Source organism: Eurosta solidaginis, chromosome 3 (assembly GCF_040869045.1).
Source record: "Eurosta solidaginis isolate ZX-2024a chromosome 3, ASM4086904v1, whole genome shotgun sequence".
NCBI classification, from domain to species: domain Eukaryota; kingdom Metazoa; phylum Arthropoda; class Insecta; order Diptera; family Tephritidae; genus Eurosta; species Eurosta solidaginis.
Window position 1 is genome coordinate 167,362,004 of NC_090321.1, and position 121,896 is coordinate 167,483,899.

General features: G+C 39.0%; 2 protein-coding genes across 12 annotated transcripts; both read left to right on the forward strand.

The window, feature by feature from the left end:
* Window positions 1–15,380: 15,380 nt before the first annotated feature.
* Window positions 15,381–20,422, forward strand: LOC137244583 (ATP-dependent DNA helicase DDX11). Of its 2 annotated transcripts, none has more exons than XM_067773782.1 (5): window positions 15,381–15,699; window positions 16,386–16,757; window positions 17,156–18,301; window positions 18,369–18,566; window positions 19,167–20,422. In XM_067773782.1, exons 1-5 carry the CDS (start codon window positions 15,499–15,501, stop codon window positions 19,809–19,811), a joined length of 2,562 nt encoding a protein of 853 aa, XP_067629883.1. In that variant the 5' UTR covers window positions 15,381–15,498; the 3' UTR covers window positions 19,812–20,422. The 2 variants fall into 2 exon arrangements, with proteins under 2 accessions (XP_067629883.1, XP_067629884.1); XM_067773783.1 differs by lacking the exon at window positions 15,381–15,699 and adding an exon at window positions 15,757–15,879.
* Window positions 20,423–25,661: 5,239 nt separating this feature from the next.
* On the forward strand, window positions 25,662–105,811 carry LOC137244589 (leucine-rich repeat-containing protein 15). Of its 10 annotated transcripts, none has more exons than XM_067773802.1 (10): window positions 25,662–27,993; window positions 30,759–30,924; window positions 65,220–65,298; window positions 65,351–65,768; window positions 65,828–66,050; window positions 68,937–69,073; window positions 69,130–69,282; window positions 69,352–69,532; window positions 69,594–69,733; window positions 103,337–105,811. In XM_067773802.1, the coding sequence occupies exons 4-10, from the start codon at window positions 65,372–65,374 to the stop codon at window positions 103,600–103,602; spliced, it is 1,497 nt and encodes a 498-aa protein (XP_067629903.1). In that variant the 5' UTR covers window positions 25,662–27,993; window positions 30,759–30,924; window positions 65,220–65,298; window positions 65,351–65,371; the 3' UTR covers window positions 103,603–105,811. The 10 variants fall into 10 exon arrangements, with proteins under 10 accessions (XP_067629903.1, XP_067629904.1, XP_067629905.1 ...); XM_067773803.1 differs by having other exon boundaries at window positions 65,368–65,768; XM_067773804.1 differs by having other exon boundaries at window positions 65,371–65,768.
* Window positions 105,812–121,896: the final 16,085 nt, after the last annotated feature.

Below are 121,896 nucleotides of genomic sequence, written 5' to 3' on the forward strand. Positions count from 1 at the left end.
TGTTTAGCTTAACCCCGGAAAGTCATCGTTATTTTTATAACGTAGAGGTCATCCCTCGTCGATTCGACGACGGCATTACTCAAAGTCCTTATTATATTATCCTACCTATCAAAACCTACGAAAATCAATATATTCACATTACCTTATTTATATATCTTCTAAATAAAAAAATATCAAATTGTTTTTCTTAAATCTTTTTATTATAAATAAAATTTTCACAGCTCTGATTCATTTGGCTTTTGTACAAAATACAAACTAAGAAACATAAAAAAACTAAACAATTTAATAACATATTATTCACTGAATGGTATTTTTTCATAAATATAATACTATTAACTGAAAAAATAAAATATTTTCAGGAATGAAAGTTCTAATTTTGTACAAGAGGCACAAAGCTCAAGTTTATGCTCCCCACAAAGACTTTTCTTACATTTTACACAACATGATTTCGTTATCCGTCGCTTAGCAGGGGGACAAATTACGCAAATTTTTCTCCTTTTTGTTACATTTTTTTGGCGATTAGTATCTGCGGTATTTTCATCAAAAGAAATAAAATTTTCAATATTTGATCCCAACGACGTAGACAATGCTGGTACTTCAAGTCTGTTTCTCAAATGACTTTGAACAAGGGCAGAATGTAATTTTTTCATAAAAGCTGGACGACTGAGAGGTATTTTATTTGTCTGAAATATGTTGTGTGAATAAATAATGTAGCTGTTTATAAAAGCCATGTTCAATATGCCAAAAAATTTACACATTGGCCATCGGTTTGTTTTGCGTGAACAGCTGATGACGCTACACATTAGGTCAAAAGTGTCAACGCCTCCTTTCGTTTTGTTGTAAAATTCGATCATGTAGGGTTTTTTTGATTTAGGGTTTACTGATCCTTCCTCATTACAGGATGATAATAAATATATTACTTTACTCGGCTTCGGTTTATATGATAGAAGCGTCAGCTCATTATCATAGCAAAACATTGACGTATTACACTTACGACCTTTTATATTTTTCATTTCACTCGGAATTTCTCGTTTATTAGAACGGAGAGTTCCAACCATTGTCAGCTTATATGATTCGCATAACAGTGATTTAGCAAGAGGAATCGAACTAAACCAGTTGTCCATTGTAACGTTTCTATTTGAACCATGTACAATTTTAGTCAGCTCTTTTACGTAGTACTCACCAAGTGGAAATGTGGTTTTGTTTGATCCTTTTCCCAAATACGGCATAGCATCAACCATGTTGTTTGTACCACTATCACATATCATTATCATTTTGAGTCCATATTTTGCTGGCTTGTTTGGAATGTACATCCGGAAGCTACATTTTCCCCTGAACGCCAGTAGTTGCTCGTCAATCGTAAGGTATTCTCCAGGCGTATAGTTTTCACGGCATTTTTGAATGAACATTCCTCAAATTTTTCTAATGGGGGCAAATTTGTCTTCAACTATTTGAAGGCGTGCAGATCTATCGTCAAATCGAAGACACGACATAAGAAATTTGAATCTAGCTTTTGCCATTATCGAACTATATGATATTCCACCATCAGATCTATCGAACAATTCATCTGCCGACAGATGCTGATCTTTCTTGACTGCTGTTAGTACCAAGAGTCCAATTAAGGCAGAAACTTCATTTCAGGAAGTTGCTTTCCTTGAGCTTCATCTGTAGTTACAAGTAAGATGGACTGCCGATTAACAATCTCAATGTTTGTCCACTGAACAATTTCCTCCACGATCTCTGGTGTAATGAACATCTGGAAGCATTGCAGTGGGTGTGTTATATTTTTGCAATGGCGTGTTGGTCCTCGAGCTTTATGTACTACATTTAGACCATAACGATAAGATTTGCCCTTTTGTGTTGACCACTTATGTTTATTTTTGCCCCGCAAAATAGATTTATTAAAATAAATTATATTTGACTTGGCTCTCAATAAAGGTATGTTATCTTCATCTGTGTCGGTTGATTCTTCTGAAAAACTTGCATCACCTAAGCTTTCGTTTTGTTCGATTTCTGCATCTGATTCTAGTTCGCTGTTGTCTAACTCATAGTCTAATCCATTCTCGTCGTCGCACATTGCAAGAAATTTTTCAATTTCTTTGTCAGTATAAGTTTTTCTACCACTCATCTTGTATTACAACTGTACAAACCAAACAGATAAATAAGCAAGAAAAATAACTTCGGAACGAAAAACTCACACAAAGTTCATCGCTCGTCTTTTCGACTTCGCATATTTAAAAAATAAATACTTACAAAGATCGTACGAAGCCAATCAACTGCAAACGTCAACAGCTCAACAGCGACTAACGCTGTAAACAAACAAGGCACTTTACAAACAAAGGAACAGTGTGATAACGGTAAAGTAAAAACTCGCGTCGTCGAAACGACGACGCATGACTTTCCAGGGTTAAAAAGAAAATCTGCCACGCTTCCAGTACCGTCGAACGATATTTTCCACTCCTGGGGTTTTATTGCTATGTTGCTCGGAGCAGGGTTGATTAGGGTTACAGCCGCTGGAAGTGGGTTACGTTCCGTCCTATTCGCGTTCCGGTTCAAATTTATAGAATGCTGCGCCGATTCGAGGGCGGCGTTGAGCTGGTCCATATTGGTTCGGATCGACCCCATCTCTCTCCGCATTTCCTCCTGTGAAGCCTGGAACAGTTGGTGTAATACTTCCTCCCATGAGTCTCCACGATTAGCTTCTGCCCGAATCCCTGGGGTATTCGCCCTATCGCTTGCAGCGCCTCCAAAAGTTCCGTGATTTAGTGGTAAGGCACTAGCTCCATCCAGTGCGTAAGTCGACACGGTCATTAGCCCCGAGATCATTTATCAGGGACGCATTTAAATTACTGGTACTTCCAGATCTATCCAATTTTTCGCGGTGGTCGTTCAGGTCCGAGCCTGTATGAGTCCCCGCGGGATTTCCGTATTGCCCACCAATAGGCGCTTGGCCTTGGGAAAAGCCCCCCTATTATTACCACCCCGGTGCTGGTTACCTCGAAATTTTCCCGCACTCCCGAACGGAGTATTCCGGCCCGGTTGCCCGAAGGACTGCTCACGCGACATTATAATCAGGTAAAAAATTGTAAGTTGTTAAGTAGTATTGTTATTAGAAAACAACTTCTACTTACTGCAAAACGTATATTCCAGACGATGGTTTGTTTACTGATAAAAAAAAGGATATATATATATGTAAAAAAAATTTAGCGCGAGGGAACAAAAATTTCGCGAAAAGCTGCAAAAGAAATTGTTAGTCAAATGTAATGGGAATGCTGACATCCCATCCCCTTATCAGAAGACACCAGGCTACAGAAAAAAAAACACAGATCCATTCATACTTGTCCCTAGTGCTCCCAACCGCAATGCGAGGGGGTCTTAAGGCCCCCCTCCGAGACTGGTTGGGGCCACTAGGGTCAGTTCCAGACACACACGTGTTGGTCTCAAAACGCCGAGCCGCAACGCAGGGGCAGTCTCCAGGGGATCGCCCCTGGGACTGGTTGGGGGGTTGAGGCCTCCCGTTCATTCTCGCTGGACACCCCTCCTGCCTCCGCCGCAGTGGGTGAAGCGGTTTCGTAGCCGCTCCCCAGGCTGGTGGGACAGGAAGGAGTGCCACTTTGAATCCCAGCTCAACCCATCACAATCCAGGTGGTATTCTACATTACCACCTGGGACGTGGGATGAGCTGGGGTCCTTACCACACGCACACACACACTCACTCCAGACAACACAAATTCGGCTGAAAAAAAATTGTTTTAACATTAAAAGAAAACCCAATTTAGCGGACAAAATGCTTCCAAAGCCAACTACGGACCACATCCGGCAAACTAAAACCCCAACTACAAAAAAACTAAGTGCGTTCAGCACTGCCTCATCGGGTGAAATAAAAAAATTCGGAGACTGACGTTAAGCCACATGGCGCCTTCGACTACTGCCCCCGATGACCAGTCCGGACAACCTGACCCGTCAACCATTCCACCGCAACGCAGGTGGCTGCTCCTGCGGCTGCTCACCTCGGAATGGTGGAATGGTCAACTTCACACGTTGCCCGAACTGACCACTGAGACCAGCGCCTCAGGTGCCACATTGGGCGCCATCTGTTATGGCGCCCTCAGCAACTGTCATCGCGACAGTGCCTCGGACACCAAAACGTTGGGCGTCATCTGTTATGGATTCGCATTTTCTAAGGGAGCAGCGAGGAAGGCATGATGGTATGGTGCACAGTGGCTAGTCATGTCGGCTGGGTTCTTGCCAACCTTGCTGTCCTGCGCCATAACAAAAAAAGTTCGTATCATGCCTTTAAAAAAAACTGACAAAAAGCGCAGAACGCATTCAAAACGCTTAAAATTCAAACTAAAACGACATCCGGTCGAACCGGATGCCACGGACAGACCGTTAACCATTCAAAATTTAAAATTCAAAAAGAAATTAAAAAAAAAAAATCTAGCGCAAAAAAAAGACGAAACTAACCGAACCGGAAATGACCGGTTACTAACTGTTAAAAATTTAAATAAAAAAAAAAACGCTGAAAATTAAAATAAAAAAAAGCTGAAAATAGAAATGAAAGTAAAGGGGAAAACAGAAAGGCCAGAATATATATAGGGGGCACCGCCGGTGTTGTTGCAACGCCCGGTGCTTAGCCCACCCTCAAAACCATGGCCACCGACGCACCTAGATTTTCGGTGGCCCCTTATCTGTATGCCTAAGTGCCTTCTAAATAAAAGAGGACGCCAGCATTCCCATCGTTACAAGAAGTTATTTATAATTCATTTGGTTTTCGTTTATTTAAAACCTAAAAAAAAACTTGAATAACGAAAACGGATTTTAAAAAAATTCGCAGTTTTTAAAAGTTTTCATGTAAACTTACAAATGTTTAGTCAATAATTTTGAACTACAAACTTATTCTAGTTGGTGTAAAATAAAAAAAAACTGAAGTCTTTTGAAAATTCGCATTGGTTTTATTTTTTTTAGAACTCTTCCATACAATGTGTAAAACGGTGCAAAATTAATAAAAACGTATATTGGAACTAAATAATACCAATACTTTTAAAAACTATCCTTATTTTTAAATTTTTTCGAAATTTTGTTCGGGTAAACCCCAACAGCTTTCATTGTACAATTCATTAACAGTTTTTGTATAATTTGTTTTCCTGCTATTTTTTTTTTTTTTCCGCAGCTATACATATGTAGTAGATTAAGGTGGGTCTTTTTCACGCATTTAAAAGGCAATTCCAATATCTAAACATGACATTGGAAACGTCTTCTGAAGTATTGTGCTTTTTTTTCAAATTCTCGATACCAAAAATGGCACCCCTATATGTAAATAGTGATATAAATGGGGTATTCCATCCCATTTCGACCAATTTTGAACCCGACCCCTTTAGAATGGGCTGAAAGTTTTTCTTCTTTTTCTAGCTTACAAAAGACGTTTTTCAGAATTTTTTCAAATTTTTTCATCCAATTAAAAAAAGTTATGAATTTAAAAAAAACACCGTTTTTGTTTTCAAAATGTTATAACTTTTTCAAAAATTGACCGTTTGGGATCTTTTTTTTAAATTGGTTTTTAAATGTACTTTTCGGAAAAAATACAAAAAAATTTATACATTTTTTTTTTTTAATTTTTCAGTTTTTCGAGATTTTTCGAATTTCGCCACTTTTTTTTTCTCATAAAAAACTTCAATCAATTCTGCAATCATCCCCACTAATCCCGGAGTGGGCCGATTTTAAAAAAAGAAAAAATTTTCAAAAATAAAATTTTTTTTTATCAATTTTATTTATATAACAAAAAAAATGCAAGCAAATGATTTTTAAGTATTCTTTTCTTTATATATTATAGTAAACTTATATGTTTACTGTGTCAGTCATTAATCCTGGTTATTTTAATCGTAGATTACCATAATATATAAAGAAAAGAATACTTAAAAATCATTTTCTTACATTTTGTTGTTATATAAATAAAACTGAATTTTATTTTTGAAAATTTTTTTTCAATTAAATAAAACAAATATATAAAAAATCGGCTCGAAAAATCTCGAAAAACTGAAAAATTAAAAAAAAACTTTAAAAATTGTTTGTATCTTTTCCGAAAAGTACATTTAAAAACAAATTTAAAAAAAAAAAGATCCCAAACGGTCAATTTTTGAAAAAGTTATAGCATTTTGAAAACAAAAGCGGTGTTTTTTTTTTAAATTCATAACATTTTTTGAGTTGGATGAAAAAATTTGAAAAAATTCTGAAAAACGTCTTTCGTAAGCTAGAAAAAGAAGAAAAACTTTCAGCCAGTTCTAAAGGGGTCGGGTTCAAAATTGGCCGAAATGGGATGGAATACCCCATATATAAAACTTGGAAATCATGTCAGTTAAATTTTAGCCCTGCGTACTGCAACTGGGGTAGAAAAATATATAAGAAATAACCATTTTCTTTCACGTTCATAATTAATAACTGCTAGCAAAAGCGGTAAATTTCTCAGATTTTACAAACGGAATGCTGCATTTATGCTGAAAACGCTTCACACATCACCTCTCTGGTAGTTCAGCCTTTACAGCTTCAGCAGCCGTTATACTAAAATAAAGACTTTTAAAAAACTGTGGCCATCAGCTTGCATACTATATTATTTGAAGCACAGGTTTTACTGAACAATTGGACCCACCCTAATTCAGCAGTAATAAATATCCAATTTGATATATTCCGTTTTTTTTTTTGTTGTTGGTTTAAACAATTGATTGAATGTATACAGAAAATGTGTAGGCCGATTTTGAAAACGTTTAAAAAAAAAAAAAATTTTAAACTGCAGGTTTTCAAAAATATTCAGAAAATTTACAAATTTTCATTTAAAATTCTAAGCTATTTTTTTGAGTATGCTTTCGGCAATTTTTTCCTCCTAAGAACATTTTAGATTTTCTTGCATTATAAAACAATTTTCTTATTTACATGAAAGAAAATCTAAAATACCCATATATGTAATAATGTTCAGGTATTTACACGCACTTATCTTGTTTGGTTGATTTTCCGACAGGGTGGATAAATGAGGTATATTGGAACGATTTTCCGTCATCCCTTGTCAAATTTGGTTTTGAGACAAACCGGTTTCGGCGTTGTGCCATCATCAGTGTCGATTTTCGTTCTGATCTGTTGTTTTCATTTGCCCTTATTTATAGTTCGTAGGTATATGAGCAGGTATTGTCAAATTGATGCTTGTGTATATTTAGTTATGTGTATGTGCCGTGTGTTCGTTCAGAACCGAGGGTGGTTTACTAATCGATTTGTGTGGCTGACTGGGGTAGGTAGAAATCTGTGATTTTAGTCGTTTGACCTTCTTTGTCGGTTTTTTGTTTTGGTGTGTTAATTGTTTTGTGTTTATTTGTTGTTGTGCGTTTGTCTGTTGTACCTGTGTGATTAAGTTGTTTCCTGTAAACAAGTTTTAAAGGCTCGAATATTGTGTCAGAAATGGTGTTTATCTGTTCGTTTATTATTCTACCGTCGAATGTTTTCTGTTTGTAGATTTCCATGTTTTCGAGTACGTTGAGACGTCGGCCCTTTTCTTGTATGTGAAGAACCCTAACTGTTTTATTGATGTTTGCTGGGGAACATTCATTCTCGACCATGTGATTCGCGAAGTTAGACTCGGGTATAATGTTTGGATTCCGTATTTTTTTGTTGTAATCTCTAATATGTTCTCTGAACCTCGTTCTTATTTGCCGTCCTGTTTGTCCTATGTAACTATGCTGGCATCCGCAGGTAAGCTTGTATACGCCGTGGCTGCTAAACGGATCCTCTGAGTTAATGTTAGTTCTTAGTTTTCGCCCTAGATTGTTCGATGTTTTGAATGCTGTGTTAATGTTGTATTTTTTAAAGAAATTTGCCAATTTATATGTTGCTTTTCCAGTATATGTCATAGTCGTCCAGCTATTATTTTCTTTTTCATTATTTCTTTTTGGTTCTCCATTTGTCCTTCTGAGCTTATCTACTAGTGCTTTTTTATATCCGTTGTTTGCAGCGATATTATATATGACCCCAAGTTCTCTCTTATATGCCTCTTGTGTAAGAGGTGTTCTTTCAAGTCTATGTACCAAGTGCCTTAATGCTGCATTTTTATGATGTTGAGGGTGATTTGAGGTATTGTGTATTATTGTGTCGGTGGCCGTTGACTTTCTATATATGTCATAGTTAAATCTTTTGGCTTCTTTATCAATATTTATCGTGAGGTCTAGATAGTTGATTCCTCCGTCTTTTTCGGTTTCCATTGTAAATTTTATATTGCCGTGCTGTTTGTTGAGGTACTCCAGTACGAGCTCTTCGTTATTAGTAGTTAAAACGCATATTATGTCATCCACGTATCTAGCATAAAATGACACGCCTAATTTGGACTTCAGCTCCTGTATGTACTTTTCTTCCAGATTTTGCATGAACACTTCCATAAGAATTGCTGATGTGGGGCTTCCCATTCCAAGACCGTTTGTTTGTCTATATATTTTATTGTTGAATTTAAAATAGTTTTGACGTAAAGTGGTTCTTAGCGTATTTGTGATTTGCATACTTTTTACTTTGTTTTTTGTGTTATGAACTATTGTTGAGCTAACTATGTCCAAAGTCTCCGATAGTGGTATAGATGGGTATAGATCTTTTATGTCAAAAGATACCAATTTGCTGTTTCTTGTTAGCTCTACGGTCTCGAGTCTCTCTATTAGTTCTGTTGTGTTAGCTATTGCATATTCGTTCCTTAGCTCCAGAGTGTCTATCAATATCGTTTTTAAATATTTGGACAGTTTGTAACATGGTGCCGTTTTAAAATTAATGATGGGCCTCATTGGCGTGTCCGGCTTGTGGATTTTTGGTAGCGCAACCAGTGGAGGAGCCGAAGGGTTCATTTGGACCAATCTATGTGCCATGTTAGAATCTACTATATTTGTTGCATTTTTTATAGCAACTTTGATTTGTTTTTGGTATTCATCTGTGGGATCCTCTCTCATTCTACGACATTTCATTTCCTCTATGAGATCCTCGGTTTTGGATATATATTTCTCTTTTTCGATTAGCACAGTGGTGTTTCCTTTGTCCGCTTTCGTTGTGACAATATTGTTTTTCCTTAGTTTATGCCGTAGATTCTTTATTGTTTTCTCCTCTGTATTCGGTTTTTGTCCTTCCTGTGCTTTCACCTCCTTTCTTATGATTTCTCTGCACATGTGTCTTGCGTGCTCCTGTTCTTCCTGTGGTATCAATGATATTGCGATCTCCGCATCTACAATCGCTTGCTCCGTTTTTCTTACTGTATTCTGGTCCATGATATTGTGCTTCAGGCCCTTTTCGAGAAGTTGTGCCTCTTCCTTAGTAATGGCCACTGTTGTGAGGTTAACGAACTTGTCATGAAACTGGTGAGTGTTTGAAATTCCGAAATCTTTCTTCAGAACATTATTAAAATTTTGAGTATGCAGCTTTTCGTAACTTAACTATTTTTAGGCTGTCATTACAAATTTATAGTCCAACTCAATTCCCAAAGTTTTTTACAGTTATTCTCTTACTTCCAAACCCAACTAGTAATTGGTTAAATTATAATAAAAAAAATGTGGTTTCTGTATTACAGAACGAACTCACCCAGTTTTAAAGGCAGTCATTGTTGTAGTTGGTGGTTGTATCAGCAGGCCTATACGAGGCGGCCGGGCTGGTTGTTGTTAATCAAGTGGAGGTTGCAGCAGGCCTATCTGAGGCGGCCCTGCTGATTGTTGTTGCTAAAGCTGAGGGTGGTGGTACGTCCGGTGGTTTCGTTGGCGCTATAGCTGGTGGTAGCGCGTTTGGTTGGCTAGCGCTATCGCTGGTGTTTGCGCGCGGTTTATAGTGGCCGTACACGGTTTTTGCACGCAAGGGCACGACTGGTGCTGGTTGGCTACAGCGTTTGGGTAGGCGCTGTTGATGATATAACGCGCCTTGGTGGCACTGGCGATGGTGGTTGTCGCAGTTGGAGGTGGTTGCGCTAAGCTGGTGGTTGCGCGCGGTGTAATGGTAGTGCGCCGCCGGCGGTGGTTGTGCTGTCTAGGTGGTTGTGGTGCTTCTGGTGCTTATGGTATAGACTCATCTAGGGCGCCCACATGCAGCGGCCTCTCGTTGTGGTGCCGGCTGCTGCTGCTGCTGCTGCTGTCGTGTCCGCTATTACAAGGACGACAGGCGGAAGCGAATTTCTTTACTATCTGCTGATTTTGCTTATACTTCTTACTCTTCTTCTTCTAATTTTCGAATGCCAAGGATGCGTGCACAACTAAGCGCTTTTTCCAATGAAGTGATAAGCGGTGATTTTATTTTTGTTGATATATTTTGTGGGGCGTGTGAGTGAGCAGGTACAATAAGGTTGGGTGCCAACGCGCACACGCCTCGCTACTCGTAGTGTTATTTCTCACTAAGGAATCGTTTCGTGAATATGTTTGCGTTCTATGCTCAACTTCGCTGTCGCTTCTGCAAAAAATTATACGACAATGAGAAATCGGTACGTTTTTTGTTTTGGATGCTGCTCTAGTGTCAAAACAACAGCTACAGCGACCGACTTCGCAACATGTACCACAAGTAAGCTTGGTCGTTATTATTACAATTCTTGATGCCAGAATGTGATTTCGCTTTTGTTTAATAGCTGATAATAACGATTTTACTGCACCAAGCCAATGTTAAATGCCTCCGTAGGAGCTAGCACATGATTTACTATGGGAATTGAACCAAATTTACTCTTTACATTTAACCAATTCCACACAACACCAGCTGACGAATTTTGCCTTCTAAACTTTTCTATTTCTTTCCTATTAATCTCCTCCGAAAACAGCGTGTTTCCCTCCTAGAATCATTTTCGCGGCCGTGGCGACCTCTAGTGTCCATTTTCGATTAAAATTGCCATGACACCTTTTCTTTGCCATCACTAGCCACTAGGTGCGTTCCAAAGGTGACCCTCCCAAGTGGACAATATATATTTACTCTAAAACAGGATTCCCGGGAATAGTGATTAGTATCAGTGGGACTCACGTTCGCATAATTTCACCCATTTTCGCTGCATCCGAACTGCGGCCAGCCTCGTCCAACTTCGGAATGTCGCTCCATAAAGTCAAAAAGTTATTCAATGTAATCCTTCGTTTAAACGTTGTTTTTTCTATAAATGTCTACAAAATTGTTGATTATCCTGCGAAAATCGTTGGATCATGTGGTCCACTTGTATCATACTGGAGTACTCCATTGATTACACTGACGTAATGCTGAACTGAAGTATATGGTCCAGACCTAGGACATCGCAATATTAATTGTGTCATACTGGGTACTCCATGGATTACGCTGAAGTAATGCTGAGCTGGAGTATATGGTCCAGTCCTAGGACATCGCAATGTTAATTGGACGATATTTTTTGTATGAACTGTGGTTACTTTTGGAGCACTTGCTTGGTCCATAGCTAGTACTCCACACATGCATCCATGTAGTACTCGCGATTTTTGCAGGGTGTTTGATTAAAAAGGTTTAACTACCGGCTTTAAATGTGTTTGTTTTTTTTTTGTGTCTTTTTATGAGCCCGTGTGCCATCTAACCTTGTTAAAGATGGTATCAAAAGACGTGTTTCGATCTCCGTTTTTAGGATTGGAAAGTGGAAATTAAAAATTTTATTTCTGTCGAAAAATATTTACAAAAACCCACAAAATGGTCCGGGGGTCCGAAATATGGGGCCCGATCCAAAGTTTTTTTGCACAGAACATCTTTCTGCGCTGGGTGCCTTCGGCCGCGATGAGTAAAAACAACCTTTCTGCATTGGTATGTAAAAAAAATCTGGCAAAATACAACAACCACATGAAAATTTGTACCGAAATGATATGACAGAAATTAAATTTTTAATTTTTGTTTTCCGATTCTTAAATCGGAGGTCGAAACGTGTCTTTTGATACCAACTTTGAAAATTTTTGTTAAAAATTAGGTGGTGAGCCGTCTTCTAAAACGTAACATTTTTTCAAAACAACTGCAAAATTGTATGAGACAACTGCTGGTAATCATTTGTAAGATTTTGACGTCTTTGACAACTGCATCAACACTAGGTTGTAAACGATAATGCCACAAAAAGTTGTTAGACTAGACAACTCAACCGACATATTTTTTGACAGGTTAAGTTGTAATCTGTAATACCAAATTGCGAAATTTCAACCCAACCAGAGTTGAGTTGTAAACGGCAATAGAGGCAAACGTTTACATGCGCAATGCGCCACCATCTATAATTCCATCATGCATGCGCACAGTACTTTTATGATAGTAAATTTTACCAAGTAGCGCAACTAACAGCTGATCGGTGAAATTCGCACATTCACACGCACAGTTCTCGACTCAGTTTCAAAAAAAACTTTAGATTATTTAGCGTAAATTTTAAAGTGAGATAATCCTTACCAATTGATATATATTTAGAATATATAAGGCGTTTTTGTTGTTATTAAAAGAATCTTTTTATTTATATTAAAGTTTTTATCATTTATTTTTGAACTTTATTTTAACAATTTCATGCGATTTTAAAGCATTTTCGTGCATATAAATACAACCATGTGCATATACGTTTTGACATTACATTTTATACACGTTCGTATTTGCCATTCTCATTGTTTCTAAATTCGTAAACAATGACTGAGGATATTCTGTTTGATTTTTCAAAAAAATGTATTATTTTTGTGAAATTTTATACTTAATCCGTGGGAAACAAATATTCAAAACACTGCTAAAAAAATTGCCGCAAATCTATTACCCACATATAATTTTCAATTTACTCCAATGGAATTCTTATCACGAAAATTGCTCTATCAATAAAATGTAGCAGAACAATGTCATTTCACTTGGGATATAATTTAGGCGAGGCATTAAAAATGAAGTGTTGAATGTTCGGACAAACACATTGTCATTAATTTTTGATGAAACAGCGCACTTATCAGAAAAAGACTTGTTTTAGTGTTTAGATATTTCGATCGGTATTCAATTATTATGCAGTTGAAACTTTTAAGACGCTTCATTTTTCGTCTGAGTTCAAAACTCACACTTACTGAATCTAGGCTCTGGTATGAAGTTTACACTGTGAATGAAAATGAAAGCATCTATAAAAATAGAATTAACACAATTGCTTAGTTTCATTTACGATTTATCGAGTTTGCCACAACGCAAATTTTCTAACCGTTCCTTACTAAAACCTAACTGCGCTATACATTTTATTTCATTGCAATCAAGCAAAACTAGGTTCACAACGTTAGATTGGTGAAAGAGATAGTCTTATCCTAAAAATTTGAAAATGTGATACCTAATGTGATACCAAGTGTCTCCTTTATTAAAATTTTATATAGGACACCCCTGAAATATCCTACAATTTTCGCTTTTTACAACAAATACGATACTCTAGTAACTTGCCGAATTGTTTGTATACCAATAAAATAAAACTAATTTGGTCCTTTTTTCTGAGGTATGGTTTCGATAAATTTTGGTCCCAAATGACAACAAGGTGTTGCAACCGTGTTAGAGAACGCACGTGGTAATGTTGCATTTTTCCGATCTTAATTTTTTTTAATTAATGAAATAGTAGTATGCAAGCGATTGCCATAGTAGTAGACATGTACATGAATATTATGAACAAAGTTTAAAGCTAAAAAAAATTTCTTTGAAATATAATCTAAGAGAAGATGGACACGACGCGTAGCTTCATGGACACGTATTAGGCACTGCATAAGCAATCTTGAGGTGTAGATAGATCTTAGCTGCATGCCATATTTTGCAGGCGCCTACGAAGCTACGCCTCTTGTGTATGTTGTCTAAGTTCAATTTTTTAGGAGATCTAACATTTTTAATTAATATTGATAAATAACACCTAAAGCAAATACGCTAAGGGTGATTTTTGCGTCGTTTTGGCACTTGCGTTGCGTCTACATGTGACTTTGAACACACGTGCTTTAATTGCTTCAATCCATAAGCAACGCAACGCCAATGTCAAAGCAACACACAAATAATTAAAAACTTACGTTCTTCTTGAAGCTTCTTGCATTTTAGAAAAAAAAAACTATTTTGTATTCATGTCGATTTCGTGATCGAACATATCCTCCTGGAACGCGACGCAATCTGATGAGGGCACAATATATCAACGGTCGCATTGCAATCCCCAATACATTTTCTATCTATCTTCATCTTATAAAAATAGTTGTATTTCATTTTTCCTCATGTGACAGGGGAACTTTTAACGTCCGTTATTTTAAAGTAACTCTTATTTGACGAATCACTGAACGATTTCTTTCAAATAAAGTGTTTGTTAGAGTTCACCGAAGATGGTGAAAACGGCCCCTGGAATTGTTAGCTTATATAGCCAAAGAAAGTTATGCATAAGCCAAATTAAGTCAGCACAAAACGAATAGTTAGAGAAAATTAAAAATATAATGCATATGTATAAAATGCATGCAATTTATGAAATCATTTTTATTATATAAAATTAGTTTGACATATCAGATTTGTCAATATTATTTTAGTCCTGCTACTTTTAACACATCTATAATATTTAAGAAGAACATTTAAGAAGTAAGAAACATGATTAATGCTTACATTAATACGTGTTTCATTTATTTTCATTGAGGGATAAGTTCGTACAAATAAAAAGCACGTTTTTATAAAGTGTATGTGAAGGTCCATAGATAAAATGAGTAATAGAAGGAACATTGGTTTATATATTACATTTTTAAAATGAAAATATCCTGCTAAAAAGTAATAGAATTAACATTGGTTTGTACATTACATTTTTAAAATGAAAATCTCCTGCCAAAAAAGGAGCAAAACCTAACTACATTTTTTTATTTTCGTACTTAACTACACTCCCTTTTGTGGTTCAGGATTTCGGACAAATTTTGAAAAAACTCCGAACATCAATTCCTTCATTATATGACATTCGACTGCCTAGTCCACTGCCTTCCACACTATTCGCAACATAAGCTCTATTTAAGCTGCCAAACTATATATAGTAAACAATGACTTTTAGATTGTTTACTATATAGTTTGGCAGCTTAAGTAGAGGTTATGTTGCGAATAGAGTGGAAGGCAGTGGACTAGGCAGTCGAATGTCATATAATGAAGGAATGGTGTTCGGAGTTTTTTCAAAGTTAAAAAAAAAACTGATAAAAGCTTTAATATAAATAAAACTATTGTTTTAATAACAACAAAAACGCCTTATATATTCCATATACATAAATTCGTAATGATTATCTCACTTTAAAATTTGAGTTAAATAATCTAGTTTTTTTTTGAAACTGAGTCGAGAACTGTGCGTGTGAATGTGCGAATTTTCACCGAACAGCTGTTAGCTGCGCTACTTGGTAAAATTTACAATGGACTTTTATTTTGAACTAGGACATGTAAAAGAAGAAGAATCTTTGGCGGGTTTGCTGTAAACCATGCTGTAATGTTTCTATTTACATATGGATAAATATTTGTGTTCGCCCGTCTTTCAATTTAATTAACAACGTAACATAAGACAAAAATATAGAAATGTTTTCGCCAACCAAAGTATTGGATTTACCGATAGACTATGGGTTTCCATTTACACCTTATCAAATCCAGCAACAGCTGATGGACGCCGTGTACACTAGTTTGACGCAAAAATCTATTAGTATATTTGAAAGCCCTACGGGAACAGGAAAGTCACTGACTCTCACTTGTTCTGTGCTTCGATGGATTGAGGATCGGGAGGTATATTTGCAAAATTTCTTTTATTATCATTGGTTAATTAATTTGGGTAATAGTCTAGTTGAGGGATCGACTACTAATACGCTACCAAAAATATTGAGAGGTGTCAAAAGACGCGAATTAATCTCGAAAACAATAATCCGAAGGCGGAAAAGAAAAATTGTATCTCTGTCCGGAGATATGGTAATAGTCTAGTTGAGGGGTCGACTACTAATACGCTACCAAAAATATCGAGAGAGGTGTCAAACGACGCGTATTAATCTCGAGAACAATAATCCGATGGCGGAAAAGAAAAATTGTATCTCTGTCCGGAGATATTTGCATTTGAAGTTGGCGAATTCCATGTGGTTGTTGTTGTGTTTGTACCCCCAAATAAAATTGTGCATCACCGTGGCGGTAGCATGGCGTAGCCCAGGGTTATTTGTTATAAGCGCGGCCGAAGGCCGCCAACGCTGGAAGGTGTTCTGCGCAAAAATACTATGGATCCCACTCCCGGTTTCGGAGGTACCCGATGGTCTGTTTTCGGTTTTTCGTTAATATCTTTTGAACGAGTTAAAATTTTTATTTTCCGCCTTCGGATTATTAATACTGATGTCAAGAGGCGTCGTTTGACACCTCTCTCTCGATATTTTTGGTAGCGTATTAGCCGTCGGCCCCTCAACTAGACTATTACCTTAATTTGTACTTAGCGTTTGGAACGTGAGGAATTGAATGAAAGAATTTCAAAATTGAAACTGGAAGTTGAACGTGCGACGAAAAGCATTGATGCAGCAAAGGACTGGATTATGGCTAGCTATGCGGCAACAGAGGCAAGGAAAGATCTACACGAACTGCGGCACTTAGAAAAATTGATGAAACGGTATGATGAGGGATTGCTTGAAATGCGCGAGCAAGAAGTAGAAATACACAAAAATCGGAAAAAATATTATAACCAGAGAACGAAAATTGACGAAGAAGAAAACGAGGAGCAACCAAACCAATCAGATTGGGATGAGAAAGTTGGTGATGTTCAAATTGAATTGGAGCAAGAAAATATAGAAGACAAATATCGTCCGATTCAGGTAAATTTTTCGTATTTTTAACCTTACTTAATTGGCGCTTAACCGTCTAAACGGTTATGGCCGTCCAAAAAGGCGCGCCAGTCGCTCCTTCGCTCCGCCAACCGGCGCCAATTGGTCACAACACGGGAGTTTAAATCGTTTTCCACCTGGTCCTTCCAATGGAGTAGGGGCCGCCCTCAGCCTCTGCTTTCATAGGCGGCTTCCGATAAAAACACCATATTTTTAACCATAAAGTGGTTTATACTGAGCCATCCTCCTTATTACTTATTTACACGTGAAAACACTCCTCGCAGTTTATGTATATGTAACTTAGGGTCCGATTTTACGCTTCTACTTGTTATTTTATAAAAATTGAAATTTTGTGGAGGATGAAATCACAAAAAAGCTTTTATTTTTAGGTATTTTTCTGTAGCAGAACCCATTCACAGCTGGCACAAGTGGTACGAGAAATAAAACGCACTCCCTACGGTAAACGTATACGCTGTATTTCGTTAGCGTCGCGTCAGCAGCTCTGCATAAATGCTCAAGTAAGGAAACTGCCTAATGTGAGTGTCATGAATGAGCGGTGCTTAGATATGGCGCCAAAAAGTAAAGAGACTAAAGAAAATAGCAATTCCAAATGCTGTACATTCCGCAAAGCAAATATTATGCAAGAACTTAGTGCAACTGCCCTGTTCAATATGATGGACATTGAAGAGTTAGTTGGGGAAGGGGAGGTGTTGAATGCATGTCCCTACTATGCTGCAAGAGAAGCTTCGAAATCAGCGCAACTCGTAATGCTTACTTATCAAATGCTGTTACATCGTCGTACGCGCCTCCAAACAGGTATTGATTTGCGTGGTGCTATTGTGATAATAGATGAAGCCCATAATCTACTGGACACTATCGCACGTCTTCATAGTAACGAGTTATCCCTACAGCAACTCTTATTAGTTCAACAAAAAATTGGGGCATATAAATTGCGATACTTGAAAAGATTCAGTGCAGCTAGCTTACTCAATATCAATCAATTGATATTCATTGTAAAGCGCCTGATCAAAATGCTTCAATCAAATGTAACCGAGGAAAATAAACTGAATTCAAGAGTATTACGCACCTATGAACTCACAGATGAGGGAGATTTTTTTAACATTAATTTACATATTTTGCTGGAGTTCTGCGAAAAATCCCGATTAGCTCAAAAATTGCAAGGTTTGAACGAAAAAGCAAACATAAGTTCTGATACAAAAGACGAAGTTTCGGCTACGAAACAACTTCTCAAACAAATTGAGACTTTGCAGAAAAAGGATATAAAAACAGAGGCTGGTGTTGTGGACAAGAATGACATAAAAGCAAATGCATACGATGGGTCCAATAAAACAATGTCAAGTAGCGGAGCATTTAGATCGCTTATATCTTTTTTGGAATCACTAACTGAAAATGCAGAGGATGGGCGTATCATAATGAGCATTGGTGGAATCGGCAATGAAGCAGATAGCATGTATAAGTATATTTTACTGAATCCAGGTGACCATTTTGCGGACGTTATTCGAGAAGCTCGATCTGTAAGTATTTGCTTCAATTAAAAAAGCAGGCAGCTTTTCGTACTAATAAATTTTCTTACTCATACAGATTATAATCGCTGGAGGAACCATGCAGCCAACTATAGAATTGACTCAACAGCTATTTCGTGCATGTCCGACAAGAGTTAAAGAGCATTTTTATGGTCATGTGGTTCCATCTGATGCAGTACTCCCCCTTGTTGTAGCACAAGGGCCAACAGCTCGGCGTCTTTGTTTTAATTATACTGAACGAAATGCTGCAGATATGGTAAGCAACATGGCGTTTTCCAAAAAGAAAAAAAATGTATGAACCCTCCAAAAACCGCCAAAGTGTATTCTCAATTTTGTTGTGTAGATATGTAATCTTTTGCTAACTTTTAAATCTAAAGCGAAAAATTGTTAGTCAAAGTTCAACAAATTACGTCACAGAAAGATAGTGAATTCCACTAGAGGTATATTGGTATACATTATAAAACGCATGTCTTGGATAAAGACAGTTCTTTACCGACGTCAGCACCTTCTAAATCTAGCCCGACTTACGGATTAACTCAGCCATCTTTGTTGTTGTTGTTGTAGCGTTAAGGACCCTTCCCTAAGTTTTGGGGAGTGTTATTGTCCTTAGCCGGTTATAGATCCGACACGTTCAAGCGTAACAAGTACTAATAAAATACTAGCGCGACCATCTGGGAACGATTTAATATGACCACATTGAACACTTTACAGACCCCTTCTGCCGTGTAGATACAAAAACAACAACCAACCATATAGTTTTGTATTGCCATCAATAACCTCCTGAGTCCCACAGCACCATTATGTACATATATACATATAAAACAAAAAGTTCAATATTACTTTATATCATTTTTAGATCACAGAATTGGGAATGATTATTCAAAACGTTTGTAACGTGGTACCAGCTGGGATAGTTTGTTTTCTACCATCCTACGAATATCTTGATACTGTGTATGATCATCTACGAAAAAATGGCATACTGGAAAGAATCTCTATGAAGAAGCACGTATTTTCTGAAACGCGTACGGGTACCGGATCATCAGTTGAGAAGCTATTAGATGACTACAGTGCGGCGATAAAGCGTGCAAGTTGTGGCGGGGCTTTGCTTTTCAGTGTTGTCGGCGGTAAATTGAGCGAGGGGCTGAATTTCGCAGATGATCTTGGGAGGTGCGTTATTGTCGTTGGAATGCCATATCCCAACCGACTATCAGTTGAATTACAGGAACGTATGCGCTACCTAGATAATACTTTAGGTTCAGGCGCTGGCAATGAATATTATGAGAATCTTTGTTTGAAAGCTGTAAATCAATGCATTGGGCGGTCTGTGCGTCATATCAACGACTATGCTTGCGTATTACTTGTTGATGAGCGCTATAGCAAGGAGGCTATACAAGCGAAACTGCCTCAGTGGATAACTCGTAGTCTACAAATCCCCAAAACGTACGGCGCGATACAGGCATTGACGGCCAGATTTTTTAAGCAGATAAAAATGAGGAAATAAAACTTCCATCTAGTTTATAAGGGTGTGTTTCTTCTAAGTACAGCATAACACTACGTATCTACATAACCCAAACTATGTGCTTATTTGTTTTGATCTATCGCTCAAACACGTCCAAAAAGAACGGGAAAGGTATCTAAATTTGCTGGTTTACCTCAGTATCACTAGTCCGAAAGCGAAAATTAAAAATTGTATATCTGTCAAGAGATACCAAGCATAAAACTGGTGGTAAACACAGAGATTGGGTTTGGTAGAAATGTAGCATAAGATTAATTTTAGATACAATTTGTATTTACAAGTATTTGCTTATTTTTGTGTATTTTGAATTAAGTTTTTATGTTTGTCTCAAAAGCTTTTTTTTATTTCATTTATTAGTTTAAACTTGTAAAGGTCCATAGCAAGACGTAACGTTCCTAAACTTAAAAAAAATCGTATTTTAAATGCTGCTGTAATCACGAACGAACTCGGAGATAATTATTACGTTTCGGAATGGACGTCCACATTGAAATTTTGACTGAATAGTATTTAATTCATTTTTGTAGGTTATTTAATAGTGTTTTGTGTCTCCACACCTAGTTTTAACTGAAAGGACAATAATAATGCTAGAAATGGCATATTTTAGAGTTTTCTGTGCATCTGGTTCGGAACTGTGAGATATCATGAATTGCCGGCTGCAGACGTCCACGTATTTCTGGAATGTTGGGTCGGTCTTTACTGGTTCTTACCACCAACCACAGCTCATACGGCCGCTCCCACTCATAACTACAATCTCCGTAGTAGAGTCGGTAGCAATGCCTCCTGAGCATCAGCCCCCGCCCCCGTCTTCTTCTCCCCTCTTTTCCAGCAGCAATCGTGTAGGTCAGGGAAACAGACTTAGTCCCTACCACTTTTTGCACCGTTTGTTAGCACAGAATATATGTTTGCGTCATCCGCCCAATGCATTCCTGCCTTGGACGGTGCCACTTTCCTAGATGTTCGGGTCTCCGCGACGACAACTTCTTGGTGGGCTTCATTGCACCATGTTGCCAGGCCGCAAACCCAACTACACCGGGTACCCCAATGCTTACCCAGGGCCACAACAGCAATTGCGTCCTGGGCTCCTTCGACTCAGACGTAGTCACCCGTCACCCCTAGAGTGTCGACGTCTCCCCCGCTACACTTCAGAATTCTGCAGTTAAACTGTAATGGATGAAATGGGAAGATCACGGAGATAGTCGATTTCATGAAGCGGTATAACATCCGATCGCTGCGATTCAAGAGACTATACTCACAGCAAGATCTGCTCTGCAGACCTGTTCTGGGTAGAATGTCAACAGAAAAGATCGCGAGAGAGGAAATAGGGGCGGTCTCGCATTTATCATACACTACTCAGTGCAGTATAATATTGTGACGAATATAAGCATCACTAAGCGATACTATCATCACTAAGCCGATACTAAGCAGCCACTCGTATGTAGGTAAACAAATCAATCATCATTTACACACATGCATACAAGGCAGCGGAGAGATACTCACAAACGCATGTCATCATCAGCCGACGTGGTACTCACATATACACACGCATATAGCTACAAACTACAAATATACATGTACATATATGGTTGGTAAACAAGCATTAGGTTAGGTTAGGTTGAACTGGCCGGTCCATGCGGACCTCACATAGACTGATTGAGTCCGCAGTGTTACCAGAAGTTTGTTTTAACGAACTGAAAAAGCCTATCAAAAACCAGGACCTCTGTTATAAAATAACTCCGTCCTCTTGGCAAATACTAGAAGCTTCCTAGGACTTAAGGCACTTGCTGCTTCTAGATCTGACAGCTGTATCACTCCTAATAGCTGGAGTCTTAGCCTGGCAAGTTCAAGGCACGAGCACAGAACGTGCTCGATCGTTTCCTCCTCCAACCCGCATTTCCTACATCTGCTATCACTGACCAAGCCTAATTTAAAGGCAGCTGACGCCAGAAGGCAGTGTCCAGTCAGAATACCCGTCATGAGTCTACAGTCCTCTCTTTTTAATGATAGAAGCAACTTTGTTAGTCTAAGGTTGTAAGACCTACACATAATCTTCGACACTTTACAGCCCCGCGCTTGAACCCACGACTCCCGCTTGGTCGATTATGTGCACCTCTCGCCTTCGCTTAATCCCGCCCAGTCTAATTGGGACGTCTACGGCGCAAGCTTCAAGGGATGCACCCTTTTTAGCTAGTTCGTCCGCTTTTTCATTCCCATCTATTCCCATATGCCCTGGGACCCAATATAGATGTATGCTTCTCCCTGTCCCGATTCTCTCCAGAGACTGCTTACACTCTAAAACGCATTTAGATGCTGTGCTATGCGAGATTATTGCCTTAATTGCTGCTTGACTGTTAATATAAAAGTTAACACGGTTGCAGCTTAAGCTATTCTCTTCCAGGGTTTCTACTGCTTTGGTTACGGCTAATATTTCCGCTTGGAAAACGCTACAGTAATCCGGCAGCTTGTAGGAGCTGCTTATTTCCGAATCAGCACAGTATACCACAGACCCTACTCCTTCCACTACTTTGGAACCATCTGTGTACAAATGTATCGCCTCGTCCGCCATTTGCGTACCCTTGCGCCAACCGTCCAACTTTATTGTGGCCTTAACATCTCCCTCGAAGCGCAGATAGGGAATCAGGGAGTCTGATCGTCTTGTAATTGATGACGCTATACTACTATGGCCATATGGTCGGCGCTCAAGCTGCCCCGAGGCACAGAGCCTGGTTGCAGTTGTTAATGCTATGTTCTTTGCTACCAGGTCTACAGGTGGAATGTGCAGAATGGCATACAGTGCAGCCGTCGGGGTTGTTTTCAGGGCTCCCGTAATGCTAAGCATCGATAGTCTGCATACCCCCTCTAATTTTTTGAGTTATGTTGTTTTTGTGTGGCTTTCCACCAAACAATAACTCCATAGTATAGAATAGAGCTTACAATCGCTGTAAAAACCCAATAAGAAAGAGAGGGCGATAAGCCCCACGTACACCCCAGCATTCTTTTACATGCATAGAGTGCCGTTAAGGCGTTCTTCACCCTCTCCTCCACGTTGAGCTTCCATGACAGCTTACTGTCTAGGATGATTCCTAGATATTTTGTGCTTCTCCGGTAAGGTCACCCCTCCTAACTTAGGTCTGGGCCAATTTGGGACCTTGTACCTCTTTGTAAACAAGACCATATCCGTCCCGGTATTGTCCAAGGAGACTCCCAGAGCATACTCCTTATATTCCAGGAATTTCTCTATGCTAATTTTGGGTGCCTTTCATGGGGGTATTGCGCCTTGCACTCACCGGCGTCACACCAAATCGTCGACTCGTAGGTGTTTTTACACTCTCCCTCCTTCATGTAGGGGCAGAGCCTCCTCGTGGTGGCACCTGGTAACACTTCGGCGGCTAATTGGAGCGGCGACCCTTTTTCTCACCCCCCCTTAACCCTATCTTCCTTTCTTTTTTCTCTCCCCTTTTCTCTCCCTTCCTCCTTAATGCACTGGATCAAGGTGTTATACGACCTGTGCCGAGGATCAGCCTGGCTGGGGGCCCATAAATAGCCCAGTCGCTAACGGGCGATCTTCGATGCTATTAAGCATTACCCGGACATCGCGGATCTCTGTCCGGGTGGACCTTTCCCCTTCTCCGCTACTCGTGGTATGTAATTTAGTATGGAGGAAATATAGGCTACGGCTCAGCCGGGCCTCAAGTTAGCTGAGAGAACTCCTCAGGGGTTCGCTGCTGCAGCGGCAGACAGACAGAAAAGGGCCGAGAAATTATCCGGTTCGAGTAGTCCGGGGGCCAGTACCTCGCATGGAGGGGTACTGACCGGGAGGCCATCAGTGCTACACCCGTCCTCCCTTGGTCCCACCAGCAGGCCCTCCACCCAGCGACAAGCGTCTGGTGAGTCGACTGCTGGGCGCCTCAGGGAGAGGGGGGGGGGGGGCGTCGGCTATAGGACCAAGGGCAAATCTAGGCAGGAAAGCGCTGAGGGAAAATCCAGCCCGGGTATTCCAAAGGCCGGTACCTCTCGGGGAGGGGCCACCAACCGGGAAACCTTTGGGGCGGCTGCCACCCATCTCGTAGCCACCAACACGGCTGCCACTCAGCGTCAAGCGTCTGGCGGTTTGGCTGCTGGGGGCGCCAGGGGTGTAGGGGTGGCCGGCTCTAGGGACAAGGGAGTTAAAAAACCCAGTCACCAGGACAAGCGCTGGGCTGCCCGGATCCTGCGTAGGAATGCCTCCTCGCCGATAAGGGAGGGGGAAGTTTCCGCGGAGGACTGGGCGAAGGCGCAGCGTGACCTTGCTTGGGCGAAACAGATGTTTCAGGAGTTCAGGCTGCACTGGGTCGAGAGCGATGAAGCCTCGAAGCGCCTGCGGTCTATGGATGAATCCAACCCTACGGCACCGAAAAGGGCCAAGACGCAGGGAGGCTGGACGCAGTCTTTCGCCGAAATAGCCAAGTATCGGCAGATCATTGGTGTTATGGACGAGAGCAGCGAAGATGGCAGGTTCCCGAAACAGCAGTGGAAGTGGATTGAGGCAGCGCTCGCTACTATGGCCGTTAAGGTCAAAAAAGGCAACAAGCCGCCTTCTTATACCGATGCGGTGTGGTTCCAGGGCAATATTAAACTAACTGCATTTGACGACGCCAGGTCGGCGAAGCTTTACAAAGCCGCCGTATCGCTGATAGGGGAGGTGTATCCGGACGCGCGCCTCAAGGTAGTGGAGGCGTGTGATATCCCCTCACGACCAAAGGCGAGAGCCTGGGTTCCAGTGACGCCAACGGACCCCGCTGATATCCTGGAGCTGCTCCAGGAGTACAACCCGGGTCTACCGACCCAAAACTGGAAGGTGGTTAACGTGAAGAAGACTGAACGGGCCACAATGCAGATAGTCCTGCTGCTCGACAGCGCAAGCGTCGAAGCGTTGAAAAAGCAGGATTTCAGGGTAAGCTACGGCTTCAGGAATATAAGCCTTAAGGTTTATATTATAAGGCTGACCTTGAAGACTTGTTAAACCTTGCGTCTCGTACGGCGCAGGCCCACAGCTCGATGAGCTTTGCAAGAAAATAAACGGCTACCTCCGTGATCTCTCTAGGTTTTTCGCCTCGCGAAACCTACCGACTAAATCATCGGCGACCTTATTCACAACATGGACGTCCCAAATGTCGACCATTTTGAACATCCACGTCAATGGCACTACGCTATCGACTATCTTACACCCCAAAATCTTGGGTGTGACTGACGTTTGATCAGGATCTATATTTTGGTGAGCATGCAGCCACAATTGTACCGAAAATCCACAGCCGCAATAAAATCCTTGAATCTTTTGCTGGCAGTACTTGGGGTAAAGGTAGCGAAACGCTCATTACCACTTACAAAGCAATTGGCTAACCGATGGCATGCTACGCGTCCCTGATATGGTCGCCAAGCCTAAAGACTACACCCTGGAAGAAGCTACAGGCCTGCCAAAATACCGCCCTCAGAACCGCCACGGGTTGCCTTCTTATGTGCCCAGAACACCATCTATCTAATTAGGCGAGAATACTCCCCATTAGGGAGAGAAATGAAATGCTAACCAAACAGTTCCTGTTGAATATCCAGAAACCTGAGCAGCCCAACAGACATCTGATTGATGACCCTAGACCGCCCAGGGGCTTAAGGAGTCATATCCGTAAGCATTATGAGGAAATACGGCACCTGTGAACACAGCCGTATGAAGCTAAAAAACACAACAAGCAGGTCCTCATTGAACTTCACAAACAGCCGTCGGACCTCTATGCCAGGAGTTGCCCGGTGATTCCTGTACTCAAAGAACAATACCCAGAACTAGCATAGGAGGAACGCACCCTCCCTAGAGAAACGCCAGTCACTCTAGCTCAACTTCGATCTGGATACTGTTACAGGTTAAACTCTTACCTATCCAGAATCAACCCCGACGTACAAAACATATGTTTTGCTTATAATGTGTCCCCACATGACACCAACCATCTCTTTAACTATATTGTGGAACCAACGCCTCTAACACCCCTCTCATTATGGTCCACCCCTGTTGAAATAGCAAATTTGCTTGGACTCCGGTTAGAGCATATTTGAAAATTTGTGATCGGTCGCACCTATTGAATGGGGCGAAGCACTGCTGCAACAACAACAACAACCGACCACAGGCTGTGATATCAGTGACTATACGGAAAATAGAGGCAATGCGTCTCGTCATAGGGAAGGTGCTTCTGCAAGATCATTGACTCTGTGTCGGCTTGTTTTATTCCCGCTGGAAGAATTCTGGAAATCCATCCAAATTTTGTAACGGAGATCGCAACCGTAGTAGGAGAGGGTGATTTCGTGAGGCGGCCCCCAAATCAGGAACATAAATCTTACCCTCACCGCCAGAAAGGTTGAAAACTTTGCCGATGAAGGCTTTAGTACCCGACGCTTATCTTCAATATATCTTTCCGCTTTCGTCATCCTTGAAAAATTGAAAATGGCGAAGGTGATACCACTACTAAAGCCTGGGGAGCCGCAAATCTGCGACTTGCCAGCCACCAGCATGGTTTCCAAGAATACATAGCACCTATACCGTGGTAAACGCCATTAACACACAATTAAATTGCCGATTGAACCAAAAACCCACCACAGAACAGTATGTATATTGGTATTGAAAATGGTCGAAATCAGATTATATCCACGCCTACTTTCAAAAATGGGGAAAAAGAACAATACTTTAACAAATTTTGCTGAAGTGGCGAAACTTGATGAGTGGATAAAAAAAAGTTACGATGTACAATATAATTTTATTAAATTTTTGTAAAATCGGCGTGGCGCCGCCCACATTAGGCACGTTATTGTAAGACTTGTAAGGTCTCCTCTTCCTCCTAGTCTCAAAAGGTGGACCGCAAATTATCTGTCTGGTGGGCAGACATCGGTGCAATTCAGGAGCGTAGCATTTAAGCATTAAAGAATTAAAGAACGTGGGGTTCTATAGCCGCTTTTGTTTAACTTCTACATATCGAAGCTCCCTTCGCCATCAGAAGGAGTTACCATTGTTTCCTACGCCGATGACAGCACGGTAATGGCTACAGGTTAACGTTAACGTTAATTTGACGTTCTTAACGTTAATAAACGAAACGAAATCATATCGTTTCGTTCGTTAAGCATGCCTGATAGACACATATTTCAGTTACATCTGCGTATAATGTTATTGAAATTTAGTAGTACACATTTTATGCGCAGCAATTTCAGAGGTGTATTTAAAGTTTGACGCTTAACAGTCCATATAAAAAAACACGGCTATTATCTCCAAATAACTATACCTGCAATTGAATCAAACCCAACTGATAATCAATTGACAATTTCGAACACATAATTCAAATGAAAACCAGTTTTTGCTGACAAGGTACTAGTTTCACCTAAAGAATCAACCATGCACGATATTTTCTATCTGACAAGGGTATAAAAGATAAATTATCAAATACATTTTGCTGAAAAGCAGATCGTTTTTTATACTGCATAATTACGGAAGTTGCATTTGTGTGTACTCTTTTTACAATCAACAAATTCACGACATTCACATTAAAACAACAGAACAAAAAACATTGCATCATAACAACTCTTATTATAAAGGAAAAGACCTCCAATAGCAAACCGCTACACGTGGTTCTGGCCTCCGGTATTGCCATTGTGTACTGGTGGAGCTCAACGTTCTTTAACACAATACTGGAAATTTAAACCACTAATTAAACACCATTTTCGCGGGACAATAACCTGGACTTGAGACTATTATATATAGTCCACGAAACCAAATCCCAAAAAAAAAAACATGATTAGGTCGAGATCAATAAGGGCTATGACGTAGAAAACCTGACAAAATACTCAATTAGGTGTTGTTTGAAACTGGTAATAAATAAAATTAATTTGAAGTTAAAAGGTAAGTTAAACTACTTAAAAATTTTATTATCATTAAGTGCTGAGTAGTGAGATGTAAATTCAGTTTCGAGTTGCACCCTGCTGAACGTACCCCATTTGTTTCGAGCTCCGAACGAATGTAAAAATATTTTTTTACTCAAATCTCTTTTCAGTCTTCAGTGGTCGGTGCTACAGTAAAAACGTGCGCGCTAGAATTTCACTTTATGCCCGTTAAGCGTTGAGCGAGAGCAGCGATTTTTTTTATTGGAACGCTGTGGCAAACGTAATGCAAATTAAATTATATAATTTTTATTTTCCTCTTCAATATTGAAATGTGTTTGAAAGTGTAGGGAAATAAAAAAGTAGGGCCATTTAAACTTGTGCAAAGGTCTTGTGAAATATTTTATACACTTTGGAAGATACAACTGAAAAAAGTTAAACACCTATACATATTCTATCTGTATATGTGCGGGAATTTTGTTAATTCTTGAAGTGTGCTAGTATACGAGTAAATATTTTTAAAATAAAAAAAAAAAAAAATATTTTCAGAAGTTTTGCTCGAGAAGCAACAATTATCATTCACAAAGGGGTTGTCACATAGGCAGCTTTATAACTGTGTTTGTGTGTAAAAATGTGGTTGGAGTAGGGTGTAGCGCTATATACACTAAAGTGGGTGGTTGTCAGGCCCACAATTATACAATATTGTATGCCTATGTACATTTTGATTGTGTGCGTGTGCAATTCGCCTAGTTTCAGTCGGTGTTGTCAGGATATTGATTTTCTTAAGGCACTGTTATACATACACAAACAAACATTCGAAAGTATTTAAGTAGAAGTGTAAATATATTGCATATGACCGTGTGATAGATAGTTATACACATACATACATACATGTGTAAAAAACGTTTAAATGTGTAAGTGTATACTTTTATGGAGCAGTAAAAATTCTAATAAAAAACATGAAATATATTTTTTTGGAATACTTTTGAGGTATTTGAGTGGTACAATGCTACACATTTTACAACTTCCTCCCACTCCTGCATATTGATTTGCTTCTGACAAATTGATATTTGAGCTTATTTCGAATAGGGTTCAATTTGGCGCGTTAACGAGCATAAACATGAAAGTCTGTTCAATTCTGTAATCCCAACAAACATTTAGGTTAAAGAGCGATTAGAAAACAAATTGAATTCTAATGTATTTCTCTAAGGTAGAAGGTTAGAGGACGATTTGAGAAAATTTCGAGAATTATAGCAGGTTTCTAATGTGACTTTTAAATTGAACCGCAATTAAATTCATTTATTTAAAATCAAATAAATTGTTTTATTATATCAGATACTTTTATAAAGATAACCTGTCTTTCTTAGTAGGTTAGTATAGTTACAACCCAAAGGTGTGATTGGGCTCCGAGTAGTGATCTCAGCTGTCACTCCCCACTGATGTCTCATAGCGTGGAGTAGCTGTTTCGTGACAAAATAAGCTTTGACTGGGAATTATCCGTTTCAGAAGCCCGATGAAGGTTTCAAAAAGATTCAAGACTTTTTTCTGGGTCAACGAATAAAATACTATATAAGCCCGTTGATTTCTAGATGGTGATTTATTAGTTTTGAGTAATATTAAGGGTCATTGTTGAACTAAACAGTGGTAGGGCCATCATGAAACCAAGAGTCGAAAAAGGAAAAAACTTTTACTCGGAAACATGGCCTTGTTTTATTTTAAATAATGCGCTGGTGTTAGAATCGACGGTATTGAGACAAATATTTTCATAATATGATAGTGTGCAAAATAATTATTTCCTCCGGGGGTAACAAAATTTTGATACGAACTAGTTCTTCTGACTGTAAGAGACCTTCTACAAGAAAAATATTATATCACTCCCCAATTTTTATAAAAAAATATGTTTAAAAAAGAAGAGAAAATTGCAGGCGCAGTTGAATATGCGCCATACGATGACTCGTTATATTACTCAAAACTAGTAAACTGTCATCTAGAAATAAACGGTCTGATCTCTTATTCGTTGACTCAGAAAAAATCATTGAATCCCTTTGAGACTCTCATCGGGATTTTAAAACGCAATATTCCCAATTAAAGCTTATTTTGGAACGAAACAGGTACTCCCTGCAATGAAACATCAATGGGGAGTGACAGCTGAGATCACTACTCGAAGTCCAATCACACCTTTGGGTTAAAACTATACTAACCCACTAAGAAAGAAAATATTGGTTTGTTGCTTTAGTTTTGCATAGCTTCATGCCAGGAAAAATACAAATTTTTGTTGTTGTGCGAACTTGTAGCTGCTTCGAGTTAGTGAATATTTTAAAAATAGTTGAACTGTCAATGACTATTACATGTTTTGATAAAACGGTTGCTTTAAATTTATTAGCGTGAAAAATACAGCCCATTATATATTTGCTTTGCATTTGTTGCTTTTGTTTTCAACAAGACTGTACATTCACATACTAATTTGAACTATCATAAATGGAGAACCGATCATGTCGTACAAATGATCGTTAACTATGGCAACATCGTATTTCCAGTGTTTCTCAAATCGTTCTCTAATCGAATTCTAACCTAGTTTTCAATATGAGATGCACAAGAAAACTACTTTAGAATTCATTGTAAAATCACAATATTTCTCTAACGTTAGAAGCAGTGTTTGCTGGGATATGGGTCTGTATGTGTTATGTAGAAAGTTGACTAGTATATCATAAATTGGAGCAATCGACAAGCCTCTGCAGAAAAACGCACTGGTTCCAAACTTGCGCCGAACTATCGCTTTAAGAGACTGTACGAGTTCTAATTTTGTCTCTCAATGGCAATTGCTCCCTTTGCAGACCTTTTGAACGACTTCTTAACTTGTTTAGTCGTGGGTGGTTCTGAAATAGCCAATCAATTTAAAACCATTTAGCTCAGATGTCAGCGCTGTTGCTACAAGTGTGTCTACCAACTGTCCTGCTTTAAATCTGATTAGCACCAGTTCGTAGGTAGTCATTAAAGCTGTAGTGCGAAAATGTCGCTTTGCGTGAACGTCTCAAATTTTTTCTGCAGGCATTTGATTACAAACTTAAAAACGCACCATTCATGAGCCAGGCGTTTCAGGAGTTGCGGACTACTTTCGTATGTATGCTCTTAAATGACTATGACCATAGAGCAACGGTACCAGAAGGCATGATCAAGTCGGTACAGCTGCAAGGGAGAACGACTTTAAATTTTGGTAAGTTAATTGAAGGAAGTTTCTCAAGATTACTTAAGTGTAAAGCATGTACAGCTGTGATCACTGAAATAGGAGTGAATAATTGTCAAATACTACACACTACTCAAAAAGCTTCTTATGTATAAACTATCGTATCTATTGTATGTTTAAGGCAATTTCGAAAAATTAAATGATACGCTGTTATTTTTGCAGCAGTGAGCTATAATTTATGTAACATATTGTGTGATCGATCATTGAAATCGCAGTGCTGAATAATTTAATTAGCAAAATTTTCCAAACGAAACCAATATGTCAATTTTTTGGAACAGTTACCGTTGTAAACTACTACGTAAGTGCATATGACCATTCAATAATAAGAGAAAAAATATTTATATGAACTCCAGTAACATTGCATTTGCCAAGGACGTAAAATTGTGCAAGTGTCACTTTAAGTGGTAAAATTTACTAACGATTGGGAGGAATCGCCATTTGATATACCACCAGGATTTGTGAAGGGTAACACAAACAAATAAGCGTGAAAAAAGTTTTTTTAGTCGAATTTCCTAGCTGAGAAGCCAGCGGCGGTTCTGATTGTTTTCAGAGATTTGGCCAGCAAAGTGAACTGTTGAACATTTTAATAGCTTGATCATAATGAATGGTGTTGGGAAAGGATGCAGACGATTTTAAAAGCATATCATGAATGCCCAAAGAGGAAAACAAGAAGATAATAACGTAGGCCCGGTTTCATCTAAAATCATAGTGAAGATGGAACCTTCAGAGTATTTGTTTGATGTTGTCCATACGGAAAATACAATACAGGATGTATCTTAACTACTTTAAATAATGCAAAACTAGGAACCATAATGTGAAGTAGTTTTTCATTCCATTTGGCGAAACCAGTATATGGGCCTAATACTATAACGGAACTGAACAAAATCGAGAAAATCTTTCGAGATGCTACCCAGCCCTTCACTGAAAATGAAATGCTTTTAAAATTGGTTTTGCAACAACACCATAACTCGCAAGATGTAAATCTCTTGCCAAAGTTCTGATTTCTGGATAATGGTGTTAAGTTAATAGATAGTTAGTTCAATTTGCTGACTTTTTGAAAATGTTGCGTCGGAAGCAAACTGTACAAATCAATTTCCATTATGAGCTCCGGTCTAGCACATATAATTGTTGACCCTGCCCCTGACGAAAAGTTGAAAGCATCTAGAGAACTCAAATATGGATCCAGTGGCGTAGGGGTGGGGCGGAAGGGGGGACATCTTGCTCCGGGCGCTATTCACAGGGGGCGCCAAATGTAACTGTATGGATCGGTGCGAAGCAGTTTACAAAAATAATAACCCCCTACAGTAAAACAAGCTGAGTTATGCTGCCCAAAAAAATTATGGCCCGTAATTATAGTGGCTTACTAAAATAATGTTTAGTTAAAATCTTGCCTAAATTAAAGATGGGATTTAAAATTTTGCCAGGCTTTTCAAGATTAAAACTTTGCACTGGAGGCTGTTACAGATGACCAAAGCGCACCCGTTGTTCCTGAAAGGTTAGACGATATTATTTCATCGCAAAATATTATAATGAACACAGAGAGCACCATAGGTGATTCTACGCCATGCGCCACACCAGAATCTGTCAGGCCTATATCGCGACTTCATGCGTCCAAGAAACGCCGCTTCTCGAATCCTAATGTGTTCAGCTGAAAAACGAAGGATTGAGCAGGTCACTATGAAGAAAACTTTTCATAATGCCAAACGCACTCTTAAGTTTTCACAGAAAAAAAAAAAAAAAAATAACAGCGCAGGTCAAACAAATCAACCGAAAAGAAAACGCCAAATTAAAGTGGAATCATCTGACGAAAGTATGATGTTAGCTACGCTGACACAATTGATTCTAATGGATTTGCTGCTGACCATGAAGGTTTTCTTGAATCTCGGGCAAATGATATAGAAATACACAAAATAACTGATGATGAAAAGTTGGTTGTGGGAGATTATGTTCTAGTTAAATTTCAAGAAAACATCAAAAAGACCGTGTTCTATGTGAGCCAAATAATGGAAGCATTTGGCAACTGTACTTTTAACATAACTTTTTTTCGAAAGACATTTCCTCCGAGTTTGGTCTTTGTTAAACCAGAAATAGAAGATTTGGCTGTAATTATGCACAGTGAAGTAGAGCTAAAGCTGCCGATTCCTGCAAATCTTGCTTCTACTTCACGTTGTCGTTAAAATATATTTTTAAGAAGGATTTATCCAACCATTATATTAAATAAGTTTCAATACCTTGGTTTCTTGATATTTATATTTTCTAATTTCAGACATGTAAGTGAAATATTTGAATTTTGTTTTTGCATATAAATAATGAAAATAAAAAGACTGAATTACAAAATACTATTTTATTTTATATAAAATACAACACAAACGTTTTTCTTTTTCAAATGCATATAGGTGTCAAATCTTCCCCTCCTAAAGTCAAATGTGCCCCGCGACAGGGGTATATTTGACAAAATGGCTTTTCTCCAAAAATTTTAAATTAAAATGCACTACGGTGTTCCATGAAAGAAATTCGGCCAAAATGGTTTAAAAAAAAAAAAAAAGTGTCAAATGTACCCCAGTTTCCCCTAACTCCGATTTCGAGTTCCCTACGTTTGCAAAATAGATATTTTGCCATATGAAGCTACACTTTGGCCAAAAAATCTTCATAGCTTCTGATAGAATTATAGAAAAATATCATATTGGGCTTACTTTCTGTATTAATATCTATAGTGTTTGTAGTAGAGATATCAGGCTTAAATTATGAGAAATTAGCCTAAAATGAACTTTTAGCTACTATATTATAATTTCTTATTGATTTTTTTTTCTTTACAGCTAAAATGAGTTCAGAAAATTTTCACCAACTTTCATTTAGACAGTTTTTTTTCGAATTCGTTTTAGTAGAGACAAATTTTCAAAAAAAAACCTATATTTTCAAGTAATAAGCAAAAACACACAATTCTTATAATTTTAATGTAATTCATTTAAAACAAGTAAGGAAGGCTAAGTTCGGGTGTAACCGAAGATTAAATACTCAGTTGAGAGCTATGGAGACGAAATAAGGGAAACTCACCATGTAGGAAAATGAACCTAGGGTAACCATGGAATGTGTTTGTATGACATATGTATAAAATGGAAGGTATTAAAGAGCATTTTAAGATGGAGTGGGTAATAGTTCTATAGGTGAACGCCATTTAGGGATATCGCCATAAAGGTGGACCAGGGCTGGCCCAGAATTTGTTTGTACGATATGGGTATCAAATGAAAGGTTTTAATGAGTATTTTAAAAGGGAGGGGGCCTTAGTTCTATAAGTGGACGCCTTTTTGAGATATCGCCATAAAAGTTGACCAGGGGTGACTATAATGTGTTTGTAGGATATGGGTATCAAATTAAAGGTATTAATGAGGTTTTTAAAAGGGAGTGGTGGTAGTTGTATATGTGAAGGCATTTTCGAGATATCGACCAAAATGTGGACCAGGGTGACCCAGAACATCATCTGTCGGGTACCGCTAATTTATTTATATATGTAATACCACGAACGGTATTCCTGCCAAGATTCAAAGCCCTTGGTGTCGCCCTGCAGAACTTTTTCATTTCATTCTACTTAATATGGTAGGTGTCACACCCATTTTACAAATTCTTTTTCTAAAGTTATATTTTGCGTCAATAAACCAATCCAATTACCATGTTTCATCCCTTTTTTCGTATTTGGTATAGAATTATGGCATTTTTTTAATTTTTCGTTACTTTCGATATCGAAAAAGTGGACGTGGTCATAGTCGGATTTCGTCTATTTTTTACACCAATACAAAGTGAGTTCAGATAAGTACGAGAACTGAGTTTAGTAAAGATGTATCGATTTTTGCTCAAGTTATCGTATTAACGGCCGAGTGGAAGGACAGACGGAAGACTGTGTAAAAAAACTGGGCGTGGCTTCAACCGATTTCGCCATTTTTCACAGAAAACAGTTATCGTTCTAGAATATAAGCCCCTACCAAATTTCACAAGGAGTGGTCAATTTTTCTTCGACTTATGGCATTAAAAGTATCCTAGACAAATTAAATGAAAAAGGGCGGAGCCACGCCCATTTTGAAATTTTCTTTTATTTTTGTATTTTATTGCACAATATCACTACTGGAGTCGAATGTTGACATAATTTATTTATATACTGTAAAGATATTGAATTTTTTGTTAAAATTTGACTTAAAAAATTTTTTTTTAAAGTGGGCGTGGGCGTGGTCGTACTCCGATTTTACTAATTTTTATTAAGCATACATATAGTAGTAGGAGTAACGTTCCTACCAAATTTAATCATGCTATCTTCAACGACTGCAAAATTACAGCTTGCAAGACTTTTAAATTACCTTCTTTTAAAAGTGGGCGGTGCCACGCCCATTGTCCAAAATTTTACTAATTTTCTATTCTGCGTCATAAGGTCAACACACCTACCAAGTTTCATCGCCTTGTCTGTCTTTGGCAATGAATTATCGCATTTTTTCTGGTTTTCGAAATTTTCGATATCGAAAAAGTGGGCGTGGTTATAGTCCGATATAGTTCATTTTAAATAGCGTGCCCAGGAACCTACATACCAAATTTCATCAAGATACCTCAAAATTTACTCAAGTTATCGTGTTAACGGACAGACGGACGGACGGACATGGCTCAATAAAATTTTTTTTCGATACTGATGATTTTGATATATGGAAGTCTATATCTATCTCGATTCCTTTATACCTGTACAACCAACCATTATCCAATCAAGATTAATATACTCTGTGAGCTCTGCTCAACTGAGTATAAAAATGCTCAATAAAATTTTTTTTCGATCCTGATGATTTTGATATATGGAAGTCTATATCTAACTCGACTCCTTTATACCTGTACAACCAACCGTTATCCAATCAAAGTTAATATACTCTGTGAGCTCTGCTCAACTGTGTATAAAAATAATTTTTAGAAATCGAGATAGATATAGACTTCCATATATCAAAATCATCAGGATCGAAAAAAAATTTGATTGAGCCATGTCCGTCCGTCCGTCCGTTAACACGATAACTTGAGTTAATTTTGAGGTATCTTGATGAAATTTGGTATGTAGGTTCCTGAGCACTCATCTCAGATATAAACACGCCCATTTTTTCGATATCGAAAATTTCGAAAAACCGTAAAAGTGCGATAATTCATTACCAAAGACGAATAAAGCGATGAAACTTGGTAGGTGAGTTGAACTTATGACGCAGAATAGAAAACTTGTTAAATTTTGGACAATGGGCGTGGCACCGCCCACTTTTAACAGATGGTAATTTAAAACTTTTGCAAGCTGAAATTTGGCAGTCGTTGAAGATATCATGATTAAATTTGGTATGAACGTTACTCCTACTACTATATGTATGCTTAATAAAAATTAGTAAAATCGGAGTACGACCACGCCCACTTTAAAAAAAATTTTTTAAGTCAAATTTTAACAAAAAATTCAATATCTTTACAGTATATAAGTAAATTATGTCAACATTCAACTCAAGTAATGATATTGTGCAACAAAATGCAAAAATAAAATAAAATTTCAAAATGGGCGTGGCTCCGCCCTTTTCCATTTAATTTGTCTCGGATACTTTTTTTTGTGAAATTTGGGAAAAAGGGCGAAATCGGTTGAAGCCACGCCCAGTTTTTATACACAGTCGACCGTCTGTCCTTCCGCTCGGCCGTTAACACGATAACTTGAGCAAAAAAATTCACGTACTTATATGAAATCACTTTGTATTGGTATAAAAAATGGCCGAAATCGGACTATGACCACGCCCACTTTTTCGATATCGAAAATTACGAAAAACGAAAAAAATGCCATAATTCTATACCAAATATGAAAAAAGGGATGAAACATGATATTTGGATTAGTTTATTGACGCAAAATATAACTTAAGAAAAAACTTTGTAAAATGGGTGTGACACCTACCATATTAAGTAGAATGAAATGAAAAAGTTCTGCAGGGCGAAATAAAAAACCCTTGAAATCTTGGCAGGAATACTGTTCGTGGTATTATATATATAAATAAATTAGCGGTATCCAACAGATGATGTTCTGGGTCACCCTGGTCCACATTTTGGTCGATATCTGGAAAACGCCTTCACATATACAACTACCACCACTCCCTTTTAAAAGCCTCATTAATACCTTTAATTTGATACCGATATCGTACATACACATTCTAAAGTCACCCCTGGTCCACCTTTATGGCGATATCTCGAAAAGGCGTCCACCTATAGAAATAAGCCCCACGCCGTTTTGAAATACCCATTAATACCTTTCGTTTGATACCCATATTGTACAAACGCATTGTAGAGTCACCCCTGGTCCACCTTTATGCCGATATCTCGAAAAGGCGACCACCTATACAACTACCACCACTCCCTTTTAAAACCCTCATTAATACCTTTAATTTGATACCGATATCGTATAAACACATTCGAGAAGGCGTCCACCTATAGAACTAAGACCCAGTTCCTTTTAAAATACTCATTAATACCTTTCGTTTGATACCTATATTGTACAAACGCATTCTAGAGTCACTCCTGGTCCACCTTTATGCCGATATCTCGAAAAGGCGACCACCTATACAACTACCACCACTCCCTTTTAAAACCCTCATTAATACCTTTAATTTGATACCGATATCGTACAAACACATTCTAGAGTCACCCCTGGTCCACCTTTATGGCGATATCTCGAAAAGGCGTCCACCTATAGAACTAAACCCCACGCCCTTTTGAAATACTCATTAATACCTTTAGTTTGATACCCATATTGTACAAACGCATTCTAGAGTCACCCATGGTCCACCTTTAAGGCGAAAGCTCGAAAAGGCGTTCAACTATAGAACTAAGGCCCACTTCCTCTTAAAATGCTCATTAACCCCTCTCATTTGATACCCATATCGTATAAACAAGTTCTAGGGTCACCCCTGGTCCACCTTTATGGCGATATCTCGAAACGGCGTCCACCTATGGAACTAAGGAACACTCCCTTTTAAAATACTCATTGACACCTTTCATTTGATACCCATATCGTACAAACAAATTCTAGAGTCACACCTGGTCCACCTTCATGCCGATATCTCGAAAAGGCGACCACCTATACAACTACCACCACTCCCTTTTAAAACCCTCATTAATACGTTTAATATGATACCCATATCGTACAAACACATTCTAGAGTCACCCCTGGACCACCTTTATGGCGATATCTCGAAAAGGCGTCCACCTGTAGAACTAAACCCCACGCCCTTTTAAAATGTTCATTAACCCCTTTCATTTGATACCCATATCGTACAAACAAATTCTAGGGTCACCCCTGGTCCACCTTTATGATGATATCTCGAAACGGCGTCCACCTATGGAAATAAGGATCACTCCCTTTTAAAATACTCATTAACACCTTTCATTTGATGTCCATACCGTACAAACACATTCTAGATTCAACCCTGATCCACCTTTATAGCGATATCCCTAAATGGCGTCCACCTATAGAACTATGGCCCACTCACTCTTAAAATACTCTTTAATACCTTTCATTTGATACACATGTCATACAAACACATTCCAGGGTTACCCTCGGTTCATTTTCCTACATGGTTATTTTCCCTTATGTTGCCACCATAGCACTCAAATGAGTATGTAGTGTTCGGTTACACCCGAACTTAACCTTCCTTACTTGTTTTACTTAGAATTGACCATTTTAACGTATCTTTTAAAATAAAAGTAATGTTATGTTATTATTTTTTAAAATCTTTTTTGCTCTCCATTCGTGGTTGTTTTTCACGACTTTCTGCTGTAACAACCGTAACACCTTCACGTTTTTTTCTATAAAACGTTTGGAAACAGATGCTAACAACTGTACATATCTTTCTGTTCCTTGTATATGCATTGGAATATTAGGATCATCTAGTGTTGGCTCATCATAATCTAGGAATTGTACCAAGTGATCGTATGGAATATTTCTGGTGAATGCCGGTTCAGATAGTAAATTATCGTGATTAAGATCAATCATATCGGTATAATCTGAAGCATTAAAGTTGATATTATATATTTTATAAACTCTGAGTTTAGTTGGATCAATTATTTTTTCTCGATAGTATAAAATTTTTTTGATAGCTCTATCACGTATGGCTTTTCTATCATCAAATAACATTGTTAATAAAATATTTTCTGGATGAGCGTAATATGGATTATTTTGGACTACACCATCTATAATATTAAGTAAATTACGTGGCAGATATCGTGTCCAACGAAGAAACTTTGATAAAAGTACACTGCCGTATACAACAGAATTAACTATTTTACATTGAAATACATTGGCACATAAATTCTAATAATATAAACTGCTAGAGTTTTCAAATTTTCCGATGGTGTATTAGTTGTTGTATATAGACGTAATACCCTGCTTGCTTTGGTTAGCCATCGAGAATGTACAACTGGTCCTGGTTTTATGTTAGCTAAATCAACTGAAACAGGACCATTTGGAATTGCTTTGGCCATGTGATATAAATGTTTAACATCTGTAGATAAATCTCGTTCTTCTTCATCACTGATCATACAATTAATATTTTCCAATGCTATTTGTTCAAAATCACTTCCAACCTGAAAAATAAATTTTTTAGATCAATTAAAATTAGTAAAATTTTCCTATTTTAATTTGATTGAAAAAATATTATAGAATAATTTTAACAAATGCATACCTGAAAATTTTCACAGTCTTGAATGTCTTTGTATATTTTTCCACTTGTTTTATCTAATGCTATGAATAAATGACCAAATGGTAATTCATTGAAATGAAGCAAACATATAAACCAGTGCAGTGGCCTATTTAAATGCTTTTCAAAAAGTCTTATAACACCATTTTCTATTCCAGTATTAGCTGGTTCTCCATCGATGCATATGCCAATTAATTGATCTATTGACAGTTTTGCTATTGTATATCTCTTTATTTCAGCGCAGATGCAAATAAGTTAATAAAACACACTTTCCTTGTTCGCAATTCCGGGACTCGAATTCGAACTTACTGCTATGGTGTCTTCAACAATTTTTCATAGAATCATCTGTAGATTACGCTTTTGCTATACTCCTGATGGAAAAAAAATTTGACCTGCTCTATTATATATATATAAATATAAAGTTAATAAATTCGCCAACTCAAATATTTATAGGTTATGGATACCGCGAAAAACGAAAAACCAATTGGTTGACTATGGTATGATTATGGCTAGGGTGTTATGCTATGGCATCATTGACCAATTACCTTAATTTTCATCACGTGGGTTGGGTCAGCTGTTTTATATGGATATGGATACGTCAACTTTGCCAGGGCCCTTAGGTATAACACCCAGTGCTTTTGTTAGTAAATATTTTTAATTTAGGCTTACACACAGCTTATTGGTATTTTGACAAATATAAATATAAATTTAAAGTAATATTAAAATAAGCAAATTGATTGCAAGCACTACTATTTCAATGAACACAACTCTATGTACATGAACCAATGACTAAAGATCCCGTAAAATGCCACAACCGTGTATTTGTAATTTAATTTAGGAAAACAGTTAATGTCAAATGACGTAACGCTTTTCAAGTTTTTAGGTATCTTCAATTTATTATTTTTCTTTAAATTGTCATTGACGATTTTTCTTAACGAACAAAAATTCTAATTTCGTAAACGTTGATTTTTTCCTTGCGATTGTTTATTATTTTCAATCAAATTCTAAGCCAAAGGACTTTTAATCGTTTGTGGTGATGCATAGTATTCGGTCCAGTTCAGGAAACTAATATCAAAACCAAGAAACATTAATTAAGGGATGCCGCAGGGCGTGTTCCATCCCCACTATTGTGTAATTTTTACATATCGAAGATGGTTTTCCCGCCCGAAGCTCTTACCATTGTTTTTTACGCCAATGATTACACGATACTTGAATCGACGGAGACTCCTGCCCTTTCATCTATTAACTTTGCTGTAAAATAAACAACTATCTTCCTAGTCTTTCGTATTTTTTCGCCTTATGAAATTTGGCATTATCATCGGCCAATTCTTCAGCGGCCATATTCACCACGTGAACCAAAAAAAGCGTCGAAAATGTCCTAGCCGATAAACTTCCACCTGAATACCGTATAGGTAAAACTCTTCTCTATCCAGAATCAACCCCTATATACATAATGTATGTCCTGCATGAACGACACCAACCACCTTTTCAGTTCCAATGTGGAACCAACGCCTTTGGTACAAAATTGTTGAAACGCCAAATTTCCGAGGATATGGCAATTTCTGAGTGATAGCACTATTGGATGGGGCAAAGCACTGCTACAACAACAACCAAACGGAAATGCACGACATTTAAGGCGTTCTATCTTGATATCAGACATCGGGATATCTCCGCATCCGCCCCCTTTTGTCACGATATCAAAAATATATTTTGAAGCAGTTTGAATTATGGAGCTCACAGTGGGTGAATAACACAAGGACACTGTATGGATTAGGCTCTTCGTGTTTTTTCTTTCACATGAGTGTAGAACTGCGTAAATCATTGTGTGTTATTTGCAGGGATGGCTTGCTTTTTCGCAATTTAATACATTGTTTGGCAGTGGGCACTTTTAGCGTCACTATGTGAATGATGTTAAGGACATAAGCAGACATTCCTCCGCAGGTATGATCGCAGTATTCTAACAGGCCTGCAACCTTCTCCGTTGAGTTTCATTTAAAACAGGCGGCTGGCCAGTTGCTTTGAAAACAATGCTTCTTAATTATTCCCCCAAGCGCTGGCAGCAAGTAACTTAAGGAGTTTTTTGCGCCTTAGAGATGTAAAAGAAAGAACACTAACCAATGACAATTTTTCGGCGGGGTTTCTAAAATCCATGGCTAATGTCTTAAAATAAAGTTTTGTGTAGTTTTTATTTAAGTTTTCACATAAACTAATTATGTTTTTCCTATAGAAATTTCAAAAAATATCAATAAAAGTTCAATTCAAACTATTTTCTTTGTTTTTTTTTTGCCTTTCCCTTTTATTACATTTCACTTCATTTGAAACATATTTCAAAAGCGTGACGTCACAGCAGAAGTTTTACCTTTTGTTGTTGTCTTTAATGCGAGATCTGTTGCTTGGTTCTTGCTCTATGTATGCATGTTTGTTTCTAAACATCACTTTTATAAGCTTTTATTTACTTTCACTTTTGTTGTCTGTAATGGAATCTTGCAAGTTAAATTTGATACACTTCCCGGTGTCCGATTGAGCTGAAATTTTGCACACATGTATAACTCCGATGACAATGCAATATTACTTTGTTAGAATTCGATAAATTAATCGATAACACAGTTATCGGTAAAGATGTGTATTTACTTTGGCATAACAGCCTAAGTCCCATACAAACACGCCGGTAACTATCCGTGGATTGTGATATTTGGACGTGGTGAATCACGTGTCACGCGTGGTGAATCTCATCGCTTGCGAAAAGCGGAGACACAACCCTCTGTTGTATTTCTGTGTATAACCAACATAGCTGAATTTTTAAGGCTGTTTAACCCTGTAATCTTTTCTGTAATTTATTTTGCTTTTGGAAAAATTACCTATTTGAAAAAAGCTGGCTGAAAAATATTGGCATAACAGCTTAAGTTAAATCAAGAATGGAAAATCTTTGGAAAATTTGAGCAGATGTGGCAATTTCGCGCGTCCGTTGAACGAAATATTGACAATCTGCTGATCATCGCTAAGAAATTAGCGACATTCCATCAACTAAGCAGCACTTTAGCAATACTACTGTTATTATTTGGCCGCTCAAACACACAAATATTAATTGTGCATTAAATCTAAAATATACAAATACACCATAATAATTTACACGGCCAAAGCCATAATAATTCACACGGGTCATCAATTCTTTCTCTGATTCAAAATCTGAACTACCAGCGCTACCGTCAACAGCTCAGTGTCATCACTGCCAGTAGCGCCAATAACACCAAACTCGTGCCTGACACACAAAAGTCGTTTCACTCAATAGCGCAAGTAAAATGTACTACGCACTCACTACTAAGAAGCGTCAAAAATTCGCTTGGAGTAATTTCGTCAATGAGCTACCATTGAGCTGGCACCGCATTGGCGCTGGCGCTATGCAATTTACATCACTAAAATTGCGCGAATGCCCAGGCTCATGACTTCAATACTTATATTTACAATGCTTTAAACTTTAAATACACCTCTGAAATTGCTGCGCATAAAATGTGTACTAATAAATTCCAATACGCATTTTACGCAGATGTAACTGATATATGTGTTTTTGTTTCACCCCCTATACTTATATTTAAAGCTTTTATAAGAACAAGCTTCTATTACTTGTTAATAAAACGAACTAAAAAGTAAAAAATAAAATTAAAGAAAAAAAAACTTTTTTAAAAATAAGCTTTTATTATTTTGGTTAATAAAATTAACTAAAAAGTAAACAATAAATTGACTCTAAAGAAATATAACACTTTATAAGTTCATTGTAAGCTTAAATGATAATTAGGCTTTTTCGTCTGCGACAAAAAAATTCTATATTGTACATAATTATATATTTTTAACATTAAAACTTTACACCTAAATTATTAAATCTTACAGTTTATATCACAGTCCTAATTGTTCTAATAAAAGCGTGTTACATTGCGATAGCAAGAAAAGGAGATCCTAAATGTTCTTAATTATACCATCAAAATTTAACACGTTTTTTATTAGAACAATTAGGACTGTGATATAAACTGTAAGATTTAATAATTTAGGTGTAAAGTTTTAATGTTAAAAATATATAATTATGTACAATATAGAATTTTTTTGTCGCAGACGAAAAAGCCTAATTATCGTTTAAGCTTACAATGAACTTATAAAGTGTTATATTTCTTTAGAGTCAATTTATTGTTTACTTTTAGTTAATTTTATTAACCAAAATAATAAAAGCTTATTTTTAAAAAAGTTTTTTTTTCTTTAATTTTATTTTTATTGTGACATAATAAATCTTATAAATACATGAAATTCATAAAAAATCGGCCTATTGCGCCATCTAGCGTTAAGATAATAAACAAGGAACCTAAACATTGGTTGATTGTACCAACAAAACTCGTATGTATGTAAGTATAGAAAGAAGTTTCTCATTTAAGCAGCATTACCTAAACAATACGCGAGCCCTCCCTCGTTTCGCTGAAGCTTTGTCTAATATAAAAATACTTTCAAAATTTGTTATTACATAACATGTCTCGCTCCACATTTCTCTCCATCTGCCTCTTCCTTTTCTTTGTACATTACTTTTCCTCTTACTATCACTATTTCTTTTTATTCTTCTTCCTCTCCTTGTCCTTAGCCCTGTGCCTCGTCAATATTTTGCCACTTTTTAATGTCTTCCATTTTCCCTCTTTTTATATTACTAACTACGCCCTTCATTTTCCACTTTCCTTCTGCCCTTTATTCCTTTTACTTTTTCTTTCCCTCTCCCATCCTCTTCCCCTCTGTCTGCTCTCGGCTTTTGCCTTTTCCTCAACGTCTCTTTCGATTTTTGTGTTTAGGTTTCGTACATATTTCGATAAAAAGTTCTGTTCCATCGAAATCTGCAGATATTATAAAATTCACCCAAGTTCTTAAAATTTCTTTCTAAGTCGTTACCATCCTTGTTTAATAAATTTCCAATGTCTAGGAGAAGTCCAAATTTAAAATTAAAGTCATTTAGTCGGGTAAATCTTGTACGTATTTCTTGTTGGATACGATCGAGAACACTTTTCAAACACGATAAATTTCACATTCTGCGGAAAGGCCAACAGCTCTAGCCGATTATCTGGGCATTTTGTGGTGCACTTTCACGTTTTACTATATCAATATCCAATTTTTCACAATGAGACTTCGGCTTTTTCTATTGCTTCTTCGCAGGGAGTGCCTCGAATTTCGGATAGTTCAGTCGCTAATGGTTTAAGATCATGACACGTTTCTCTAAAATTCATCCTCGGATCTTGTAATCTAAGCTGCACACATTCAATCCTTAAGATTTCATACCATAAATAAACTAATGTAATGAAATTAAAATTTAGTACATTTTTCAACACAATTGTAGCTGCGCTTCTGGTGTCACTTGTGGTGTTAGTGTCCTCTGCTAATTGTTCTAATTGTTCTACTACATTCTCTAGCCCAACGATGATATAGCTAACCGCTTATATTCTTGCGGTCCATCGTGTTTCAGATTCACGTTTGACAGTTTTTATTAAAGCATTTTTTAATAATTCCCATCGTAACGTTGAACATGAGAAAAAAGATATATCCTTTCAATTATTCCACAACCTGTCGCAAGTGTTCCGGATACATGCATGAATTTTTATACTCAGCGTATATTAATTTTGTTCGAATAACGGTAATTCGTAACGGCATAAACTAATCGCGATAGATATAGACTTCTATATATCAAAATGATCTGGGCGAAAAAAGAAATTCATTTCGCCATGTCGGTCCGTCCACCCGTAAACCCGATAACTAGAGTAAATTTTGAGGTATCTTAATGAAATTTGGTACGTGGATTCCTGGGCACTTATCTCAGATCGCTATTTAAAATGAACGAAATCGGACTATAACCACGCCCACATTTTCGATATCGAAAATTTCGAAAAACCGAAAAAGTGCGATAAAGCGATGAAACTTGATAGGTGGGTTGTCCTTATGACGTAGATTAGTAAAATGTTGGACAATGGGCATGGCACTGCCGCTGGGCCTTTCAGTCGTATTTTGCACAATTCACAAAAGCATACATTTTCTTAGTACTATACAAATTTTGCCGCTTTCTTCAGAAGATAAAATTTGGAATGTTTCATCACATTCTTATTTTATCTGCAAAGAAAAAGCCTTGCCAAGGAATTACTTACGAGGATTAGGAGTTCAGTGGCTGGTTGGAATCTGTGCCGGACGATCCGTTCAAACCCTTTTGTAAGGCGTGCAATACATAATTTCAACTCTGACTGAAACCTATTTGATAACTTGGACTCCTTTTTAAACGGTTTTATTTAGCTTGACCCAGTGTAGCGATCCTTGTTTACGAATTTTGTAATTGATATTTAAGTAACTTCCCGATAAGCTAGAAGCTTGAAACTTGGAATATAGTTCAGAGCCCGATGATAAAGCAATAAAAACAAGAAAACACTCCGATAGGTGGAAAAAAATCGTAATTATGGTACAATTTGGCTCATATTTGGAATACATATTACATACAGATATAAAAATCGCTTTATGAAAAAAACCCAAAAGCCCCATTCAATGGGCACGACCACTCACAAATTTTCATCAAAGTCTTCTAACGGGAGTCCACGGAAACTGGCAGTTTCAACAGGGGAGGACCATAGGGAGATTGGTGTTAGAGGCGTATGTTCCCCATTACAATTGAAAAGATGGTTAGTGTCATGTGGGGACACATAGGATGCAGGGCATATATTACGTATGTCGGGGTGTATTCTGGACAAGTAAGAGTTTAGCCTTTTACAGTATCCAGAACGAAATTGGACTAGGGTGACTCGTGTCTCCCATGGTAGTGTGCTTTCTTCTTCTGTAAGAGTAGGAATTGTATGTTGATAACAGGGTTCACCGGGCGCGTCCTAACAAAGGCGTTTACCGATAATTTGTGGATTTTGCCTAGAACCCCTTTATGCTTGTCTGGATCAAACGGCTGTGTTAATAGATGCCAGATCTCATCATAGTGCTTATGGAGATGTTTCCTAAACCACCGTGGAGGCGAGGCTAGTTCAAGCAGTTTTTTGCTAGGGTGTCCTGGTTTGTAACAGTTTAGCAAAAACTGCCTATTCAGAATTTTGTTGTGCTCTTTAATGTTGAGCTCTTTGGCCTCATGTGGTGTTTAGAGGTCATGAGGACGCATTCCGTGGCCGTTCTGATTGCACCGTAGTTACAGGTCTGCAGTTTCTGTCTTTCACATATACGCTAGATGGTACCTATATCGCTCGTTTTATTATAAAAAGAAGTAATCCAAGATTTTAATTCTTTGGGAATGACGTTTTATTTTTTCAGACATTTTTACTATAAAAATTTGATCCTAAGATAGCTAAAGCGGTCAATTCAAGCCCTTTAAGTATTCTATATATATTGTCACGGATATTACCACCCCTAAGTTATCCCATCACTAAGGCGATGCTAAGGCCATGCCAAGCAGTATTTACGTTAATAATCAAATCAAGTATACACATATATAAGGCAGCCCAGAGAGATGTCACACACAGATGCATTTACTTATACGGCTATGTGCGCGCGAGAGACTGTTAACTACAAACATTCACATCAATAATTCAATCTTTATGTATCTACATAAACGAATAAATAATTGCATCTACACATATGTACGTATACGAGCAGCGGAGCGGCAATGCACAAACACATGCATATATCTTATCTCAGTGGTCACAAGAGAGGGCAATAATTTGTGCACGTAGTTGTGGCTGGCGATTTTGTAGCCGAAACAACTAGTAACTTCTGGAAATCGAAGAGCCTAGAAGTATGCAGCGTAAACTATAAAAGCAGTGCAGGCGAGTAAGAAGTAATTCAGTTTGATTTGAGTTGATCAGCGATTACGACTAAGAAGATATCTAGCGAGCAATACCAGTATTATTTTGATTAGTGGAGTTTCATTTGAGCTATCAGTTTGGTTATTAAGCTATTCGTTGCACAGTTTGAGTGTTATTGTGAAGCATTTTAATAAAGGCCATTTTTCCATTATTCAATATTGGAGTTATTTATTCAACAGTTTAGCGATACGAACCTAGCAAAAGGGGCAAATAAGAGGATTTGCAGCAAATTCGTTACAATTGGTGTCAGAAGAGGAATTGTTGAATAAATTCCGGAGGACAACAAGGACATGGCAAAGTTAAGTGAATTGAAGATCCCGCAACTGAAGAAGGAGTTGGAGAGCCGTGGATTGAATACAAGCGGCGTTAAACTCGAACTTCAGGCACGGCTACGAGAAGCAATGGAAGCAGAAGGAATTGATGTGGAAGAGCATGTCTTTCATCTTGATGGCGAGGAGACAACAAAAATTGAAGAGAAGAACGAAACACCGCAGACGGTTACCAGTACAGATTTGAACATGATTTTAGCTGCAATATCTGCTCAAACATCGACAGTGTCATCTCAACTGGCAGAACAGAAGACATATATGGCATCACAACTAGAATCGCAGGAGACACTTTTAACATCCAAGATGGAAGCACAAGAGGCACGTATAACAGAAATATCATCACAAATATCCACAAATATGTCATCACAGCTGGAAGAACAAAAGACATATATGGCAACCCAACTGAAAGAACAAGAGGCACGCATAACAGTACAACTAGAAGCACAAGAGGCGCGTATATCATCAAAACTCGAAGCGCGCATGGACGAAAAAATAATGCAGTTTGAAGAAAAATTCGAGGCAGAGGTGGATGCGTTGAGAGGTCGTATACAGGAATTGCAACTTAATCGGCCGGCTGCTTCAGCGAGTAATACAAAGGTAAAAACTCCATCTTTTGACGGTTCTGTTCCTTTTCAGGTCTTTAAGCTACAGTTTGAGAAGACCGCAGCAGTGAACCAATGGAATGCTGAAGATAAAGTTGCTGCACTGTTCGTGGCATTGAAGGGGCCAGCAGCCGAAATCCTACAGACGATTCCCGAAGGAGAGCGGAACAACTATGAAGCATTGATGGCCGCTGTCGAGAGACGTTACGGAAGCGAGCATAGGAAACAGATATTCCAAATTGAGTTGCAAAACCGTCACCAAAGAGCGAATGAGACTTTGCAGGAGTTTGCCTCGGATGTTGAAAGGTTGGCTCATCTCGCAAATGCGGACGCACCCGTGGAATACACCGAGAGGGTAAAAATCCAGAGTTTTATAAATGGCATACGGGACGTGGAAACGAAGCGAGCTACATACGCAAACCCAAAGCTCACATTTGCTGAAACGGTATCACATGCATTGACTCAGGAAACTGCCTCCCTATTAAGTAAACCAGCATATAAGGCTCATCGTGTAGAAGTAGAAAGGCCAGAATGGGTAGACACAATTTTGGAAGCACTGAAGGGATCACAACAGAAAAATGCCGGAGTTATTAAGTGTTTCAAGTGCGGCAACCCAGGTCATATTGCACGACATTGCAGCACCGGTCCGAATAGCTCCAACAATGTGGGTGGCCGTAAACGCAGAGCTGAAGGAGATGAGCAAATCTCCAAGTCCACTCAATCGTTAAACTAAAGCGAGTCAGCCGCAAGGGGCGACAGCTGGCTCCCTCAATTGAATGCCCCATAATCTCTATCTCACAAATTGGAAGAAGGTCAAACAATCTTACTGTCGGAGGACATGTGGATGGAAAGGAACGTTTACTGACTGTAGATACGGGTGCATCTCATTCCATCATTCGAGCGGATTTAGTCAACAAGAAGATAACACCATTGCATGGAGCAAGATTGCGTACAGCCACTGGAGAAGACAGCACGGTTCTAGGAGAAGTATCATGTGAAGTCGCAATTGGGAACGTCACGGTAGTACACAATTTTATAGTGGCAGAGATTGTTGATGAAATCATAATTGGAGTGGACTTCTTAATCGACCAGGGCATCAAGATCGACATGCAAAGCAAGACGATGCGATATAAGAACATGGATGTACCACTTAATTTCGGCTACGAGAGAGGCTACAGCAGTAAACGAGTGCTGGTGGAAGAGAGTCAGCGAATACCACCAAAATCCGAAGCAGTCATCTGGGCAAAGGTTGATGGAGATTGTGGGACAAACAAATTGTGGGTTGTCGAAGCAGCAAACAGATCAACACTGAACATACTTGTAGGAAAAACCCTGGCTATGACAAAACAAGATGGACGTGTTCCGGTAAGAGTACTCAATGAGTTCAATTCACCACTCAAACTGACTAAAGGAGCTATTTTGGGAAAATGCCAAGAGGCTGAAGTAATTATTAACTGTGAACAGCTCCAGGAACACGTTTCAGCCAGTAATACTAATCTTTCAAATGACATCACGGCATGGACGCAGGGGCTAGAGGAAGCATATCAGAGTAAGGCAAAACAACTGCTCCTAAAGTACGCGAACATATTTGACCAGGATGGTTCTAAACCAGGCCGCACCAACGTTGTGAAACATCAAATTGACACTGGAGATGCGAGGCCGATCCGTCAAGCTCCACGTAGTGTTCCACTGGCGAAGCGGCAAGTTGTGAGTCAAATTATACAAGAAATGAGCGACAGCGGCGTCATCGAACCATCAGCTAGTCCCTGGAGCTCACCGGTAGTACTTGTAAAGAAGAAGGATGGAAAAATGAGGTTTTGCGTGGACTACCGGAAGTTGAATGACGTTACGAAAAAGGATAGCTACCCATTGCCAAGAATTGACGACACTCTGGACTCGCTCTCTGGTACGAAATGGTTTTCCACACTGGACTTGAAAAGCGGCTACTGGCAAGTGGAGGTAAATGAGGAAGACAAAGAGAAAACAGCCTTCAGCGTCGGAGATGGTCTTTGGCAATTTACAGTAATGCCCTTTGGACTATGTAATGCACCAGCTACTTTCGAGAGACTCATGGATCAGGTATTGAAAGGACTACATTGGAAAACATGCTTGGTGTACCTGGACGACATCATCGTATTGGGCAAGAATTTCGATGAGCATCTTAAGAACTTGGAGGAAGTTTTCCAAAGAATAGCTGGCGCTGGTCTGAAGTTAAGTCCCAAAAAGTGTGCGCTGTTTAAAAAGGAAGTAAATTATTTGGGTCACAAGGTAACGACAGAGGGCATCTGCACTGCGAACGAAAAGATAGAGGCTGTAAAGGATTGGCCAAGACCACAGAACCTACATGAATTAAGAAGTTTCCTTGGGCTGTGCACATATTACCGCCGATTTGTACAAAATTTTTCCAGCGTAGCCCATAGCCTCCATGAGCTTACAAGAAAAAATAAAGCTTTTGAATGGAAGAAGGAGCAAGAAGTGGCTTTCCAAACATTGAAGGAGCGTTTGTGCACTGCCCCAATGTTAGCATATCCGATTCCAGGAGCAACATTTATTCTAGATACAGATGCGAGTGGATATGCTATAGGAGGCGTTTTATCACAACTGGTCGATGGACAGGAGAAGGTAGTTGCATATTACAGCCGTTCGATTGGAAAACCAGAGAGGAACTACTGCGTTACGCGGAGAGAGCTGTTGGCATTGGTAGAGTGCGTCAAACATTTTCACAAATACCTCTACGGCCAGCGATTCCGTGTCAGGACAGATCACGCAGCGTTGAAATGGCTTCTGCAGTTCCGTAATCCGGAAGGACAATTGGCACGGTGGATCGAGCGACTACAAAGCTACGACTTTTCCATTGAGCATCGAAAAGGTAGTACCCATGGAAATGCTGATGCAATGTCACGAAGACCATGTAGTTTGGAATGCAAGCACTGTTCAAAAGCCGAGGCTAAAGAAGACATTATAGATGTCCGGCTAATGAATATAACATGTACAGATGAATGGGACAAGGAACAGCTAAGAAAGTGCCAGCTAGAAGATGCAGATCTGTCACGTGTTATGCAAGGGCTCGAACGAAATGAAAGACCAAACAGAGAAGAGATGTCAGCAGAGAGTCCCATTGCGAAGTCATATTGGGCACAGTGGAACAGTCTAGAATTGATATCCGGTTGCCTTCATCGAGTATGGGAGAGTGAGGATGGTAAATACAAGAATAAACTGATAGTTGTTCCCAGAAAGAGGATTCCTGATGTGCTCAGCGAGCTGCATAATGGTCCAAGCGGAGGTCATCTTGGAATCACGAAGACGCTCGAGAAGATTAAACAGAGATTCTATTGGGTTGGTTGCCGTCAGTCGGTCACTGATTGGATTGCGAACTGCGAGGTTTGCAGCAGAGCGAAAGGGCCCAGAACATGAAGTCATGGCCAGATGAAGCAATATAACTCAGGTGCGCCATTTGAAAGGATCGCTATGGATGTCGCCGGTCCATTTCCTACTAGCAACGGCGGAAACAAATATGTACTGGTAGTTATGGATTATTTCAGCAAATGGCCAGAGGTATACCCAATCCCAAATCAAGAAGCGGAAACGGTAGCAGAAGTTTTTATAAACAATTGGGTTGCAAGGTATGGTGTACCAATGGAGTTACATTCTGACCAAGGCAGGAATTTCGAATCAGCTGTGTTCCAGGAAATGTGTAAGTCATTGGGCATTCGAAAAACACGGACAACTGCATTGCATCCTCAATCCGATGGTATGGTAGAACGATTCAATAGAACATTGGAGGAGCACTTAAGGAAAGTAGTGGACAAGTACCATAAAGAATGGGATACCCGCATACCATTATTCTTGATGGCTTACCGATCAGCAGTGCATGAGACAACGGGCCAAACCCCTGCAAAAGTAATTTTTGGCAATGACCTTAGACTGCCAGCTGATTTGAAGTTTGGGATAGATGCCAATGCGGAGAGAAATGTCAGGAAATCCACTAGTGATTTGGAAGAAGAGCTAAGAGAAATACATGATCTGATAAGGCAACGAACAAAGATTATGAGTGACAAGATGAAAGCCAGATACGATAAAGCAATTAATTCCGAAGGTTTTCAGGAAGGAGATTTGGTGCTGTTATACAACCCACAACGTAAAAAAGGTTTGTCCCCGAAATTGCAGTGTAATTGGGAAGGCCCATACAAAGTTGTAAAACGGATCAACGATGTAGTGTACCGCATACAAACCATCGGTAAACCACGAACCAAAATGAAAGTGGTCCATTTAGAAAGGCTGGCAACGTTTAGATCGAGAGATTTGTCTGATCGGGACGATCAGACTTAGGTGGAGGGCAGTGTCACGGATATTACCACCCCTAAGTTATCCCATCACTAAGGCGATGCTAAGGCCATGCCAAGCAGTATTTACGTTAATAATCAAATCAAGTATACACATATATAAGGCAGCCCAGAGAGATGTCACACACAGATGCATTTACTTATACGGCTATGTGCGCGCGAGAGACTGTTAACTACAAACATTCACATCAATAATTCAATCTTTATGTATCTACATAAACGAATAAATAATTGCATCAAGCGGCAATGCACAAACACATGCATATATCTTATCTCAGTGGTCACAAGAGAGGGCAATAATTTGTGCACGTAGTTGTGGCTGGCGATTTTGTAGCCGAAACAACTAGTAACTTCTGGAAATCGAAGAGCCTAGAAGTATGCAGCGTAAACTATAAAAGCAGTGCAGGCGAGTAAGAAGTAATTCAGTTTGATTTGAGTTGATCAGCGATTACGACTAAGAAGATATCTAGCGAGCAATACCAGTATTATTTTGATTAGTGGAGTTTCATTTGAGCTATCAGTTTGGTTATTAAGCTATTCGTTGCACAGTTTGAGTGTTATTGTGAAGCATTTTAATAAAGGCCATTTTTCCATTATTCAATATTGGAGTTATTTATTCAACAGTTTAGCGATACGAACCTAGCAAAAGGGGCAAATAAGAGGATTTGCAGCAAATTCGTTACAATATGATCATAATCTTATTAGACGTCTACTTTAGGGTATCATATAATTTAAAAATATTGAAATTTTGATTTGCATCTGCTTACAATATAAAGTGAATAAAAAAATTTTAAGTTAAACGGGTTTATTGAAAAGAATACTAAAGTTAAGTAATAATAATACTAAGAGCTAGAAAATAATTAAGTAGGTTCTAGGTACTAGTCCTCACACTCCTCATCAATCTAGGGCGTTGGACAGACAAATAAATAAAAGCGTGGGTCGCGTAAAATTTCTATTGATAGTCATCCGCTTACATCTTTACAAGTGATATTTTCATATATGTATAAGTAAGACCTTTGAGGTTATGCTACGCCTCACGTTTTTAGAAATTTCACGCGCCCAACGCTTTTATTTATTTGTCTGATCAACGCCCTAGATTGATGAGGAGTGTGAGGACTAGTACTAGAACCTACCTAATTATTTTCTAGCTTTTAGTATTATTATTACTTAATGTAAGTATTATTTTCAATAAAACCGTTTAACTTAAAAATTTGTATACCTTTATGAAAATAAAATGGTATATTAACTTCGTCACGAATCTCAAAATTGTAAGGCCTTAAAGGAAAATAGATAGACCCACCAATAAGTATACCGAAATGATCAGAATGAAGAGCTGAGTTGATTTAGCCATGTCCGTCTATCCGTCTGTCTGTTTGTATGCAAACTAGTTCCTAAATTTATGAGATATCTTGATAAAATTTGGTGAGCGGGTATACTTAAGTGCCCGATTAGACATTTACCGGAGCCGGATTGTTCAGATTAGAAAGTTTTCGTAATTTCTGCCCCATTGTAACAGCTAGAAGATTCAAATTTCACCGAATGCTTACGTATAGGGCATTCATTGTGGTCTGAAAAAATTGTATAGGCCGGTGGTATATATAGTATATACCCCATCATTGGCGGATCCGACGGGGGGAGGGCGCACGGGGGGCACGACCGGACTTTTTTTTGTACTGTTGAGATTTTATCAGAGTACATATTTTGTGGAAATGCACTCGAAAAAATTTCCACGGCGACACGTGCCTCCCCTCAGACTGTAGTTTTAGTGTTGCTGAGATTTCATTAGAATACAGATTTCCCTATACGCTAAGACGACACGTGCCCCCCTCGTTGGCTGGGAAAACATTTCGCGTTCGTATTCACCAAGATCAGTATCAAAATTTAATTTTTTTTAAGCATTTGGTACAGGACATAAATAATTGATTAAATTGCAAACATTTTTCACAATAGATATTGCTAAAATTTAAAATAAAACTCCACACTATTGGAAATTTTGGGTAAGCTTTTATCTAAATCAACTTCCTCAGAAACGGTAATAGCTAGAGCTGTAAAATTTTCAACAAATAATAAGTGTTAAAAAAATGGTTCCAAAGACTATAATTTTTCAAACCTTAGCTTAAGAAATCTTAAAGCTTTTACCAGTTCAAGAGGTTGAGATCTTGAATTTTAAAGTGTTAAAAAAGCAGATTCAGTGGTATTTAGGGCAATATGACCGAATTTATATTTCTTTACAAATTGTTTATTGGTTTCAAGGAATTTTTGGAAAGTGATTTAAAATTCATATATTTTCCAGTAACAAAAGAATCTAGTTAATTAAAAGTTTTAAAACTATGTAGGAAAAAAACGGTTTAAGTGGCCTAATTTTGCGGGTTTTACCCGTTTTTTTTAATTGTAAACAATAACTCAGTTAAATCAAAATCATAATTCTTATAGATTTTGAAATTCTACAGAAATATCTATGTTTAATGAAAATTTCTCTTGTGAACTGTATATTTATATACATATGTACATAATATTCGAATTTGATTTTAAGGAAATGTACTTTTTAAATTTACTTTCACACTTCTCCATAATTTTAAAACGGAAAATTCGAGTTATAAACAACACTTCGAAAATTACAAACCAAAGATATTGGTATGGTTTCTGCAGTTAAGTTATCGCGAATGAGATTGGTGCAGAAATCACGGTCCCCAGAATCACCGGGCGTCAAAATAATCGACCTAACATTCAGACTCAGTCGGTTGAGGATTATTACCGAGTTGAAGTATATATTCCTTTTCAAGACTATATTATAAACGAAATGTCATCCAGGGTTCCTAACGCCTCCATGCAAAGAATTGGGCAATTGCAAAAGTTGCTGTCAAAAAACTTCAGCGATGAAGATTTGGACAATGTTTTACAATGCGCAGATTCTGCAGCAGATGCCTACAAACGAGCAACGGCGTTGCTAAATATTAGAACTCTTTGTCAATTGCTGCGTACGTTTCCAGTGACTACCAGCACTGCCGAGCGATTTTTTTCCACCTTACGCCGATTAAAGTCGTATCTTCGCAACAGGATGACAGGAGAGCGTTTGAATGGATTGGCTTTAATGCATATCCATGAAGATATTGCGGAAAAATGGACCCTGATGAAGTACTGGCTATTTTCAGCAGGAAATATAAAAGAAAAATGTCTTTACTGTACACATATTTTTTTTATTATTTTGACACTTTTATATTTTGACACTATATATGTATGTATATTATTAAACCTCTATAAATAAATTTGAAGTAGGTATGCTACTTCTAAATATTTATATAAGTTGTTGTTACCTTTTTTGCGGGTTCGTTCTGTTCAAAATCATCAGTATCGAAAAAAAATTTGATTGAACCATGTCCGTCCGTCCGTCTGTCCGTTAACACGATAACTTGAGTAAATATTGAGATATCTTCACCAAATTTGGTACACGAGCTTATCTGGACAGAATAGATTGGTATTGAAAATGAGCGAAATCGGATGATAACCACGCCCACTTTTTATACATATAATATTTTGGAAAACATAAAAAACCTGATTATGATAAAAAAATTTTTAAAATGGACGTGGCACCGCCCACTTGTGCTACAATCAATTTTACAAATATTATTATTTATTTATTACACAAATTTTCCCAATAGCAGGAAATATTTCTAGAAAAAATGGACGAGATCGGTTAAAGACCACGCCCACTTTTATATAAAAGATTTTTAAAAGGATCGTAGAGATAAGCTATATCTTAACGAAAAAGAGCTTTGTATAAATAGAATTTTACTTTCTAAATTGAATTATAACATTAAATTGGAAGACACCGCCCCTTTTTTGTCTAAGCAATTTCCAATGTTTCGGGAGCCATAACTCGAAGAAAAATTAACATATCGTAACAAAATTGGGTACACATATTTTCCTTACAGCAGGAAATATTTCTAGTAAAAATGGATAAGATTGGTTAGGGACCACGCCCACTTTTATATAAATGACTTTAAAAAGGGTGGTAGGCAAAAATAGTAAGTTAAATCTTAGCGAAAAATAGTTTTGTACCAATCGTATTTTGTGCCATTATAACAAGAAATGGGAAAAAATTCAAATCTTGAAAAATGGGCGTGGCACTGCCCCTTTCTTACAATGCATTTCCCAACGTTTCTGGAGCCATAACTCGACGAAAAATTTGGTGTTTAACAGGAAATATTTTCAGTAAAAATGGACTAAATCGGTTAAATCGCCTTCTTTTATATAAAAGATTTTGTAAGTGCGTAGATGCAGGTAATAAGATATTTCTAGTAAAAGTTGGAAAATTTCGTTAATAACCCTGCCCTTTTTTTAATAACGCTTTTTAGTACAATGGCACTTGTGTGCTTATGTTTATTGTTCTGTTATATCTTTATTTTAAAATAAACAGTAGAGAAATCGCCATATCATTATATGTTATCTTTATCTTAAAAATCGGTTAGATATGTACATCTGTTCACTATATACTTCATATCTTATACAGCCGATTATTTGGATATTACGAATGGGATAAGATTATCGTTCAGTCCCATTCATGAAAGGTATGAAGTCTTCCGTATAGCCGAAGGCAGTCCCGTCCCTACTTGTTTATTTATTTATTTTATTTTCAAGTTTTTGGTTTTTATTTAATTGCTTATTATTTCTGTTGTTGTTGTTGTAGCAATAAGGACACTCGCCGAGGGCCTTGGGGAGTGTATTCGATGTTGATGATCCTTTGCCGGATGCACCTTCTAGGTCATAACGCCCTCCCACGCCCTATATCCAACAGGAGCTCGTGGTCGACAGAGCCCCGGCTATTAATGAAACAGGATTCGCCACGGGTAGGTGAGGTTGATAATTGGATTTGAGAAGCTATATATTGCGCTGGCAACCCCTTGAATCAATTTGGTATTTGAGTCGCCTCTTACAACAAGCATACCTACCGCGGGTATATTCTAAGCCCCCTAACCCGCTGGGGTGTCTATTATTTCTCATTATAAACGATTTTTGTTGTTATATCGTCCTACTGATTTATAAGATCGCGGGTTCGAATCGAGCTTAAGGCCTAACAATTATTTTATTATTGTTATGAAAATTTTTTTCTTAAATGAAAAAAATTTTAAATTAGAATAGAAGAAAGAAAAAATTTAGACAATGCCAAATCTCCTTGTAAAGATCCATTTCGGGAATTGCTAAACTCCTTCATTGGCAACGTTTAGGCGCCGCTGCTATAACCATTCAGCTATCACAGCGGTTTTGTGTTTGTCTTCATTATTTCCGCTTCTATCCTTGTTTCACCGCTGCGACATCTGTTGCAGAAACGATGTGAAAATTGGACTTGTTTCATCATTTTGTAATACCAAAAAAGCACTTTTAATTTTGGAGACACGTATACTTTTCAAGCTAAATGTTTAGGTAGCCCTGGTCAAAGTCGTTTTTAACAGATGCAGTGTTGTAAATATTAAAATTCATTAAAGACAATGCCATTTTGAAACTGCTATAATACCCAAATTTCAATCGGTATCGATTCGAGTGACCACCTGTAAAAATTTACGGGTTACAAATGAATCTGCCCAACCATCAAACTAACTGAAGTTTACATTACGTTACGTAAGTGACGCAAAAACATGGAAAAATTAGTTATTCAAATCAATCCATGTTCTATAAATTATTTAAGTTATTATTATTTACCAGATTTGCATTATATATAAATCATTTAAAGCTTGGTTCAGTTAAGAGAATATAGCAGGTTTAAAGCTGAAACGTAAGTGACACAAATAAAAAACTTGCTATTTTTTTAAAGTTTAGAAAAAATCGCGGGTTCGAATCGAGTTCAAGGCCTAACAATAATTGAGGGGATGTGTGGAATAACGGTATAACTCAAGAATCAACCTTTTGAGAAAAATGAAAAAAACTTAACAATGCAGGTAAAAATAAATTTATAATAATAATTTATAATAACAGATAGTATGATTCATTGATAAGAAAAAGTAACAAATTTTATATATACATAATTTTATTAGAAAATGCATGATTTCTTTTTTTTTTAGTTATACCGTTATTCCACAGATCGAATATCAAATATTTTGATTGAGATACTTTATTAAACAAAATAGTAGATACATTAATAACCTTTGTTAAATACATTATATTCTATTATTTAGATGTGCTTTTAACTATTTGTTATTTCCGTTTGTTATTTTTAGCAATTTTTTTTACTACTTTTATCATTTTTAGACTTTTTCTATTTTTATCAATGGAGTTCTCTGTCTGCTTAGTCGTTTTTGAAACCAATTCAATTCTTTTATTTGTCAGTTCTTTCTGGTCTAAGATATTGAATATATTTTTATACCATTTCGATGCTTCACTACTGCAAAATTGTATTAGAGAGTTATACCGTTTTTCCATAAATGAAGCTAATATCTTTGTTAAATGTCACTATTATTTTCTAAGATTAAATCAATCAACCATAAATCAACTAAATAAAAAGAGCACGATTACATACACATACCATGTATGTAATCGTGCTCTTTTTATTTAGTTGATTTATGGAAAAACGGTGTAACTCGACTTATACCATTATTCCACACATCCCTTCAATTATTTTATCATTATTATTGTTATGATAAATTTTTTCTTAATTGAAAAAATTATTAAATTAGAATAGAAGAAAGAAAAAACAAGTTTAATTTTCACATTCATTCTGCAACAGATGTCGCAGTGTTGTGAATATAAATTGGCAAGAACCAGAATAGAAGTAGGATTAAAGAAGACAAACAAAAAACCGCTGTGATGGCTGAATGGTTATAGCAGCGGCGCCTAAACGTTGCCGATGAAGGAATTTAGCAGTTCCCGAAATGGATCTATACAACGAGCTTTGGCAGTTGTCTAGATTTTTTCTTTCTTCTATTCTAATTTAATAATTTTTTCAATTAAGAAAAAATTTATCATAACAATAATAATGATAAAATAATTATTGTTAGGCCTTGAGCTCGATTGGAACCCGCGATCTTATATAACAACGAAAATTGTTTAGAAAAAATTGTTTACAGTATCACTCATTGTGGATTTTATTTAAAAAAGCCTCCAGTATTCATTATTTTAATTTTATTTTAAAACCCTTAAATCAATATGAAAAACTTACGAAGTCTAGCGTAAAGCACCATTTCTAGAAGTATGTTAATACAAAGAATGGGCTCTCCCTGAGTAATAAACTTCAAACTTAAACTTAATCAATTAACAAAAAATTAAGCTTCAGCGCCATCTAACGAGTATACAAAACTCGAAACAAAATTAAGAATTTCTATGCAGAACAGCTAAATGCATTCCATAGCAGAATTGAGCACTCATTGCGTATGCGAAAGGTCAATCACTTTCAATGTTTGATGATGTAAATACACTAGGTTCCTTATATATAAATAGACAAGATGAAAAAATGTGGAACGGTTTTCGGCTAAACTATAATTCTAAGGTATACAAATTATATATGTATTGATAGGAAATTTTGAGGTGAAGTGTTATCCATAAATAAAAAAAATTGAAACATCATTTTAATATAAAATATTTAACATAAAAGTCACACCACTACACATGCACTTATTCATACTATAGACACGCTGTGTGTGTGTGTACTTGCTTTTTGTGTACTTATTGAGAATGAGTGAAGCGAAATCATTTCCAAGAGAATAACGCCGTACGAATGTAGTCTTTGTTTTTGGTTTTGTATGTTTTCTGGATATTCGAAAAATTACTGTATTTTTGTTGCTATTTTTTCACAACTTTATACTGTTAGCACCAAAATGGGGTTTTGGCGTTCTTTCACTTTAGATGAACTGATTTAATTAGTTTACCGATACGTGTGCCAAAGTGAAAACCTCTTTTATCTCTCTATAAATAGTAAATTAAATAAAACGTGGATTTACATAAGCTATAAGTCTTATTAGTAAAATTTAACTTAAAAAAAACTGTCATAATTTTGTTTACAGAAGGTAAGAAAAAAAATTTCTTAACTAATATGTTAAAATTAGTGATTTTAATTATTGCAGTTGCATTAAGTCCAAATATCCGTTCCTTTCCTGTCCTTCGCTTCTTTTCCTTTCCTTTCCTTTCCTTTCCTTTCCTTTCCTTTCCTTTCCTTTCCTTTCCTTCTATTTCTTTTCTTTTCTTTGCTTTCCTTTCTTTTCCATTCTATTATTTTATTTTCGTTTCCTTTGTTTACTTTCCTTTGCTTTCCTTTCCTTTCTTTTCTTTCCTTTCCTTTCTTTTCCTTTTCTCTCCATTCCTTTCCTTTCCTGTCCTTTCATTTCCTTTCCTTTCCTTTCCTTTCCTTTCCTTTCCTTTCATTTCCTTTCCTTTCCTTTTCTTTCATTTCCCTTCCTTTCCTTTCCTTTTCTTTATTTTCCTTTCCTTTCTTTTATATTTCTTTTCATTTCCCTTCTTTTACTTTCATTTCTCTTCCATTCATATTCCTTCCTTTCTTTTCCTTTCCTTTCCTTTCCTTTCCATTCCTCTACTTTTATTTTCTTTCATTTCTTTTATTTTCATTTCTCTTCCATTGATTTTCCTTCCTTTCCTTTCCTTTCCTTTCCTTTCCTTTCCTTTCCTTTCCTTTCCTTTCCTTTCCTTTTCTTTTCTTTTCTTTTCTTTTATTTTCTTTTCTTTTCTTTTCTTTTCTTTTCTTTTCTTTTCTTTTCTTTTCTTTTCTTTTCTTTTCTTTTCTTTTCTTTTCTTTTCTTTTCTTTTCTTTTCTTTTCTTTTCTTTTCTTTCCTTTCCTTTCCTTTCTTTACCTTTCCTTTTCCTACCTTTTGTTTACGAGAAGCAGATTGATTAAATCATACCCTTCCTGCCAGAGCAATATAAAATTTCCCTATTTTGAGCTTACTTGTTCATTATATTCCCCATCGAATGTTCCTATTATTATATTAAAATTAGAATAAATAAATAAATATAAATTAAAATTTTAGTTAGTTTTGAACTATGTAATAGTTTTTTAAGTTTTGTTCAGTATTGAAATTGTTAAATTTAGCAATATATTAATATTAATAAAAATTATAACGTTTTTAAATAACTCTTTTTCTTACTAAGGTAAATATCGTTAAGTATGAACAATAAAAATTGTATATATTATTTTAAATGCTTATGTGGTTGAACTTCAACCACTGGGCGAACTCTAGTATTCTTAATTTAACTGGATAATTTTTTGTTTTATTTACATAACAGAAATTTTTATATGACTTTTTGCAATTATTTTAGGGATTTTGAAGGTGTTTTCGCAAAATTGAATAAAAACTCGGAATCAGCGCCCCCAAAATACATATGGGTACATGGGTATAGTCTCATTTATGTACATATGTACATATCACATATTTGTGTAAGTGGGATTCACATTATAAATAGTCGGTTTATACATTTTTTTTATTGGAATGTTGTTGTATGATATGTGAACTTATTCCATTTAATTTAGTTAAATTTGGAATAGTACGACTTTTGATTTTAAATTGATTTCTGACATTAGGATGTGTATAAAGGGGTTTCCATTACTAAATTATTCTTCTTTACTTGCCCATGTAAAATATTTGAATGAACGGGCCGTTACTAAACCCTACACACCATTTCCATCAGGCTCACTTGAAGGACTTTTTGACACAGAGTTAATTTAAAATATATCTAAACTGTATCAGTTTAAAAGATAATTTGCCATTCCGTAAGTGGGCCTTTGAGTATTTCTTTTGCGTTTATCTAAGCTCCTTCCTACGGCCACCGTAAGCTACCAATAGCCACAATATTCGAAGCACAGTCCCAATTGCTGGCAGTTACCAAGTTAAACAATCTCCTCTCCTATGCCTCTCGCCGCTCCACACAATTGCCACTTTCTTGCTACGTCGCCCAGGTTCAATTCTGCGCGACAGCCGTCCCTCACATTCCCTGCTACGAATGCAGCTTTCTTATGTGCTCTGAGATAGGCAACGCAAACCTTAAACTGACTCTTTAATTCAATTACGAAATTATTCTGGATATAACAATAAATATGGTAAACAAAAAAAAAAAAAAAAAAAACGGCGCGATAAACCTAAGATTTAGTGTGTGCCGTTATAATACCTTAGAACTCCAACGTATAGTTTTCCATAGGGCGTACAGTCCCCAAATATCAAATATATTGTAACGAATTTATGATATTTCTGCTTATTTGCAACCTTCTGCTAACGTTCGAATCACTAAACTGTTGAATAAATAACTCCAATATTCAATAATGCAAAATGGTCCTTATTAGACTACTTTCACAATAACACTTCTACTTCTCAACAGATAGCGTGCTTAAATCAAACTGATTCTCAGCTTTACCTCCTTTTATACTCTTTCCTTTTATACTATTTCCTCGTTTGCATACTTCTAGGCGTTTATAGAATTTAACTTAGTTACCAGCTATAAAATGACCAGCTATATCTACAGATGCACGTTATAGCTTCTCATATGCGCCATACGTATATGTGAGTGATACTTGCACAAATTATTGCCTACTTTTGTGAGCATCTCAGATAAGATATATGCATGTGTTTGTGCGTTTCTCTGAGCTGCGTGTACGTACATATGTGTAGACATAATGATTGATTCGTTTATGTAGATACAAGTGACTGCTTGCTTTATTGTTGTTGTGGCTTTATTTCCTTAGTATCAGATTAGTGATGTGAGTATCACTTAGTGTCACTAATATTCGTCACAATATTCATACACATTGCTACCTGTTACGCGTCAAAGAAGCGCCTCAATTATAGTGCGGAGATCTCAGGACCTTTGTCATTCCAAACGAAGGTCCAAAATAAATAGTTCAGTAAAAATGGGACGACTCATTAAAATCTTATATAAAAATTGCATGTAGTTATGGCCCATACAAGTTTAAATCGTGTATATATCGCCTTAATCTAATGGCTTTAAATGTTATTTAATCTTAATAATTTTGATTACTGATATAAAATAATATGGTCTTTTTAAATCAAATTTCTGATTTTTTCCAGTCCCATCACTTTAATCGCTGTGCGACACCTCTTTATTCTCTCCAATGGGGACCAAAATGTATATGTGATATTTTTGATCTTGGTATTACCGTTTTAATTGGTGAGACTGTAGAAAATTGGAAATTTTATGTATGATGACCACCCTAACATACATACACTCACATATACCTATGTGAGTACCTTTATGTATTGTATGTATATGGGGTATTCCATCCCATTTCGACCAATTTTGAACCCGACCCCTTTAGAATTGGCGGAAAGTTTTTCTTCTTTTTTTAGCTTACGAAAAACGTTTTTCAGAATTTTTTCAAATTTTTTCATCCAACTCAAAAAAAGTTATGAATTTAAAAAAAAAAAAACCGTTTTTGTTTTCAAAATGCTATAACTTTTTCAAAAATTGACCGTTTGGGATCTTTTTTTTTAATTTGTTTTTAAATTTACTTTTCGCAAAAAATACAAAAAAATTTTTAAAGTTTTTTTTTTAATTTTTCAGTTTTTCGAGATTTTTCGAATTGCGCCATTTTTATTTTTTTTTTTATAAAAAACTTCAATCAATTGAAAAAAAACTTTAAAAATTTTTTTGTATTTTTTCCGAAAAGTACATTTAAAAACAAATTTAAAAAAAAAGATCCCAAACGGTCAATTTTTGAAAAAATTATAGCATTTTGAAAAAACACCGTTTTTTTTTTTTTTTTAATTCATAACTTATTTTGAGTTGGACACCGTTTTTGTTTTCAAAATGCTACAACTTTTTCAAAAATTGACCGTTTCGGATCTTTTTTTTTAAATTTGTTTTTAAATGTACTTTTCGGAAAAAATACAAAAAAATGTTTAAAGTTTTTTTTTTTCAATTAAATAAAAAAAAAAAAAAAATCGGCCCATTTCGGGATTAGTGGGGATGATTACAGAATTGATTGAGGTTTTTTATGAGAAAAAAGAAAAAAATGGCGAAATTCGAAAAATCTCGAAAAACTGAAAAATTACAAAAAAAACTTTAAAAATTTTTTTGTAGTTTTTCCGAAAAGTACATTTAAAAATAATTTTTTAAAAAAAAAAAAGGTACCAAACGGTAACTTTTTGAAAAAGTTATAGCATTTTGAAAACAAAAACGGTGTTTTTTTTTAAATTCATAACTTTTTTTGAGTTGGATGAAAAAATTTGAAAAAATTCTGAAAAACGTCTTTCGTAAGCTAGAAAAAGAAGAAAAACTTTCAGCCAATTCTAAAGGGGTCGGATTCAAAATTGGTCGAAATGGGATGGAATACCCCATATACATAATTCGCACCCATCTTCTCACTGATTGATGCTTTTTTTCATTTATATTAAATACAGTTCATGCATTTGTTTGTTTGCTGTTGACATAAACTTTTGCTTTAACTTGCAGGCGTACAATAAAAGTAAATAGATTTGTTGCTGGCACTGGGTACGACTGACACAGAAGCACCATCCGATTAGATATTCAAGTACGTACGCGATTGAGATATTACTTAGTAAAAACTCAAACATCGGTAATAGGTGACTGTGAAATTTAGCAGGATGGCAACAGAGGCGACAGGAAAAATGCATATTCCTAGCAGATCTGTCTACGGCATCAGTTTTGTACTTTTGGCATTTGCTTATGGTGTACAACAAATTGTCGCTCAAAACCCGCCGCAGCAACAAGTATGTCCAGAGCAAGGTATTATTGCGCCTTGTATTTGTACGGTAAAGAAAAATGGATTGGATATTTTATGTGAATCGACCGATTTGACGCATATAACTAAATCGATGGGTACTTTAAAAGGACACAGTCCCATCATATTCTATTTAAAATTGCGCCACAATAATTTACCCAAGCTAGGGGGTTTCGTTTTCCTAGCACTGGACATTCGTCACTTAACGATTCACAATAGCAGTTTGGCATTAATAGAAGAGAATGCGCTCAGCTCATTGGGTATGTTATTTTCTTTCTTTTCTGAAAATTATCCCGGAAAATTACATTTAAAAATTTAGGCAACGGACTTACGCAGTTAGATGTTTCACTGAATCAAATGAAATCGGTACCATCGGCAGCCTTAAAGCACCTCTTCCGTTTATTGATCTTAAATTTGAATCATAACAAAATCACCGCTATACACAATAATGCATTTGATGGCTTGGAAACATTGGAAATACTGACATTGTATGAAAACAAAATTACCACAATTGAACCGGAAGCATTCAGAGGCATCGAAAAGTAAGTATCATTGAGTTAAAAGTTATTCACTGTGAAATAGTTTTTTTTTCTAAGCCAGAGTTTCGCTTCGAAATATTCTTATATATAAAATTCTCGTGTCACAATGTTTGTGGTTGAACTTCTTCGAAACGGCTCGACCAATTCCTATGAAATTTTGTGAGCGTATTGAGTAAAAAAGAGGGTGGTCCATGGTGGTTATTTTTTTATGAAACAGCATTCAAGAAAACATACAACCCTCTGGGACTGGGACAAGGGATGGAGAAGAATAAAAAGAACTACAGAAAAGAAAAAAGAGGGAAGGAGAAAGAGATAGGTGAAGGATAGATGAATCGGGGAGGTAGAGGGAAATGGAGCGAAAGAAAAAAGGGATGGAAAAGACGGAGAGGGAGAAAGAGACGCAGAGAGAGGAGCGAATAAAAGGAAAAAGAAACGGTGGAGGGAGGGGGAGGGGGTGAATAAGTTAAAACTTCTTTAAAGTTACACATATAGACCAAAGTAAGTGCAGATCAACGTCGCCGGGTGTGCTAGTTTTAATATAAAATCGAATTTATTTATGTATCCATACATCTTTAATTTTAAAACCTTAAACCTTAAACCCAAACAGACATGTATCCGATGATATCGAAAAGTGTACAAGCATATTTACAGCAGGATCGCAGCTATACCGATCTTTTTTGTGACTGATAACCGTTAGATCTCGCACCTAAATATTTTTGTCCCCAATCTTTGCTATTATTATCGGAAATGTCAATTGGAATGTCAATCGTCCACCCAAGTCGTCCTTTATCCTGTGTCTCTCTCCCATTGAGTGGAGGCCTCTGCTTTATTATGACATCAAATACTAGTGTCACCATCAGGGCTGCTCAAAATTTTGTATATGGAAGTGCGAATCACAATACATGTACAAATTTGTATGTGCACTGAAGCTTTTTTTGTATTTAAAAAAAATATATTTAAAAAATTTTACTTGTTTGAGGTCGGAATGAATATTTGGTTTCGTTGTACAAAATATTTGCTTAAAATATTACGTCAATAGTTATATCACCAACATACAAGAGCCAATAAATTTAATTCTGAAAGTAGCGAAAAATTACATTGACCTCTAGCCTCAAGTTTTGTGGGAACATATTCTATATACATATATCGTCCGAATTTGGGTTTCAATAATCATACTAAAAGTTAAGTTAGAGATTTCCGCGAATGTTGCATTGGAAATTAAATTTTAAAACTTTTGAAATGCTTAATTAGAGGGCTCCGCTTGGTTTGTTTTAAATTTGTGTTCAAATTTACATACATATTGTAACGAATTTTGTGAAATTCTGCTTATTTCAACCCTTCTGCAAATGTTCGAATCGCCAAACTGTTAAATAAATCACTCCAATATTCAGAATTGCAAACTGATCGTTATTTAGATTACTTTGGGAGTAGTACAATTACACTTCAATATCACGTACTTTACAATAGCGTGTGTTAATCAAACTGAATTACTGATTACCCAGATTGCGCTGCTTTTATACTCTCCGTTGCTTCGTTCGCATATTTCTCCTATGGTCTAGACATTTCACCTTCTAGAACTTTTGTATCTCCTGCTTGGTGAGTTACCAGCTATATAAGTACATGTGTATTTGTAGTTTATATCCATATGCGTGTGTATGTGTGAGTAACTACTTCGGCTGATGACTACATATGTGAGATATATGTGAGATAGCTCTTTGACGCCTTCTACACAAGTGTTGCTAGCTTTAATGTGTACACTTTCATAAGAGTTGCTGGTTCATGTTTTTGTTGTTGCGTGATTATTTACTAACAGCTTAGTGATGCTAATATTCGCCACAATACATTAGCAACATAGACTACTGAGGTGCTGAAATACCATTTGAATTTAATAAAATGTTTAACAAGTAAATGATATACATGGTTACTTTACTAATAGTTCGCCATCTATCTCTTTTACATGTTTTCAACTGGCGAATTTTATATGGCGATGTCCTGGGCGGTGGAAATTGTCCCCGCTGTTTTAACTTTTCACTAGTTCCGAACTATATACAAATTTCTTTTTGGTAATAGTGTTGAGAAAGAGGCATACTCATATGTAGCCACAGCTCGTTAAAGCTTGTATCAGTTTTTTTGTCGACTTTATAACTAAAAATCTAGTTATTAACGAACTAATAGTTATTTGACACTCTAGGTCTAGTTCTGAATCAGAATTCTGACTTCCCTTGAGGGTAATTAACTAATATCATATAGTTAGAATAGGCTCCTCTTGTTTTGGTACAGTTTTGCTTACATTCTTTGGTCATATGCCCCATATACATATTTCAGCTCCGTGGTCAATTATCTATTTTAATTTTATTTATGAGTCCATTTTGATTACAAATTTTTTTCAGTGCTATAATGTTTTTGAATAATTTTTAGTTGTCAAATTGTTAGTGTAAATTTTTTTATCATTCACAAGTGCCTAAGCTTCTTACTACGATTAGAGTAATCGTAATCGACCGAACTACGATCACGATTACAGTAATCTTAATTTAAAAAAAGTTTAAATTACGATTACTGTAATCGTAATCCTTATGGCCCAGCTCTGATCTTGAGTATAATCTAAAACTCTTTTAACCTTAGCGAGGCCCGATTGCTTATTTCCAGGGTTTTCTGAATGTTGACCTCGATGATAAGTTAAGCCTGGATATGGTGGAAGAGAAAAGCGTGAAGAAAAGCTAGTACTTTATTGATCTAACTTAGCATCGAGGGCTTCCTGAATCACTGTTATATAAAGCTTTTTAAGAGTTCTATGATTTCAAAGCAAAAACTTTGAACCCTACGCTCTTTAAATTTGTACTTTAAAATTCTAATAATTCAAGTAATCCAATACTTTGTTTAATTTTTAAGGAAACTTAAAAGATTAAATCTAGGTGGTAATGAGCTCACGGCGATCCCACAACAGGCTCTCTCGATACTTGAAACTGTGAAGAAATTGGAAATTCAAGAGAACAAAATTAGAGCTATACGTGAAGGCGACTTTGCAGGTGAGCGTTCCTTTTGTTGAAAGTGAAACTTTGTAAAAAAAACTCTATAATTTAAGGAATGGAAAGCTTGGACTCATTGATTTTGGCGCATAACATAATCACCACTGTTCCCCCTAATGTATTTTCTCAGCTAGGTTTATTGAACTCTTTGGAACTGGAGGGAAACAAAATAAGCACAATTGACAAGGATGCATTTAAGGGATTGGAAGGTTTAAGTCCACATTTAATAATGAATGAATAAACTTAAGCACCAACTAATTAAACTTTTAATATTTCAGAAAATCTTCAATATCTTCGGCTGGGCGACAACAACATCCAATCTATACCGAACGACGCCTTACGTCCATTGCATCGCTTGCGTCACTTAGATTTAAGGAACAACAATATAAGTTTTATTCAAGACGATGCTTTCACCGGTTATGGGGACTCGTTAACATTTCTCAATATCCAGAAGAACAAGTATAAAAATTACATTTAACAATCAAATAAAATTATTTTACTAATATAATTTTCTTCACAGCATAAAAGTGTTGCCGAGTATGATTTTTGAAAATCTCAACTCTCTTGAGACCCTCAATATGCAAAATAACAAATTGACGCGTATTCCACAAGATATTATGGAACCAATCACCGATACGTTGCGTATAATTGATATCACAGGTAAACTAAAATTACAACAATTCTTTACTTGTTAAGTTCGGGTAAATCTAAGCATTTCTACTCAGAGGTGCGTTTTTATACCCATACCGCCGTTGAATACTTTAAAATTTCGAGATCTAGCTTGACTTTGTTAGCTATACAACTTGGTTTTTAATGGAGTAAACATGTGCATTTTTATTATTTAAAATAGCTGACCCGGCAAGCATTGTTTTGCCAAAAACAGTATTTCTATTTAATGTTTTTTTAGTTCAATAGAAATAAAATAATTTAAACAAATTTTTAAGTTAAACGGTCTTATTGAAAACAATACTTACGTTAAATAATAATAATACTGTAACGAATTTTAGTGCAATTCCGCTTATTTGCAACCTTCTACTAACGTTCGAATCACTAAACTGTTGAATAAATAACTCCACTATTCAATAATGCAAACTGGCCTTTATTATACTCAGTTGAGCAGAGCTCACAGATTGTATTAACTTTGATTGGATAACGGTTGGTTGTACAGGTATAAAGGAATCGAGATAGATATAGACTTCCATATATCAAAATCATCAGTATCGAAAAAAAAATCGATTGAGCCATGTCCGTCCGTCCCTTAACACGATAACTTGAGTAAATTTTGAGGTATCTTGATGAAATTTGGTATGTAGGTTCCTGGGCACTCATCTCAGATCGCTATTTAACCCAGATAGTACCAATGTACTAAATATAGTACACCTAGATCATGTCGCGTCATGCTCGCATTTGAACTTTCTCGTTAGCGCGCAATGCAACAAAATGTTCACTGTGCTTGCAGCAGTCGTTAGACATACATCGCACGTTGGTGGCAGAGTTAAGATTTCGTGTTTTTTCTTGTCGAAGTTTGACAAAATTGCAAAATGCAAAATTTCCATATACGGTTCTAAAGGTAAGGCAATATAAAATATTGTAACGATTTTACTGCAAATCCTCTTATTTGCCCTTCTGCTAAGTTCGAATCACTAAACTGTTGAATAAATTACTCCAATATTGAATAATGGAAAAATGGCCTTTATTAAAGTACTTCACAATAACACTTATACTTTGCAACTAGCTTGCTTAACAACCAAACTGATTGATAGCTCAAATGAAATTCTACTATTGCCCGACAGATTGCGTGCTTAATCATTAACTGCTTTATAGCTCAAATCAAATTGAATTCCAGCGCCTCTACATTTGCTGCCTTTTATACTCTCTGATTTCAACTTTCGCATCTTCTAGGCGCTTCCATTTCCAGAATTTACTAGATGCCATCTGCTCTCAAACTTCTTAGCTGTAACTACAATTGCACGATTTTATAGCTTCTCTCATTGCACACTTTCAGGAGTATCTCAGATATATGCATGTGTTTGTGCATTGATTCTCCTCTGCTAGAATACGTACATGGTACATATGTGTAGACGCAATTCTTGTTTCGTTTATGTAGATACATAATGATTGATCTATGGATGTGCATGATATCACTGTTTAGCATCGGCTTAGAGATAGCAGCACCCCTTAGTTTTGCTAATATTCGTAACACTGCCCTCCACCTAAGTCAGATCGTCCCGATTAGACAAATCTGCCGATCTAAACGTTGCCAGCCTTTCCAAATGTACCACTTTCATTTTGTTTCGTGGTTTACCGATGGTTTGTATGCGGTACACTACATCGTTGATCCGTTTTACAACTTTGTATGGGCCTTCCCAATTACACTGCAATTTCGGGGACAAACCTTTTTTACGTTGTGGGTTGTATAATAGCACCAAATCTCCTTCTTGAAAACCTTCCGAATTAATTGCTTTATCGTATCTGGCTTTCATCTTGTCACTCATAATCTTTGTTCTTTGCCTTATCAGATCATGTATTTCTCTTAGCTTTTCTTCCAAATCACTAGTGGATTTCTTGACATTTCTCTCCGCATTGGCATCTATCCCAAACTTCAAATCAGCTGGCAGTCTAAGGTCATTGCCAAAAATTACTTTTGCAGGGGTTTGGCCCGTTGTCTCATGCACTGCTGATCGGTAAGCCATCAAGAATAATGGTATGCGGGTATCCCACTCTTTATGGTACTTGTCTGCTACTTTCCTTAAGTGCTCCTCCAATGTTCTATTGAATCGTTCTACCATACCATCGGATTGAGGATGCAATGCAGTTGTCCGTGTTTTTCGAATGCCCAATGATTTAAACATTTTCTGGAACACAGCTGATTCGAAATTCCTCCCTTGGTCAGAATTTAACTCCATTGGTACACCATACCTTGCAACCCAATTGTTTATAAACACTTCTGCTACTGTTTCTGCTTCTTGGTTTGGGATTGGGTATACCTCTGGGCATCTACTGAAATAATCCATAACCACCAGTACATATTTGTTTCCGTGGTTGCTAGTAGGAAATGGACCTGCGACATCCATGGCGATCCTTTCAAATGGTGCACCTGAAATATACTGCTTCATCTGGCCATGACTTCGTGTTTTGAGCCCCTTCGCTCTGTTGCAAACATCGCAGTGGGCAATCCACTCGGTGACCGACTGACGGCAACCAACCCAATAGAATCTCTGCTTAATTTTCTCGAGCGTGTTCGTGATTCCAAGATGACCTCCACTTGGACAATTATGCAGCTCGTTGAGCACGTCAGGAATCCTCTTTCTGGGAACAACTATCAGTTTCTTCTTGCATTTACCATCCTCACCTTCCCATACTCGACGAAGGCAACCGGATATCAATTCTAAACTGTTCCACTGTGCCCAATATGACTTCGCAATGGGATTCTCTGCTGACATGTCTTCTCTGTTTGGTCTTTCGTTTCGTTCGAGCCCTTGCATAACACGTGACAGATCTGTATCTTCTAGCTGACACTTTCCTAGCTGTTCCTTGTCCCATTCATCTGTGCCTGTTATAGTCATTAGCCGGACATCTATAATGTCTTCTTTAGCCTCGGCCTTTGAACAGTGCTTGCATTCCAAACTACATGGTCTTCGTGACATTGCATCAGCATTTCCATAACCTCATTTTTCCATCCTTATTCTTTACAAGTTGTGAGGACCAAATAAATCCTCATTAATTTGGCCCACACAAAACGACCCCACAACATATTTGACACGACATTAACACAACAAGTGGCCACAAAAGGCTCTAGCAACACGATCAACCAACAAGTCTCAGCAACACAACGAGCTGTGGCAACATTTAACAGCAACACGGCCAACCAACAAATCTCAGCAACACAACGAGCGCACGCAACCATTTGAGCTAGCAACACCAAACACAACCGCCATAAAAGGAGCGACACAGCAGCAAAGCAGTCAGTCAGCACGGAGCTGTGGTCGTGACCAGAGCTACTAGCGAAGTATATCCCTATTGCAGTTGACCTTCTCTATGCAATAGGAATCCACTTCATAGGAGCGAGTCGTGGAATGGTGATTGCGGTTGATCTTCTCTACGCATCACCCCCGAAGACCAAAGGCCCCGCCACAGTAACGCGCAACCGCGACAGGTGACGCCCGCTCACCTCCGCCAGTAGAAGTACGCCAGCAGAGGTCCGCCGACGCACAACGTAACCAAAGGCAGTCAGCACGCGGTTGTGGTTGCGACCGGAGCTACTATTGGAGCGCTCTGGAAGGCATATCGGTTTTGACCATTGCAAGCCAGTGCGTTTCATAGGAGAAAGTCGTGGACTGAAGATTGTGGGTAAGCAGGTTTTGACCGCTCTACAACGCTTTAGATCACGCTTGCTCCCTCGCAAGCAAACGCCCTCCACAGCATCGTGATCCCGCGCTCAGCCAAACGTCATCCGCGGCAGAAGTACGTCGGCAACCGCAGTAGGAGTGAGTCGAGGTGAAACGCAACAACGTGACTGTACCGAGGCTAACGGATCTCACCTAACGGGGCGCAAAGTTGCGACTGTCGCCTGAGCAGCAATTGAAGGGCATCTGAAAGGCGTATCGGTTTTGACCATCGCAAGACAGTTCCCGTCATAGGAGAGAGCCGTGGGTTGAGGATTGTGGGTAAGCTGGTTTTGACCGCTCTACAACGCCTTAAACTACGCTCGCTCTCCGCTAAGCGAAGGCCCACAAAGTCACGAGCCCGCGCGCCATCGCCATAAGCCTCGGCGGCAGAGTCACGCATACACACGGCGCCAGCAGAGTTACGCATACACACGACGCTGGCCACAGCAGAGTCACGCATACATACGACGTTGGCCGCAGCAGAGCTACGCAGATATACGACGTTGGCCACAGCAGAGTCGCGCATACACACGACGTTGTCAGCAGAGCCACCCATAAATACGACGCTGGAAGAGCCACGAATACGCGCGATGTTGACAGCAGTCAGTCAGCACGGAGCTGTGGTCGTGACCAGAGCTACTAGCGAAGTATATCCCTATTGCAGTTGATCTTCTCTATGCAATAGGAATCCACTTCATAGGAGCGAGTCGTGGAGCGGTGATTGCGGTTGATCTTCTCTACGCATCACCCCCAAAGGCCAAGGGCCCCGCCACAGTAACGCGCAACTGCGACAGGTGACACCCGCTCACCTCCGTCAGTAGAAGTACGCCGGCAGAGGCCGCAACAGAGCGGAAACGCACGTAAACCAGCGCAGAGCGCGGCAGCAAAGCGCAGCAGGGGTCCGCCGACGCACAACGTAACCAGGGTAAGCCAGCGCGAACCGCGGCAGCAGAGGTACGCCGACAGAGACCACGTCAACGCGGCGACGCATAGCGCAGCCAGGCTAAGCCAGCGCCAAGCGCGGCGGCAGAGCGCAGCAGAGGTACACCGACAGAGCATCGCCTCAGCAATACAAGTAAACGCCGACGTAAGGCGCGACAGAGTATCGCCCAGCAAATACGAGTAGACGCCGACGCAACGCGTGGCAGAGAATCACCCAGCAACCAGCAATACAAATAGACGCCGACGCAAGGCGCAGCAGAGTAGTACAAGTAAACGCCGACGTAAGGCGCGTCAAGGCACCGACGCCACATACTAACGGGATCCGTCTAACGGAACACGGCGACAGAGCATCGCCTCAGCAATACAAGTAGACGCCGACGTAAGGCGCGACAGAGCACCGCAGCAGAGAGAGACGCCGTCATAAGGCGCGTCAAGGCACCGACGCCACATACTAACGGGACCCAGCTAACGGAATACGGCCGGACCGCTAAGGCCCGCCACCGTAATCAAGGATACCGCAAGATAATCCAAGTAAAATTGAAGATTAAGTATACAAACACGTTTTATTTTATATTATAGAATTTAGAACCAATAAAGAGAGTGAAGTTTTTATATTAAATCGATTTTCAAGGTGCCCCTTTAATACAAATTTATTGTAAACGAACCCTGGGCACGGCGAGTATACCCCAGCAAATATCAAAGAAGCAACGGGGCACGAAAAAGCTTCGTTACAATTGGCGCCCGAGCAGGGACCCTGCAAATCGTACAACGTCAGAAGGAACATTCCTGACTAGAAACCTAACCGTAAAATGGCCGACCAGATTGATACCACGTGGTTAGACACAATTCCAAAGGAACAGCTGATATCCATCACACAGGAATTGGGTATTGAGCACACAGGCACCACCCGGGGGATCCGAAAGCGCATATCAGCTCTGGCTTCGAAAGCAAATGTTGACGCGGAAATCCACGAAAAATTTTTATCCCTACAAGCCACCTACAAGGAAACTACGCACATGAGCGACGTAAGTGAGGTTAAGACACCGACTCCGTCGAACGGAGGAGGCACACCGAAGGTCGCCGTTACAACAAACTCAATTCGCGTTTCCTCCCAGGAGTACAGTACGCACACAACAGTACTTACCATCAGGAATAGCGGTACCACCCAACGGTACATCTCAGGCACCTCCCAGGAGTACAGTACCCACACGACAGCACCTACCATCAGAAATTACGGCATCATCAACCGGCACATCTCAACCCACGCAACCGTACTTACCAGCGGGAATGACGGCACCAGCCATGAACTATACAGGCCAGGTAACTCAAGCACCGACCGTGGTGTTCGCGCCCATCATCGACCAGGTAAGAAAGTGGTCCGTAAAGTATGAAGGTGGACGGGACCCGTTAGCGTTCATGGAACTGTTAGAGGAGTTAGCCGAAGTATACGCGCTAAACGTGGCCTCCTGCCAAAAACCATGCCCGAGCTACTAGGGGGCGCCGCGCTACAATGGTACCGCAATAACAATGCGCACTGGGGAGAGTGGACAAGCTTCAATAAGGATTTTTTACGTTTCTTCCTACCAGTCAGGTACTTCGAGCGGCTCGACGACGACATACGCCAACGAAGGCAGCACAACAAGGAGAGGTATAAGGACTACGTACTAGGAATCCAGAGCTTGATGAGACACGCAGGGTACACCAGCGAACAGCAGCTGGAACGAATCTTCCGTAACAGCCACCCCGATTACCAACTTTACATCCGTCGGAGGGACTTCACTAATCTCGCAGAGCTCCTGACACTCGCCGAAGAATACGAGAACATACGCGAGGACTATCGAAGATCATCAGGCGGACATCACCGCGAAGTTACGCGATACATCGCCAGTGACACAACCCGGGTGTCACCATCAAAACCTGAAACACAACCACCACCACCACCGAACCTAACGAACCGCACGCCTCCAAGCAATCAGAGATACGACCCCAACGGCGTAGGCAGGAGATGCGGCGAACGAGGACATGACACCAATAGGTGCCGAAACCCACAGAAAATTTTTTGCTGGGAATGTGGCCGCAACGACATACGAACCATCGAATGCTGCCGCCGACGTCAGGGAAACGACAGAGGGCTCCACGAAGAAGAAGGCGCCGTGAGCCCAAGGGACATAGCGCCGAAACGGCAGTAACGATACCCAAGGAACCCAGCGCTGAAACGGCAGTAACAATGTACCAAGAGCATGATCGCCTCTACGCCGTAGCCAAGCTCGGCGCGGAATCAGCCGAGGCAGTCATCGACACAGGGGCATCAAGGAGTTTCGTCTCAAGCAGCTTAGCAGAACGTGTGGTGAACTCGGGAAGCGGAGAAATGGTGAGAGTGGCCACCAAAATAACGATGGCAAACGGGACTAGCACTACCATCTTCGACGCCATAAGGACTGAGGTACGCCTCGGAGAAGTGTCACTCCACACAGTTTTACACGTCATGCTCGGAGCGATCGACGACATCATACTGGGCCTAGATACGCTAGGAAGCATGGGAGCCACCATATCATGTGGAGAAGGCCACCTCGTGCTAACCAGACCCCTTGCCCAGCACACACCGAATCCGGGAGCCGCGCCAGAAACTATTCAGAGAACAACATCAGCCAGAACGGATATTGCCAGGTACGACAGCCCTGGGACTATTCCAAGTTCAATATCATCAAGAAAGAATATCGCCAGGTACGACAGCCCTGGGACTATTCAAAGTACACCATCAGCCAGAACGGATATCGCCAGGTACGACAGCCCTGGGACTATTCCAAGTTCAATATCATCAAGAAAGGATATCGCCAGGTACGACAGCCCTGGGACTATTCAAAGTACACCATCAGCCAGAACGGATATCGCCAGGTACGACAGCCCTGGGACTATTCCAAGTTCAATATCGTCAAGAAAGGATATCGCCAGGTACGACAGCCCTGGGACTATTCAAAGTACACCATCAGCCAGAACGGATATCGCCAGGTACGACAGCCCTGGGACTATTCAAAATTCAACATCATCAAGAACGGATATCGCCAGGTACGACAGCCCTGGGACTATTCAAAGTACACCATCAGCCAGAACGGATATCGCCAGGTACGACAGCCCTGGGACTATTCAAAATTCAACATCATCAAGAACGGATAACGCCGGGTACGACACTCCTGGAGCCTCATCTGGAACCATTCAGAGTATAACAGCACCGAGCAGCAGTTACTTCAAGCACGACGGCATTATGCAAAACAACGATGACGACATACAAGAAGAAGCGGAACGAGTGCGCGGTTTTCTAGCAAATGAACTCCGAAAATTCGAGAGCATGAGTGGGGTGACGACAATAGCCGAGCACAGGATTATCCTGACGGACAACCGCCCTATCAAGCAACGTTACTTCCCACGCCATCCAGCTATGCAGACCATCATCAACAACGAAATTGACGAATTACTTCAGAAAGGATGCATCGAGCCATCCTGTAGCCCACACAGCGCACCAATCGTACTAGCCAAGAAGAAAAACGGGAAGTGGAGGTTATGCGTGGAATATCGGCAGCTTAACGCCCGATCCGTACCCGACGCGTACCCCTTACCCAGAATACAACATATATTGGATAAGCTACGACGGGCGTGGTATATCAGCAGTTTGGATTTGAAAAATGGCTACTGGAAAATACCACTGGAGCCCCAGAGCCGTCCCTACACAGCTTTCACGGTACCGGGACGCGGGTTATTCCAGTGGCGCGTTATGCCGTTCGGCCTACACTCCGCACCTGCAACGTTTCAAAGAGCACTAGATCAGGTTATCGGACCGGAGATGGAACCCTACGCTTTCGCTTACCTCGATGACATAATCATCATAGGATCCACCTTGGAGGAGCACATTCGCAACCTGAAAGAAGTGATGCTACGACTACAGCGCGCCAACCTCAGAATAAACCCGGAGAAATGCGAGTTTTTCAAGAAAGAAATTCGATACCTAGGACACGTAGTAAGCGACAGGGGAATTCACACCGACCCCGAGAAAGTTGCAGCCATCAAAGTCCTGAAACCACCAACGAACGCGAAAGAGGTGCGTCAATATCTCGGTATAGCATCTTGGTACCGACGATTCGTGCCCGACTTCGCGACGATCAGCCAGCCACTCACAACCCTGCTGAAAAAGGGCAAACACTGGAAGTGGGGAGCCGAACAACAGGAAGACTTCGAGGTCTTAAAGCAAAAACTAACGGAAGCACCGATACTTGCCTGTCCGGACTTCACCAAGACCTTCACCTTGCAAACGGACGCAAGCAATTTCGGGCTAGGCGCCGTATTGACTCAGGATTTGGAAGGCGGGGAACGCGTGATCGCCTACGTCAGCAGGAAACTCAACAAGGCGGAAACCAACTACTCGCCTACCGAGAAGGAATGCCTCGCGATCGTCTGGGGAATACGCAAGATGAGGCCATACTTGGAAGGGTACCGATTCAGGGTAATCACGAACCATATGTCTCTAAAGTGGCTAAACTCCATCGAAAGCCCCTCCGGCCGTATAGCACGATGGGCCTTGGAACTTCAGCAGCACACCTTCGACATAGAGTACAGGAAAGGAAAGCTGAACCTGGTAGCGGATGCACTATCACGACAGCCACTGGAGACCCTACGACTGGCAACGACAACAGAGCGACCATGCAAGTGGTGGCACAAGCGCGTGAATGAAGTGCGCACTAACCCCGAGAAATATTCTGACTACATGATACAAGATGGACAACTGTACCGCCATATTCCCTGCCGGTCACAAGATGAGGAAGCGGTACCTTGGAAACTTTGTGTACCCACACCACTGCGATAACGAGTATTAGAAGAAAATCACAATATACCAAGCGCTGGACACATGGGCATCCGCCGGACAGTAGCGCGGATTGCCAACCGGTACTACTGGCCCGGCATGTTTCGGGACATCAGTCGATACGTATGACAGTGCGAGTATTGCCAGAAGTACAAGGAAACACAGCAGAAGCCGGCCGGAAAGATGCTCACACAAGTGGCCCAAGAACCATTCGCCACGGTATGCGTCGATTTCGTTGGACCACTCCCACGATCCGCACACGGGAACACGATGCTACTAGTATTTTTCGACCGCTTCAGCAAATGGGTGGAACTGGTCCCCATGAGGCGTGCGACAGCAGAAGGCCTACGCCGTGCGTTCAGAGAACGCATCCTCGCAAGATTTGGTGCTCCCAAGATACTTATATCGGACAATGGCGTCCAGTTCACCAGCACAATGTGGCAGCGTTACCTCAGGGAAATGGGGATACGACAACAATTCACGGCGCCCTACACCCCGCAAAAAACCCGACGGAACGGGCGAACAGGACAATCAAGAGAATCATAGCACAACTCACCAGGTCGCAGCACAACAGATGGGACGACCGTCTCCCAGAAATCGAGCTGGCCATCAACACCAGTGTGACCGCGTCCACAGGATACAGTCCAGCCTTCCCCGTACAAGGACGGGAAGCGCGACTACCAGGGGCATTGTTTGACGATGTTAACCTGGGGACGGGCACAGCTACCACAACGGCAGAAGAGAAATCTGACAGAATGCAAGAGGCATTCAGAATAGTGAGGCAGAACATGGAACGAGCAGCGGCAGATCAAGCACGGCACTACAATTTACGGCGGAGAAAATGGACCCCCGTAGTCGGCGAACTAGTGCTCGCAAAGGAACACCATCTCTCCAAGGCCGGCGAAAATTTCGCGGCAAAGTTGGCCCCCAAATATGACGGACCCTACCAGATCCTAGGATATGTATCACCAGTGATACTCAAAGTACGAAAAACCAACGGCGGGAAGGAGAAAACGGTCAATATTGGGGAGCTAAAGCCATATCATGCAGCAAAGACCATCGCGGGAAATTAAAATAAATTCAGGGAAAATAATCTAATCAATATCAAGGATGGGAGGATAAGCAAGCACCGGTCATTCTATCGCAAACCACCGAGGCGACAACACGTTCTTTTGCTACGAATTTCTGTTCCAAAAAAAAAAAAAAAACCAACAACCTAAGATGGAGAGCCATAACGCCAAACTAAACAACAGCGTCAAGCGTATGCGCCAGCATTACGAGGAGGAGGAAGCAAAGCGCCCCAGGGTAGTACTGCTGGAAGGAGCTACCGGCGCCGACGTCAGCAACACGCGTGGAACCACACGTACGCTGACGTCGCACGCAACGTTACACCACCAAGCGCTACTGGCGCCGACGTCAGCAACACGCGTGCAACTAAGCGCGAAAACACGTACGCTGACGTCGCACGTATCATCACACCACCGAACACCACAGGCGGCGACGTCAACAACATGCGTGCAACTACACACGCAAACACGTACGCTGACGCCGCACGCACTATTACATCACCAAACACTGCAGACACCTACACCAACACCACGAACACCGAGTCAGCCGCAGCCGCAGCCGCAGCTTATGCCAGCACCAACATCAGACGCGCGGCGGAAGCAGCCAGACGGGCAACGGAACACGTGACACGCACCACGCGCATATCTAAATGGGAGGAAGTCGCGGCCAAGGCCCACAACAAGACCAGCACATCACCACTAACAGCCACACTGGGCACCGAGGGCTAAATTTCTGAAGTGGGGGGAGGGGGGGGGGGGGAGTGTGAGGACCAAATAAATCCTCATTAATTTGGCCCACACAAAACGACCCCACAACATATTTGACACGACATTAACACAACAAGTGGCCACAAAAGGCTCTAGCAATACGATCAACCAATAAGTCTCAGCAACACACCGAGCGGTCGCAACATTTAACAGCAACACGGCCAACCAACAAATCTCAGCAACACAACGAGCGCACGCAACCATTTGAGCTAGCAACACCAAACACAACAGCCATAAAGGGAGCGACACAGCAGCAAAGCAGTCAGTCAGCACGGATCTGTGGTCGTGACCAGAGCTACTAGCGAAGTATATCCCTATTGCAGTTGACCTTCTCTATGCAATAGGAATCCACTTCATAGGAGCGAGTCGTGGAATGGTGATTGCGGTTGATCTTCTCTACGCATCACCCCCGAAGACCAAAGGCCCCGCCACAGTAACGCGCAACCGCGACAGGTGACGCCCGCTCACCTCCGCCAGTAGAAGTACGCCAGCAGAGGTCCGCCGACGCACAACGTAACCAAAGGCAGTCAGCACGCGGTTGTGGTTGCGACCGGAGCTACTATTGGAGCGCTCTGGAAGGCATATCGGTTTTGACTATTGCAAGCCAGTGCGTTTCATAGGAGAAAGTCGTGGACTGAAGATTGTGGGTAAGCAGGTTTTGACCGCTCTACAACGCTTTAGATCACGCTTGCTCCCTCGCAAGCAAACGCCCTCCACAGCATCGTGATCCCGCGCTCAGCCAAACGTCATCCGCGGCAGAAGTACGTCGGCAACCGCAGTAGGAGTGAGTCGAGGTGAAACGCAACAACGTGACTGTACCGAGGCTAACGGATCTCACCTAACGGGGCGCAAAGTTGCGACTGTCGCCTGAGCAGCAATTGAAGGGCATCTGAAAGGCGTATCGGTTTTGACCATCGCAAGACAGTTCCCGTCATAGGAGAGAGCCGTGGGTTGAGGATTGTGGGTAAGCTGGTTTTGACCGCTCTACAACGCCTTAAACTACGCTCGCTCCCCGCTAAGCGAAGGCCCACAACGTCACGAGCCCGCGCGCCATCGCCATAAGCCTCGGCGGCAGAGTCACGCATACACACGGCGCCAGCAGAGTTACGCATACACACGACGCTGGCCACAGCAGAGTCATGCTTACATACGACGTTGGTCGCAGCAGAGCTACGCAGATATCCGACGTTGGCCACAGCAGAGTCGCGCATACACACGACGTTGGCAGCAGAGCCACCCATAAATACGACGCTGGCAGAGCCACGAATACGCGCGACGTTGACAGCAGTCAGTCAGAACGGAGCTGTGGTCGTGACTAGAGCTACTAGCGAAGTATATCCCTATTGCAGTTGATCTTCTCTATGCAATAGCAATCCACTTCATAGGAGCGAGTCGTGGAGCGGTGATTGCGGTTGATCTTCTCTACGCATCACCTCCAAAGACCAAAGGCCCCGCCACAGTAACGCGCAACCGCGACAGGTGACACCCGCTCACCTCCGTCAGTAGAAGTACGCCGGCAGAGGCCGCAACAGAGCGGCAACGCACGTAAACCAGCGCAGAGCGCGGCAGCAAAGCGCAGCAGGGGTCCGCCGACGCACAACGCAACCAGGGTAAGCCAGCGCGAACCGCGGCAGCAGAGGTACACCGACAGAGACCACGTCAACGCGGCGACGCATAGCGCAGCCAGGCTAAGCCAGCGCCAAGCGCGGCGGCAGAGCGCAGCAGAGGTAACCCGACAGAGCATCGCCTCAGCAATACAAGTAAACGCCGACGTAGGGCGCGACAGAGTATCGCCCAGCAAATACGAGTAGACGCCGACGCAAGGCGTGGCAGAGAATCACCCAGCAACCAGCAATACAAATAGACGCCGACGCAAGGCGCAGCAGAGTAGTACAAGTAAACGCCGAAGTAAGGCGCGTCAAGGCACCGACGCCACATACTAACGGGATCCGTCTAACGGAACACGGCGACAGAGCATCGCCTCAGCAATACAAGTAGACGCCGACGTAAGGCGCGACAGAGCACCGCAGCCGGTGAGAGTGAAGTTTTTATATTAAATCGATTTGCAAGGTGCCCCTTTAATACAAATTTATTGTAAACGAACCCTGGGCACGGCGAGTATACCCCAGCAAATATCAAAGAAGCAACGGGGCACGAAAAAGCTTCGTTACAAAGTACTACCGGTGAGCTCCATGGAATAGCTGATCGTTCGATGACGCCGCTGTCGCTCATTTCTTGCATGATTTGACTCACAACTTCCCGCTTCGCCAGTAGAACACTACGTGGAGCTTGACGGATCGGCCTCGCATCTCCAGTGTCAATTTGATGTTTCACAACATTGGTGCGGCCTGGTTTGGAACCATCCTGGTCAAATATGTTCGCGTACTTTAGGAGCAGTTGTTTTGCCTTACTCTGATAGGCTTCCTCTAGCCCCTGCGTCCATGCGGTGATGTCATTTGAAAGATCAGTATTACTAGATGAAACGTGTTCCTGGAGCTGTTCACAGTTAATAACTACTTCGGCCTCTTGGCATCTTCCTAAAATAGCTCCTTTGGTCAAATTGAATGGTGACTTGAACCCATTGAGTACTCTTACCGGAATACGTCCATCTTGTTTTGTCATAGCCAGGTTTTTCCTACAAGTATGTTCAGTGCTGATTTATTTGCTGCTTCGACAACCCACAATTTGTTTGTCCCATAATCTCAATCAATCCTTGCCCAGATGACTGCTTCTGATTTTGGTGGTATTTGCTGACTCTCTTCCACCAGCACTCGCTTACTGCTGTAGCCTCTCTCGTAGCCGAACCTAAGTGGCACATCCATGTTTTTATATCGCATCTTCTTGCTTTGCATATCGATTTTGATGCCTTGGTTGATTAAGAAGTCCACTCCAATTATGATTTCATCAACAATACCTGCCACTATAAAATTGTGTAGTACCGTGACGTTCCCAATTGCTACTTCACATTCTACTTCTCCAATTACGTGGGTGTCCTCTCCCGTGGCTGTACGTAATTTTGCTCCAAGCAATGGTCTTATCTTCTTGTTGACTAAATCTGATCGAATGATGGAATGGGATGCACCCGTATCTACAGTCAGTAACCGTTCCTTTCCATCCACAGACAGTAAGATTGCTTGACCTTCTTCCAATTTGCGAGATAGAGATTATGGGGCATTCAATTGGGGGCGCCAGCTGTCGCCCCTTGCGGCTGACTCGCTTTAGCTTAACGATTGAGTGGGCTCGGAGATTTGCTCATCTCCTTCAGCTCTGCGTCTACGGCCACCCACATTGTTGGAGCTATTGGGACCGGTGCTGCAATGTCGTGCAATATGACCTGAGTTGCCGCACTTGAAACATTTAATAACACCGGCATTCTTCTGTTGTGATCCCTTCAGTGCTTCCAAAATTGTTTCTACCCAATCTGGTCTTTCCACTTCCACACGATGAGTTTTGTATGCTGGTTTACTCAATAGTGAGGCAGTTTACTGAGTCAATGCATGTGATACCGTTTCTGCAAATGTTGGCTTTGGGTTTGCGTATGTGGCTCGCTTCGTTTCGACGTCCCGTATGCCATTTATAAAGCTCTGAATTTTTACCCTTTCAGTGTATTCCACGGGTGCGTCGGCATTCGCCAATTGTGCAAGCCTTTCGACATCTGACGCAAACTCCTGCAAAGTCTCATTAGCTTTTTGGTAGCGGTTTTGCAACTCTATTTGGTGTATATGCTTCCTGTGTTCGCTTCCTTATCGCCTCTCTAGAGCGCTCATTAATGTTTCGTAGTTGTTCCGCTCTCCCTCGGGGATAGTCTGTAGGATTTCAGCAGCAGATCCTTTCAATGCCACGAACAGTGCAGCAACTTTATCTTCAGCACTCCAGTTGTTCACTGTTGCGGTTTTCTCAAACTGAATCTTAAACACCTGGAAAGGAGCAGAACCGTCAAAGGATGGTGTTTTTACCTTTGGAATACTCGCTGAAACAGCTGGGCGATTCATTTGCAACTCCTGTATACGACCTCTCAAAGCTTCTATCTCGGCATCAATTTTTTCCTCGAGCTGCACAATTTTTGTATCCTGTGCTTCCAGCTTTGATGTTACCCTTATCTCCTGTGCCTCCAGCTGCGAGGATATGCGGGCCTCCTTTGCTTTCAACTGCTCAGCCAACTGAGATGTCATACATATATGTTTTTTGCTCTTCCAGTTGAGTTTCTATCTTGGATGTAATCTGTGTCGACATTTCTGACATACGCGTTTCTTGTGCTTCAATCTTCGATGTAATCTGTGTCGACATTTCTGACATACGCGTTTCTTGTGCTTCAATCTTCGATGTTATTCGTGTCTCTTGGGATTCCATCTGAGATGATACCGTCGATGTTTGAGCAGATATTGCAGCCAAAATCATGTTCAAGTCTGTGCTCGTAACTGTCTGCGATGTTTCGTTTTCTCTTCAATTTTTGTTGTTGTCTCGTCCCCATCAGGATAAAAGACATACTCGTCCACATCAATTCCTTCTGCTTCCATTGCCTCTCATAGTCGTGCCTGAAGTTCGAGTTTAACGCCGCTTGTATTCAATCCACGGCTCTCCAACTCCTTTAGTTGCTGGATCTTCAATTCACTGAACTTTGCCATGTCCTTGTTGTCCTCTGGAATTTATTCAACAATTCCTCTTCTGACACCAATTGTAAAGATTTTACTGCAAATCCTCTTATTTGCCCTTCTGCTAAGTTCGAATCACTAAACTGTTGAATAAATTACTCCAATATTGAATAATGGAAAAATGGTCTTTATTAAAGTACTTTACAATAACACTTATACTTTGCAACTAGCTTGCTTAACAACCAAACTGATTGATAGCTCAAATGAAATTCTACTATTGCCCGACAGATTGCGTGCTTAATCAAGAACTGCTTGATAGCTCAAATCAAACTGAATTCCAGCGCCTCTACATTTGCTGCCTTTTATACTCTCTGATTTCAACGTTCGCATCTTCTAGGCGCTTCCATTTCCAGAATCTAATAGATGCCATCAGCTCTCAAACTTTTCAGCTGTAACTACAATTGCACGATTTTATAGCTTCTGTCATTGCATACTTTCAGGAGTATCTCAGATATATGCATGTGTTTGTGCATTGATTCTCCGCTGCTCGTATACGTACACGGTACATATGTGTAGATGCAATTATTGTTTCGTTTATGTAGATACATAATGATTGATCTATGGATGTTCATGATATTACTGTTTAGCATCGGCTTAGAGATAGCAGCACCCCTTAGTTTTTCTAATATTCGTAACAATATTATTTTAGATAAAAATGAAAAATTTTATAGGTAGGTTGAAGAAAGATATCCAATATTTCAGTATAGTATTAAAAACTTAGGTTTTTTTAAAAAATGTTATCTATTTCGGCTAAACAAACTAGGGTGTACTATATTTAGTACATTGGGACTATATGCGTTGTGTTTGTCATTATTTCATAGGGGCGTTTCACTTAACGAAGTACTTGCTATTTTGGAGGATGACGATGATAATGGGAATAGAGTTGAAGAAATTTGTATTTTTCCTCCAATTGATGCAGCGGATGAATTGACAGATAAAGGCTCCGGGGACGAGGACTATCTGCAGATAGATAACCTTCCAGCTTCTCAACTGCGGGCTCCAGCAGAAGTTGTATTGAAGGAAGACACGCCGAGCATACTGTTGTACGATATGGGTATCAGATGATTCCAATGACGACTTGCCATTGAGCGAGCTAGAAAAAAAGCAGAATCTTCGAAAACGTAAGGCAAAAAAAAAAAAAAAAGAGATACAACTGGGTAAGGAGGACTTAGAATTTTCTGTTACGGATTTCGAGGGACCTCCATTCTCAATGGAATCGGAAAATTCTCTAGAGCTCTTTTTTAAGTTTTTTGATGATGAAGTAATAGAGCTAATTCTGACTGAAACTAACAACTATGCCCAACAAAAAAACATCAATGCAAACTTTGAAAAGCGCGAAATTTTAGCATTCATAGGAGTTTTGATATTGAGCGGATACGTACAGGTTTCAAGAAAAAAAATGTACTGGGAACGCGAAAAAGATTGTCACAATGACCTGACCTCAGATGCAATAACCAGAAACCGACTTTATATGATTTTTTCCAATTTTCATGTGTGCAACAATCAACATTTGGATACTGATGACAAGTGTGCAAAAGTAAGGCCTCTTTTCGATGTAATAAATAAAAAATTCATGGAGTATGGTCATGGTACCATATTATGGCCGTCATGGTTGTAAACAGTACATCCATGGAAAACCGATTCGATACGGCTATAAGTTGTGGGTAGGTGCTACACGGTTAGGTTACTTGAATTGGTTTGAACCATATCAGGGGGCATCAACAAACATAAGGAAAAGGTATGAGGATTTTGGTGTTAGAGGTGGAGTTGTGCTGGAGTACGCACAAGCCTTAGGTGACAACTGGCCAGATCGGATGTTCCATCATTTTTCGATAACTTTTTTAGTTCAGTTCCTTTGATCGAAAAACTCACTGAGTGGAACTTATACTCAACCGGAAGAATAAGGGAAAACAGACTAAAAGATGCATCTCTGTGCAAAATGCATGGCAATTGCATCGAAACCAAATGGAGACATGGACCAGCTGAAATTTAGGAGAGTCATTGCAACGACATTACTGCAGCAAATTCGGAAAGAGCAAACTTACCAAAAAGGACCCAGAGGAAGCTTGGAAGGATCAGTTTTACGCTATGATGGCATGACTTATTTCGTGGTTTACCAGGATAAGCAAACTCGTTGTGGATTTTGTCATGAACGGACCACGACCAGATGCTCAAAATGCGATGTTGGAGTGCATGAAAAGTGTTTTATTTCATTTCATACTAAAAATTAATTTTTTCGTTCACAACGCATATGTTCCCAATGTACTAAATATAGTACGGCCTTAAAATCCACTTTCATGAATTAAATGTTTTAAAAAAAGTTTAGAAATGTCTTTTTAATCACAATTGAAGTCCAAAAACAAAAAAATTATTTTGGTTACCTTCCCGGTTTTGTCTTGGGACTATCTGGGTTAAAATAAACGATATCGGACTATAACCACGTCCACTTTTTCGATATCTAAAATTTCGAAAAATCGAAAAAGTGCGATAATTCATTACCAAATACGGATTAAGCGATGAAGCTTGGTAGGTGAGTTGAGCTTATGACGCAGAATGGAAAACTAGTAAAATTTTGGACAATGGGCATGGCACCGCCCACTTTTAAAAGAAGGTAATTTAGAAGTTTTGCAAGCTGTAATTTGGCAGTCGTTGAAGATGGCATGATAAAATTTGGCAGGAACGTTACTCTTATTACTATATGTATGCTTAATAAAAATTAGCAAAATCTTTTTAAAAAAAAAATTTTTTAAAGTCAAATTTTAAAATAAAAGTTAATATCTTTACAGTATATAAGTAAATTATGTCAACATTCAACCCCAAAAATAGAAGAAAATTTCAAAATGGGCGTGGCTCCGCCCTTTTTCATTTGATTTGTCTAAGATACTTTTAATGCCATAAGTCGAACAAAAATTTACCAATCCTTGTGAAATTTGTTAGAGGCTTAGATTATAGGACGATAACTGTTTTCTGTGAAAAAGGGTGAAATCGGTTGAAGCCACGCCCAGTTTTTATACTCAGTCGACCGTCTGTCCTTCCGCTCGGCCGTTAACACGATAACTTGAGCAAAAATCGATATATATTTACTAAACTCAGTTCACGTACTTATCTGAACTCACTTTGTATTGGTGTAAAAAATGGCCGAAATACGACTAAGAGCACGCCCACTTTTCGATATCTAAAAGTACGAAAAATGAAAAAATGCCATAATTATATACCAAATACGAAAAAAGGGATGAAACATGGTAAATGTGTTGGTCTATTGACGCAAAATATAACTTTAGACAAAAAAAAAAAAGTTTTGCAGGGCGAAATCAAAAGCCCTTGGAATCTTGGAAGGAATACTGTTCGTGGTATTACATATATAAATAAATTAGCGGTACCCGACAGATGATGTTCTGGATCACCCTGGTCCACATTTTGGTCGATATCTCGAAAACGCCTTCACATATACAACTAAGGGCCACTCTCTTTTAAAATCCTCATTAATACCTTTAATTTGATACCCATATCGTACAAACACATTCTGGAGTCACCCCTGGTCCACGCTTATGGCGATATCTCGAAAAGGCGTCACCTATAGAACTAAGGCCCACGCCCTTTTAAAATACTCATTAACACCTTTCATTTGATACCCATATCGCACAAACAAATTCTAGAGTCACCCCTGGTCCATCTTTATGGCGATATCTCGAAAAGGCGTCCACCTATAGAACTTAGGCCCACGCCCTTTTAAAATACTCATTAACACCTTTCATTTGATATCCATATCGTACAAACAAATTCTAGAGTCAGCCCTGGTCCACTTTTATGGCGATATCTCGAAAAGGCGTCACCTATAGAACTAAGGCCCATGCCCTTTTAAAATACTCATTAACACCTTTCATTTGATACCCATATCGCACAAACAAATTCTAGAGTCACCCCTGGTCCATCTTTATGGCGATATCTCGAAAAGGCGTCCACCTATAGAACTTAGGCCCACGCCCTTTTAAAATACTCATTAACACCTTTCATTTGATACCCATATCGTACAAACAAATTCTAGAGTCACCCCTGGTCCACCTTTATTCCGATATCTCGAAAAAGCATCCACCTATAGAACTTAGGCCCACTCCCTTTTAAAATACTCTTTAATACCTTCCATTTGATACACATGTCATACAAACACATTCCAGGGTTACCCTAGGTTCTTTTTACTACATAGTGATTTTCCCTGATTTTGTCTCCACAGCTCTCAACTGAGTATGTAATGTTCGGTTACACCCGAACTTAGCCTTCCTTGCTTGTTATAGTACATCACATTAACACTTATACTTCGCAACTGATATCTTGCTTAAATCAAACTGATTTTGCCGTGCCTCAACTGTTGCTGCTTTTATACTGTTTGATTCCTCGTTGACATATTTCTAGGCGCTTCTATTTCTAGATTTTACTAGTTAGTTAGCAGCTATAAATTGCTCAGCTATAACTACAGATGCACGATTTTATAGCTTCTCTCAGAGCCCATGCGCGTGTTTATGTGAGTGATACTTGCACAAATGATTGCATACTTTTGGGAGTATCTCATATATATGCATGTGTTTGTGCGTTACTCTCCGCTGCTTGTATGGACATATGTATAGACATAATGATTGATTTATTGATGTGCATACAAGTCACTGCTTAGTGTTGGCTAAGAGATGATAGTATTCCTAAGCGCTGCTATTATTCGTCACACTGCCCTCCTCCTCCTGATCGGGACGAGCGATCTAAACGCTGCCAGCCTTTCCAAATTAACCACTTTCATTTTGGTTCGTGGTTTGCCAATGGTTTGTATGCGGTACACTACATCGTTGATCCGGTTTACAACTTTGTATGGGCCTTCCCAATTGCACCGAAATTTGGATGGGACACCTTTCCGCCGGTGAGGGTTGTATATCAGTACCAAATCTCCCTCCAAGAAACCTTCCGAATTATTGTTCTCATCGTACCTGCTTTCATCTTGCTACGCATTATCCTGGATCGTTCCCTCGCACTCTGTTGTTTGGCCAATGAACTACTTTGTAGAGCTTGCTCTTGACGGATTGGCTTCACATAATCAGTATCGTTCCTACGTTTCCCAAAAGTAGTGCGCCCTGGCTTGAAACAACCCTTGCATTCTTTCTGGGAAATTCTTTCGTTCGTTTTAGTGCGTCCATTAGGGTTTTCCAATGCCAGTGTTTCTCTCGTAGGTACCTTCGGTTTTGATTTGTTTGGCCCATTCGTTCCATCAACCTTTGGCCGATCTACTTTCCTTGACTTTTGTGGTCTCTGTCGAATCTCCTCCACCAGCACTCGCTTACTGCTGAACCCTTTCTCCAAACTGAAGTTAAGTGGAACATCCTTGTTTTTATAGCGCATAATCTTTCTCCGCATATCGATCCTGATGTCATGGTCAACTAAGAAGTCCACTCCCAATATGACTTCATCAACGATCTCCGCCACAACGAATTTGTGTAGAACCATGACCTTCCCAAATAAGAATTCACAGATTACTTCTCCCAGGACTTGGTTATACTCGCCAGTAATCGTACGCAACCTTGATCCAGGTAATGGCTTTACTCTCCTGTTGACCAAATCAAATCGAATCAAGGAATGAGATGCGCCCGTATCTACAGTCAGTACACGTTCTTTGCCGTCGACATTCCCTATGACGGTAAGACTGCTTGATTTCCTTCCAATTTGAGACACAGATATCACAGGACATTCAATAGCTGGGGCAAGTTTTCGATCTTTACATCTGACTCGCTCTTGCTTATCTCCTTCAGCTTTGCGTTTACGGTCACCTAAGTTTAAACTACCAGGACCGGTGCTGCAATGACGAGCAATGTGACCTGGGTTACCGCACTTGAAACATTTCATTGCACCATTATTCTTCTGTTGCGTTTCTTTCAAAGCTTCTAAAATTTCGTCTATCCACTCAGGCCTTTCTACTTCCACACGGCATGCTTTTAAAACTGGCTTACACAGAAGTGACGCTGTTTCCTGAATCAGAGCATGTGATAGCGTTTCTGCGAATGTTGGCTTCGGGTTTGCGTATGTGGCTCGCTTTGTTTCGACGTCCCGTATGCCATTTATAAAGCTCTGAATCTTTACCCTTTCAGTGTATTCCACGGGTGCGTCCGCATTTGCCAAATGAGCCAACCTTTCAACATCCGAAGCAAACTCCTGCAATGTCTCATTCGCTTTTTGGTTTACGGTTTTGCAACTCAATTTGGTATATCTGTTTTCTATGCTCGCTTCCATAACGTCTCTCGACAGCGGCCATCAATGCTTCATAGTTGTTCCGCTCTTCTTCGGGAATCGTCTGTAGGATTTCGGCTGCTGGTCCCTTCAATGCTACGAATAGAGCTGCAACTTTATCTTCAGCATTCCAGTTGTTCACTGCTGCGGTCTTCTCAAACTGTAGCTTAAAGACCTGGAAAGGAACAGAATCGTCAAAGGATGGTGTTTTTACCTTTGGGGTGCTCGCTGAAGCAGTTGGGCGATTAAGTTGCAATTCCTGTATACGACCTCTCAAAACATCCACCTCTGCTCGAATTTTTCTTCAAACTGCATTATTTTTTCGTCCATGCGCGCTTCGAGTTTTGATGATATACGCGCCTCTTGTGCTTCTAGTTGTACTGTTATGCGTGTCTGTTGTTCTTTCAGTTGAGTAGCCATATATGTCTTTTGTTCTTCCAGCTGTGATGAAATTTGTGTTTCCTGTGCTTCAATCTTGGCTGTTATACGGTTCTCCTGCGATTCCATTAGGGATGCTATACTTGTCTTCTGTTCGGCCAGTTGAGATGTTATATTTGTCTTTTGTTCTTCCAGGTGAGATGACATTTGTGTCGACATTTCTGAAATGCGTGCCTCCTGTGCTTCCAACGTGTCTCCTGCGATTCCAGCTGAGATGCCACTGTCGATGTTTGAGCAGTTACTGTAGCCAATATCAAGTTCAAGTCTGTGCTGGTAACTGTCTGCGATGTTTCGTTTTTCTCTTCAATTTTTGTTGTTGATTCTTCCACATCAGGATAAAAGACATACTCGTCCACATTAATTGCTTCCAATTCCATTGCCTCTCGGAGTCGTGCCTGAAGTTCAAATTTATTGCCGGTTGTATTCAATCCACGGCTCTCCAACTCCTTCTTCAGTTGCTGGATCTTCAATTCACTCCACTTTGCCATGTCCTTGTTGTATTCGAAATCTTCGGAATTTATTCAACAATTCCTCTTCTGACACCAATGTAACGCATTTTAGTGCAATTCCGCTTATTTGCAACCTTCTACTAACGTTCGAATCACTAAACTGTTGAATAAATAACTTCACTATTCAATAATGCAAAATGGCCTTTATTAAAGTACTTCACATTAACACTTATACTTCGCAACTGATAGCTTGCTTAAATCGAAATGATTTTGTCGTGCCTCAACTGTTGCTGCTTTTATACTGTTTCATTTCCTCGTTGAAATATTTCTAGGCGCTTCTATTTCTAGAATTTACTAGTTAGTTAGCAGCTATAAATTTCTCAGCTATAACTACAGATGCACGATTTTATAGCTTCTCTCATAGCCCATGCGGGCGTATATGTGAGTGATACTTGCACAAATGATTGCATACTTTTGGGAGTATCTCAGATATATGCATGTGTTTGTGCATTACTCTCCGCTGCTTGTATGGACATATGTATAGACATAATAATTGATTTATTGATGTGCATACAAGTCACTGCTTAGTGTTGGCTTACAGATGATAGTATCCCTTAGTGTTGCTAATATTCGTCACAATACTAAAAGCTAGAAAATAATTAGGTAGGCGTGAAATTTCTAAAAATGTGAGACGGGGAATAACCTGATTAAGGTTCAGTTGGTCTTATTATGACTATCAATTTTTTTCATATGTCGCTTTCTATTCATGTATATATTATGTGTTCCAAATATGAGCCAAATCGGACCACAAATACGATTTTTTTTTTTTGAATATCTCGATCCTTCCGTCACCTAGCGGCGATTTTTTTCATAGGTCGCTTTCTATTCATGTATGTATTATGTGCTCCAAATATGAACCAAATCGGACCACAAATACGATTTTTTGAAATATTTCGATCCATGCGCCGCCTATCGGAGTTTTTTTCTTATTATTGCATTATCATCGGATTCTGAACTATATTCCAAGTTTCAATCTTCTAGCTTATCCGGAAGTTACTTAAATTTCAATTACAAAATTCATGCCCGCCAGCCTGTCAAGTCATGCTAAATAAAACCGTTTAATAAAAACAAACTTACCATTAGAATGTAGGGTTGCACTTATAATCGAAAGCGTTGTAGACAGTGAAAGTATACTTTAATTATGGTAGTAAATTATTCGTTGTTAAAGTAACAAATATAATTTAAATTACGACTCTAGTAACTATTAAAACATTATGGTTAATATGTTTCAGGCATGCTTAACCAACGAACCGATATCATTTCGTTACGATAATTAACGTTAATAAACGAAACAAAGTCATTTCGTTTCGTTTATTAACGTTAAGAACGTCAAATTAACGAAATGATTTTGTTTCGTTTTCTGCCATATCAAAACGAAATCAAATCGTTTATGTTGATTATTAATTTCAAACTATGCTGGCAAAGCTGATTGATGGCGGAGTCATTAAAGGTGAAAGCATTAGCAAAGCTGATTGCAACTTTTCTCATGAATTTTGATAGTACGAACATTTCTCAGAGTATTTTTGACATTACCACCAACGAACTACACAAACAAATTACATGGAGTTTGTGTGTGTATGTCCGCTCGCTGTTACCACCTTACGGCTTCACCATGACTATAGCATTGCCAGCACAATTCAAACATGAAGTATCACGTTTTTGTTAACGTTTTTAACGTTAACGAAGGCTTTTCGTTTCGGTTAAAAACGAGATACAATTTATCTTGATAATTTCTTTATCGATAATATTTCGAAGTGCTTCAACGGAAACGGTGGAAATTTTTTGATAAACGATTAGCTTAACGTTAAGGTGCATCCCTGATATGTTTAATGCCCTTATATATATTAGATTTTTACATATAAATGAGTAACTCTTATTTTTATGTTACGTATACGCACTGTTAGCGTCACTGTATCAGACCTACCCGATATGACACCCCTTTCATTTGATACCCATATGGTGAACTCCCATCCACTGGTAGCCCTAGTCAGTATTAAGGTCTATACCCCGGCAATGGATTGAGATGTAATCCACCCAATAAAGTTTAATTAACTTACCGGGCAGGTAAACTATTCCTCACTTTAAAGTCAACTTTAACGATTTTCGTTTTCTCATGGCCCTATAAACTGAAGCCAGCATTTTGCTGCAGACTTTTAAGCTTGACATCATATGCTTCAATTTAAACATAAGTAAAGAATGTATTGATGCGACTGAATCTGATAAGTCGCCGATAATTTTTGCTGCTATGAAAAGCGCAGTGCGGCGGTTCGAATCTCATACATTACACAGTGTATCGGGTCGATTTGTGGGGAGGCAAAAAAATCCCCCATTGCTCTGTGAAAATCATATTCTAGGGATCAAAATAAGAAACTTTGCCGAAGGAACCATACCTCTAAAACGAATTCTGATGTCCCCCCCTTTGGGTCGTAGGGGGAAATTTTGAAAAATCCCACTTTGAAATGCCTATGTTTTTATACTCAGTTGAGCAGAGCTCACAGAGTATATTAAGTTTGATTGGATAACGGTTGGTTGTACATATATAAAGGAATCGAGATAGATATAGACTTCCATACATCAAAATAATCAGGATCCAAAAAAAATTTGATTGAGCCATGTCCGTCCGTCCGTCCGTCCGTCCGTTAACACGATAACTTGAGTAAATTTTAAGGTATCTTGATGAAATTTGGTATGTAGGTTCCTGAGCACTCATCTCAGATCGCTATTTAAAATGAACGATATCGGACTATAACCACTCCCACTTTTTCGATATCGAAAATTTCGAAAAACCGAAAAAATGCGATAATTCATTGCCAAAGGCGGTTAAAGCGATGAAACTTGGTAGATGGGTTGACGTTATGACGCGGAATAGAAAATTAGTAAGATTTTGGACAATGGGCGTGGCACCGCCCACTTTTACAAGAAGGTAATTTAAAAGTTTTGCAAGCTGTAATTTGGCAGTCGTTGAAGATATCATGATGAAATTTGGCAGGAACGTTACCACTATTACTATATATGCGCTAAAAAAATATTAGCAAAATTGGATGAAGAACACGCCCACTTTTTAAAAAAAATTTTTTTTAAATTCAAATTTTAACAAAAAATTTAATGTCTTTACTGTATAATAAGAGAATATTTCAAAATGGGCGTGGCTCCGCCCATTTTCATTTAGTTTGTCTAGAATACTTTTAATGCCATAAGTCGAACAAAAATTTAGCAATCCTTTTGAAATTTGGTAGGAGCATAGATTCTATGACGGTAACTGTTCTCTGTGAAAATGGGCGAAATCGGTGGAAGCCACGCCCAGTTTTTATACACAGTCCACCGTCTGTCCTTCCGCTCGGCCGTTAACACAATAACTTGAGCAAAAACCGATATATCTTTACTAAACTTAGCCCACGTACTTATCTGAACTCACTTTATCTTGGTATAAAAAATGGCCGAAATCCGACCATAACCACGCCCACTTTATCGATATCAAAAATTACGAAAAATGAAAAAAATGCCATAATTCTATACCAAATACGAAAAAAGGGATTAAACATGGTAACTGGATAGGTTTATTGACGCAAAATATAACTTTGGAAAAAACTTTGTAAAATGGGTGTGACACCTACCATATTAAGTAGAAGAAAATGAAAAAGTTCTACAAGGCGAAATCAACAGCCCTTGGAATCTTGGCAGGAATACTGTTAGTGGTATTGAATATATAAATAAATTTGCAGTACCCGACAGATGATTTTCTGGATCACCTGGTCCACATTTGGTCGATATCGCGAGAACGCCTTCACATATACATCTAAGGGCCACTCGCTTTTAAAACCCTCATTAATGCCTTTAATTTGATATCCATATCGTACAAACACATTCTAGAGTCACCCCTGGCCCACCCTAATGGCGATATCTCGAAAAGGCGTGCACCTATAGACCTAATGCCCACTCCCTCTTAAAATGCTCAGTAACACCTTTCGTTTGATACCCATATCGTAAAACATTCTAGAGTCACCCCTGGCTCACCCTAATGGCGATATCTCGAAAAGGCGTCCACCTATAGACCTAATGTCCACTCCCTCTTAAAATGCTCAGTAACACCTTTCGTTTGATACCCATATCGTACAAACATTCTAGAGTCACCCCTGGCCCACCCCAATGGCGATATCTCGAAAAGGCGTCCACCTATAGACCTAATGCCCACTCCCTCTTAAAATGCTCAGTAACACCTTTCGTTTGATACCCATATCGTACAAACATTCTAGAGTCACCCCTGGCCCACCCTAATGGCGATATCTCGAAAAGGCGTCCACCTATAGACCTAATGCCCACTCCCTCTTAAAATGCTCAGTAACACCTTTCGTTTGATACCCATATCGTACAAACATTCTAGAGTCACCCTTGGTCCACCTTTATGGCGATATCTCGAAAAGGCGTCCACCTATAGAACTGAGGATTACTCCCTTTTAAAATACTCATTACCACCTTTCATTTGATACCCATATCGTACAAACACATTCTAGAGTCACACTGGCCCACCCTAATGGCGATATCTCGAAAAGGCGTCCACCTATAGACCTAATGCCCACTCCCTCTTAAAATGCTCAGTAACACCTTTCGTTTGATACCCATATCGTACAAACATTCTAGAGTCACCCCTGGCCCACCCTAATGGCGATATCTCGAAAAGGCGTCCACCTATAGACCTAATGCCTACTCCCTCTTAAAATGCTCAGTAACACCTTTCGTTTGATACCCATATCGTACAAACATTCTAGAGTCACCCTTGGTCCACCTTTATGGCGATATCTCGAAAAGGCGTCCACCTATAGAACTAAGGATTACTCCCTTTTAAAATACTCATTACCACCTTTCATTTGATACCCATATCGTACAAACACATTCTAGAGTCACCCCTGGCCCACCCTAATGGCGATATCTCGAAAAGGCGTCCACCTATGGACCTAATGCCCACTCCCTCTTAAAATGCTCAGTAACACCTTTCGTTTGATACCCATATCGTACAAACATTCTAGAGTCACCCCTGGCCCACGCTAATGGCGATATCTCGAAAAGGCGTCCACCTATAGACCTAATTCCCACTCCCTCTTAAAATGCTCAGTAACACCTTTCGTTTGATACCCATATCGTACAAACACATTCTAGAGTCACCCTGGCCCACCCTAATGACGATATCTCGAAAAGGCGTCCACCTATAGACCTAATGCCCACTCCTTCTTAAAATGCTCAGTAACAAATTTCGTTTGATACCCATATCGTACAACCATTCTAGAGTCACCCTTGGTCCACCTTTATGGCGATATCTCGAAAAGGCGTCCACCTATAGAACTAAGGATTACTCCCTTTTAAAATACTCATTACCATCTTTCATTTGATACCCATATCATACAAACACATTCTAGAGTCACCCCTGGCCCACCCTAATGGCGACATTTCGAAAAGGCGTCCACCTATAGACCTAATTCCCACTCCCTCTTAAAATGCTCAGTAACACCTTTCATTTGATTCCCATATCGTACAACTAGAGATACCCCTGGTCCACCTTTATGGCGATATCTCGAAACGGCGTCCACCTAGGGAACTAAGGATCACTCCTTTTCAAAATACTCATTAACAGATTTCATTTGATACCCATATCGTACAAACATATTCTAGAGTCACCCTTGGTCTACCTTTATGACGATATCTCGAAAAGGCGTCCACCTATAGACCTAATGCCCACTCCTTCTTAAAATGCTCAGTAACAAATTTCGTTTGATACCCATATCGTACAACCATTCTAGAGTCACCCTTGGTCCACCTTTATGGCGATATCTCGAAAAGGCGTCCACCTATAGAACTAAGGATTACTCCCTTTTAAAATACTCATTACCATCTTTCATTTGATACCCATATCATACAAACACATTCTAGAGTCAGCCCTGGCCCACCCTAATGGCGACATTTCGAAAAGGCGTCCACCTATAGACCTAATTCCCACTCCCTCTTAAAATGCTCAGTAACACCATTCAATTGATTCCCATATCGTACAACTAGAGATACCCCTGGTCCACCTTTATGGCGATATCTCGAAACGGCGTCCACCTAGGGAACTAAGGATCACTCCTTTTCAAAATACTCATTAACAGATTTCATTTGATACCCATATCGTACAAACACATTCTAGAGTCAGCCCTGGTCCACCTTTATGGCGATATCCCTAAATGGCGTCCATCCATAGAACTATGACCCACTCTCTCTTAAAATACTCTTTAATACCTTCCATTTGATACACATGTCATACAACCACATTCCAGGGTTACCCTAGGTTCATTTTCCTACATGGTGATTTTCCTTATTTTGTCTCCATAGCTCTCAACTGAGTATGTAATGTTCGGTTACACCCGAACTTAGCCTTCCTTACTTGTTTCTTTTTGGAGTTTATTTTTCTCTTTAGAAATTTATTTAGTCAGAACATATGTAAATGAAAAAATGAATTTAACATAGTAATAGAAAAGAAATTTAAAAAAATTATTAGAAATTAGCGTTTTTACAACCCCCTTTTAAAACCAAGGCATCACTGTGATGTATTTGCATGTCGTAAACATAGTTGTGTGGGTTTTTTATTCAACCGTTTTAAAAAATGAAGGTATCACTGTGACACAATTGCAGATCGTAAAATTGCTTGTGTTGTTTTTTTTAAGCCACCACAAGACACAGCAGGTAGAATTGAAATTGCCCCAACCCAAACGTTCGACCCAAAGGGGGGGACATCAGAATTCGTTTTAGAGGTATGGTTCCTTCGGCAAAGTTTCTTATTTTGATCCCCAGAATACGATTTTCACAGAGAAATGAGCGATTTTTAAATCGACCCGCCCTATTACACACATTACATTTTTTTAGTTACGTTAAAAGTTAAAATAAATTTTAAAGAGCAGATGAGCTGCCGGTAAATTTTTCCGCTCCGTAATTTAAAAAGAATTTGAGAAAACGAAAATTCATTTATAGGCAGGATAAAGTGAGCGCTAAAATTAAAGGCTAGATGAGAAAACTGCCCTTAAGCTAACATCAACAGCTTTCATTTGATATCCATAATGTAAAAACACATCCTAGTGTTACCTTGATCCATGTTTTGGCCTACATCTCGAGACCCTAGTCACCAATAGGTATGAAAACGACCCTGTGCTAAAGCACTCATCAACAGCTTTCATTTGATATCCATATTGTATAAACACTGTCTAGGGATACACGGGTCCACGTTTTGGCCTACATCTCGAAACCCTAGTCACCCAGGGGTATGAAAATTACCCTCTACTAAAGCACTCATTGCCAGCTGTCATTTGTTATCCATATTGTATAAACACATTATAGGGGTAACCGGGTCCACGTTTTGATCTCAAGACCCTAGCCACCTAACGAAAAAACGTAGACGTTGGCCAATTCTCAGACCTACCCAATATGCTCACACAATTTCAAGAGAATCGGTTTAGCCGTTTCAGAGGAGTTATGCCTCTAACACCGTGACACAAGAATTTTATATATTAGACTAGCAGACCCGTCAGACGTTGTTCTGCCCTAAATTTGGTGTATCTCCATACATTTTAATAAGCTTTTTCCGTCTAACTCTGCCCCCCCCCCCCTCGATTTTTCTTAATCCTTTTATTCACTCCTCCCTCCGTAGTATTGCTTCATCTATCTCTATTTTCGTCTCACTCTATCTCTTTCTCAGTCCCCTTCTCTCCTTTCCCTTCTCTAAAGTTTTTCCCATTCTTCTTCATCCCTTATTGCCAGGCAAATCGAATAGGACGTGTGTAAATAGTTATGTGGGTATTGTTAATTCATGTCTTTATTTCGGCTTCGCATGCACATTTATCAGTTTTGCCAGGTTAATGGAACTAAATCGAATATCACAATGAAAATACCTTTAAAGCTCTCAGCAACAACTTTCATTTGATATCCATATTACACACACATTCTAGGGGTATCCGGGTCCAAGTTTTGCCCATATCTTGAGACCCTAGTCACCCAGCGGTATAAAGATTACTATGTACTAAAGCACACATCAACAGCTTCAATTTGATACCCATAATGTAAAACCACATCCTAGTGTTACCCTGATCCACGTTTTGGCCTATACTCGAGACCCTTCACAAATAGGTATGAAAACTACCCTGTACTAAGGCACTCAACAGCTTTCATTTGTTATCCATATTGTATAAACACTTTCTAGGGGTACTCGGGTCCACGTTTTGGCCTCAATCTCGAGACCCTAGTCACCAATAGGTATGAAAACTATCCTGTACTAAAGCACTCATCAACAGCTTTCATTCGTTATCCATATCCTATAAACACATTCTAGGGGTACCCGCGTCCACGTTTTTGTTTATATCTCGAGACCCTAGTTACCCGCGGGAACGAAAAATACCCCGTATCAAAGTACTCATAAACAGCTTACATTCGATACCCATATTGTTCAAACATATCCCAGGATTACCCAGGTCCACGTTTTGATCTCAAGACCCTATCCAGAACGGTATAAAAATTAGCCTATGTCTGTCTTCTGGTTCTAAGCTACCCCTCCATCATTTTTCAGACAAATATGTTCATCCGTTACTTTCTCTTCAATCACTCTTTATTAAAAAAAACCGCATCAAAATCCGTTGCGTATTTTTAAAGGTTTAAGCATTCAAAGGGACATGGGACAGCAAAAGCGACTTTGTTTTATAATATGTAGTGATGTACATCAACACATACCTATAAACCTACGCCTGAAGTTAAATAACGCAGCGAATGATATATATGTACGTACATATGTATGTGTCGCATCAAGCCTCACTCAAAAGCAATTAGCGCGGACAGTTCACAGCGAACAAACACGTACGCATTTTTTGATAAAAATGTTACTTTTGTTTAAACAATTTGGCTGATATAAGAAAGGAATTAAGTATTTTTTTTTTGATGCAGATCGAAGGTAAATATTTCAGAGTTTTACTGAAAAGTAGAATTTTTTAAATCCATCCATCCCTTTATGAGTTATAATTGTGTAAACAAAAATTTTATGATTTTTTACTACATTTTGGCAATTTGCCACGCCCCTATAATATATACCTTCAAATTATATTAACTGTAACATCTCACGTAGCTAAGCTTTCAAATGCAAAAAACCGTTTTAGAATAGGAGCATTCTGTGTGAAGTTACATATGTGCATACATGGCATTTAGCAACTTTATTTTATAAGATTTATAGATAGATTAGCCTTTATGACTGAAACCTATTGTGCTTAGACAGATATATAGGTTGTGAATTGTGGCCTTTAGATCTGTTGGCTTATTCTCTTCCAAGGAAGTCCAGAATGGTGCTCGGCTTTGATTATAGCTTCGAACCAATAGAGTCAGCGATACAATTTGCCTCATTTGTGCATGTGCATTGCAGTGAGCTATGAGTATTCCTGATAAAGTTCTGTTTTCGTGGCGGTTATGGTTTTATATCGCATTGTGTTTCACGCCATTAACAGTGGATCTCTACACAGGCTGTGTACCATATGAATGCCTGATACGCTTCGACTCTGTTTTTGTGACGCAACTCTATTTTAAATTGATTCTCGAAAATAATGAGCTTTTTAATGTCACAGCTAAGAAGATTGATGACCGGATATGTTCTCTCAATCCTTTTATATTCCGTGACAGGGTTACTTGGTCGCTGTCAAGGCGCTCCTTAGCTAAGTTCACCACCGTGTGCTTGGCTTAAGTATCGCTCCATCTGATCTGATCTATCATGGGCCTTACCACCATGGTGTAAATTCATCAATGCGAATGCACACCATTATTGCTATTGTGATCTTCGATATGCTTTTGCCAAATGTGACTTTCATGTAGCTCACTCAATTTCTCCAAGAGGTATTCATCAAATGCAACTTGAATCCTCACCCAATGTTCTCCAGCTGGTTATCGAAATAATAGCCGTCTTAACAGGATTGATGTTTAGCTTTACAATTCTTTCGTTAACTAAAAGGTAATTTGCATTAAATCACATTGAATGCTTCCAAATTTTCCTTTTGCAAGAGTAAAAATATCGTCCTCCTATAGCTGACAGAGGATTCTATTTTTGAGAGACTCTAAAAGAGTTCGTCCACTGCTAGCGTCCAGGGACGGCAGGACGCCAACCTGTGTATTACCACTTGCAATCCCAAGTTGAATCTTTGAAACTAAGTGAGTTGTACTAATCAGATTTCGCAAAAGTAATAACCCAGATTCAACGGTGGCAAAAAATATTTTGAGTGGCAACTTCTATTTTGCATTATTATTACTGAAAGCTCACTACTAGGTATAGACCTGTCAGATTTTTGTTTGAATGTATTTGCAAAATAAAAATAACAAATTTGTTTTGCCATTCTACAGATAATCCGTTAATCTGTTCGTGTGAGCTTACATGGTTCCCAAGACTTTTGCAGGATCTCAAAAATAAAGATGATGAAATGGCGCAAAAGAAAAAGCCCGTATGTCACATGCCAATCGAAAATCGAGAATATTTCGTGCAAGCAATGCCACTGGAGAAGATGCACTGTGTCGGAAACAAAGCGGCTTCGTCCAAAAGTACTGTAATGCAAGTCAACCTTTGCACCGTAATGATCGTTAGCACATTTGCAGTTGTGCGTAAAGTTTAAATTTAACATATCACCTGGTTCGAAGAAACATGCCAAGGACCATATCACGAGTAATGTGAAGCAATGTAATAAATAAAAATACATATCAATATCTTTACAAATGCAGTATGTAGATTGTCATAGATACGCGCTAACACTTACGAAGTATTCAAAATTGCGTTAAATGTGTTTGTTTTTGTTTTTTCAAATTTTAACATACTCGTACAACAAAAATATACATATCAAAGAAATGCCATTAAAAGTACTACATAAATACAAACATACTTATACACATTCAATAATATATACACATACATAGATATTTTCTGTGAAATAAAGGTTTTTTATTAGGATTATACTAAGTACTCGTACACATTCACACGCACCTCCATAAATACATATATATATATACCTACATATTTTTTATGTATGGCTAAATAAAATGCGTGCGAGATGTTTTTGGGAATATTTATTTGCAGAAAAGGAAAAATCTATGAAACTAAGCAGCTTAAATATTTACTCTAATTGTCTTTGCTATATAAGTATAAGGTTTACTAAAAGTTTATTGCTAAATGTTTGCTAAAAGCATTTATTATTTTAAATTTAAAAAAAAAAAAACGCAAACATTTACATATGTACATATGTTGACATATTTATATATGTACAAATTATGTGAAATAGTCTTACGTCAAAAGGGAAGCTATTAATGCTAAAACTAAATGTTGTTGTTGTGAGATACAATCATTTTTGAGTTTGTTAATATTTAAAAATTATAAAAAAAATATATATGAAAATAATTTATGTAAGGCACTCTAAAGCTCTTTATGATATTTAATTCCCTCTGAATTCCATGGTTTTTACAAGAAATCTATAACAAAATATGTATGTACATTTGTTTGTCGTCCCCACGGTTAGGTATTAAGATTTACATACATAATTAAATAATACTTACTAAAACTAATATGCAATTTTGGGCCTAGAAGAAAACACAAACATAAGTAAACGAACACAAAATTCACAAGAACTGATTATGGAATAAGTAGTTTGTACTCATAATGTGAGCATGAGGATTGCAAAAAGCAATAAAGCAATCCTTGCATTCAACTAAAAATATGGGAAAATAAAAATCAATTCATTAAATTTAGCTTGTAGTCAAGTGGTAACAAAAGATTACCAAAGCAATATTACACCTTTTCAGTTAAAAGTATAAATTTACCAAAATCGTTGCAAGTTTTTACTTCATAACTCATTCAGTGTTCGGACTTTTTCCCGACTGTTGTCACATTTATCGCTTTAATCTTAAAAAATATAGTGTGGACACTTTCTACATATAAAGTTAGGTTTTTTTCCGTAAACCCTTATGGTTCTTAAAAACTTACAAAAAAAAAAAAAAACAAGAGAACATTTCCTGGAATTCGCGCGATTTGAAATAACGTAACCAAAACAGCAATTGGCGCGATTTTATTTTACTAGGTGTCCTGAAAATAGGTCCGTTTTACTAAAATTCATAGATACTTAGATTTTTTCCCATTAAAAATATTACACGCTTGATCTTCGAATTTCAACTAGCATACGAGAGGACCATGGTTAAAATGCGTGTGTTCAGTAGAGCTTACGATTTCTCGCGAGTCTCGCCCTCTCGGGAAAAAGCACCGAAATGTATAGAATACTGCCAATGCAGCGACTGAATTGAAAGTCGAGAAGCTCGCGAGTATTACGATTATGTCGAGATTCGAGAATCTCGCGAAAATTGGAAGTAGAGAAGCTCGCGAGTCGACGTCTCGTTAAAAAAATAAAATATTGCGAACAAAATTATATGTATATAATAAATATGTTTTGAGTTAAATGTCATTGGAAAGCAATATAATCAACAAACAATTCACAAGTAAAAAAAAAACAGCCTGATTCTAATGTGGTAACAACTTTCTTCACCACGGCAACTTTCTTCATGTGGTAACTTTTGTACCCTTTTGGTATTCTGCCCACGAAAGTAGCCGGATAATTGTTTACCCACTAAAATAGGTGGTAACATCGATGTAACAAAACAAAAGCTGCTGTTTAGAAAAAGGCAATACTGAAAAATAAAGAATTGTGAGCGCAAATAAGTAAACATAATAGTAAAAAACTGTTGCCTCTTGCTATACATATTTGTTTCCATGTACTTTCACAGTATATATTACAATATAGCTATGTAAAAACCAGGCATGCTTAACGAACGAAACGATATCATTTCGTTACGATAATCAACGTTAATAAACGAAACGAAGTCATTTCGTTTCGTTTATTAACGTTAAGAACGACAAATTAACGTTAATTTGACGATCTTAACGTTAATAAACGAAACGAAGTGACTTCGTTTCGTTTATTAGCGTTGATTATCGTAACGAAATGATATCGTTTCGTTCGTTAAGCATGCCTGGTAAAAACGTATGCATGTATGCACATATGTATATACACATCGTCCCGTTTATTCGTTAACATCGTATCTACGAGTGACACATCGTCGGTAAAGCCATGGCGGAACCATACACGGTAGCAACATGGTGACATACCTACAAACATAAATAAAAATTCCATGTACTTCGTTTTTGTAAATTCGATGGACAAATGTCAAAATCGTACTGCGCCGGAAGTTGATGTATCAAATTAAAAAAAAAAGTTTTTATTCAGCTGTCCCATGCTGCCACCTTGTATCGTTCCGCCATGGGTAAAACGAAGAAAACCAACTTTAAATTTCACCACAGACAATGGTGAGTTTTTCGGTGATGACAGCGTTACCACTTTGGCCAGAATCGCGAATAAAACAACTGGTAACGATTTTCGGTTACATAATGTTCTGGGTACTATTTTACCGGTAACGCTAAGAATCGGGCCGTAAGCGTGACGTTAGCCACTTGACTTTTGCGGGGACAATGACAATTTCACCAAAAACAAGCTACCAGATTGAAAAATGTTGCGAATTTTTCTAATTTTGATGGATTTCATATCAACGAATGCAACTAAATTACTTTCATAGTCATTTTAAATAAAAAAGAAAAAATATGAGCCCCAGGCCTTGGAAATATTTTAATACCAAATATCAGCCTAGAAAACAAGGTTTTTAATAAGTTTTTCGAGCTCCCGAAAATTGTTTTAGTGGAAGAAAGATGGATCAAAGTATACAAAGCAAGGGAATATAGCCTTCTTAAGTGTCCGTACGTTTGCTCAGAACATACACGTTTGTCAATTGCTTGCTCAAAGGAGGTCCTTACAAACCGACAAAGCAATTTCCAAAAAGTGTTTAGCATACTTAAACACAATTTTTATGAAATTGAATGGTGATAAATTGGTTACAAGTCCACATTTTTTATTTATTGTATAATTCAGGCGTAGCGCTTGAGGAGGGAATTGATAAACCATTTTTTAGAGAGAACATTGCCCTGTAGCTCTGCGGGTTAGCCACTAGTTATGAGAGTTCGTTTGCCCGTTGTACCAGGGGTCACCTTGTGGCAAGCCCCGCCTATACACATTCTGTGCCCTTTTAGCATTGACATGGATGTGGCGTCCGACAAACGTAACAAATTAAACACCTACCACTCACTGCAGACATTGGAGGTACACTTTTTCTCAACATGCCTTGAGAAATATCCACTGTACAAAAACAGGATTTTTCTTTTTTTTTTGTTCTGTCTAGGGGTCAAGCTGCCATAAAGATATGAGTTATTAACCAATGTATGAGTTATTATCCACTATTTTTCAATAAAACTGCATGTTTTACTTTATTCTCAATAGATATGTATGCACATAACACGTTCTAAAGCATAGTATTATTGTCTCAGATGACCATTGCGTTTTCATCCTAAAGGAAATTTCCATCCCGAAAACCAAAATTTCGCCTTAAACAGTAACGGTATAGCAACGCCTCAAATACGTCAAAAAATTTTTGAGTGGAACTATCTTCTTTTTTGTATCATGGTTCATACAGCAATTAAGTTTATGTCGAGAAGCTCGCGAGATTTACGAGTGCTTCGAGCCACGAGAATCTCGAGAGAAGTCAAGTTCTCGATTTCTCGGGTCTCAAAAATCTCGCTTACGTTCGAGAAGAAATCGTAAGCTCTAGTTTTCAGCAAATTTTTTTTTTTGGTTTTTTCTATGATTTTTTATTTATGTTTTCTATAACTAATCATTAAAATTTTTCTTTATATTGAGCAATAAATGTAAGGAGCGATAGCCTCCGAAGAGATTTTTGGCCGAGCTTCCCTTCCGATTTGCGTCGTTCTCCGTTTAGTTTTTCCTTCATATTGGCGGGACGGACCTATATGTTTTAGGCCGACTCCAAACCGCATAAGATGCGTTTTCACTGAGAAGATTTTCATGGCAGAAATACACACGGAGTGCTTGCCAAATCACTGCCTAGGGGCGACCCCGATTAGAAAAACTTTCTTCTGATTGAAAAAACTTATTTCTAAAATTTTGATGGTACTTTGCCCGGGGCGTGAGTCCAGGATCTTCGGTGTGGTAGGCAGAGCATGCTACCAACCACGGTGGTCGTCATATATATTAATGTTTATTAATTAACGTTAACTTTTTGTTTTGCATTAACATCGCCAACTGTTTAGTGGCCGAAATCAAACTAAGTAAATTTAAACGATTCCGATTTACAGAACAGGTGGATAAAGCGATTTACTTATGACCAGAAACTCAAAAACGGTACGATTTGTAGAACATTTTGGGCGATTTGAAAACGAATAATTGCAAAATATCATACGAAAACGATTTGTAGAATATGCCTGTATATTTTATCAAAAATTTGCAGTGAAAAGAAGTTTTTAAGCGCCTTCCATGATAAAGTCCTACTAAACAGTTTCTAGGCAAGATCAAGAGAACTTACTTCTCTGCTAACTTCTTCTGGTAAAAGCTTTTCTTAAAGAAACGAAATAGGAAATGTTACCCGTATGGCAAGGAACCGTTTCAAACAAAAGTATTAAATGAAATCATCAAAATCGTATACATTGGAGAACAGCGTCTGTAACATCTTTTATTTGATTCGGTTTTCTACTAGGCGTTGCCGGCAAGTAATCTAGTTCTACACCACGGTTCAATCAAAAAATATTTGACAACTGCGGAAATTTTGCTCCCAAATTGAATTGACATCTATTTACTGTGTTGTTTCTTGCAAACTTATGAAACAATTTGAGTAGTAGAAATAGGTGGGTGGCAAACCATTTACAATTGCCCAATAAGTACTGAACTGCATAATTCCTTAGTATTATTTTTCTGCTTTTATTCCTTCCTACGTATTCTTCTGATTTTGTGGTAGTATATTATGGACTATGGTATGAAGAAAGGAAATTTTATGAAAACTACGGAATCGTGGACTTCCTAAAAACATACGAGATCTAAATCAAAATTGAAGTTCATGGTTGGCCGAAAAACCGAACATAAGCTGAACTCTTCTGTCAAAGTTAAATCCTGAGTTTAAGTTCTAAGAAACTCACATTTTTCCCATTTTGATGCTAAGTGGAGTATTACCATATATCGGCTTCCAGTTCGGACTCACCATATCTCTAAGTATTTTTCAAAAATATCCTGTTTCGAAATCGGCCTATCTCAGAATTAAGTTGAAGAACGCCCTACCATAGAATTTTTTAACAAACCTCTTTTCTCATGTTAAAATGCGTTAAATTTATAATCAGCTGGGCCGTTTTGAAACAAATTCTGAGACAGTGTGTTACTGAATAAAATTCTTAATTACTGAGTTATTCAAACAAATTCTGGAAAAATAACATAAGCAATATAACTCCTTATAATATAACGAAGCTTTAAGTAAAAAATTAATAATTTTCCCAAAACCTGTTGGCATTTGCAAGGTTACTATCACTACTAAAATACTACTTAAGGTACTTTCTACTACAATTTTTCGCTGAAGGTTCTACACTAATTCTGTACTAATGTAATTTTTTGTAACATCGGAAAACAAACTCATAAACATTTGACGTGTTATGATAATAACATAATTATTAAAGAAATCCGAGAAATCCAAGATGAAGGAAAAAACAAATAAAAAGGAAAGTTTTTGAGCATACAAAAACAGTATCTTTAAAAATTCAAGCAAAACATTAACCAAGCATTTTCCAAAAATACAGAAATATAGACAAAAAACCAAGTAACCAAAAAGGAAATAAAGTAACCAAAGCGATAGTAAAGCAAAAATATTGATTTGCGTTTCTAAAAAAAACTATACAATCGTATATTCCTTGGTAAAGCCAGAATTGTCTCGTGCTCCTTTTATGCAGCCCAAATAATCTCGACTTAAAACTTGTTATATAATTGTAAATTAGTTGTATTCAATATATCCAGCATACATAAAAGGCATTGTTTTGATTTTCGTTTATAGGTTGATTAAAAACAATTTCACAATAAAAATCAAGAATACAAAATGAGTACCTTTCAAATGAAATAAAATTATACTCTGCACCAGCGAGCATCACATAAAAAACAAAAGAAATTAAAAAATAAATAGTTTAGTATTTCAATACATTTTTTCGATTGAAAGCGGAAAAAATAGCAAACATATTGTAAGTTAATACCAAATTAGCATTCTTTGATATAAAAAACATTACATTCCACAACTGCCTACAATAATTTTCTTATCTGATCGAATTTTACTAAAAGTCTGCTTTATATATTCGACAAATTAAGGTTATATTATTGCAGTATATGTCCTTTTAATTTCCCTACATACTTATTCAACAATCCACAAAATGCTGTATGAAAGTCCGAACACTGTCATTTTAATAAAAAGTTGTATTTAGTTAAACTAAAAATTATTTTTTTTTTGAAGTAAATAAAAAAATTTAAAATCGTAAGGAAGTAATGCAGGTGATGATTATTAATAATAATAATTCATTAAATATTACAAAATACATATCACGCTTTTGATCGATCATTAGCGAACTTAAGTAGCTAACAACATACATATCAGCATATGTCAATCGACAGCGCTAAATATCCAATTTTTATAAAATATACCAATTTATTGTGTTGTATTAAGCTAAAATAAATTTTGTTTGCAATATGAGATTGTTATTATAAATGTACGCACGTGCGGAGTAATGGATGAACATAAGTATATACATTAGACTGGGTCGATTTATTAACTGATATCACGCCATCGATTTTTCGATAGGATTTGGGTTCAGGAAGAAAAAGTTCCACTACGCATACCCAAAAAAATAATTTGCGACCCTGCGAAATTTCATTTTTTTTACTCCTTTCGACTTCGATTTTTAAGGTTTTTTTCATGACCTACTAAAAAAAATTTCATTTGATTGTAAAATTTTCATGTATACCCGGTCCGACCCAAAAATGTCCGCTAAAAACGTTGGCGATAACAGTTAAAAAAAATACTTTTTTATATTAGGGTGGGTCAATTTGTATGGACCAACGTTAACCGATATCGCGCCATCGATTTTTCGATAGAATTTGGGCTCAGGAAAAAAAAAGTTCCACTAGTATACCAAAAAAAAAAAATTTTTTTTTGACTTTGATTTTTAAGGTTTTTTTCATGACCTATTAAAAAATTTTCATATATATACCCTGTCCGACCCAAAAATGTTCGCTAAAAACGTTGTCGATAACAATTTTTTGAAAAAAAAAACCTTAAAAATCAAAGCAAAAAAATGAAATTTCGCAGGCTCGAAAATTATTTTTTTGAGTATGCGTAATGGAAATTTTTTTCCTGAGCCCAAATCTTATCGAAAAATCGATGGCGCGATGTCGGTTAACTTTGGTCCATACAAATCGACACACCCTAATATATATACATACATATATACACGTAAGCCATAAGAACAAAAAGTAGCATTTAAGTTTTTTAGGTAAATAAAAGCTACTCACAATTGACTCAAATAAAGTAATGAGTAATAGCTTAGAATCTTTGGAAAATGAAAATTTGCAATTTTCAAATATATGGGTCAATAATCAAAGGTTGTACGTTTTTACTCAGAAACTGAATTTTACTATATACACACCTACATACAAACATGCATATGTATTGCAGATATGCACTATTTTATATAAATGTACATGAAAGGGAATTATGGCATATTAATGTAAAATTGTCTGAGTATAATTTAGAAATATATATATAAAGTTGTTAGCATTTTTTGTATTTGTATAACCAATATTATTTTATACATGCTATATACATATGTGTGTACGTAATTATTAAATAGCATATATATGTATATATATTTATGTTTTTTTAAAATATAATTTGAATTGCTGCAATTAGTATTTATTACTTTGTAAGAAACTATAAGTTCCTTTCTAAACTAATGAGCCACTTCAATAAAAGGGTCAAATTTTGGGTAGTTCATGGTTTGAGATACAAATTTTCCGTTCCTGTATAGAATTATGTTGTAATATTAATGATTTGTTTTTTAAAGTTTCAAATGAATAAAGAGCGGTCAGTTTAGTCAAAAAATTTGCTACTCTTTAGTTTTTATTACAAGCTCCGATTTTCGGCATCTCAACTCTTCTACTGTAAGGGCAGGGCAACAGATACGCCTCTTCATTCGTTTTGTGAAACTGATAGATGGGTTCGTCGAGATCAAATTATAGTGAGAGGACATAGATAGAAATTTGGAGGTTACGAACTGGCGCCGTTAACACAACGAAGTAACGACTGGTGCGCCTTGTTTAACGGCCATAACCGTTTAAACGGTTAAACGACAATACAACACGATCTACACAGAAAATCCTATAATAAGGATTTTACATTTTAAAGTGCCAGAAACTTCTCAGTGTATGTGCTTTTAATTTTTATTATATCACAAAACAAAAGACATCCTTAATAGCTGTGTTCAATCTCCACTCAGATAGTAGGCTAACCGCTTTACTGAGATTGAATTAGTTGGGGAAAATTTATAAAATAAGACGGCAGCATTTGTGGAAAGAAGAATACGCTTCTCAATAATATATACTTTTAAAAGTGCTTATAAAACACACAAGATCGATGAATTTAAAACCGCGGAGTGTGCGCGGAGCAGAGGTATTTGGCTTGACAGTTGGGTTTCTTGTATAAAAAAATTTATAGATGTACCATCCAGACATATTATATTCTATATACATTTAAAACATCGGCCGCTTCATGATCATATATAATGGAGAATATTTATTTTCGGTTGAGAATTCTATCCAGCTCAGGAAACCTTGTCTTCAAGAAGTATATTTGGAATTTTAACTTAACTGAAATGCTAATCAATTTGTATTTTAACTAAGTCCTAAAGTCTGTAATGCATCGAGGGTGGAGCGTGTGAAGAAGTCTACGAAGGTAGATCATGGCTGATTGCCATTCATCAGGGAATGGCCAGGGTGATTCTTTTGCATGTTGTTCAAGCAGCCCACTACTTCAGGTTGTTTGCAGAAAAGTTTCCTTATTTTGGGTAGCCACTGAGCATCCGTTCAGTGGTGAGCTAATGTAAGAAGGCCACAACCTAGCTAGGTCATTTTGCCTTAATCGATTTAAGGGCTATCTGACCGACTTCGTAGGCAGCGTCTGATCACCACACGGTTCGGATGCATGCGGCTGTCTTGGGCTTGGGACCCGCCACATCAATGAACATCCTAGCAAAGCCTCGGATAAAGGTAAAATCCTTTTTTGATGACGACAGCGGTACATACTTAAAGGCTTACACTTTAGGGGCATGCACCTGAGTCGTCCGTTCCCTTAATTACCACCATCCAAGAAATGCGATGAACGAAGAAAGGAAAAAAGACAATCAAAAAGTTTGGCATTTACTGGAGTGATCATGCAAATGAGCGCAATTTTGGTGTTGATTTGTGGTGAGAGAAAGACTTCGTCGCCAAGTACTATCGTTCACGCGTGTGGACGAACGTCTCGCCGCTAACCGTATACAATATAAATTGTTCAATATCTCATTCATCTGCACCCATGCACTGGAGGAGGAGAAGGACGATGAGGTGAAGGACGCATTCTACGAGCGCACAGAGTGCACATACGAGCGCTTCCTCCGCCATGATATAAAGGTCGTTATTTGCAACATTAACGCCAGGGTGGGCAAATAAGGTATTTTGACCCCACGGTCGGAAATTTCAACCTCCACAACGTAACCTTCCCTAACGGACTGAGGCTGATCGACTTCGCTGGTACTCGAAACCTGGTCAAAACTAGCACCAGGTTTAGGAATAAATATATACATCAAGCAACATGGATGTCCCTTGATTGAAATACATGTAACCAAATCTATCACCTTGTGATAAACGGGAGGCAGATGTACGCACAAGTCGAGGACGTAACATAGACTCGGATCACTCTCTTTGCAGCCAAAGTACGCGTTCGCTTCTCCGTGGCTTAAAGCAAGAAACATAAAACACAGGGAAAGTTTGAGGTCGACCACGGAAAATCAACTAGTACGATAAGAAATGCCGCGTTGCAACCGAAAAAAAGAACGCTGCCTATAGGGCTATGTTAAAAGCGAATGCAACAAGAAGAGTGTGTAAACCTACCGCGAGTTGAAAAGGGCAGCGAGACGTCTTTGCAGGCAATAAAGCAGATGGAAAAAGGCGTGAGTGCGAGGAGCTTGAGCTGCTGGCCCCAGGAATAACGCTCGCAAATTTTACCAAAAAATCGGCGACAGAAAAAGGGGTTTCAGCCCGGGAAAACTCCTTTAAAAATGAAAACGACGACCTGGTAACTGATGTTCAAAGAGTGCTAAGATTATGGAGGTAACACTTCTCAGTACTCCTAAATGGAGAAAGCAATGAAAGATCCATGAAAGATGATAACCCCGAGCCCTCAATCGATGATGATGGAATTGGTGTTCCCACAACCGACTTTGACGAAGTCAGAATAGCTATAACCAGATTGAAAAATAACAAGGCCGCGAGAGCTGGTAGATTGCCTTCGGAGCTATATAAATACGGCTGCGAAGAGTGGGTAAGGCACATGTATCAACTTCTATGCAAAATATTGTAACGATTTTACTGCAAATCCTCTTATTTGCGCTTCTGCTAAGTACGAATCACTAAACTGTTGAATAAATAACTCCAATATTGAATAATGGAAAAATGGCCTTTATTAAAGTACTTCACAATAGCACTTATACTTTGCAACTAGCTGGCTTAATAACCAAACTGATTGATAGCTCAACTGAAACTGAATTCTCGCCTCTACTGTTCTCGAATTTTTATACTCTTTGATTTCCTAGTTGCATACTTCTAGGCTTTTCCATTCCAGAACTTACTAGTTGGTTTCTCAGCTACGACTACAGATGTATAATTTGTATAGCTTCTCTCACACCCCATGCGCTTGTATGTGTGAGCGACACTTCCACAATTATAATTGCCTACATTTAGGAGCATCTCAATAAGATGTCTGCATGTGTTTGGCCATCTCATCTCCGCTGCGTGTACGTACATATGTGTAGACATAATGATTGAGTTATTGATGTGCGTACAGTCACTGCTTAGCATCGGCTTAGAGATGGCAGTACCCCTTAGTGTTGCAAATATTCGTAACACTGCCCTCCACCTAAGTCTGATCGTCCCGATCAGACAAATCTCTCGATCTAACCGCTGCTAGCCTCTCCAAATGAACCACTTTCAATTTGGTTCGTGGTTTGCCAATGGTTTGTATGCGGTACACTACATCGTTGATCCGTTTTACAACTTTGTATGGGCCTTCCCAGTTACACTGCAATTTCGGGGACAAACCTTTTTTCGTTGTGGGTTGTATAGCAAATCTCCTTCCTGAAACCCTTCCGAATTAATTGCTTTATCGTACCTCCCTTTCATCTTGTCACTCATAATCTTTGCTCGTTGCCCTATTAGATCGTGTATCTCTCTCAGCTCTTCGTCCAAGACACCAGTAGATTTCTTGACATTCCTCTCCGCATCGGCATCTATTCCATACTTCAAATCAGCTGGCAGTCGACGGTCATTGCCAAAAATTACCTTTGCGGGAGTTTGGCCCGTTGTGTCATGTACTGCCGATCGGTAGGCCATCAAGAATAATGATATGTGTGTATCCCAGTCCTTATGGTATTTGTCTACTACTTTCCTTAAATGCTCCTCCAATGTTCTATTGAAACGTTCCACCATACCATCGGACTGAGGAAGAAATGCAGTTGTCCGTGTGTTTCGAATGCCCAACTTCTTGCACATTTCTTGGAACACAGCTGATTCAAAATTCCTGCCTTGGTCAGAATGTAACTCCATTGGTAAACCGTACCTTGCAACACATTCGTTTTTAACCACTTCTGCTACTGTTTCTGCTTCTTGGTTTGGGATTGTGTATACCTCTGGCCATTTACTGAAATAATCCATAACCACCAGTACGTATTTGTTTCCGCGGTTGCTAGTAGGAAATGGACCTGCGACATCCATGGCGATCCTTTCAAATGGTGCACCTGAAATATAATGCTTCATCTGGCCATGACTTCGGGTTTTGGGCCCTTTCGCTCAGTTGCATACCTCGCAGTTGGCAATCCACTCGGTGACCGACTGACGGCAACCAACCCAATAGAATCTCTGCTTAATTTTCTCAAGTGTCTTTGTGATTCCAAGATGACCTCCACTTGGACCATTATGCAGCTCGCTGAGCACGTCAGGAATCCTCTTTCTGGGAACAACTATCAGTTTCTTCTTGCATTGACCATCCTCACTCTCCCATACTCGATGCAAGCAACCGGATATCAATTCTAAACTGTTCCAATGTGCCCAATATGACTTCGCAATGGGACTCTCTGCTGACATCTTCTCTCTGCTTTGTCTTTCGTTTCGTTCGAGCCCTTGCATAACACGTGACAGATCTGTATCGTCTAGCTGACAATTTCTTAGTTGTTCCTTGTCCCATTCATCCGTACACGTTATAGTCATTATCCGGACATCTATAATGTCTTCTTTAGCCTCGGCCTTTGAACAGTGCTTGCATTCCAAACTTCATGGTCTTCGTGACATTGCATCGGCATTTCCATGGGTACTACCTTTTCGATGCTCAATGGAAAAGTCATAGCTTTGAAGTCGCTCGATCCACCGTGCCAATTGTCCTTCCGGATTACGGAACTGCAGAAGCCATTTCAACGCTGCGTGATCTGTCCTGACACGGAATCGCTGGCCGTAGAGGTATTTGTGAAAATGTTTAATGCATTCTACCCATGCCAACAGCTCTCTCCTCGTAACACAGTAGTTCCTCTCTGGTTTTCCAATCGAACGGCTGTAATATGCAACTACCTTCTCCTGTTCATCGACCAGTTGTGATAAAACGCCTCCTATAGCATATCCAATCGCATCTGTATCTAGAATAAATGTTGCTCCTGGAATCGGATATGCTAACATTGGGGCAGTGCACAATGTTTGGAAAGCCACTTCTTGCTCCTTCTTCCATTCAAAAGCTTTGTTTTTTCTTGTAAGCTCATGGAGGCTATGGGCTACGCTGGAAAAATTTGGTACAAATCGGCGGTAATATGTGCACAGCCCAAGGAAACTTCTCAATTCATGTAGGTTCTGTGGTCTTGGCAATCCTTTCTCTATTTTTTCGTTCGCAGTGTAGATGCCCTCTGTCGTTACCTTGTGACCCAAATAATTTACTTCCTTTTTAAACAGCGCACATTTTTTGGGACTTAACTTTAGACCAGCGCCAGCTATTCTCTGGAAAACTTCCTCCAAGTTCTTAAGATGTTCATCAAAGTTCTTGCCCAATACGATAATGTCGTCCAGGTACACCAAGCTTGTTTTCCAATGGAGTCCTTTCAGTACCTGGTCCATGAGTCTCTCAAAAGTAGCTGGTGCATTACAAAGTCCAAAAGGCATCACTGTAAATTGCCACAAACCATCACCGACACTGAAGGCTGTTTTCTTTTTATCTTCCTTCTTCACCTCAACTTGCCAATAGCCGCTTTTCAAGTCCAGTGTGGAAAACCATTTCGTACCAGATAGCGAGTCCAGAGTGTCGTCAATTCTTGGCAATGGGTAGCTATCCTTTTTCGTAACGTCATTTAACTTCCGGTAGTCCACGCAAAACCTCATTTTTCCATCCTTCTTCTTTACAAGTACTACCGGTGAGCTCCATGGACTAGCTGATGGTTCGATGACGCCGCTGTCGCTCATTTCTTGTATGATTTGACTCACAACTCCCCGCTTCGCCAGTGGAACACTACGTGGAGCTTGACGGATCGGCCTCGCATCTCCAGTGTCAATTTGATGTTTCACAACATTGGTGCGGCCTGGTTTGGAACCATCCTGGTCAAATATGTTCGCGTACTTTAGGAGCAGTTGTTCTGCCTTACCCTGATAGGCTTCCTCTAGCCCCTGCGTCCATGCCGTGATGTCATTTGAAAGATCAGTATTACTATATGAAACGTGTTCCTGGAGCTGTTCACAGTTAATAACTACTTCGGCCTCTTGGCATCTTCCCAAAATAGCTCCTTTCGTCAAATTTAATGGTGACTTGAACTCATTGAGTACTCTTACCGGAATACTTCCATCTTGTTTTGTCATAGCCAGGGTTTTTCCTACAAGTATGTTCAGTGCTGATTTATTTGCTGCTTCGACAACCCACAATTTGTTTGTCCCACAATCTCCATCAATCTTTGCCCAGATGACTGCTTCTTAATTTGGTGGTATTTGCTGACTCTCTTCCACCAGCACTCGTTTACTGCTGTAGCCTCTCTCGTAGCCGAAATTAAGTGGAACATCCATGTTCTTATATCGCATCGTCTTGCTTTGCATATCGATCTTGATGCCTTGGTTGATTAAGAAGTCCACTCCAATTATGATTTCATCAACAATACCAGCCACTATAAAATTGTGTAGAACCGTGACGTTCCCAATTGCTACTTCACATTCTACTTCTCTACCGTGGCTGTACGTAATCTTGCTCCAAGCAATGGTCTTATCTTCTTGTTGACTAAATCTGATCGAATGATGGAATTGGATGCACCCGTATCTACAGTCAGTCAGTAAACGTTCCTTTCCATCCACATGTCCTCCGACAGTAAGATTGCTTGACCTTCTTCCAATTTGCGAGATAGAGATTATGGGGCATTCAATTGAGGGAGCCAGCTGTCGCCCCTTGCGGATGACTCGCTTTCGTTTAACGATTGAGTGGATTTGAAGCATTTGACGGCACCATCGTTTTTCTGCTGCGTTCCTTTTAATGCTTCCAAAATTGTGTCTACCCAGTCTGGCCATTCCACTTCCACGCGATGAGCTTTGTATGCGGGGTTACTCAAAAGTGACGCTGTTTCCTGAGTCAATGCGTGGGATACCGTTTCAGCAAATGTTAGTTTTAGATTCGCATATGTAGCCCGCTTCGTTTCCACATCTCGTATGTCATTTATAAAGCTCTGGATTTTTACCCTTTCAGTGTATTCCACGGGTGCGTCCGCATTTGCCAAATGAGCCAACCTTTCAACATCCGAAGCAAACTCTTGCAAAGTCTCATTAGCTTTTTGGTAACGGTTTTGCAATTCTATTTGAAATATCTGTTTCCTGTGTTCGCTTCCGTATCGCCGTTCTACAGCAGCCATCAATGCGTCATAACTGTTCCGTTCGTGCTCAGGGATAGTCTGTAAGATTTCGGCAGCTGGTCCTTTCAATGCTACGAAGAGTGCGGCAACTTTATCTTCCACATTCCAGTTCTTCACTGCTGCGGTGTTCTCAAACTGTAGCTTAAAGACCTGGAAAGGAACAGAACCGTCAAAGGATGGTGTTTTTACCTTCGTATTGCTTGCTGAAATAACTGGGCGATTTAGTTGCAGCTCCTGTATACGACCTTTTAAAGCATCTACCTCAGCCTCGATTTTGTTCTCAAGCTGCATTATTTTTTCGTCCATACGGGCTTCTAGTTGTACAGAGATCTGCCATGATACCTGTGCTGAAATTTGTCCCGACATTTCGGATATACTTGCCTCCTGTGCTTCAATCCTGAATGCTATTTGTGACGACATTTCGGATATACGTGACTTCTGTGATTCCATTTGGGATACCATATATGTCTTCTGTTCTGCCAGTTGAGTTTCCATCTTGGATGTAATACGTGTCTCCTGTGATTCCAGTTGGGATGTTAAACGTGTCTCCTGTGATTCCAGTTGGGATGTTAAACGTGTCTCCTTTTGTCGTTTCCTCACCAACAAGGTGAAAGTCATACTCTTGCACGTCAATTCCTTCTAAATCCATTGCCTGCCGTAGTCGTTCTTGACGTTCTAGTTTAATGCCGGTTGTATTCAATCTACGGCTCTCCAACTCATTCTTCAGTTGCTGGATCTTCAATTCACTTAACTTTGGCATGTCCAAGTTGTATTCGAAGTCTTCGGAATTTATTCAACAATTCCTCTTCTGACACCAATTGTAACGATTTTACTGCAAATACTCTTATTTGCCCTTCTGCTAAGTCCGAATCACTAAACTGTTGAATAAATAACTCCAATATTGAATAATGGAAAAATGGCCTTTATTAAAGTACTTCACAATAACACCTATACTTTGCAACTAGCTGGCTTAATAACCAAACTGATTGATAGCTCAAATGAAACTGAATTCTCGCCTCTACTGTTCTCACATTTTTATACTCTTCCATTTCCTAGTTGCATACTTCTAGGCTTTTCCACTCCAGAACTTACTAGTTGGTTTCTCAGCTACGACTACAGATGTATAATTTGTATAGCTTCTCTCACACCCCATGCGCTTGTATGTGTGAGCGACACTTCCACAATTAAAATTGCCTACATTTAGGAGCATCTCAATAAGATGTCTGCATGGGTTTGGGCATCTCATCTCCGCTGCGTGTACGTACATATGTATAGACATAATGATTGAGTTATTGATGTGCGTACAGTCACTGCTTAGCATCGGCTTAGAGATGGCAGTTCCGTTAGTGTTGCAAATATTCGTAACAATATGGTCGACAGAGTGTAGACCCGAAGATTGAAATCTAAGTGTTCTTTGCACAGCCCACCAGAAATTGCGCCAACTATCGCGGAGTCAGCTTTTCTTAGTAACACTAATCGTATTGTGCGAAAGATTGAAGCTCACCATAAACCAACTGATTGGACCGTATCGGTGCGGCTTCAGATTTGGTAGATGTTGCATCGGCCAGATTTTCGATATGCGCCAAATTTTGAAAGAAACCCGCAAAAAAAGAACTGACACACATCATCTCTTCTTCGATTTCAAAATCGCCTTCGCCAGCACAAAAAGGAGCTGCCTATATGCCCTACGTCTAAATTTTGATTCCATGCAAAACTTATACGACTCTGCAGAATGAAGTTGAGTAACACCATGAGCTCAGCCAGAATTGGGAATGAGCTCTCCGAAACTAAACGAGTTTTGAAACAAGGTGACCCCTATCGTAGGGTTTCCTTAATTTGATGCTGGAGATAATTTTCTAGTCGCACAACCGATATGGAACAATATCCAAAATAAAACGAGCAATCACTGGCGTATGCTAACGACATTGATATCATCGGCCTCAACACTTCTGTAGGTTCTGCTTTCTCCAAACTGGAGAAAGATAGGTTTGACAGTGAAAGAGGACAACACGTATTACCAGCTGTCATCAAGCAAAGAGTCAGCTAATTTGTGCCTTGGTAACCACGCCACTATTGACAGCTATAATTTCGAAATAGGAAAATACTTCGTTTATTTGGGAATCAGCATTAACAACAACTTCAGCTTTGGAATCCAGCGAAAAACGGCTGTTGCCAATAAATGCTTTATGCAGACATCAATATAGTTCAGCGAATTAAAATACAGCGACTACGCTGGCTAAGGTCATGTTATACGAATGAAAGATGATGGTCCGCTAAAAAAGTATTGTTATCGGAACCCGAGGGAAGCCGGGAAGGAAGCCGAGGAAGAGGGTGTTCCCCACTCCGCTGGAAAGACCAAGTGAAACACGAATTATATTCCCTTGGTGTTGCTAATTGGCGCCAATCAGCACAGCGAAGCAGCGATTTGCGCGCCTTGTTGGAAAAAAAAATTTAACAATAGTTTTAGCAATTGCAGTGCTCGTATCGTGTTATCACAGATAGGAAACCAGTTCAATATGTCAAACTTATTTTTATAACCAACGCGTACTTGTAAACAAGGGTATAACAACTTTGGTTGGATAACGGTAGTACGTACGGTCATTAACTTAAGTAAAAATTGGGATATCTTTAAACAATTTTGTACACTGGCTTATATTGAGCCAGGATAGATTTGAGCTGGCCATGGACAAAATCGAACGATACGTGATTTTTCGATACCAAAAATTTCGAAAAGTTGAGAAAATGCGAAATCATGACTCAAAAAAGAAATTTCGTAAAATTT

Excerpts from the sequence above, each read along its gene's own strand:
- LOC137244583 (XM_067773782.1), top strand. The coding sequence starts at position 15,499 with ATGTTTTCGCCAACCAAAGTATTGGATTTACCGATAGACTATGGGTTT. Across the intron at positions 18,302-18,368 it reads TTATTCGAGAAGCTCGATCT|ATTATAATCGCTGGAGGAAC; the intron begins GTAAGTATTTGC and ends TTACTCATACAG. Across the intron at positions 18,567-19,166 it reads AACGAAATGCTGCAGATATG|ATCACAGAATTGGGAATGAT; the intron begins GTAAGCAACATG and ends TATCATTTTTAG.
- LOC137244589 (XM_067773802.1), top strand. The coding sequence starts at position 65,372 with ATGGCAACAGAGGCGACAGGAAAAATGCATATTCCTAGCAGATCTGTC. Across the intron at positions 66,051-68,936 it reads GCATTCAGAGGCATCGAAAA|GAAACTTAAAAGATTAAATC; the intron begins GTAAGTATCATT and ends TTAATTTTTAAG. Across the intron at positions 69,074-69,129 it reads ACGTGAAGGCGACTTTGCAG|GAATGGAAAGCTTGGACTCA; the intron begins GTGAGCGTTCCT and ends CTATAATTTAAG.